Raw genomic sequence first — 128,535 nt, 5'->3', positions numbered from 1 at the left:
AAAAAAAAAAAAAAAAAAAAAAAAAAGAGTTAGGAAAGGTCTGGGATGTGTCTTAGAGGGGAAAAAAGTTGTACCGCTCTACATCTTCTCCTTAAAATGGAAAGAGTAGAACACTGTAGGAGCTCCTGTAGATGGGAACAAAAATCAGAAAATGAGGCAATATTTTCATTTCTACAACCCTCTTGACACTGCCAGTCCCAGTTCACTGGTCCAATTGTACAGAAACATAGTTGACGGAGATTCTTAATTAGAACATTTTTCTTGAAAAATTTTTGATAGAGAACATTTTGAAATTTATTTTTATTGCTTTCCCCCACTTGATCTTGACTGATTAGATCAAACATACATTAGCTCTGTCAGTGTCCAGGTTTTAGCCCGAACTGGAGAGAGAGAATGCAGGGAACTTTCTTCATTTAACTAAGTAAACACTGCCACAAGAAAAAGCGTTTGCTGAAGAAAGAGACGAACAAAATTGCTTTTACAAGGTAGACTTCTTAAGGGCTGCATGGCTGTGTGTTTCTTTGGTGCTTTTCCTGGCCTTTTCACCAAGCTTTGGGGATCTGGCTCTGAAGTTTGTGCTTCCCACCATCCATGGTCCACCTGCCCGCCCCTTCTGGAATGTTTTCAATTGGACACCTAAGAATTTGTGTAAGGAGAATTGTTTCTCCTGCTCTTTCTCCTGACAGAAATTACTGACCTTGCTGGTTTTCTATCAAAAGAAAAAAAAATTCTTTCACATGAATCTAGTAGTTAGGTAACATTTTTGTAAGATTACATAAACAAAATAATGGTTTTACAGGTACTAAGAATTCTGAGAAGCAATGAGAAGATTTCTCATACACCTCAACATATTCCAAGAACAAGACGTTTTTCCATGATGTGATGGCCAAGAAATCATGTTTTCTTAAGTTCAAAGTAGAAGTTTTAAAATATATTTTGAGGCATTTTCACTTTTCACTTCTAATGTTAATCTATTTTAACCTTATGTATTAAGATTCACCAGAGAAATAGAACCAGTGGTATATCCTGTTGGTTCTTTAATAAATCTCCATATTTATTAAGCAAGAGAAAAAGAGAGAGACAGAGACAGAGATTAATTATGGGAATTAGCTCATGGGGTTATAGAGGCTGAGAAGCTCTGCAACCTGCCATCTGCAAGTCGGAGAATTTGGAAAGCCAGTGGGTAATTTAGCCCAAGTGTGAAGATCAGAGAACCGGAAATTCTGATGTCCAAGGGCAGGAGAAGATGGATGTGCCAGCTCAAGAAAAGAGAACAAATTTGCCTTTCCTTCACCATTTTGTTCTATTGGGGTCCTCATTGGGTTGGTTGATGGACTCTCCAACCACCACATTGGTGAGAGTGATCTACTTTACTCAGCCTACCAATTCAATTACTAATCTCTTCTGGAAACATCTTCACAGATACACCCAGAAATAATGTTTTACCAGCTATCTGGGCATCCTTCAGCCCAGTTAAGTCAACACATAAATTAATCAGCACATTCCACCTCTTCTGTTCAAATTTTCATTACCCAGTTTTAGGGATAAAATTGCTCTGGTACCTAGCTAAACTCTGAGTTAATAGAAATATTTCAGCCAGGTGCAGTGGTTGAGTCTGCCATTTTGTTTGCTATTGTGTTAATTCTTGTCTGTTTTCTTAGGTGTCCTAAGCTTCTATTTTATATGTAGCTTTGGATACCTCAGCTCTGATCATTAAAGCTGCCTTTGTCACATTCAGCCTTTCAGAATAAAATAGAGCCTCTCAGAGGGCAGAGCTACTTTCTACCCTCTCCCTAAGTTTAGAGATCCCTTTAGATTGGCAGGAATCCATAGCCGTTGCCAAAAAGAAATATTTTTTTCAGACATAGCCTATTTTCTCCAAACAATTGCTTTCTTTATGCTGCAGCACTCTAAGTGAGAGTCCCATTTTCAGAATTTAAAAAGCTCGACTAAAGTTAAAAGGATGCATTCCTCCCTTATTTCATACAGCTAAGCTTTGATAAGCATCAGTGAAAAACTCTGACTCTTAGTTTTCTAGGGCTCTTTTCTGGGTGACTTTTTCTTCTTTTCCAGTATCTCATTTTCTTCCCAATGTGATGACTGAGTTATGTGTGTCTCCATACTTAAGCTACTGGTTTTTATTGAGGTTTTTCCATCACCATAACATCCTAACTTAATGTTTCTGAAGAGACTATTACTAAAACATTGCATTTTCTCCAAAAACTTTCTCTGAGAGGTTGTTTCTGAGGTAAGATATTTACTTAAAATATGTACTTCATCACACACACACACACACACACACAAAGCAATCTGAATAAAATATGAGAAGACAAAGTAGCTCCCTGAAATTAAAACATATTTAGGGATATCATTTATTTTTCTCCTCAGTCCGTACTCTGCTTGGGTACGATGTCCTCCCTATTCCATCTCCTTAGCTCACATTCTGGTTATTCACCTTCCTGGTGTCTGTTTTTCACTTTTTTTCCTCACTCCCCCGACTCCTTTCTAATGGCTATCATGTCATCTCCCCTTACCTAATAATGTTTATTCTTTAGAATAACTTTTTTTTTTTTTGGCAGAGTCGCCCTCTGTCGCCCAGGCTAGAGTGCAGTGGCGCCATCTTGGCTCACTGCAACCTCTGCCTCTTGGGTTCAAGTGATTCTGCTGCCTCTCAGCCTCCCGAGTAGCTGGGATTACAAGCACCCACCACCACACCCAGCTAATTATTCTTTAGAATTCTTAACCCATTCAAGCAATTATGAAAAAACTATCTTATTCCCCCATCAGCTTATCCTGTGTATTAGTTTCCTGTGGCTGCCGTAGCAAATGATCACAAACTTGGTGGCTTAAAATAACAGAAATTTCTACTCATGCAGTTGGTTGCCAGGAGTCCAAAATCAGAGTGTTAGCAGGGCCACACTCCTCCGGAGGCCAAGGGATGATGTACTTCTTACCTCTTCCATCTTCTGGTGGCTACAAACTTGCCTTGATTTGTGGCCACGTCACTTCAGTCTCTGTCTCCCTGGTCATATTGCCTCTTCTCTGTGTGTCAGTCCTTCATGTATGTTTTATAAGGACTCTTGTCACTGGATTAGAACCCACTCAGATAATCCAGGATCACCTCCCCATCTGGAGATCCTTAACTTAATGACATCTACAAAGACCCCCTTTTTTTTCAAAGTAACTTTCACAGGTTCTGGATTTAGGAAGTAGACATAATTTTGGGCGGGGCCACTATTCAACCCATTACTCCGAGACAATATGTTTATCCCTCACAAAGTTCTCATAATCTCCTCTATGCTCCTTCCCATCGTGTTTAGATGTGGATGCATATGTATTCTAAATATTATATCTAGTCGCAGCACCCTCAAATTCTTTTGTATGGGCATTGACCTTTTCTCCATCTTACATAAAGAGCTATGAAAAACTATAGCAGTTCATGTTGCATTTTTCAACTAGTTATCACCCTTAGCCCATAATATGAAAATTCTGGAGGTGTTGCTGAGAAGGTACAATTTTGTATTTTGCTTTTTGTTGACTACCAATAGACAGTGCTTAGTTGCCATGTTTTATTTCATTGTTTGTACAATATTTACCAGACCATTCCTTTATGTCTGTATAAATACTATAATTGTTTCTCTTTTTTTCTTCTAGTAATTATCAAACAAGTTGATTATTTCTGGAGTCGGAATTGGGAAGGGGGAAGTTTGGAAGAAATGTTATTAATGATCTTTAGTTATTACAGGAATACTGTTCTGATTTACCAAACATCCTTTTCTTCCAAAATGTTACTTCTGCTACCTTCAGTAGGTATTAAATGTGGAAACATGAACTGACATGTATTGGGAGCTGATGGAAAATAGGTTCATGTATTGTTCTTACCTATAAGCACATATATATTCTTTACATTTTTAAATGTAAATCATCTCACACAACTAAATAATTTAAGTACTAATTTCAATGGATACAATTTTTAAACTCTGATATATGTTATCAGACCCCTTATTTTTCCAAGAGGCCAACAAGTTTGGATTCGGAATTTGTATTTTCATTCTCTTTTCAAAAAACACTATACATTTTCTAACTAAACTATCTCACTATTCTTTTTTTTTTTTTTTTTTAGTAGAGACAGTGTTTCATCATGTTGACCAGGCTGATCTCGAACTCCTGACCTCAAGTGATCCGCCCGTGCTGGCCTCCTAGAATGCTCATTATTCTTTTAGTATTATTACACAATACTATAAGCAAAGTTCTCATTCTATCGCCACCAATAGACCTCTCTGAGCTCTCCTTGAGGCCACCAATTCATTACCATCTCTATTTCTAGAAGACCATCTGCCTCCCATTAACAGAGTTTTTCCCCCATAATGCTGGATCACATGATGGACTTAGAAGTGGAATTGCTAGGATACTAATTGATAGGAATTAATAGATTTTTCTTCCATCTGGATCAATTAAGGTATACTCTAGCAAATGGAAATTAAACATGCTTTATTTATTTATTCTTTTTTTTTTTTTAGATGGAGTCTCACTGTCGCCCAGGCTGGAGTGCAGTGGCACGATCTCAGCTCACTGCAACCTCCGCCTCCGGGGAACAAGTGATTCTCCTGCCTCAGCCTCCTGAGTAACTGGGATTATAGGCGCACACCATCACACCCGGTTAATTTTTGTATTTTTAGTAGAGAGGGGGTTTCACCATGTTGCCGAGGCTGGTCTCGAACTCCTGACCTCTCGGCCTCCCAAAGCGCTGGGATTACAGGTGTGAGCCACCACGCCCAGCCTAAATATGCTTTAATATAGGGAATTATGTGCTTAAAATCATTAAAAGGACTGGGGGAGCACAGAGGGCAGGGGTTACTAGAATTCCTTCCAGATCAACACTGCAAAACCAGCCATCTTGGGGAGCTACTACTTCTGTAACAAGTGGGAAGCTAGGGAACAAGAAAGCCACGGCCTTGGCTGTGGGCTGCAGGACTGTCCCATCTCAGCTGAGATCCAGGCATGAGAAAGCGGCTTGGCTCCAGAGTGTGCTGCAGCTTTGGGATTCACACCAGTGTTGTGATTGTCTCACACCCTGTCCTGGCTCTCCCAGCTGAACTGGATTCCAAACTAAAACATGGCATGCCTGCATCTGAACAGCAAAGCTTAAATCACGTTTGAATCTCTATCAAGTGTAGTTACAGAAATACAGGTTTTTACTTTCACTGTAGTTTTATTTGTTTTGTTTTACTTTCCAGGCTCTGCCATCCAGGAAGCCATGCCAGAAAAACAGTTGGAAGAGATGCTGAGCAAACCAATCAGAATCTTATGACATATAACTAACCCCTTGCTATGGTCTGAACGTTTGTGTCCCTGCAAAATTTGTATGTTGAAACCCAACCCCCATGGTGATGGTACCAAGGCGGTGAAGCCTTTGGGAGGTGATGAGGTCATGAGGACTCTGCTCTCATGAATGGGATTAGTTTCCATGTAAAAGAGGCCTGAGGGAGCTTGTTTGTCTCTTCCACCACTAGGACACATAGAAAGTACAATCTATAGGCCAGGTACGGTGGCTCATGCCTGTAATCCCAACACTTTGGGAGGCCGAGGCGGGCGGACCACCTGAGGTCGAGAGATCGAGACCAGCCTGACCAACATGGAGAAACCCCATCTCTACTAAAAATACAAAATTAGCCAGGCATGGTGGCACATGCCAGTAATCCCAGCTACTTCGGAGGCTGAGATAGGAGAATCGCTTGAACCCAGGAGGCAGAGGTTGTGGTGAGCCGAGATTGCACCATTGCACTGCAGCCTGGGCAACAAGAGCAAAACTCTGTCTCAAAAAAAAAAGTACCATCTATGAGGGACAGGCTCTCACCAGACACAAAATCAGCATGTGCCTTGGACCTCTGTGTCTCTAGAACTGTGAGCAGTAAATTTCTGTTGTTTCTGAATTACCAGTCTCAAGTATTTTGTTAGAGCCACGCAAATGCACTAAGACAGAAACCCCCTTCACCATTTTCCCCTGACGCCCTCCTGTAACTCTTACCTCTGTATTACAGTGCTACTCCTGGAAAGGTTTCTGTTCTCACTGTCTCAACTTCCTAACCTCCTACTCATTTCTTAACCTACAAAATACTATTAGGGCCAGGCGTGGTGCCTCATACCTGTAATCCCAGCACTTTGGGAGGTGGAGGTAGGTGGATCACTTGAGGTCAGGAGTTCAAGAACAGCCTGGCCAATATGGTGAAACCCCATCTCTACTGAAAAACAAACAAACATAAATATATATATATGTGTGTGTGTGTGTGTATATATATATATATATTATTCCACCTCTGTTGAAACACCTCATATTATAGGACCTATCCAATCTCTCTTTTTTCCCCTTCTATTCTCCTTCCCCTCCTATTTAGTGTCTTCCAAGTTCTGCATTTAGCATCTCACTCTTCTAAGTCTGTATATTCTGATCCTATCTGCTTGTACAGCATTATCTACCATAGGGGTTAATCCCCCGTACCATAATACCAGACATAACATCTTTCCCAAGAATAGACTCAGATCTCCAACTGCATCCTGAATGTGTCCACCTGAATATCACAAGCACCTCAAATGCAACACGTCCAATACTAAATTCATGGTCTTATTTGTCATTCTTTGAATGTGATATTCAAAATCTGTTCTTCCCCTCTGGACTATCTATGTGTAACCTGCACAACTGCACCCATGTGCTGTACTAGAGCCCTGGAAGTAAATTTGATTCTCCTCTTCCCTTTTCTGTTACTATATTCAAACTGTCTCAAAGGCCCATACCTTCAGTGTAAGGCTTTTACTTGAGTTCTGAGTTTAACAATTGCTCTTTAAAGAAAGACCTCAGACATGCACATCCTAGCACTTTATTGGAAATCGGTTGTGTACACCAATGAGATCACATCAAAGTAAAAGCAGCATTTTCACACAATAATATCCCGATATCTGTACTATCTTCTTACATAATTTAATAAATCCCAAGATGCTCCTGATTTTGGTATTGAAGAGCTTGAGTGGTCCAGAAACAGCTCTACATAGATATAAATCATCACATCTAAAATAACCATCATTGTTTCAGTAGGTCCCAAAAGCCTGGGAACACCTCTTAAAATATAATTGCTGTAGGCTGGCTGCAGGGCTGGCGCGAGGGAGTGAAGGGGGCACACGTGGAGCTAATTACAGCAGGAGCTGGGCAGAGGGACACACACACACACACACACAAGGGGATGGGGGCCAGAGATCCCGAAAGCTGGGCAGGGAACTCAGTCACTCTGCATTTTCCAACACTGCTTGAGTGTCAACACTAACAGGTGTGAGACTCCAGTGCAGAAAGAAGCCCATCACCCCAACTCCCTTGGCAGTGCCCAAAGATGGCACAGCCTTCCTTCAGATTACACAAGGGCAGAGATTCTGGAATAGAGGAGGTTCTGGAAAGCTCTACCCATCACCTTCCAAACTGAGAAAACATGAAGGAACATGAAGGAATGGCACCTTAAAGAAAATAACTTTGAGCCATAGTGCTGCTGGCCCCTTGGAATGGGGACAGGGTGCTCTTGGCTTGGTTTGACCTGAGGGGCACTGGCAAAGTCTGCTCTGCCCCCAATATCTCCCTCACCACCTTTAACGCCATCATCAGCAATCAGGTTCTCTGGTTCTTCAAAGCTTCTCAGCACTCAGCATAACACCTTTATATCTGTGGCAGCTTTACTGCTCACAGACAGCTTTCACATCCACTAAGGCAGGTGGTTCTCACACCCCTATGAGGTAGGAAGGGCAGGGATCACCATCCCCATTTGAAAGATAAGGAACCTGGAACTCAGAGAGTTAGGTCCCTTGAACAAATTCACACAGCTGGCTCATGGCAGAATCAAAACCAGAACTCAGGTCCACGTCCCAAAGTCCCTCCTGCTGCTTTTCTGAAGACAGGAAGAGGCTGGGGACAGGATGCCTGTCATCATCCCTCACCCGGCCCTCTTGGGAGGCTCTCAAACAGCCCCACTGAGGATTGGATGAGTCCGCATGCGATAGATGATGACTGCAGTGGCTGGGCACAGCAACAACGAGGTCATGATGACAATGGTGGCCAGGATGATGAGGACAATAACCCAGATATCCAGGATGTGCTTGGGAAGCACGACTTCCATAGGGACTTGGCTGACTGCATCCATGTTGCTTCACTCTGCGACAGACAAGAAAGGAAGATCACTGTTGTGTACTCTCTCCCTGCCTCCCTGCTTAGAAGGAAATCCTCAGGAGTCAGAAGCCTGGGTCACTTACTGGATATATAAACTTTAAAGTTTCCTGATTAGTAATTACAATGGCTTCATTTACTGAGGGCTTCCTATTGCCAGACCTGTGCTAGACACTTTATGTCTATTAACACATTCAGTCCTTACTTGAACCACTGATCCTATAAGGCAGGGACTATAATTGTTGTTTTCTGTTTCTTGGCCTTTACCTTCCGTTACACCCATTTTACAGATGAGGACTCTAAAGTCTTAAAAGACAAGATGTCATTAATTTGACCAAGAACGTGAACCCAGATGGGTGGGACTCCAAAGCCTTCCTGCTTAACTATTAAGTTACCATACTACCAGTCTGTTCTCTCATCTGTAAAATGAGAGATGCACTGTTTTTGGTCCTATACCCCTTCTCCCATTCTCCCCTTTCTGGGGAGAACCTACCTATTCTGTGTGATTTAGTTGGGACACTGACCTGAGCACAAGGATGGATATGTGACCCAGAGTTGACCGTTATAAATCTCCATAACCACAAATCAGAGTTAGGAAAGTGACCAAGGCTAGGTCAACCAAAGTCTTCCCCACAGAGCTTTTATGCACAAGCTCTTGGGAAAGATGATCCTTTCTCCTGGGATTGCTAAATTGAAAGGATGTGAGTCTGGAGAAAATTGGCCTGAGGCTCTCTCTCCCAAAAGTGGTGAGCCTGTCCTAAAGCTGGAAAGACAGATGGAGCCTCAGTGACCTCATATGAGCACCTAAATCCAGCCAAGATTGATGCCATCTGCAACTCTAGACATCCCAGATATACAAGCCAATAATTCCCTGTTTTTGCTTAAGCGTTGTCCATTTGGTGTCTTTCATTCGCAGCTAAAAGAGTTCAGATGGATAAGGATGTAAATCAGCTGTTCCCAGTCGTTTTCAATTCACGGAATCCTTAGTGTCTTAGTCATTTTTTAATTGCACCCTAGGTCAAAATAAATACCGAGCAGTTCCATTTATTAAGTAGTTAGGCTCAAACAATTTATTTATTTATTCCTTTAAATTTGTATTTTTCCATAAGTTATTGGGGTACAGGTGGTATTTGGTTACAGAAGTTCTTTGGTGATGATTTGTGAGATGTTGGTGCACCCATCTCCCATGTATACACTGTACCATATTTGTGGTCTTTTATCTCTCACCCTCCTCTCACTCTTCCCGCCAAGTCACAAAGTCCATATTATCATTCTTATGCCTTTGCGTCCTCACAGCTTAGCTCACACATATCAGTGAGAACATATGATGTCTGGCTTTCCATTCCTGAGTTACATCACTTAGAATAATAGACTCTAACCTCATCCAGGTCACTGCAAATGCTGTTAATTCATTCCTTTTTATGGCTGCGTAGTATTCCATCCTACGTATATATCACAGTTTCTTTATCCACTTATTGATTGATGGGCATTTGGGTTTGTTCCATGATTTTGCAATTGTGAATTGTGCTGCTATAAACATGCGTGTGCAAGTTATCTTTTTCGAATAATGACTTCTTTTTCTCTGTGTAGATACCCAGTAGTGGGACTGCTGGATCAAAAAGTAGTCCTACTTTTAGTTCTTTAAGAAATCTCCACACTGTTTTCTACAGTGGCTGTACTAGTTTACACTCCCACCAGCAGTGTAAAAGTGTTCCCTGTTCACTACATCCACACCAACATCTACTGTTTTCTGATTTTTTTATTATTATTATGGCCATTCTTGCAGGATTAAGGTGGTATCACACTATGGTTTTGATTTGCATTTCCCTGATCATTAGTGATGTTGAGCATTTTTTCATATGTTTTTGAACATTTGTACATCTTTTGATAATTGTCTGTTCATGTCCTTAGCCCACTTTTTGATGGGATTGTTTGGTTTTTTCTTACTGATTTGTTTGAGTTCGTTGTAGATTCTGGATATTAGTCCTTTGTTAGAGGTATAGATTGTGAAGATTTCTCCACTCTGTGTGTCTGTTTACTCTGCTGACTGTTCCTTTTGCTGTGTAAAAGCTCTTTAGTTTAATTAGGTTCCAGCTATTTATCTTTGTTTTTTATTGTATTTGCTTGTGGGTTCTTGGTCATGAAATCCTTGCCTAAGCCAATGTCTAGAAGGGTTTTTCCAAAGTTATCTTCCAGAATTTTTATAGTTTCAGGTCACAGATTTAAGCCCTTAATCCATCTTGAGTTGATTTTTGTATGAGGTGAGAGATGAGGATCCAGTTTCATTCTCCTGCATGTGGCTAGCCAATTATCCCAGCACCATTTGCTGAAAAGGGTGTAATTTCTCTATTGTATGTTTTTGTTTGCTTTGTTGAAGAGCAGTTTGCTGTAAGTATTTGGGTTTACTTCCCGGTTCTCTATTCTGTTCCATTAGTCTATGTGCCTATTTTTATACCAGTACCATGCTATTTTGGTGACTATGGCCTTATAGTGTAGTTTGAAATCAGGTAGTGTGATGCCTCCAGATTTGTTCTTTTTGCTTAGTCTTGCTTTGGCTATGCAGGCTCTTTTTTGGTTCCATATGAATTTTGGAATTGTTTTTTCTAATTCTGTGAAGAATGATGGTAGTATTCTGATGGGGATTGCTTTGAATTTGTAGATTGCTTTTGGCAGTATGGGTTATTTTCACAATATTTATTCTACCCATCCATGAGCATGGGATGTGTTTCCATTTGTTTGTATCATCTATGATTTCTTTTTAGCAGTGTTTTGTACAAGAAAAACTACAAAACGCTGCTGAAAGACATCACAGACGACACAATCAAACAATTCAATACGTATTTATGGCCTAACAACTTAGTAGCTGTTTGAAAAAAAAAATACACACAAATTGAAAAAAAAAGTTTTTATTTCATTCTTAATTAGTTACTAATGGAATATATGCACCTGCTGGATACTGTGTAACTTTTCAAACTTTGGAATAATATTGGACAATGCTATCCTCACTTATTATTCCATATTAATTTTTGCCCAGTACTTGCCATACCACGCAACCACCAAAAAATCAACTTCAGGCTGGGTGCATTGGCTCACACCTATAACCCCAACACTTTGGGAATCCAAGGTGGGAGGATTGCTTGAGCCTAGGAGTTCAAGACCAGCCTAAGCAACATAGTGAGACACCATCTCTACATTTTTTTAAAAATTAGATTGGCATGGTGGCTTGTACCTGTGGTCCCAGCTACTTGGGAGGCTGAGGTGGAAGGATTGCTTGAGCCCCGTAGGTCTAGGCTACAGTGAGCCATGATCACACCACTGTACTCCAGCCTGGGTGACAGAGCAAGACACCATCTCAAAAAAAATTTTTTTTAATCAACTTCATAAATGATAACATTAACAAAAGGAATGCAGTAAGATTAGTGTTAAACTGTGAACTATCTTAAGCTAGTCATTTGCAAAGGGTCTGAGAGATGTCCAATATCACTATTTTTGTCAAAAATCTTAAAAATCCTGCAGCACTTCCCTCCTTCTAGTGAGTTCACTGGGGCTCCCAGGACACTTCAGTGCACAGCTTGGGAACCATTGATGTAATACATTCCCTGCCCAGAGGGCGCAAGGCTGGAATTATCTCCTGCAGTTCCTTTCAAATGTAAGATCGATAATTCTGTGATTCTAGGTTCCATGCAAAATTCCTAATTGCAATCCTACTTCCTATTCTTATCTAACCACTAACTTTTCCTTTCTAATGCCTTTGACTCCATGTCCACTGTTGCTACCCTAAGTAAGGTATTGATCACCATACCCCAAGGAGAGTACCCAAGAAATACATACAAGGACTTTACTTTCTGCATTATTTGTTAAGGCAATAGACACAGCAAGCATCCACTAACAGTAAAATAAAGAAGGGTATATCTATATAATGGGATGCCGTGCAGCAATTTTCATGTATTTATTCACTCACCCATTCATTCATTCATTTAACAAGTATATAGTGCTTACTCCACATCAATCATTGTTCCAAATGCATTACAAATATTAATTTACTTAATTAATACAGCTACTTTGAAAAACAGAATGGAGGTTCCTCAAATAACTGAAAATCGAGTCACTATATGATCTCAGTAATCTCACTTCTGGGCATATAATCAAAGGATTTGAAATCAGTATGTCAAAGGGATTTCTGCGCTCCCATGTTTATTTCAGCTTTATTCACAATTGCCAAGTTATGGAATAAACCTAAGTGTCTATCAACCATGAATGGATAGAGATAATGTGGCATATACTCAATGGAATACTATTTAGCCTTAGAAAAGAAGGAAATTAGTGCCATTTGCAACAACATAGATGAACATGAGGACATTATGCTACAGGATATAAGCCAGGCACAGAAAGACAAATACCTCAAGTTCTCACTTATATATGGAAGCTAAAAATATCAGACCCATAGAAGCAGAAAGCAAAGCCTCTGGTGGTAGATTTAAGAGGAATCTGATCTGTAGTGAGCTCCAAAAGTTTTAAGTGGAAAAAATAAAAATAAAGTGTAGAACAGTGTATATAGGATGATTCCTTTGGTTCAGATTTTATAGAATTAAGTAGGTAAATAGGTGAGGATATATATAGGAAAATTACTTTCTGAGTGTACTCTCAAGAAAGTGTTAATAGTGGTTACCTTTTCGGGAGCTGGACTAGGAATAAGAGGTTTTGCTTTTCATTCTTCATTCATAAAACATGATTTTATGCCATTTGAATTTTCTCAACGTGAGCATTTATTACTTCTAATTTTTTATGCCAACTGGGTTAAGGGGACAAAGAGGCTTTTTTTGTTTTTGTCTTAATAATTCTGTTTTAAAAAGTAAAAACACATATATACAATTTTAAAATCAAATAAAATTAAGAGATGAGACTAGATCAGTAGTCACCAAATGCCATATACCATGGTAAGTGACCTTAAGACAGTATAAAAGAACACTGATTTCTGGGTCTTAATCCATATATACTGAATTAGACTCAAAGGGGATGAGGAGGACCCCTTTTTTCCTATTGTACAGGTGATTCCAACATGCAGTCAAATTTGGGAACCTCTGGACTCAACAAATCTTTAAGACCTCTAAGGCCTTTTCTGGAATTAAGATTTGGGAATTGATTTCCAGGTGCTCTGCAGCCAGGCTGGGCAGATCTGGGCAAGTTCCCAGATGAAGGAGAAGCCTCTGACAAAGCTCCCCAGGGCCATAGGATTATCTGCCAAGGCTTGCAGAGGAGACAGAAGCACAGGCTGGCCCTGTCTCAGCCTAGGAAATGGAGTAACTTTCTCCAAGGTCTAAGACACAGAAGCATGAGTCACAGGAGGTTGAAACTGTCAGAGGACCGGGGGTGGGATAAATCATTCTTTGCGGTCTCCTGACTATATCAACAGCTAGCTGCCTTAGACTAAAGGAACCCCACAACAGCCCTTTCCTGTAAACCCATTCACATCAAACAGTCTTCGTGACTTCAAATGCCAGGAATACATAATCACCCTGGCTGATTTTCATAAGCAAAGCCTGTCAGATACAGGAACTCAGGCTTCAGGGCTCATCCACAATCAAGAATCCTGGAACATTAAAGGCAGAACCAGTGCCATTTCACAGATGGTGAAACTGAGGTCCAGGGGGTCTTCCCTCTCCTGCCATCTTACTCCTTAAAGGAATAATCATTCAAATACATAGATCTGATCATGTCGCTGCCCCTAACTAAAACAAAACAGAACAAGTAGATGAATAAATGAAATTATTCTGTAACCTGTATCCTAGACTGTACCAATATTACTCTTTTGCAAATGAAATTGTCTTTCTGGCCGGGCGCGGTGGCTCACGCCTGTAATCCCAGCACTTTGGGAGGCCGAGGCGGGTGGATCACGAGGTCAGGAGATGGAGACCATCCTGGCTAACATGGTGAAACCCCGTCTCTACTAAAAATACAAAAAATTAGCCGGGTGTGGTGGCGGGCGCCTGTAGTCCCAGCTACTCAGGAGGCTCAGGCAGGAGAATGGCGTGAACCCAGGAGGCGCAGCTTGCAGTGAGCCAAGATTGCACTGCTGCACTCCAGCCTGGGAGAGAGAGCGAGACTCCGTCTCAAAAAAAAAAAAAAAAAAAAGAAATGGTCTTTCTAACCCCAATACCCAACAGCTAACATAAGGCTGCTCTAGTAGAGCCTGGAAAGTGGGGGGGCTGGCGGGGGAAGCATGCAGTCCTACCTACCCAGCAGGGCTGAATACATATCCTCAGAGACCCTAAGCACTAGAGATGAGGGTGCCCACTCCCTTCACATACGCAACTCAAACTAAAAACAGTACTACACCAGAACACACAAACTTTACATGTTATGAAATTAAAGTCATTTTTTTCTTCTAACTGAAAAAAATTGGAAGAAACGTTTCCTAGCTGTCTTTTGGCATGCCTGCTCAGTGCAGTGGGTTTATATCGGCAGGGCAGCAGCACTGTTCAGTGTCCCCTCGACTCCCTGGGCTCCTAAGAACACAGTTTGAAAGCCACAAGTTGCAGTGTTCTCCAAGGGCCCTTCCAGAGCTACTGTTCCAGGATTCTAAGGCTGGCCATAGATGTAGTCAGGTGTCAGAGGGCACAGGGAGCTCTATCTCCGTTTCACTCTTCTCCATACTCAAACATGTCCTTCACTGTGCTCTTCTTCCCCATGTAACACGGGTTCCAGTCGCTTCCACCTCTCCCTACTATGAAAGAAAAATCTTGTCTACCAAGTAAAAGCTAAGGAAACCATATGTTCAGCATCTTTAATTGCACACTAGAAATATTTGCTTGAGAAAAAGCAGGACTCTAAGCTTCTCCTAGGTGACTTCTATTTGACCTCTCTGGCATGAATGCGTAAAACCTTGTTTATTGGTATGTCTAACATAATAGTCATAGATTAATTTATCATTTGCCTCACAGATATATTGCTTGATATTTCTGATTAATGGTTCATGTGGGATATGGCCCAAACCATTTATGTCACAAATTTATGCCTATCACTGATAAGAATATGATGCTTTTATGACCATAGGAAGTAAAACATCAGTCAGGCCTAAACTCTCGTTATTTTGAACCAGCACACTTTATCTGCTATTTGCCTCCTTAACAAATAATAAACTTTGACATATGTTCAGTATAAGTTTGTTTAAGAAACTGCACTGAAACAACCCTGAGCTCACCAGCAGAAAAGCCACTAGTACCAAACATGCCATCCTATCAGGTCACAGGCCCTATACCACCAGCGCTGTGAACTGGACACACCATTGCTCCTCCTCAGTCCATAGTAGTTAAGTAACTTAGCCAATTTAATGGAAAAGTCAATAATCCCAAAATGACTATTTTGTATCCACTAACAAAACTGAATGTGGGGGGTGGGGGGGAATGTAGTTTCTACAAAAGAGGAAAAAAACTTTTTACTTTTTTTTTTTTTTTTTGAGACAGAGTCTTGCTCAGTTGCCCAGGCTGGAGTGCAGTGGCGCAATCTCAGCTCAGTGCATCCTCTGTCTCCTGGGTTCAAGCAAACCCGTGCCTCACCCTCTTGAGTAGCTGGGACTACAGGCGTGCACCACCACGCCTGGCTAATTTTTGTATTTTTTGTAGAGATGAGGTTTTGCCATGTTGGCCAGTCTGGTCTCAAACTCCTGGCCTCAAGTGATCCACCCACCTCAGTCTCCCAAAGGATGAGCGACCGCACCTGGTCAAATTTTACTTTTCCAAAGGTAGAAAATTCATCCCCTCTATCAAATATTCCACTTGATCCAATTTAGGCAGGCAAGGGGAAGCCCTGCTGCCTGATTAGAAAACACCAAGTTTTACTTCTGGGACCACTTTTCTTAAGTAACGAAAAGTTCTTTTACAAAAGAAAGAATCCTTGTTCCAGCCAATCCCACCATTTGGCAAGTTTTCTAGTTATATAAAAATTATATAAATTTCATAAATTAAAATTTCCCACAAGTTTATAGTTTTAGGGTAACTGGATTCAAGGCAACAAGCCCGTGTTATCTACTTGCCAGACTCACTAGCAAGCAACTTTTTCCTCTCTGACAGGACAATATTGTTTTTGGTTTTGGTTCAGTGCTATCATGACAAGTAACTCAGTCCAGGATATTCATTCATTTATTCATATGTCAAGCACTTGGTATTTGCAAGGTACTCTCTCAGGACTTACTATTACTTACTCCTTATGACTCTGTGCTTCAAGAAGCACAGAGAAGTGCAATACCACTTCCCTTATTTCCTCAAACACAGGATCATACGAGCCAGCATTTGTTTAACAAATTGTATTTGTTTAAATTTGTAAAAACAAAAATAAATTGTTTTATTTCCCAAATTTGGATTACTTGTATTTGCTTAAAAAATCCCATTCATTAACATATTAAAACTTCAAAAAAATCCTATGTGGGGATTTTACAGCTATGAAAACTAAAACTGAGAGAGGTTAGCCAGACATTGATCATAAAGCTAAGCGAACAGGATTCAAACTCAGGAATCCTGATTCGGCACTTACCACTACGCTACAGCTACCTTCAAAGAGTCCACACAGACCCAGTGTATAAGCATGGAGTATACCAGACCCACAGCTTTCTTCTAAGTCCAGGTCAAACACTGTTTCTAGCTGAAGGCCATTCCATATTTACAGAATTAAGAAGAGATATGCAATCTACAAAGATCAGGACTTCTGATTCTGGTAATGGTAAACTAGACAATTTGGACCAGTTCTTTTACTGAAGACAGCTAGAAAAGTGGGACCAAAAAAACCTGCTTGAAGGCACTAAGAGCCAACGAAATAATAAAGAATTTCCATTCTTCATTGCTTGAGAAAAAGCAGGACTCTAAGCTTCATGCAGGTTTTTGTGGTCCCACTTTTCTGGGAGAAGGCAAAAATCTAGGGAGGAGAGCCTGTCATTTTCCCCTACTGGAGAATGGAGACTAAGCAGTTCTGACAGACTCAGGAGACTAAGAGGACAAAAGCTGGAGTCCAAGACTGCCAAGAGAGGGAGAGTAAAACTTCTGCACTCTGAGCTTGGACCTTAAAAAGCACCCTTAGCGCTAAAGACGAACTGGAAGTACACCAGCCCTCCCAGAGACTACAACTCAGCTTTGCATTATCATAGCTCCTGAAATTAAATTAAGGAATCTCCAGGTGCTTGGCAGAGGCAAATATACATCCTCTCTGGAGGCAATAACATCATGATAGGTCTCAAATTATGTTTTGTTTACAAATATAAGGTTCAACACATAACCAAAATTAATCAAGAATGAAAAAGAGCCAGGCGCGGTGGCTCACGCCTGTAATCCCAGCACTTTGGGAGGCCGAGGCGGGCAGATCACGAGGTCGGGAGATCGAGACCATCCTGGCTAACACGGTGAAACCCTGTCTCTACTGAAAATACAAAAAATTAGCCGGGCGTGGTGGTGCGCGCCTGTAGTCCCAGCTACTCGGAGGCTGAGGCAGGAGAATGGCGTGAACCCAGGAGGCGGAGCTTGCAGTGAGCTGAGATGGTGCCACTGCACTCCAGCCTGGGCGACAAAGTGAGACTCCGTCTCAAAAAAAAAAAAAAAAAAAAAAAAAAAAAAAAAAAAAAAAAAAAAAAAGAATGAAAAAGACAGGATGATACAAACAAAATAGTCAGAAACAACAGACAACAGGAAAAAAAGTCTACTGGGGCTCCAGGTATTGGAGTCATCAGACAGACACAGAGTTCAAATAACTTTGCTTACTATGTTCAAGGGGGAAAAAACTCCAAGTCTGAGAATTTTGATAGAGAATTTGAAATTATAAGAAAGAATAAACAGATATTTTTTTAAAGAATCGAATAGAGGTTACAAGTAGTGGCTCACACCTGTGATCCCAGCACTTTGGGAGGGAAAGGCAGGTGGATCACTTGAGCTCAGGAATTCAAGATTAGCCTAAGCAGCATGGCAAAATCCCATCTCCACAAAAAAGTTTTAAAAATTAGCCGGGCATGGTGTGCACCTGTAGTCCCAGCTACTCAGGAGGCTGAGGTGGGAGGATCACTTGAGCCCAGGAGGCTAAGGCTGCAGTGAACCATGACTGGGCCACTGCACTCCAGTCTGGGTGACAGAGTGAGACCCTGTCTCAAAAAACAACAACAACAAAGAGAACCAAATAGAAATTCTAGAACTGAAAAAATATAATAGAAATTAAAAACTCAGTAGATGGGCTTAAAATTCAGTAGATTAGCCATAGTTAAAGAGAGAATTAGTAAACTGGAATCAGGGGAAAGATCAGGGGAAAATACTTAGAATGAAGTAGGGAGAAATGAAAGGATGGAAAATATGGAAAAAAATAGGTAAGAGAGATACAGGAAACAGTGACAAGGTACAACATAAATATATTGGAGTATCAGAAGGAGAAAAGAGAGAATGAAGTAGAACAATATTGGAATAAATAATAACAGAATTTTCCAAAACTGATGAAAGACACCAATTTGCATACTAAAGAAGTCCCATGAACTCCTAGCAGAATACATAAATTGGAATCCATGATACAGTAAATCCAGATACAGTAAATCTGGCCAGGTACGGTGACTCATGCCTGTAATCCCAGCACTTTGGGAGGCTGAGGTGGGCGGACCATTTGAGGTCAGGAGTTTGAGACCAGCCTGGTCAACACGGTGAAACCCTGTCTCTACTAAAAATACAAAAATTAGTACATTGTGGCACACGTCTGTAGTCCCAGCTACTTGGGAAGCTGAGGCAGGAGAATCATTTCAACCCAGGAGGTGGGGGTTATAGTGTGCCAAGATGGCACCACTGCACTCCAGCCTGAGCAACAGAGTGAGACTCCATTAAAAAAAAAAAAAAAATAGTAAATATGCTGAGACCCAAAGATAAAAGGGAAATAAGACAGAATATCTTTAAATGAGAAACAGATTGACAACCAACTTCTCAACAGAAACAATGTAATTTAAAAACAGCAGAATGATCTCTTCAAAGAGGTGAACAGAAATAACTGCCAAGAATAATGGTGCAATAAGACATTTTCAGGCTGGGTGCGGTGACTCACGCCTGTAATCCCAGCACTTTGAGAGGCCAAGGCAGGCGGATCATTTGAGGTCAAAAGTTCAAGACCAGTCTGGCCAACATGGTGAAACCCGTCTCTACTAAAAATACAAAAATTAGCCAGATGTCGTGGCACACGCCTGTAATCTCAGCTACTCGGGAGGCTGAGGCAGGAGAATCGCTTGAACCCGGGAGGCAGAGGTTGCAGTGAGCCAAGATCGCGCCACTGCACTCCAGCCTGGGCGACAACGCGAGACTCCACCTCAAAAAAAAAAAAAAAAAAAAGACATTTTCAGAAAAAAAAAATACAGAATTAAAGCATTCAAGAACAATAACAAACAAATTGTGGAAGAAATAAAATTAAAGTATTTTGATTTTCTTGTATTGCCTAAGAAAGGGCAGAAGAACCAAATCATATTAGACTTTGTTAAATCAAGGATGCATATTGTAATCTCTATGGTAGCCACTAAAAATATCAAAGAGTGCATAATTTCCAGGGGAAAACAGCAGAGGCGAAAAACAACAACAAATACTTACAATAGAGGGGACAAATAGAAAGCATAGAGAAAGATGGTAGATTTAAGCCCAAACTAAGAAGGACCATTAGGGTATATACAAATAAAAATAAAATATACACATACATATATATTTTTTAGAAGAGATACATGGGGCTTAGAAAGATTGAAAGTCAAAGGATACAAATGAAACACTGTGTAAGCATGAATCACCTACACTGGTAGCCCCATACTAGTATAAGGCCAAGTAGACTTTTAGGCAAAAAGTATTACTAGAGATACCAGAAAGGTAAAGTGATTTTCTATTTTTATGTACCTAATCTCAGAATTATAAGGAGAAATAGACGAGTCTACAATTATAGTGGGAGATTTCAAGACATCTCTCTCAGATACTGATAAAACAAAAAGCTTGTGGGGAAAGGCAGGATGAGCAGAATAGATGTTATCAACAAAGCCCAGAGTTGATGAGATACATGATGTGTTGTAAGCATATGGAGTCCTGGTGGCTTTGGCAAGAGGTTTAACCTCTTTGAGCTTTAGTTTCCTCATTTGTAAAACGGAAATAATAACTAATAATTGTAACCACTTCATAGGGACGCTCTGGAGGTTAAATGAGCTAATGCACATAAAGCACTTAGGACAACACCTGGTACACAGCAAGGGCTTCACAAAGTTAAGCTGAGCTAGTGAACCCAGCATTGTTCCTAAATCACAAGGTCAAGAGATCGAGACCATCCTGGCCACCATGGTGAAACCTTGTCTCTACTAAAAGTACAAAAATTAGCTGGGTGTGGTGGGGCATGCCTGTAGTCCCAGCTACTCGGGAAGCTGAGGCAGGAGAATTGCTTGAACCCGAAGGTTGCAGTTAGCCAAGATCGCACCACTGCACTCCAGCCTGGTGACAGAGTGAGACTCTGTCTCAAAAAAAAAAAAAAAAAAAGTTCAGAGGCTCTGCCATTAATTAGGGTGTCGTGACTGCTTCGTGACTGATCTGGGACCAATGTAGGAAACCACAGTGAAAAGTTTTTTTAAGTAAAAAAATTTTAAGTTGTCCCCAGCTTGAACCTCCCACCGGAAACTTACACCCTCCACATTTGAGCTGCAGCTAACAGTCAACTTTTGAGAGCTTGCCAATGGTTATCCAACAGGTTTTACTGCCAGAGAGTTCACTGAGGAAGAAGGCAATAAAAGGAGTGACTTCCTGCTGGCAGGCAAGCTTAATTATCTCAAAGTGGGAGACAAGGCAGATAGAGGCAGGCGGCTTCCTGCAGGTGTGGCCTTAGCCCAGCACTGCCAGCGCTCTGTGCAGACCATGCTGCTGCTGTTTTGTGTCCACCAGCCACGGTGGCCAGAGAGCAGACAGCTACAACCAGCTCCGAGTTACTGATGCTGGGGCGTCCAAAGATGCATAACTCTTCAAGTATTTTGCAGAATTTGAACAAGGCTGATGGTTCCCAGGGCACAGGACTAGAGGGTTTGCCAGCGTTGTCCACCTTATAGGACCCCTTCCAAAAAGGCTCCACCCTCAGAAGATGCTGCTGAGGTTGTCAGGAAAGAATGGAACATTTAAGCCAGAGATGGCAATTCAGGTTCCTAGATGGAGCCACACTAGTCACTTTGTAGCCTGGGGAACCCTAACAACTGTGTCCTGGCGGCCGGTCCCACTTGAAGACCTTTGTGCTTGCTGCTGCTTCTCAGAATGCTCTTTTCCTCCCCTGTCCACTGCCTCAATGTCCATGACCTCAATCTAAATGTTACATTTTAGTAAAGTTTTTCCAGACCCACTCTGTTAAACTACCACTCTTATCTTGTTTTATTTTCTGCAGACGCTTTTCACAATCTAAAATTAGCTTGTTTGTTGCTTGTTTGTTTTTATTGGCTTTTTCCCTATCAGGCTAAAGATTTGTTCATTTGGTCCCTCAAATGCAAGCACAAGGATAGCAGAAGCCTCAGCTCTTGTGTATTGCTGTGTCCTCAGCACCTATCACAGGGCCTGGCATATCATAAGTGCCAAAAAATATAAAATCAATGAAGAAATGAGTATGGGAAGACTATTTCAGATGTGAGCTCACTCGTGGAACCTAATTGACTGAAGAGGTCCAGAAAGAATCCTCATCCCTGCAAAAGTCCCAATGATCCTAAAAGTCAGAATCCTATCTCCAAAATAACATGACATCCTCTGATTTTATAATTTTCTGGGCTCTTTGTACATTCAGGAAGGATTATGGGGGCCTCTTTCTTTCCCAGCCCACCCTGTACATACCAGGCAGAAGAGAACTGGCCTTTCAGAATGAAGTCCTCTAGGGTTCCCACTTGTTGATTTGCTTGGACTGAGAAGTTCAAATTCGAGTTCTGACACCATGTGCTCAGGAGCTGGGCACTGAGGTGGGGAGGGGGGACAGGGGTGAGGGGAGCAGCGTTGTTGCCCAAGATGTGAATCTTTCTGTTCTCAGAAGAGGACAGGGAGGCTGATAAAAGGGGGGGCAGGTTTCCCATGCCAAGTCCATTATGAGAAGGCCATACCAGCTTCACATTTACTCTTAGCAGTATTATTTCTCCTCCCATTGTGTAACAGCCTCAAACATTTACCAACCCAGCACAGTCATTTCACCAGGGACCTTTGGTCCAAATAAAGGGACCAGACGAAGGAATGGACAGGACATACAACTACTAAAACTGTGAAATGAATCGAATAACAGGCTTTTCTCCACTGTCCCAAAGTCCCTAAGGAGCACTGTGTTCTCATTTCACCCCAACTGGCCCCTGTCTCTCCAAACTTCCTAACAGGCTACAGACCTGCCTGAGTTTCCATCTGCTCCTCTGTGGCTGCAAAAATGGAAAAACACCAGGATATTTCCAAGAGATCGGAACACAGCCAGAGCTGTGTAAGACCGCACGTACCATCTGACCCAGCCAATGACAGAGTCTTAGAAACCAAAAGAGAGCTAGCAGAGGAGAAAGCCCAGGCCAAATCCCCAGCATCCTGTTTAAGGCACTACCATCCATCATTGCTATTTGCCAGTGACTAAGTGCCTGCTGTGTGTCAGGCTAACAAAGGAGACTGTCCATGAGAGGGGCTGGTAGGGTGCTCCAGGACAGAGCTGCAAGAGCACCGGGTGGTGGTAGTGCCTTGCCTCAATGTGTGAGCCTCAACAGGTCTCTCTCCCAAAGTGGGCCTCATGTGTATAGAAGGCAGAATAATGCCCACCACCACCACCAAAGACATCTATGTCCTGGTCCCCAGAATCTTGAATATGATCCTATATAGTGGGTCACTAGCAAGAAACATCCAATCAGCCAATCAGAGTGCAAATCAATAAAATCAGGAAGCTCTTTGTATACACAACTAAGCAATTTAAAGTATACGGTTTAGACGTGGAATCTGGCTTGCTGTTGTTTAATGTGCTAGGCAATTATACTTCTGAGCAGTTCCCCTTCCTAACTACCTAACTCGAAGCCTTTACTGCTAGATGTCTCCATTATCTCTTGAGGTTCACCTTCTGCTTCCCTAGTAAGTTGGAAGGGTACTAGGTCTCCAGGGATCCACTAGAACAGTGACTATCAAATTCTCACTTCACTTCTCCCAGGTCACCCTGAAAGTAAGTGACAGAGGCAAGATCTGAAACTGGTTCCCCCCAATTCCAATGAAGTTCAGAGGATAGGCCCTGGAGCCAGGGTGCCTGCATTCAAATTACAGCTCTGCCACTTACTTTCTGTGTGATCATGGGTGAGTCACTCTCTCTGGACCTCAGTTTCCTCATCCACAAAATGGAGGTGATGACAGTCCCTCCCTAATAGGATTGTGGTAAAGCCTAAATGAGTTAATACAAGTAAAATGCTTAGAGTCATGCCTGGCTTATAGTAAGTACTCAGTAAATGGCAAGTATGATCATTATAACATCATTCCGCTTACTGGGCCAGTCAGGGTTGGGGAGGACAAGGCAGGGTGTGGCAATGCTAACATTTACTCCTATACTCCAATAAACTGTGTTTGTGAGTACCCGTGCCCATTTTTTATACCACTGTCACGCTCAACCAAGATATCCTCTTTCCTTGGAGGTATTTCCTCTGTTTGCATGTTTCAATCCATAGAGAAGAAACGGAGGCACAATGTTTAAAGGATTGGCATATGGCTGGGAAAGCATCTGAGGCTGTGACCGGTCGTTATTCCCTTGGTCTGTCACCCCCAAGGGCCTGGGATCTGACCTGACCACAGGTCCCCAGAGTCTCTCATTTGTTTGGCATCTCTAACACCTCACTGCAGCTCAGTGGTTCTCTGGCTGTTCTCTGGGACTCCCCAGATCTTTTGTGTCATGGAGCCACAGTTCTGAGGTTTGGAGAGGTCAGTTGTGGGAGACCTCATGAAGCATGACTTGTAACCCCCATAGCATGATTCACAGTCCCAGGACGGCTGGGAACAGGAGGGCCCGGTTGGAGCAGGAAAACACTTTTTGTTTTTTTCGGTTGTCACTGCAGAAGCACATGATGTCCTAAAGCTCAGCTGTGCTGCCTTGCGTGTGTCTAGATGGCTGCTGTGCGGCCTGCATAAACCAAAGAGCATGTTACGCTCAACCACAGACAAACAAACATCTGTTCCACTCCCGCGTCTTCATTTTACAGATGGGGAAGGCAAGGGCCAGAGAGGGGAAATGCCTCCATTAGGGTAACTGAGAGGGTCTCCTAACCTGCAGAGAACCGTTCTTTCCACTCCCACCTCCACCTCATTCAGGCATCCCCAATTCTTCCAAACTATGTGCCCACTGCAGTAGCAGCACGCATCATAGCAGATGTTCAAGGAATCTCTGATACTTGTGTGATTGTGCAGCCTTCACCACCACACCCTGGAGCTTTGAGGACCTTAGTATTCACTACAGACGAACTAGAGATTCCTCAGCCCCCAGGTGCAGCAGGATTCCAGCTGGTCCAGAAGAAACAAGTGCAGCTGCATGAGTAAGAGCCCAGCCTAGCCCTCAATCAGAATAACAGCCCCTGAGGTTTGTTTCAATTTGGGGGGGGGGGGGTTATCCCTTTCATCCTTTCACTCAGTACCTATGTATGGAGCACTTACTGTTAGCCAGGCCCTATGCCAAGAGCTGAGGATGCCTCAAAGATGACGATGGACAGGCAGTCCCTACCCTCAAGAAACTGGCATGGGGGAGAGTAGGGAGCAAAAGAACCGGCAGCTGGAACAACTATGTCCTCAGGAAAGGCAGAGATAACCAGCAGGAGGAAGCCTGAAGAAAGGCTTCTCTCCAAGAGACTTTGCTCACGTCCTTTCTCGCTTGCTTTCTGCACGCAAAAAATGTTTTCCTCGTTTCACTGATGTAAAAACAAGGATGGTGAAGCAGCTAGTGACAGAACCAGGGCTGGAACTCGCCACTCCCGACTCCAAACTCCTGGCGCCTTCCACACGGAGCCTCGAGAAAAGGGGGACAGATAAGTGCAAAGACCGAAACCCAGCACAGCGCCCAAGCAGGTGCGCAGGCCCGGGCGCTGAATCCTGACGCTGGGCCTGGAGAGCCAGGAGGTGGCAGTACGCCCGAGGAGGAGGCTTCCCGAGAAGGCAAGGGCAGGGGACCCAGAGAGAAGCCAGTCTCCGAGTGGGGCTGGGGCTCGCCCACCCAAGCTCCGCCTCCCCCAGGCCCAAAATTCTGTGCACGAGTGGGCTCGAACTTAGGGGCTGACAGCGGGAGAAAAAGGAGGAGGGGGTAAGGGCAAGAAATACAAAAGTGATGAAAAGGGAGAATGGGGGAGGAGAGAACGGACTTAAGAAGAACGTTGGGAGCCCTGGGAAAGGGGCCGCACTAGAGGTAGGTCGCAAGTCCGAAGAGCTCCGCTCTGCCAGAGTCCCCACAAACAACCCCCCGGTGGCTCCACTCACTCCAGATGGCGGCGAGTCTGCGGAAAGTTCCTGGGGCAGGGATGGCTCGGTGCTTCTCAGGGTCCCCAGGACTGCATGGGATCTGGCGGATGGAAGCGACCCCCAGGCCAGGAACCTCAGCCCCAGGCAGCGCCCGGAACGTGCCCCGGCTGCCCCGGGAGGCGGGAGCGCGCAAGAGCGTCCGGGACGCGCGACTAGCTCTGGAATGCGCGGCCGCTGGGGACCGCCCCCGGAACGCCCCGGCCCGGGGCCACGGCAACTCCGGCTCAGCTCCTCCTCCAGCGTCCCCTGCGGGCTGTGCACCGGGAAAAAGGAACCTGCGAGAGAAAGGAGAGACCAGGGCGTCTCGGTCTCCCCTCCTACCTTGCCACACACTCGCCGCCTAGCCTCGGACAAGTCACTTGGATTCTCGGGGGTCTCCGCTCTCTGGATTGTAAACGGAGAGGGTCGGCCTAAAATGTGTCCTCCAGGACCTTTCCAGCTATAGTCTAGACATAGGAAAGAAAGTCTAGTTGGACGGAGGAGCCGGGACTCAGATCCTGCTTTGCAGTGTCCGAAGTGTAGGGTCCTTCAAAGGCTTTGCCTCTCTGTTTCATTCTCTGTAAAGTGGAAAGGTAACACCTGTCTCCCAGCCCTGTTGTGAGAATTGGTTTAGAGGACCAGTGTGAAGCTGGTTGGTTCTCTGCCATAACATTACTTTGAGCGTCCTGTTTATCTTGTGATAACAATGAAATAGCCCAATCCAAGGTGATCAAGAGCCCATTAGAATCCAGCATCTGAGAGGCTTCCCACGCCACTGTGGGTGGCCCAGCTTCCATGCAGGACAATGCCAATTCTGCAATCTTCTGCCCCCTCCATGTCATCCACAGAGTGAGAGGGGACTCCCGTCCCATCTTGGTACCCACACTTTTTAATTCACAGTAGTTTTCTTTAATCTTACTCTTCTGAAAAAGGGAGCACAAGCCTTGACTATCAGTGAGACTTTGAGCAGTCTTGGAGCCCAGTAGTGTTTTGGAGGGTTTGGAAAGAGCCATACTGCCTTCCCCAGGCCTAAATTTGATATGGTGTGGGCCCCAAACTTAGAACTTACTCCTTGCTGTTCCCTCTGATTCAGGGATGAGGTCAGCAGAAATGACCTCTAAATCATCATTATCAGATGCTAGTTTCTTAAGTGAAGGACAGTGAGGATGAAGGGGATTCACAGGAGAAATTATTTGACAAAAACCCTAAGGGCTGTCCCAACAACATGTTTTATTCAAAAGAGATAGTGTGGGAACCTAAAAACAAGGAAAACCCAATTCTGAATAGTTATAATACAAAACTCTCATTTAATAGTAAAAAAAGAGTTGAAGGAGGACAATCTTTTTTTTTCTTTCTGCCCGCAGAGGAGTCTCGCTCTGTCACCCAGGCTAGAGTGCAGTGGCACGATCTCAGCTCACTGCAACAGGAGGACAATCTTAATACAACATTGTCCCTGGTTAGTGAAGGGGATGAGAGTTCCCTTGGGTGGACAACTGGTAACTCCATGTACCCTGCTGTGAACATTGGCTACCCTCTGGGACAAGGCAGAAGCTCAGGACTGGAGCCAGCTGAGGCCTAGTCTCACTTTCCATTTAGCAAGCAGTTTATTAGTATCTCTTTAATATCGACTTGCCCTGGGACCCTAAAAGCAAGCCAGAAATAAAGTTTGAATCCCCACAGGAGCATACCATGTTAAGTCTGCTGCCTCAGCTGGACTGATTTTGCTAAGAGAGCACTGAAGGGAAGAATAATGGATGCTGTGCTGGATGTATGAGGAAGTGAAATAGCCAATTTCAACAAGCTTTTGTTACAGCAAAAGCCAGAAAACAACTCACAACTTCTTTGGCCCTCTGTTACAACCACTCCAAAGAGAAAACCATCAGGACCTGAAAGAAATAAGTAATACTCTGTTAGAGAGCCCCTGATACTGGGGGGGATCTTGTACATTAGAAGTTGTAGTCTAATGACATTGGCTGCCATCAAAACATGGCCTTGGCCGGGGTGGTGGCTCATGCCTGTAATCTCAGTACTTTGGGAGGCTGAGGCGGGTGGATCACCTGAGGTCAGCAGTTCGATACCAGCCTGGCCAACATGGTGAAACCCTGTATCTAATAAAAATACAATAATTAGCCAGGCGTGGTGGTGGGCCCCTGTAATCCCAGCTACTGGAGAGGCTGAGGCAGGAGAATCGCTTGAACCCTGGAAGCAGAGGCGGCAGTGAGCCGAATAGCCCCACTGCACTCCAGCCTGGGCAACAGAGTGAGATTCTGTCTCCAGGAAAAAAAAAAAAAAAAAAAACACTGCCTTTTGAGGCCCCCATTAGGATGCAATCCATAGCAAATACCCTCTCTAGGAATTATATCTACACAAGACTTTTTCTTTTCATTTTTGACTTGTACAGATGTATTTATTTTGTTGTGGGGAATAATATGATCTATTGTATTAGAAATCAGAAAACCAAAATTTTGAGTCTGACACCCAGTAGCCCACCCAAGCTCCACAAAATAATAAAATGAGACCTATTCCTCACATCTGGTACAATTATGATGAGTAAAGATTTTATTCATGTACAGCAGACCCCTGAATAACATCCTTCTGTTATAACGTTGATGAGGAAAAAAAATTGTTTCCCTGCTAACCGTGTGGAGTTTGCATGTCCTCCTCATGTCTTCGTGGATTTTCCCCAGGTACCCCGGTCGGTTTCCTCCCACGTCCCGCAGATGTGCATGTTAGGAAAACTGGTGTGTAGCCCCAGCGTGAATGACTGTGGGTGTGTGTGAGTGTGCTCTGCGATGGGATGGCATCCTGTCCAGGACTGGTTACTGCCTTGAGCCCTGAACTGCCGGGATAGGCTCTGGCCACCCGAACTCTAAACTGGAATAAGCGGGTAAATAATTCTCTTCCTTGTTTTTACTAATCTTTACTAAACATATGTATGACTCACAATTATTTCAGTGTTCAATATTGAAAGTGTTTTAGTCTTTATTTAGAAGTTTGGTGGTATTTTTGTTATCAGAAATATGCTGTAGGAACTTAACTCTTCTTTCTGTCCATTTGTCTATGGTAAAATTGATTTCCTTATATATAATTTCACTTAAAATCAAAGTGTCCAAGCCTATTGAGGAGGCTGAGTGAGGACTTACTGTATTCCTTCATTCAAAGCTATTTATTGAATATCTCCTACATGTTCTAGGCACTAAAGAAGACAAATTATCTTTATTTATTGTGCTTACATCTACTGGGAAAATATTCACAAAAAATAAGTAGGCAAATAAATAAGCAAGATGATACCAGTTTGTGAAACCATGAAGAACATAAAGCAAGATGATGAGAGAGTGATGGAGAGTGTTTTATCGTGGAGATTGTAGCTAATCTGAATTTCCTAAATAGTTTATATCATTAATGATTATGTTACTCTGTAATATATCAACTTAAACGTAATTTCCAAGGTCTTTAATTAACTGAGAATTTAGATTGATACTAAATCAAGTAAACTGGTGAATAATCTTAGCTGCTTGGATAAGTTCTTAGAAAGATAGAATACAAAAACATTGGTCACCAAGCATGGTATTGTACACCGTTTGCACACCTTTGCCTCTTATTTTTATATGTTTGAGAGTTGATAAACCTTTGGAATATATTAATGTACATGTTTTATTTTACCACTTAAAGAAATGCAAAAGGGGTCAGCACTGTGGCTCACGCCTGTAATCCCAGCACTTTGGGAGGCTGAGGCCAGCAGATCATTTGAGGCCAGGAGTTCAAGACCAGCAGGGCCAACATAGTGAAACCCTGACTCTATTTAAAAATACAAAAAATTAGTCGGGAGTGGTGAAGTGAAATCATGAATGTGAAAGAGCACGTGCCTAGTAAATATTACCTATTTGAATAGATAGTATATATGCATGGCATGATCATATATCAGACTTTTCCCTAGGCCCTAGAGTAGAGCCTTCACACTACATACAATTCTTTCCTTCCTGAATTTTCACTAAAATGAAACACTGCATGTCCAAAACTAAAGGGAAAATTTAAAACAATGTAATCCAAATTCTCCCTTTTACAGATGCAGAAACTGAGGCTCAGGGAGACTGAGTGACTTGCCAAGGCCACCAACTGACAATTGTTAGAGCCAGACTATGAACCCAGGACAGCTTGACTACTGAGCCTAAACTCTTTGCCACTCTGCACTAATAATTTTGAGTGGGTTCTGGTTTTATCAAAGTCCTCCCTAAGTTCAAATTTCTGGTAACAATATTTTCCTTTCAATCACCTGCACCTAGGTGCAGAATAAGCACTCTACTAGTTGAATGAATGAATAAATGAATGATAGGATGACAAGAGGTCAACCTAGACTTCTCTTTCCAGTTCTGAAATTGTGCCGAAGGCAAAGTTGTATGGTTGAAAAACTATTGTATTAACTCACAGAGTTCTCCAGAGAAACAGAACCAATTGTGTGTGTGTGTGTGTGTGTGTGTGTGTGTGTAGAGAGAGAGAGAGAGACGGAGAGAACAAGAAAGAGAGATTGATTCTTAAGGAAGTGGCTTACATGATTGTAAAGGCTAGCAAGTCTAAAATCTGCAGGGTAGCCCAGCAGGTTAGAAACCTAGGGAAGACTTGATGTTGCCTCCTGAGTCGGAAAGCAGTTTGCTGGCAGAATTCCCTCTTCCTAGGGAAGGTCTATCTTTTTCTTAAGGCTTTCAATTGATTGGATGAGGTCCACCGACATTATGGAGGATAATCTGCTTTGCTCAAAGTTCACTGATTTGTGTTTTAAGAGGCAAGGTCTTGCTGTGTTACCCAGGCTTGAGTGCAGTGGCACAATCATAGATCACTGCAGCCAAAAACAGAATAGAATTGTAAGACAATAGGATGTTTAGTCTAGAGATGGGAGGACTCATATAGGCAGTGCGGAATCAGAGCAAACCTCTGAAGTATGCCTGGGGCAGAGGGAGCCGATCTAGAATCAGAGAGTGTCAGCTGAGGAGAAGCAAATATCAGCTCACTCAAAGAAAGAATTTTTTAAAGAGCTGTCTGAAAATGGACAGAATAGGCCTTCTTGGGATGTCATGCGTTCCCTAACACGAGAGGCATGGGAGCAGAGAGATATCACAGAAGGTTTTCATTGAGAGAGTGGAAGACTGGGGGATGGGGGCATGGAGTGTGTCACTGGCACAAGGTAAAGGTACTAAACTGGCACTAAACAGTACTAAACCATGACTTCTAGTCCTGGCTGTGTCACTAGTTTGCTATGTGATCCTGAGGAAGTCCCTTCTCCTTTCTCTATCTTCAGGTTCCAGAAGTGAAAAGAAGATAGTTGAGTTAAATGTTCTCTGAAGTCACTTGCACCTCCAAAATTTTTTAAAACTAAGGCTCAAGGATCTTAAGATTACTACAGTTTTTAATTAAAAGCATACCTGTGTGGGGGTGATCTATTTTGTTTCACTGATGAATCTGTGCTGGCTCCGACATTAGATCCTCATTTACAGGCCCATAAACAGCTCGGGTCTTCCCAAAAGTCAGGCAATAAGCACCAGGACTCCTGATATTACTAGTCTCCCTCTCTTTCCCTTTCTTCCTGAAAAAATTTCCAAAGTTCTTTCAAAATGCCTTCTTACTCTTTGGGGGAAGCTCCACTTGCTTGCTAACTCAAAAGAAATAACTTTCTAGCCTCAAAATAAGAGGCAGGAATTTTTATTTTAATTTGTATTATGGCTGAAAGACTTCATTGAATTAATGACAAGGAAGGATGGTGAAATGATGAAATTTCTCGAACATGTGGAATTTGAGATAAAACAAAGTGCTAAGCAGACAGGGAGAAGGAAGAGGAAATGGAAGCGTTCCGTTTTATAGCTTTGAAGTGGAGTGATAGTCACATGGTCTCATTAGTGTGGTTATAATTATTTGAATCAATTCTCATGGCTTAATTCCAAAGTGTTCAATTATTACACAGTCATGTAGCTAGAGATAATAGAATGTCTATTACCAGAAGATATCTCTGTTCAGTCAGTCTAATTTTTGAAGTAAACTTTGGTCTTAAATATTTATATGCATTTGCCTATATTTTTCAAAAAAGAGTATTTACTTGAATGAAACACTTATTTAGCACTTATTGTATAGCAAAGATTTTATATGCATTATATTACTTAGTCCTTAAAACAGTTCTAGGGTGAAAATGTTATCAATCCCTATTTTACACATCAGAAAACAGAAGCCCAAAGAGGATATGTTAACTTTTCTAAGATTACCCAACAGCAAGTAAAAGAACTGATTCTAAATATCTTGCATCTTATTGAGTTAGGGCCTCTCTGTGCCTCTTTTTCTGCTCATTGAGTAATTCCAATTCCTGACCTAGGTAAGGCACAGTGAAATGCACAGGCACAATCAGAATTGCAATGCACACTGCATAATGCACAAGCAGAATCAGACAATTAGCTACATGGTTACAAGAGAGGGTAGAGTAATTGTGAGAATAAAAGGGAAAAATTATTGTTTTGAAACCTATACAGTGCATCTATATTTAAGAGTATTAATAAGTTTTACTTATTAACTTTAAGCATGCACTTAAGTTTCATTTTTGCTTCCAGATTCACCCTCTGCACAGTTCTCCATCCTGCCTTGTGAATGGGAGGTTCATCTGAATGTATCCCATCAGTGGGCCTGGTAGCAGACACTGCCAATCCCTGCACAAATCTCTTAGGCCTTCTCTACCTCAACGTTTCACAGACTTCCAGTTGCTAGTATCTGTATCTTTGTGTCTGAGGGCTTTTCCCAGAAACACAGAAGGTTGGTCTGTCAGTCCAAAAGTATCCAGGAATTAACCCTTTTCTCCAGGAGCAGCCCTCAACCAAGACTTTAGGGGTATAAATACCCCAACTCCCTCATCCGTCGGTGAAATAATTCTGAGAGGTGTGTTTACATTGTTTCCAGAGTTTCTCTGTGGGACTAGGCTCCAGTCACCCACTATGATAGCTGGCATAATAACACAATGATAACAGCTGTCTTCTCTTCTTTATTTCACTTCCTCAATTCCCTACTGGTGTACCCTGAACCTCTGAACCTCTCAAATAAATGACTTGCACTTAAACCCTAATCCCACAATCTGCTTCTGAGGGAAATTAAGATAGATTTCCTTGATGTCTAGCTTTCTGGTGGGCTCATCTAAGAGGGAAGCACCAGCAGGAGCTGAGGTGTTTTGCATTCTACCCCCACCCCCACCCCAGGGGCTGCAAGGCTGACTCTGTGGCCCAATTCCTGTCAGCGGACCCTCTTCACACAGCTCTGTCTGTCTCCAGAGTACAGTAACTGCTCTCACCCTTGCCTCTTCAGGCCTCAGGCCATAAACAGCACCCACCTTTACTAACCCTGTGAACTGCAGTATTCCTTCCTTTTCATTGCTCTCTACCCCACCCACAATTTCACAAATAGTTTAATTTCTATATTAACCTTTTATATGTTAAACTTTTTAGAAATTAAAAGTTTAATTTCTATATTAAACTTCCTTCAGATTATCCATTTTAGCCCACCATCTGTTTCCTGTTGGTACTGTGACTGATTCAGCTGGTTTGATGATTTCTGGGTTTGACCTCAGAGAAGACAGTTGGTTATGGGGACATGTGGGGAGGGCATGAGGCCATGACTAGGACAGTGGAGCGGGCAGAGATGGAAAGAGAAGTATACAGTGTGGCAGAGGTTAACTGTTATGGTGGTGGTAAGGAAAGAACAAAGTATCCCCACACTTAGCAGCTTAAAATAAACATTTATTATCTTACAGTTTCTGAGGGTCAGAGTCCAGGAGTTGCTAACCTGGGTGGTTCTAGCTCAGGGTCTCTCACAGGTTTGCAGTCAGGCTGTCATCTGGGTCTGTAATCATCTCCATACTCAAGTGGAGCTGGAGAATCCACCTCTGAGCTCACTCGCTGGTTGCTGGCAGGCCTCAGTCCTCACCAGCTGTGGGCCAGAGGCTTCAGTTTCCTGCCACACAGGCCATGCTATGGGGTTGCTCACAAAATGGAAGCTTGCTTCTCCCAAACAAATGATACAAGAGAAAGGGTGTGTGTGTGTGTGTGTGTGTGTGTGTGTGTGTGTGTGTCAGAGAGAGAGAACTCCAGCAAGAGAGGGTCCAACACAGAAGACACAGTCTTTTATAATCTAGTCTCGGAAGTGTCATCCCATCACTTCTGTCATATGCTGTTCGTCACACAGACCAACCCTGGTAGACAAGGGTAGAAACACCAGAGGGAAGTAGCCGCTGATGGCCAACTTGGAGGCTCACTTCCACCAGTGCTCAAGAGTAACAAAATATCCCATTAAATTTCCCTGTGAGGACAGGAAGGCTCCCAGATGAGACAGCTGAAAGTCTAAAAGAACTTCCCAGGAATAAATTGTAAGAGGGGCAACACTGGAAATTCCAATTGTTCAAAACAATTTTTTTAAGAAGCCAACTTAGTGCTGCTCAGAAGTAAAGCTGGAAAGCCCGTGTAACTTTAGACAAATGAATTCCTCTCTCCAAACCTGTTTTCTCACTTGTTAATGAGGGGATTGGGCCACACTCCATGGCCTAATAACCAATACTTACATAGCACTGATAGCACTGACAGCACTGACAGTGTGCTGCCCTCTACCCACTTTACTTATATTAACGCATTTTACCTTCACAGCAAGGGGAGAAGCTACTGTGGAGAGCCTTTGGTCCCATTCCAAACAGGCTGGGCTCTCCCACACCAGCGTTACCTCAGCGTGAGCTGGAACACTGAAGATCTGATTAATGTGTTTAGCAACTGACTGACTGGCTGTTTCTCTGGCCTCTTGTGAAATATGCCTTCCTGTGTTGTCATCACTATGCTTTGTGGGTTGAAACAAAATAAGAGACTGAACAAGTTAGCTTCATTTCCTTTTCTTAAATATAAAAGTGTCTAGTCCTTTCCTGGATGTTTTTATCTTGACCTCAGGGAGAAGAAATAGTCTTGGTAATTTCTGAGGAAATAAACCCCCAGTGGCTGAATTTGGTCAAACTGAGAAACAAACTGTCCCCTGGCCTAACCAGGGCCTCCCCGTTGCCTAACTTCAAGCCGTCCCCTCCCATATGGCAGTCTATGGGCATGAGGAAATCCCATAGGCTCTATCTTCAAAATACAGCCAGAATCCCTGGTCCATGGCACTATCTTCTTTTGCTTGGATCACTATTGCAGTTTGCTAACTGAGCTCTGATTCTATCCTTGTCTCTCTACAGTTCATTTCCAAAATGATGTCAGGAATGACCCCTGTAAAGTGTAGATTAGATCACATCACTGCTGTGCTCGAAATCCTGCAATGGTTCCACATTCCCTTCAGAGAAAAATTCAACATCCTTTAAACGCCCTTTGAGATCCTACATGAGTGCACCCCCAGCCCCCACTAACTCTGGGACATCATCCCCTAAACCCCTCCCCCTTGCTCACTCTCTTACAGTGACACAGGTCTTGCTGCTCCTCACACATGCCTTAGAGACCTTAGAGAAGCCTCTTTCCCCAGATATCCACTGGGTTCTCGCTCTACCTCCTTCAAATCTTTGCTCAAACCTTACCTTTTCAAGAGGGTTACCCTGACCACACAATTCAAAATTGCAATCCTCCTTTCTCCCCCCAGTTCTTGTTCTGCCTTCTAAAAGAATGGACTGCTTAAAGGTGAAAAAGAAAAAAAAAAACTTTTTTAGTTGCCAGCTTCCGTATGGCAGTAACTTCCAGACGGTTTAAAATAGTATTCATCCACTCAACGAATACTAACCGAGGGCTTGCTTTGTGCCAGGCACTGAGTTAGGCAGGAATTCAGTCTTCAGTTCTACTTTGCTCAATTCAGTGAGCAATACGCTGGTGCTCTCCTAGAAGCAAGCCTTGGGGTTGGGCGGTGAATTGTGCAAGAGGGAGGGTGACAAACATTCTTTGCTTGGCCAAATTTTAGTCAGGCTTCTGAATCTTCTGTAGGCCCATCTGTGCACTTCCTCATAAAAAGTGGTTTTAGTGGGCCAGGCATGGTGGCTTATGCCTATAATCCCAGCACTTTGGGGGGGCCAAGGTGGGTGGATCACGAGGTCAGGAGATCGAAACCATCTTGGCTAACATGGTAAAACTCCATCTCTACTAAAAATAAAAAAAGTTAGCTGGCTGTGGTGGCGGGCACCTGTAGTCCCAGCTACTCAGGAGGCTGAGGCAGGAGAATGGCATGAACCCGGGAGGCAGAGCTTGCAGTGAGCTGAGATTGTGCCACTGCACTCCAGCCTGGGCGACAGAGCGAGACTCCGTCTCAAAAAAAAAAAAAAAAGTGGTTTTAGTGAAGAACTCTGCTAAGTCAGTTTACTGAGAACCCCCCTATGACTAGGTTCCTCATCCTCTACCATCCCCCAGGTGCTGTCTGATGACCCTGGCCTGTCCTCAGCAAGAATCCCATTAGGTGAGTTTAGCCAGAATCCCCCTTACTCCTGATGTTTGCTCTTAGCAATTTTCCTTCCAGTGACTCCCACCCTGCTCCTTGGCTATACATTCCCACTGGGCCATGCTATATTGGGAGTTGAGCCCAATCTCTCTCCCCTACTGCCAGACCCCATTGCAGTGGTCCCTATACCTATCACGATGGTCCTGAATAAAGTCTGTCTTCCTGTGCTTTAACAACTATCTTTGAATAATTTTTTCTTTACCAAGCGCCAGCCAAGTGTAGTAAAAGCAGGAACCTTGGAACCAAGCCCTGAGTTCAAACCCTAGCTTCACCTCCTTCGATCTTAAAATAAGGGGACTGGATTAATCTCTAAGGTCACCTCTGGCTTTACTGTTTCATGATTTCACCCTCATTTCACCGAGAGCTCTAGCCCCTTGTTCAGTGTAAGTGCTCAGAGGTGAGTCAGGACAAACATGCAGAAGAGATGAGTGGAATAGAAAGGCATGTGTTAGAGATATTCGGGTGGTAAAATCAAAGGAAGGAGCCACCAAGGAAGCTCTCAGGTTTTTGGCTGGGGCAGCTAGGTGTGGGTAAGGGTATAGCTACTGTAGGAGTGCCAGGTATATGGGAAAAAATGAGCCCTGTAAAAAAAAAAAAAAAAAATCATAGACCAAACTTGGCCAAGCACAATGGCTCACACCTGTAATCCCAACACTCTGGGATGCCAAAGTTGCAGAGGATCCCTTGAGCCCAGGAGTTAGAGACCAGCCTGGGCAACATAGCAAGACTTCCACCTCTACAAAACATTTAAAAATAAGCTAAGCATGGTGGCATGTGCCTGTAGTCCTAGCTACTCAGGAGGCTAAGGTGGAAGATCACTTGAGCCCAGGAGGTCCAGGTTGCAGTAAGCTCTTACAGCCACTGCACTCCAGCCTGGGCAACAGAGCAAGACTCTGTCTCTTAAAAAAAAAAAAAGAAAAACAAAAAGAAAAGACTGAACAATTTTGCACTTGAAAAAACAAAAGACAAAAACAATTTACAGTTCAGTTCAATTCAAAAGCAAAAACAATTCAAAAGATTTCCCAGAATAAAGGCAGGCCAGCAGCCTTTTGCCATGTTTACACTTGGGAAATTAGCTTTAGCCCTGCCGCCACCACATTTCCTGGGCAGGGCCCCCACAGGCGCTAGCATGGATATTTATGAAACAGCGACTTCTTTTTTCTTCCCCCTCTGTTCACTTACTATGACTTTTAGATTAGCCTGCAGATAGATTCAACACAGGAAACCCTGTAATTAATATAGTTTTCAAGTAGGAAACCAAAAGTGGGGAAGGCAGCCAGGGCAGGTGGCCAGCATTGGTGAGAGCAGTTCCCCGGGATTCCTAAGCTATAGAAAACCCTGAGTCTTCGAGGTCAGAGCCCAGATTCGGTCCCCTTCACAAGACCTCATTTGACCAAAGTCTGACTAACTCCCAGTTTTTTCCATTATTATTGTGGATTTACTCTGAAGGACTCTATAAAAATGAAAATCACTTTCAGTTTTTTATATTTGGGACATTAAGGGAGCATTTCTTCCATGTGCTTAGTACTTCAAAGCTTACAAAATGCTTTCACAGCCTGGATGATTTTTTATTTTCACCAAGGCAGGTATTATTGTTCTCAATCTATGTGTCTTGAAACAAGACTCTGAGGTGTTAACGGCTTTTAAAAGATCACATAGCTAGAAAGTGCCAAAACTATCCACTGGAAATTTGATAATATTCCAGGTAGGCAAAACAGTGGGAAATCGATATCTCATACACTTACAGTGACAGTGTAAATTGGCCTAGCATTTCACAAGGGCTCATTGCCAGTATTTACTAAATGCGGTTATCCTTTGACCTGCCAGTTCAACTTTAGGGTCTCTGTATTAGCCTGAGCTCCCCCTAGAAAGCAGAGCTCAAAATGAGAGCCTGCAGGCAGGAAGCCAGCATTGAGAAGTGAATGAGCGTGAGTCCAGGCCTGGGAAGAGTGAAAAAGCAACACAAGGCTACATTATCAAGCTGGTCACCATCGTGCATAACTAGGACTCGATCCTGCTAGAACCCTTTAAGGAACCATGGAGAGTGGGCCTGAAAAAAAGAAGACGCAGACATTTATTCACAGGCTCACACCCTACACTGGTGGTGAAAGGTTACTCCATAGACTGTTAACTCTTCCGCACTTCCATGTTTGACAGAGGAATCCCAAGAATGTATTCATGTATTAATTATATAGTTATTAATAAAAAGATTAGGGGAGAGCCTGGGCCTGGAAACTGGAGTTGGCACTGGAACACGGATCTCCAAAGTCAAGTCTAATTTTCAGAGTCTGGCAGATAGGGTTCTGTGGAACTGGAGTTATAAAGAATAGAATCCAGTTCCCTTGAAGGTAGAGAGAAAGGCATAGCAAGAGATAGGTAGGGTGTTTCACTTTTCTGCCACAAGCGACTCCATATTCTACAGCACACTGGGCACAGAACATCTGATATCCTGCCAGGCAGTGTTATCAATAGTCAAAAGGCATCAGAGATAAGGCCCACCATGCCCAGTCCCAAGGCCAAAGACAGACAATTTGTGGGGAAAAGAAAGAAAGATCAGACTGTTACTGTCTCTATATAGAAAGAAGTAGACATAAGAGACTCCATTTTGTTCTGTATTTGAGATGCTGTTAATCTGTGACCCTACCCCCAACCCTGTCCTTGCAAGAGACATGTGCTGTCGTGACTCAAGGTTTAAAGGATTTTGGGCTGTGCAGGGTGTGCTTTGTTAAACAAGTAACTGAAGGCAGCTTGCTGGTTAAAAGTCATCACCATTCTCTTAATCTCAAGTACCCAGGGACAGGTACACTGCCAAAGGTCGCAGGGACCTCTGCCTAGGAAAGCTAGGTATTGTCCAAGGTTTCTCCCCATGTGATAGTCTGAAATATGGCCTCGTGGGATGGGAAAAACCTGATCGTCCCCTAGCCGGACACCCGTGAAGGGTCTGTGCTGAGGAGGACCAGTACAAGAGGAAAGAAGGCCTCTTGGCGGTTGTTGGCAGTTGAGATAGAGAAAAGCATCTGTCTCCTGCCGGTCCCTGAGCAATGAAACATCTCGGTGTAAAACCCAATTGTATGTTCTGTTTACTGAGAAAGGAGAAAACCACCTTAGGGCGAAAGGTGGGACTTGCTAGCGCAATGCTGCTCTTTATGCACTAAAAAGGTTTATGAAGATGTTTGCATATGCACATCAAGGCACAGCACTTTTCCTTAAACTTATTTATGTCACAGAGATCTTTATTCATATGTCTTACTGCTGACCTTCTCCCTACGATGATCCTATTATCCTGCCACTTCCCTTTTTTATAAGATGGTAAAGAGAATTATCAATAAATACTAAGGGAACTCAGAGACTGGTGCTGGTGTGGGTCCTCTGTATGCTGAGTGCCGGTCCCCTGGGCCTACTTTTTCTATCTCTATACTTTGTCTCTGTGTCTCATTTCTTTTCTCAAGTCTCTCATTCCACCTAACGAGAAACGCCCACAGGTGTGGAGGGGCAGGCCACCCCTTCAAAATTAAGTGATTATCAAAAAGCAGTACTTTTCCAATTTAGTAAGCATGAGATTCACCTGGGAGCTTGTTAGAAATTTAGATTTCTGGACCCCACCCCAGAAATTCCAATTTGGGTCTTGGGCAGAGCCCTGAATCTACATGTATAAATCCCTCAAGTAATTCTCATGTAGGTGATCCAGGACCACACTTGAGAAACACTGCTCTAGGACCTAGACTCTGAGCCTTCGAGGACGGAAAGTATCTCATTTATCGCTAGTTCCCTCCCCAGTACTGGGCATGTAGCAGGGACAAGATAATTGGCCACTGACTTATTAAAAAATCAGTGCTCTAAAAAGTGTCTGTTTTATGTGGATTCAGCTCAAGTCTGCAACCTTTCTGTACCTGCAGCCTCTTGGACTTCATTTTAACAGCATAGTCCAGAAAAGGGAATTTAAACTCAGTAGAGACTAGTTTATAAGCCAGAAAGCCAACAAATTCATTAACCTAAAGAAGTAACTGCAAGTCAGTTGGCTAGTAATATATTTTCTCCTAGGAGCAGAAGCTACCTATGAAACTAAATGAGTACCAGGCTATTGCTTGGTGAACAGGTAATGACTTTTAGGCTTAATTGGTAAAGCGCGACATAAATTGTGAGATTAGCACTGCATAAGTCGAAAAGGTCTATATGAATGTAAGGTATTATTTGTTTGGGTGAGGGAGAAGGGACAAGATAGAGGAAGGTGAACAAGATGGAGCAGTCCCTGTTGTTTCCGGGTTCTTCACCACAGATTTTCCCGTGCCCGGGAAAAATTCCCACGCCCGGGAAAAGAACCAAATCAACTGAGCATGAGCAGAGTGACGTCAAGCTGGGGACACCGAAATTCAAGAAACCACTCCTACACACGCGCCCCAAACTCCTCCCCTTCCAGCTCCCAGGCATAAAAGTCCGCCGCCGGTAAGCGCGGTGTGACTTCTTCGGCCCCTGCATTTGTGGACCGGAGAACATCATCCGAGAGCGCCGGCGCGACTTCCCTGGCCCCCCACACCTGAGGACCAGAGAACCTCGCCCGAGAGTGTGTGCATATTTGCAATAAAAGACTGCCACTTTCTTACGTACTTTGGCCTCATGTTTAATTACTTAGCTCTCCTAAATTAAGTTACATTAAATTAAATTAAAACATTATTAACATCACTATATTAGAAAATATACTGCAGAGAGTATACATAGGGGTTATGCCTGGAAGCACTAGAATCAGACAGAAAAGGGTTCTACCTCTATGAAACCTTACAGATGAGTCACTGCACTTCCCTGTGCCTCAGTTTCCTGCTCTGTAAAATAGAAATAATGATAGCCACAAGCCTTTTGGAGTTGTTGTAAGAATTAGACAATGTATGTAAAGTTTTGACACAGTGTGCTGCATTTAATAAGTGCTCAATAAATGTTTGCTAATAGTATTCAGTTCCCTTTCTCCTAAATCACCAACTCTAACGTCAGACAGGTAAATAATACAACACTACTACAATCATAAAAACGCAGACCTGGTAGCAGGCAACAGAGGCTCCAGTTTCTGCTAGGCAATTCTAGGTGGTCATTTTACATACTGTGGAGTCCCAATGAGAGAAAGGGAGTCAGGCTAGTAGGACCAAGGGAAAGCAAAAAGAGCAGATGCACTCTAAGTCTGCCTTTCTTCATGGTGCAGGACACATAGCCCTCCTGTGCAAATAACTCACAATCTTCCTGCACTCAGCTATCACGAGACACATGCAAGTTAGCTCCCTGTAACCTTGGAGTTATCGGTATTGCACAGCACTCTGCAGCCCAAGAACCGTCCGATAAAATCTCCAGCAAGTCTTTGTTTCCTTGAAGTCAGCTCCTCTCTGGCTGGTCGGCCCACTGCAACTTTTCAACGTATTTCCATACCTTTTCTAATACATCTGCATTTCTTTTAGGTTGAATGTATCAACCTAAAACTGTTGATACATTCTTTTCCCACCCACGTAATACCAGTCTCACATAGTCGCTGCTCACCCAAGACGCAGACCTGAGCCTTAGTTTACACATGAGAAAAACGTAGACGCCTACCAACATTGTTCATTCATTGATTTCATTCCCTCCTTTCATACTTATTGAAGGGCCACAATACACACTTAGACCTAATGCTAACTCTGTACTCAAAACCTGCGTGGAGGAACTCACAGCCTGAGTTTCAAGCGAAATAATGTATGTGAAAGTTCCCAAAGGCCATTGGCAAGACTCAGAAGACAGTGCTGGTGTGACTCTTGTCTTTCAGTCCCCACGGAGCCCTGTCCCTTTGAGACCTTCCATTTGTCTCCTGGATGCTCGCCTGTTAAGTGGGGCAGGGGAGGCCGTAGTAAATAAGACAAAAGAGCTGCCTTCCATTCTGGAAGAAAAGAATAAAAGGAGCTCACTGAGTCCAGACCTAATGACAGGAAGAGCAGTGGACGCTCACACAACCGCTGGGGCACAGGCCCAGGGTTGGGGAGAAAACTGGGATCTCAGCTGCGCACGCGCGCTCTGGTTTTTGACGGGCGCAGAGCGGGACGAGGTGGGAAGCCTAACGTCAAAGTCTACGTAGGAAGACGTAGGGAAGGCAGCTAGGAAGACGCTGGCTCTCGGGTCACGTGATGCGGCGGGAGGGTCGTCGGCTCCTCCCTCCCCAAGATGGCGTCGTTGCTGCAGTCGGACCGGGTTCTCTATCTAGTCCAGGGAGAAAAGAAGGTTCGGGCCCCGCTCTCGCAGCTCTACTTCTGCCGCTATTGTAGCGAACTGCGGTCGCTGGAATGTGTGTCTCACGAGGTAAGGGAGTCGCCCCATAGCGAGTGTGGGGGGTGGGGGGCGCGGCGTTCCTCCTAGTCACTGCCACCGGCGGGCTGGGGCTATTTTCCTTCCTTACTGATTGGTTATGTCTTCCGTCACTCGGCTTTGCCTGCGATTTGATTTGCTTATAATCTGTCACTTGGAAAGGAGGAGCAGCCTCGGGTGGGGCTGAGAGGATCTTCTGGTTCTAGAGCGGCCTCTGATTGGACAAACTTGACTTAGGGACCGTGTCTGTTTCCGATGGGGCTTTGTAATTGGGTGGACTACAGAGAAAGGTCTGGGGGTTCTTAATTCAGTTCATTTGAGGGGCGAAAAACTGCCTTTCCAGCTTTTATTGCGAGGATGGAGGAAGGCGCAGGCGTTCTCATTCATGGTTCTCCCATCGTGGAAGTTCTGCTCCTCTTTTGTCCAGAAATTGGGCCCTCGTCAGATTGCCTTGCCCTGTTCCTGACTCAGGCCAAGGCCCGCAGCCGGGGAGAGGTTGGGGCGGCGTGAGTTATGTGCAAAGCCCTCAGGATAGAGTATGTCATGTAAGAAGCTGAAAGTGTATTCATGGAGCTAGAGAACGATCTGTCCTTCCCTGGCATGAGCGGGCGTCCGAAGTTGGATTTTTCAAAAAGAAGACGACCCCGGCCAGTAAAAAGTCACCAAATAACAAAACCCCAAAACTTCTGCAGCGCTTGGCACATCTTGTTTATTCAGTAGGCTTAAGGGATTAAAAGGCGAGTAAGACATAAAATGCGCTGTTTAATAAGCCATAGTCTAGTGAAGAAAAAGCTGATAGTAATAATAGTTGCTGCTTGTTCGATACTTGCTATATGTCATGTGATTTATGTAATCTTCTGTCCAAACCAATGAAGTGGATACCTTTAAAAAAATTTTTTTTTTACAGGTACAGAAATAGATACAGAGTGTTTGCTGTAAGTCACACAGCCAGTAATTTGGGGGTGGGAGGGAGGGCCTGGATTTGAATCTAAACAGCCTAACTCAGAGTGTTTTTTACTGAAGATCCCGGGACTGTTAAAATAAGTGCACATGAAAACACATACTATAAGCTATTTAATGTGTTATTAATAACTTATTTTATTGAAGATACTTTTCATAATAGAAATAGTCAAGAAAAGCAATAAAATAATACAAGAAAAATCATAAAAATATGGCATTGATTTTTCTTTTCTTTTTTTTTTTTTTTGAGGCGGAGTCTTCACTCTGTCCCCCAGGCTGGAGTGCAGTGGCACCATCTCGGCTCACTGCAAGCTCCGCCTCCCGGGTTCGCGCCATTCTCCTGCCTCAGCCTCCCGAGTAGCTGGGACTACAGGCGCCGCCACCGCGCCCGGCTAATTTTTTGTATTTTAGTAGAGACGGGGTTTCACCTTGTTAGCCAGGATGGTCTCGATCTCCTGACCTCGTGATCCGCCCGCCTCGGCCTCCCAAAGTGCAGGGATTACAGGCGTGAGCCACCGCGCCCGGCCTTCTTCTTATCTCCATGAGCACTTTCCTTGTGTGTATCTCCTTGATGATTCCCTATTCCAGCTCCACCTCCAGAATTTATTGGATCATAACTTCTGTGGTGAACAGAGTGCTCAGTCTCCATGATCTGTCTCTAAGGGTCTCTTCAATTAGGACATCCAGTCTGTGACAGCATCTTTTACAGCCTGATGTGTACCTGTGATGTGGAGGCCATTAGAGTTTAGGGAAAGATGAAGCTCTGAGGGCTGGGGCAGGCCGTGACGTTCTAATGGAGAATCTGGGTCTGGAGCTGCACATGAACAGACAAGCAGAATTTGGAAAGGGGGCAAAAAGGAATGATTTGTATTTTGCCTTTTTTGATGAGTCAGTGCAGGTACTAGCAATACTGTATTTTGTGTTCCTGGAGATTATTTGAGCAACAACTTTATTAATCTTGTCAGATTGACCTGTTTATAGCAAATGATGAAAAAGGTCAGTTTCTGTCATAGTATTTATGTTCCACTGATTGTCTCTTCATTTGCAGGTGACTAGAGTTCTGTAATTGTCAAATAGGACCTACATTAAAGAAAATAATTATTCAGACTTTGAAAAAGTAAAATGAACTTAATTTTTTGACTCCCAGTTTTTTTAAGTACAATAAAACTGTCCCATTAATTTGTTTAAAAATCTCTAATTGGTTGGCTGTAGCTGACTATGTAAATATTTATGCTTTCCTTCAGTCAACCTGTATTACTTCAATAATGAGAAATCTTTAAAAAAATTTCCTTCAACAATTAAAGTATGGTCAAGTTTTTATAGTCATATAAAGCTAGCCTAGACAGGAGGATATTTTATCCCAACTTTACAAATTGAATTGGTTTATTAAACTCTTCATTAGATTATCATAGAATTCTATGGAGTTCAATTGGAAACTGTAGATTGTTAAATAAACAACTTTTAACACATAAAATCTTGATGATGGAATAGGAGAGATGAGAAAAATAGAAGGGTTTTTTAAATCCAGAAGGGAAAAAAAAAACACACAAAAACAAAAAACAGGTGACTGAAGAATAAACCCTAAGCTGAGAACAGTCTACCTTCTGCTACAGTATAACATATTTTAAAATTCACTATTTGACAAGACATATACACAAGTTAAACTGAGTTCTCCTCTTTCTTTTTTCTTGTTTCCTCCTAGGTGGACTCCCATTATTGTCCCAGTTGTTTAGAAAATATGCCGTCGGCTGAAGCCAAACTAAAAAAGAATAGGTAAGACCTGGATATAGTTTTTTTCCCCTGTTTTCCTTGACTGTTCTCTAAAATAGCTGGTTAAAAAGACACATGGGCCAGGCATGGTGGCTCACACCTGTAAACCCAGCACTTTGGGAGGCCGAGGCGGGGATCACGAGGTCAGTAGATCCATACCATCCTGACTAACATGGTGAAACCCCATCTCTACTAAAAGTACAAAAAATTAGCTGGGCGTGGTGGCACGCACCTGTAGTCCCAGCTACTTGGGAGGCTGAGGCAGGAGAATTGCTTGAACCTGGGAGGCAGACGTTGCGGTGAGCCACGATCACACCACTGCACTCCAGCCTGGGCAACACAGCAAGTCTTTGTCTCAAAAAAACGACACATGAAATTAACTTTTTTAACCAGCTCTTTTTCATTTTTAAGCATCACCATTGGCAAAGATTAAATGCCTTTTGATTTTTGAAATAGATTTTCTACTTTAGAACAGTTGTATACTTCAGAATTATGGTGAAGATAGTACGGAGAGTCCCCATTTACCTCACATCCAGTCTCCCCTATTGTTAACATTTTACATTCGTGTGGTATATTTGTTACAATTAATGAACCAATAAACTACATTTTATTCAGATTTCCTTAGTTTTTCCCTAGTCTCCTTTTTTCCCAGGATTCTTTTCAGGATATCACATTATATTTAATAGTCATATCTCCCTAGGCTCTGCTTGGGTGTGATAGTTTCTTAAAATTTCCTTGGTTTTGATGACCTCAAAAGTATTGAGGACTACTCGTGAGGCATTTTATAGAGTGTCATTCCATTAGGATTTGCATGATGTTTTTTTCTCATCAGACTAGTGGAATGTATTTTGGGGAGGAGAGCCACAGAGATAAAGTGCCATCTTCCATTACATCATGTCAAGGGTAAATACTTAAGACTTGTCACTGTTGGTGTTAACCTTGATTATCTGGCTTGAGCTAGTGTTTGTCAGGTTTCTGCACTGTAAAGTTACTGCTCTTCCTTCTTTTTTGTACTCTCCTCTTTGGAAGGAAAATCACTGTCACAGCCTATACTTAAAGACTAGGGAATTATGCTCCCCTGTCCTTAAGGACTATCTGCATAAATTATTGGGATTTGTAATTCTTTTGCATGGAAGATCTATCTGTGTCTTCTCCCCCCATTTATTTTTTAAATCACTTACTTATAGGACAGTGGGATCATGAATATTTATTTTACACTTTGGGGTGTAATCCAATACTACTTTATTTATTTATTTATTTTGTTCAAATTATTTCAGCTTTCGCCATTGGGAGCTCTTTCAGTTGACTCCTAGATCCCTTTGACATACCCCCATCATTAGGGGCAGGAGAGAGTTCTCTGTTCATTACTTTGATCATTTTCTTACCAGTACTACAAGATACTCCAGACTCATCTTGTGTGTATGTTTTGTGTGTGTGTGTGTATGTGTGTATGTGTGTGTGTTTGAGACTGAGTCTCACTTTGGCGCCTAGGCTGAAGTGCAGTGGTGCAGTCTTGGCTCACTGCAGCCTCAACCTCCCAGGCTCAAGTAGTGCTTCCACCTCAGCCTCCTGAGTAGCTGAGACTACAGGCACATGCTACCACACCTGGATAATTTTTGTATTTTTTGGAGAGACAGGCTTTTGCCATGTTGCCCAGGCTGGTCTCCAACTCCTGGGCTCAAGCACTTCACCTGTCTTGGTTTCCCAAAGTGCTAGGATTACAAGTGTGAGCTGCTGTGCCTGACTTCATTTTGTATATTTTCTGTGTCAGTCTTAACAGTTGTTTCTCCAAGGAGCCTTGGTTCACTTTATTGGAGAATAGTCTTGGGAACCAAGGTATGGCTGCTAGGCATGCTCATTGCTACAGGATGGTGTTTAGTTTTTAGCTTGAAGTGAAAGTCCTTTTGCTATTAGTCGCACCCCCTATGCCCTGATGGATGTGAACCACTATTGTTTGTCTTTCCTGCCCTGAGAAGTAACCCCTGATAACCAGATACTGTTTTATGTGCTTTCCACAAATTAATTTTTATCATTTGATCCTAACGCTTTCTTGTAAGATGAGTACTATTACTATCTTCTTTTAATAGTATCCAGATGGCAGACTATAACAGATAATGCAAGTTATATTATAGAACAGAACTTCAAGGCAAGTACAGGACTACAGGTGAAATCTCGATAATCTGTGATGGTAGGAGAGTTAAAAGCAAGAAGACATAGGGACTTCCTAAAGGAGAAATGTTGGCTGAGCACTAGGAAGAGTAGCATTTAAGGAGAAACAGAAAGCCCTGAAAATGTGCTGCTTCTGAACCATTCCAGTTTGACAGCATTGTTTGCTTTCTGTTTCAGCTCTCTGGCACAGCAGTCAGTTATTTTCCAAATCCAGTTTCACAGCTTCTTGTATTGTTGACTCTAAATTTTCTATGGCACAATTGGTCTGTCATCTCTAAAGTTACAAGCTGTGACATTTCTCCTTTCCTCAGAAATTTTTGTGATCAATATAAGCATAAAAAGAGTCTGGAATCGTAAACTCCATCTGTTAACAATGATTCTCTCTGTGGAGTAGGATTAGGTTGGGCTCCATTTCTTACTTTGGCGATAACTGCATATTTTTTTAAAGTGATGAACATATAGTACTTTTGAACTATTAAAACAAAGTTGGTAAGAGACCTGCAGAGTGTTACTGTTTTTTCTTGAGAGGTACTTGTCCTTATATTTGTTCTCTCTTGAATTCCTAACACCTGGAACAATGTCTGGCACATAGTAGGTGCTTGATAAATATTGGTTAAATGAATGAATGGTTGTGTTTGTCATGTCACAGATGTGCCAATTGCTTTGACTGTCCTGGCTGCATGCATACGCTCTCTACCCGGGCCACAAGCATCTCCACACAGCTTCCAGATGACCCAGCCAAGACCACCATGAAGAAAGCCTATTACCTGGCATGCGGATTTTGTCGCTGGACGTCTAGAGATGTGGGCATGGCAGACAAATCTGTAGGTGAGTGAGGTGGACTTCAACATGAAATTTTGTGCAATTGACACTGCTATAATTGCCCATAGATTATTATTTCTGTAACCTGTTGGGGCGATAGGAGCTAATAACTCTTCTGTGTTCCCATATTTTCACATTTATAGATCTTGGTGTTTTATCTGAGACTATATTCCCATATTTTCACATTTATAGACCTTGGTGTTTTATCTGAGATTGGATAATATTTAGTTTTCTTGGACTTGATAAAGTAGCTTTTTTAAATCTGGTACTTTCTTGGAATCAAAATATTAATGCTCTTCATGAAAAACAAACATTCCTGTTAAGACATCGTGGATAAAACTAAAAGATAAAAATGACAAACTAAGAAAAATAGTTGGGTCTTATATAACAGGCTAAGGATGAATACTCAAAAATGAGGAACACTTGTAAGTCAATAAGGAAAAAGACTTACTAGGAAAACAGGCAAAGGATATGAACAGCAGTTCTCATAGTAGAAATAAAAATGGTCAATGAATATGCAAAAATATATATTCCACTTCCCTAGTAATCATGTAAATGCAGATTAGACCTTCCGTCTATTTGGTACAACATGTTTAATCTGGTTGTATCAAGTGTTGGCTAGAACATGGGAGAATAGTTCCCTCATACACTACGGTAGTCTATCTTGGAGACCAATTTTAAAACACTTATTAAAATTTTAAATTGCTTATATCTTTCTGCCCAGTATTTCCATGTCCAGGTGTCTGTCCTGGAGCATTCACATGTGTGCTCAAAAACTTTTATATATATGTATATATAATGTTTATCAGTGAAAGAGAAAAATTATGTATGTTTGGATTTAAGACCACCCAAGGCATTATATACCTCCATCATTTGAGTGTTTGAGTGTTTTAGAACAGAGATTGCACTTAATTTTATCAGGAAACTTTATTTTTACAAATTCTGTATTTTGTGGTTAACATCAGAGAGTGGAAACATTCTCTGAACAGTGAGTTCAAAATCTTGAGTTGCTTTTGATTGAAGTGATCCAAAGTTTAAAAAAAAATAATAAAATCTTGAGTTGCTATTTATGCTTTATGTAAGTAGTAGCATCACTAACTCTCTATTTTTTTTCTGAAAGTTTCATTGTTTAATTTTCTTTTTTTTTTTTTTGAGACAGAGTCTCGCTCTGTCACCCAGGCTGGAGTGCAGTGGCCGGATCTCAGCTCACTGCAAGCTCCGCCTCCTGGGTTTATGCCATTCTCCCGCCTCAGCCTCCCGGGTAGCTGGGACTACAGGCGCCCGCCACCTCGCCCAGCTAGTTTTTTGTATTTTTTAGTAGAGATGGGGTTTCACCGTGTTAGCCAGGATAGTCTCGATCTCCTGACCTCGTGATCCGCCCGTCTCGACCTCCCAAAGTGCTGGGATTACAGGCTTGAGCCACCGCGCCCAGCCTCATTGTTTAATTTTCTAAAAACATTTTAAACTTGTAAAAATTCTCATTTTGGGATTTTCATAAAAAGTATAGCTTATTGACTAATAATTGGGGAAGCTCATAACAAACTCATTATATGTCATTTGACATAACTAAAACGAAGCAGACTGGCTAAAACCTTTCCATATATTCTTACACAATTTGGAAGTAATTATGGGTGAAGTTCTTTAGATTCAACTATGTTCTTAAGAAGTTAATCCTTGATTCTGTTGAATTTACTCTTTGGTTTAGAATGCTTTGAGCTGTTGATGGTGTTTCTGACTTTGTACATTGAGTTGATAAAATACATACTCTTTTCAAAAACAGAAAGTTAAATAAATGTATCTTAGTTCCTTAAAAAGCTCATTGATGAGTAGCTGTTTACCTGAAGTGTGACTGAAACTAGAAAGATTCTGTAACATCTTTTAAAATTGCCAGTAAGTGTTTATGTGTATATGTTTTAGTGTCAGTATGGGAGATGTTAGAATTTATCAAAGAAAGTTAAATGTTAAAAAGCAACCTCAAAGTGGCATAATGTAGGCCTCAGTGAATTAAAGTATTGTTTTTTCATGTTTGTGTTTTGTGTCTTTTTATCAAGTGAAAGAAACAGCCCAGAAATCCAAGTAGATTTCTCAGTTTGTTACTCTGTTAGTGAATGTTTTATGCTTTTTGGATTATGAGTCATGAAGATTGGAGAATTTATATTTCAGAACTATAAACTTACGCTGGCTTCTAGAACTCCATCTCCTCTGGGGTATCTCAACAGTGATAATTGAATACCAGGAGCTCTTAAAGAGTACAGATGATTTCATTTCCTCCATGATGTCATTGGTATCTTAGAAGCCCTGAAACCACTTAAGTTAGAACTATTTGTTTATTTATAAGTACTTGTCTGTAATGTACAGAGAAAAACTTACAGTGAGATTATTATGTCTCCCAAATTGCTATTTAGAATAAATTACCAGTTCAAAAGAAGCAATTAGATAAAATATTCAGACATTTAAAAATATTACAACTGAAACATTTCTTTCGCATAATTATTTTTGATGATTGCCTTAAGTGAGGCAACTTCTAAAATATTATACTAAAATGCTATTTCTGCCATTTCTTGCAAGAGGATACAATGTCACCTTCAGCAAGGTAATTGAGTCCTTTTTGTTTTGAAACAAGTGATTTTATATGAAATATGTATATTCATGTACTTATCACCCAATTTAAGAAATGAAACAGCCAAAACAGTTTAAGCCCTTCCCCCTACTTTATCTGTCTTCCTCTCTGCCCGCTAAAGATAATAATCACAATCCTGAATTCAGTGTTTATTAGAGTCCATGCATGTCTTTATACTTCTCCACATGTGTATGTAGCCACAGACAAATAACATTTTTCGGTTTTAAGCAAATGGAAACATAATGTATATATCCTGCTACAACTTTATTCTATCAACATTATGTTTTTGATACACAGTTGACTGCTGTGTGACTTACCACAGTTTACTTATTCCATCTTCTCTTGATGAACATTTAGGCTGTTTTCATTTTCTTTGCTTTTGAAAAACAGAACTGCTGGAATCAATCTCGTATGTGTTTTCTAAGGCACAAGTATAAGGGCTTTTCTATATAACGAAGTAAAATTGCCAGTCATAAGTTGTGTACATCCTTAGCACTCCAAAATGGTTTAGCAGTCTTTGCTCCCATTAGTAATATATAAGAGTAAACTACCTGTTCCTCCAGTTCCTTGTCAGCTTATAGTATTTTTGGACTCTAAAATGTTTCCAGACTGATGGTTGTGAAATGGTATCTCATTATACTTTTATTTTTCCCTGTTATTTGGTTAGCTTTATCGAGATATAATTTATGTATAATCAAGCTTACCAATTTTAAGTGTGGAATTCTGTGATGTTTGACAAATGTGTAATCACATAGCCACCACCATAATCATGATATACAGCATTTCTGTCCCGCTAGAGAATCCTCATGCCTCATTGCAGTCAGTTTCTTCCCCCGACCCCCTTGCCCCGATTACACTGATACGCTTTCTATCACTAGAATTTTGCCTTTTCTAGAAGTGTATATAATTGGAGTCTTATATTACAGACTTTCCTGTCTGTCTTCTTTTATTTAGCATAATGCTATTGAGGTTCATCTGTGTTTCTTCTTTGTATTATTTCTTCTTACTGTTGAGTAGTATTCTGTTGTATGGACATACTATAGTTTGTTTATTCATTCTCTACTTGATGAACATTTGGATTGTTTTTGGGTTTTGGCTTATATGAATAAATGTGCTATGAACATTTGCCTATAAGTCTTTGTGTGAATATATGTTTTCATTTTTCTTAAGTGCCAAGGAGTGAAATTATTAGGTCATAGGGTCAGTGTATGTTTAATTTGTCTAGAAGCTGCCAAACTTTTTTTTTTTTTTTGCTTTTAAAGTAGAGATGGGGTTTCTCCATGTTACCCAGGCTGGTCTCCAACTCCTTGACTCTAGCAGTTCTCCTGCCTCAGCCTTCCAAAGTGCTGGGATTAAAAGCATGACCCACTGCACCCGGCCAATGCCAAACTGTTTTCCAAAGTGACTGAACAATTTTGGATCCTCACCAGCAAATTAGGAGAGTTCCAATCCCTTGACAATGCTTGCCATATTGTCAGTCTTCCCCATTTTAGCCATTCTAGCACATGTACAGCAGTACTTCACTGTGGTTTTAATTTGCATTTTCTCATTGTGTTTACTTACCAGCCATGTATCTTTCGTGAAGTGTCTGTACAAATCTTTTCCCCACTTTTTAACTGGGTTTTGTTGTTGTTGGTTTGTTTTGCTTTGGGGTTTTTTTTTTTTTTTTTTGAGACTTTGAGACAGAGTCTCGCTTTGTCGCCCAGGCTGGAGTGCAGTGGCACGATCTCGGCTTACTGCAAGCTCCGCCTCCCGGGTTCACGCCATTTTCCTGCCTCAGCCTCCAAGTAGCTGGGACTACAGGCGCACACCACCACGCCCGGCTAATTTTTTGTAATTTTAGTAGAGACGGGGTTTCACCGTGTTAGCCAGGATGGTCTCAATCTCCTGACCTCGTGATCCGCCCGCCTCGGCCTCCCAAAGTGCAGGGATTACAGGCGTAAGCCACCGCGCCCGGCCTGCTTTGGTTTTTTAAACTAAGTTATAAGAGTTCTGTATTCTGGATACACGTGCATTGTTGAATATATGTTTTGCAAATATTTACTCCCAGTCTGTGGCTTGCCTTTTCCTTTTCTCAGCAGTGTGTGTTGAAAAACTCAAGTTTCTAATTTCAGTGAAGTCTGATTTATCAATTTTTTTGTTGTATAAAGTTTGTGCTTTTTGTGTCCTATTAAAAAAACTTTAGCCTAAACGCGGTGTCACTAAGATCTACCTGTGTTTTCTTCTAAAAGTGCTGTAGTTTTAACACTTACATTTAAGTCTTACTCATCTCAAGGTAAATTTTGTAAATGTTGTGAAGTAAGGGTCCTTTCGGTTTTTGTTTTTTGAGGTTTTTGTTTAGTTTTGTTTTTGATATGTGGATATTCCATTGTTGCAGCACCATTTGTTAAAAGTATTCATTATAGTCTTACTTTCAGTACTTTCAGTTTTCTTGAATAATCTTTTCCTTTGTGATTTATGCTGTGTGCTGCTTACATAAGAAATTCTTCTCTAAGCCGAGGTCATAGAACGTAGAAAATGCAGTGTTACAGATGAGAGCAAAGTCTCCAGAGTCAGACTGAGTTTGAATCAACCAAAACGGTTTAAGCCCTTCCCCCTACTTTGTCTGTCTTCCTCTCTGCCTGCTAGAGATAATAATCACAATCCTGAATTCAGTGTTTATTAGCATCCATGCGTGTCTTTGTACTTCTCCACATATGTATGTAGCCATAGACAAATAACATTTTTTTTACCAGTTACTCTCCGTGTGACTTTGAGCAAGTTATTTAACATCTCTGAGCCTCAGTTTCCTCATATATGAAATGAGACTAATAATAAGAGTCCGTACCTCAGAGGGTTGTTATGAGAATAAAAGGAAATGTAATACATTTCAAGTGCCTGGCACAGTGGCTGTGCATTAGTCATGGTGGTGGTGGTGATTGTTATCACCATCATTAGATGTTTTTTAAAAGTTTTGTTCTGACCATTATAGTCTATATAGTTATATAGACCATTCTGGTCTGTATAACTTATGTTTTAAGTTTCATTTTATGGCCTACAGAAGACTTGTTTTATGAAAATAAAATTATCACATTATGAAAGTCTTGTTTAATATTCTTTTATTTTGTAGCTAGTGGCGGTTGGCAGGAACCTGAAAATCCTCACACACAACGGGTAAGTAAAGGGTGATCAGAGAGAGGGGATGAAATCAGAAAAAAATTGAGTAAAAGACTGAAGATCTTGCATTTTATCAGTGGATATGACCTGTGTTTAGAAGTCCATACAGTGCTCCTCATTGTAAGACATTGAAATTACACTGTCACTTTTTTCCAGGTGACTTAAGATAATGGAGAGTCCTAGGTGTAGCTTTAGTTCTGTATTTGAATTGTGCATCAGAAAAGGAACCAAGTTTTTGTTTTTTCTTCACACACCCACTAGTGAGTTAAGGTTCCATTTGTTCTCAGATACTCTTAGAAATGTCATAAACAGCCAGGTGTGGTGGCTCATGCCTGTAATCCCAATACTTTGGGAGGCTGAGGCAGGAGGATTGCTTGAGCCCAGGAGTTCAAGACCAGCCTGAGCAATATAGTGAAACCCCATCTCTACAAACAAATTAAAAATTTAGCTGAGCATGGTGGTGCATGCCTATAGTCCCAGCAACTCAGGAGGCTGAGGTGGGAGGGTTGCTTGAGCCTAGGTTTTCAAGTCTGCATTGAGCTATGATCATAGCACCACACTCCCATCCTAGGCAGCAGAGCAAGGCCATGTCTCAAAAAAAGAGAAAGAATGCGGTAGAGACAAATGCAGTAGCTTATGCCTATAATCCCCATTACTCAGGAAGCTAAGGCAGGAGGATTGCTTGAGGCCAGGAATAAGTATTTATTTTTATACACATCAAAGCTATACATCTACACACAAGTATTTTTAAATATATGCAAAATATAATATATTTTTTCTCCGAGTAAGAAAGATATCTAAACTAGTAATAGTTGATGCCTGTGATGAGTAGAAAAGGCAACTTGGGCATAAGGGATAAAAGAGAAGCTTTGCTTTTTATTCTTTTCATTTGTATGGTGTTTGAACTTTTTTCTTTTTTTGTTTTTTTGAGACAAGATCTTACTCTGTCACCCAGGCTGGCATGCAATTGCATGATCACAGCTCACTGCAGCCTCAACCTCCCAGGCTCAAGCAATCCTCCCACTTCAGCCTTTAAAAAAAAAATAGGTTTTTGAGGAACACATGGTGTTTGCTTACATGGATAAATTCTTCAGTGGTGATTTCTGAGATTTTGGCATACCTATCACCTGAGCAGGGCACACTGTACCTAATGTATAGTATTTTATCCTCACCCCCCTCCCAGCTTTTCCCAAGTCCCCAGAGTCCATCGTATCATTCATGTGCCTTTGTGTCCTCATAGCTTAGCTCCCTCTTATGAGTGAGAATGTATGATGTTTGGTTTTCCATTCCTGAGTTACTTAGAATAATGGTCTCCAACTCCATCCAGGTTGCTGCAAATGCCATTATTTCATTACTTTTTATGGCTGAGTAGTATTCCATGGTGTATATATACCACATATTCTTTATCCACTCATTGATTGATGGGCATTTGGACTGGTTTCCTATTTTTGCAGTTGTGAATTGTGCTGCTATAAACGTGCGGGCTAGTGTGTTTTTCATGCAGTGACTTCTTTTCCTCTGAGTAGATACCCGTAGTAGGATTATTGGATCAAGTGGTAGATCTACTTTTAGTTCTTTAAGGACTCTCCATACTGTTTTCCATAGTGGTGTAGTAGTATACATTTTCACCAACAATGTAAAAGTGTCCCCTTTTCACCAGATCCATGCCAGCCTCTATTTTTTTTTTTTTTTTTAATTAAGGCCATTCTTGCAGGAGTGGTTTAGATCTTCATTTCCTTGATCATTAGTGATGTTGACCTTTTCTTTATATGTTTGTTGGCCATTTGTATATTTTCCTTTGAGAAATGTCTATGCATGTCCTCTGCCTACTTTTTGATGGGATTATTTGTTTTTTTCTTGCTGATTTGTTTGAGTGTCTTGTAGATTTGGGATATTAGTCCTTTGTTGGATGCATAGTTTGCAAAGATTTTCTCCCACCCTATGGGTTGTCTTTTTACTCTGCTGATTATTTCATTTGCTGTGCAGAAGCTTTTTAGTTTAAGTTCCATTTGTTTTTGTTTTTGTTGCATTTGCTTTTGGGTTCTTAGTAATGGAGTTTTTGCCTAAGCCAATGTCTAGAAGGATTTTTCTCATGTTATCTTCTAGAATTTTTATGGTTTCAGGTCTTAGATTTAAGTCTTTGATACATCTTGAGTTGATTTTTGTATAAGGTGAGAGATGAGGATCCAGTTTCATTCTTCTACATGTAGCTTGCCAATTATCCCAGCACCATTTGTTGAAGAGGATGCCTTTCCCCACTTTATGTTTTTGTTTGCTTTGTCAAAGATCAGTTGTCTGTAAGTATTTAGTTTATTTCTGGGTTCTCTATTCTGTTTCATTGATCTGTGTACCCATTTTTATTCCAGTACCATGCTGCGTTGGTGACTATAGTCTTATATTTGAAATTGAGTAATGTGATGCCTCCAGAGTTTTTCTTTTTGCTTAATCTTGCTTTGGCTATTTAGGCTCTTTTTTGGTTCCATGTGAATTTTAGGATTGTTTTTACTAGTTCTGTGAAGAAGGATGATGGTATTTTGGTGGGAATTGCATTGAATTTGCAGACTGCTTTGGCAGTATGGTCATTTTCACAGTATTAATTGTACCCATCCATGAGCATGGGATGTGTTTCCATTTGTTTGTGTTATCTATGGTTTCTTTCAACAGTGTTTTGTAGTTTTTCTTGTAGAGGTCTTTTACCTCCTTGGCTAGGTATATTCCTAAGTGTTTTGTTTTTGTTTTTTGAGTGGGGTTTTTGCGGCTGTTGTAAACAGGGTTGAGTTCTTGATTTGATTCTCAGCTTGGTCTCTGTTGGTGTATAGCAGTGCTACTGATTTCTGTACATTGGTTTTATATCCTGAAACTTTACTGAATTCAATACTTTTTTTTTCTTTTTTTGTGATGAAGTCTCGCTCTGTCAGCCAGACTGGAGTACAAACTCCAGAGTGGTGCAAACTCGGCTCACTGCAACTTCTGCCTCTCAAGTTCCAGTGATTTCTCCTACCTCAGCCTCCCGAGTAGCTGGAATTACAGGCGCCTGCTACCACGCATATTTTTAGTGCAGATGGGGTTTTACCATGTTGGCCAGGCTGGTCTCGAACTCCTGACCTCAAGTTATCTGCCCACCTTAGCCTCCCAAAATGTTGGGATTACAGGCATGAGCCACTGCACCCAACCTTTTATTGAATTCATTTATCAGATTTAGGAGCTTTTTGGATAAGTCTCTAGGGTTTTCTAGGCATATGAGCATATCATCGGCAAACAGCAACAGTTTGACTTCCTCTTTACTGATTTGGATGCCCTTTATTTCTTTCCTCGTCTGATTGCTCTGGCTAGGACTTCCAGTGCTGTGTTGAGTAGAAGTGCTGAAAGTGGGCATCCTTGTCTTGTTCCAGTTCTCAGTGGGAATGTTTTCAGCTTTTCCCTGTTCAGTATAATGTTGGCTGTGTGTTTGTCATAGATGGCTTTTATTTAAGGTATATTCCTTCTATGCTGATTTTGCTGAAGGTTTTGCTCATAAAGGATGCTGGATTTTGTCAAATGCTTTTTCTGTGTCTATTGAGATGATCCTGCAATTTTTGTTTTTAATTGTTTACGCGGTGTATTACATTTATTGACTTGGGTATGTGAAACCATCCCTGTATCCCTGGTATTAAACCTACTGGATCATGGTGTATTATCTTTTTGATATGCTGTTGGATCCAGTTAACTAGTATTTCGTTAAGGATTTTTGCATCTATGTTCATCAGGGATATCTGTCTGTAGTTTTCTTGTTTTGTTATGTCCTTCCTGGTTTTGGTACAAGGGTGATGCTGAATTCATAGAATGATTTAGGAAGGATTCCCTCTTTATCTTTTGGAATAGTTTCAATAGGATTGGTACAAATTATTCTTTGAATGTCTGATCGAATTCACTTGTGAATCCATCTGGTCCTAGATGGTTTTTTGTTGGCAATTTTTTTAAATTAGCATTTCAATCTCACTGCTTGTTACTGGTCTGTTCAGAGTTCCTGTTTCTTTCTGGGTTAATCTAGGAGGGCTATATATTTCCAGGAATTTATCCATCTCCTTTAGGTTTTCCAGTTTGTGTGCATAAAGGTGTTCATAGTAGCCCTGAATGATCTTTTCTATTTCTGTGGTATCAGTTGTAATATCTCCCATTTCATTTCTAATTGAGCTTATTTGGATCTTCTCTCATCTTTTCTTGGTTAATCTCAGTAACATTCTATCAATTTGGTTTATCTTTTCAAAGAACCAGCTTTTTGTTTCATTTTTCTTTTGTATTGTTTCTTTTGTTTCAATTTCATTTAGTTCTGCTCTCATCTTTGTTATTTCTTTTCTTCTGCTGGGTTTGGGTTTGGTTTGTTCTTGTTTCCCTAGTTCCTTGAAGTATCATCCTAGATTTTCTATTTGTGCTCTTTTAGACTTTTTGATGTAGGTATTTAATGCTATGAACTTTCCTGTTAGCACTGCTTTTGCTATATCCCAGAGCTTTTGATAGCTTGTGTCTCGCTATTATTCAGATCAGAGAGTTTTTAAATTTCCATCCTGATTTCATTGTTGACCCAGTGAGCATTCAGAAGATTATTTAATTTCCATGTATTTGCATCATTTCGAGGGTTCCTTTTGGAGATGATTTTCCATTTTATTCCACTGCTGTCTGAGAGAATACTTGATATAATTTCAGTTTTCTTGAATGTATTGAAACGTGTTTTGTGGCCTATCGTATTTTCTATCTTAGAGAATATTCTATGTGCTAATGAATAGAATGTATCTTCTGCAGTTGTTGGGTAGAATGATCTGTAAATATCTGTTAAGTCCGTTTGTTCTAGGGTATGGTGTAAGTCCATTGTTTCTTTGTTGACCATCTACCTTGATGACCTGTCTAGTGCTGTTGGTGGAGTGCTGAAGTCCCCCACTATTATTGTGTTGCTTTCTATCTCATTTCTTAGGTGTAGTAGTAATTGTTTTATAGATTTTGGAGCTCCAGTGTTAGGTGCATATATATTTAGGATTGTGATATTGCATATATATTTAGGATGTGCATATATATTTAGATCGTGATTGTGTATATTTAGGATTGTGATACTAGTCCTGTTGGGCTAGTCCTTTTATGATTATATAATGTCCCGCTTTGTCTTTTTTAACTGTTGTTGCTTTAAAGTCTGTTTTGTTTGACATAAGAATAGCTACTCCTGCTCACTTTTGGTGTCCATTTGCAAGGAATATCTTTTTTTTATCCCTTTACCTTAAGTTTATATGAGTCCTTAGGTGTTAGGTGACTCTCTTGAAGACAGCAGATACTTGGTTGGTAAATTGTTCTCCATTCTGCTGTTCTATATTTTTTAAGTGGAGCCTTTAGGCCATTTACATTTAACATTAGTATTGAGTATTCTATTAATTGTGCTAGTTGTTGCCTGAATACTTAGTTTTTTTTTTCATTGTGTTACTGTTTTATAGGCCCTGTGAGACTTATACTTTAAGGAGGTTCTATTTTGGTGTGTTTCAAGGTTTTGTTTCAAGATTTAGAACTCCTTCTTAGCAGCTCTTGTAGTGCTGGCTTGGTACTGGCAAATTCTCTCAGCATTTGTGCATCTGAAAAAGACTTTATCTTTCATTCATTTACGAAGCTTAGTTTCACTGGATACAGAACTCTTGGTTGATAATTGTTTTGTTTAAGGAGGCTAAAGATAGGACCCCAGTCCCTTCTAGCTTGTAGGGTTTCTCTAAGAAATCTGCTGTTAACCTGATAGGTTTTCCTTTATAGGTTACCTGATGCTTTTGCCTCATAGCTCTTAAGGTTCTTTCCTTTGTCTTGACTTTAGATAACCTGATGACTATGTGCCTAGGTGATGATCTTTTTGTGATGAATTCCTCGGGGGTTATTTGAGTTTCTTGTATTTGGATGTCTAGATCTCTAACAAGGCCAGGGAAGTTTTCCTCTGTTCTTTCCTCAAGTAAGTTTTCCAAACCTTTAGATTTCTCTTCTTCCTCAGGAACACCAATTCTTAGTTTTGGCAGCTTAATCCCAGACTTCTTAGAGGCTTTATTTATTATTATTATTATTCTTTTTTCTTTGTCAGATTTGGTTAATTCAAAAGCCTTGTCTAAGTGCGTCTTTCATTTCTAAAATTGTGATTGTTTATTATTTATGCTGTCTGTTTCTCTGGAGATTTTTTTCGTCCATAACCTGTATTTTTTTTTTATTTCCTTAAGTTGGTTTTCACCTTTCTCTGGTGCCCTTTTGAGTAGCTTTTTGAGTAACTTAATAGTTGGCCTTCTAAATTCTTTTTCTGACAATTGAGAGATTTCTTCTTGGTTTGGATCCATTGCTGGTGAGCTAGTGTAATCTTTTTGGGTTGTTAAAGAACCTTGTTTTGTCATATTACCAGAATTGTTTTTCTGGTTCCTTCTCATTTGGGTAGACTATGTCAGAGGGAAAATCTGGAACTTAAGACCTGCTATTCAGATTCTTTTGTCCCGTGGCATGGGTCCTTGATGTGGTGCTCTCCCCCTTCCCCTAGGAAGGTGGTTTCCTGAGAACTGGACTGCAATTATTGTTACTGCTGCTCTGGGTCTAGCCACCCAGCAGAGCCACCAGTCTCCAAGCTGGTACTAGGGAGTGTCTGCAAAGAATCCTGTGATGCAGTGCATCTTCAGGTCTCTCCATTGTGGATACCAGCACCTGCTCTGGTGGAGGTAGCAGGGGAGTAAAGTGGACTCTGTGAGGGTCCTTGGTTGTAGTTAGGTTTCGTGTGCTAGTTTTCTTTAATGCTTGGTTGTGCTAGCAGTGAATTATCACATGGACAGACTCAGGACCTCTGGTTAGCCAGGATGTTGCAGGTGGTGGAATTAGCTGCTATTTTCTCCTTTTGAGGGCAGGATTGTTCTTTTATGAGTTGCTGTAATGGCTTGAGTTGGTTGGCCTTCAGCCAGGAGGTGGCGCTTTCAAGAAAGTATCAGCTGCAGTAGTGTGGTGGGTATACAAGCTTGCCCTAAGGTTGCCTGGGTAAGTATTTCGGTTTCTCAGGTGATTGGTGGGGCCATAAGACTCCCAATAGTTTACAGTCTTTTGTCTTGGGCTACCAGGGCAGGTAGAGAAAGACCATCAGATGGGGGCATGTCTGAGCTCAGACTCTACTTGGGCAGGGTTTGCTGTGGCTGCCGTGGAGGATAGTTGTGTGGTTCTCAGGCCAATGAAGTTATGTTCCCAGGGGCGTTATGGCTGCCTTTGCTGTGTCATATAGGTGGCCAGGGAAGTAGGAGAAAGCCAGCAGTGACAGGCCTCACCCAGCTCCCATGCAGCCAGCAAGGCCAGTCTCACTCCCACCATGCCCCACCAACAGCATGGAGTTTGCAGGGCCAAGATCTTGCCTTCACAAGCCTACCTGCTGAGAAAGCAAGCCAGCCTTTTGGACCCCACACCTTCTCAGCTGCTGTGGCTTATGTGCTCATATCTGTGCTTCCCCTTCGCACCCTCCCCATCTTGATTCTGCCCAGGAAAATTTGCTCTCGGTCAAAATTATTACAAAGTTCACCTGGAAGTTTCTGTCTCCATGTGGTCCTTCCTCAATTCCACTGGCAGCTCTCCCCTAGGACCCCTGTGAGATTAAAGTCAGAAATGGCTTCCCTGGGCTTCCCTGGGAACCGTGAGTGCCTACAGGCCTCTTCCCGCTGTTGCTTCTTCTACTTTTATATTTCACTCGGCTCTCTAAATTTGTTTCAGCACTAGGTAAGGTTAAATTTTTCTCCTATGATCTGAATTTGTAGGTTCTTCAGTGAGGATGTATGTTTGAAGGTGGATTTTCCCCCTCTCACACTTTGGGCCCTCACAGTTTTTCTGCTGTCTCATGGATTTTGCAGCAGCAAGCCACTTCTTTCAAAGGGTCTGTGAATTCTTTCAGTTTTCCTTGTATGTTCCTGCAGTAGTTCTTGGAGTAAAAGTTCACAGTGTGAGTCTCCACAAGTTGTTCTGCCTGTCTGAGGAGAAGCTGCAAGTTAGTTCTGCCTCCTATCCGCCATTTCTTTTTCGCCACCTCATCCTCTTGAGTAGCTGGGACTGTAGGCATATGCCACCATGCCCAGCTAATTTTTGCATTTTTTTATAGAGACAAGGTCTCACTCTGTTGTCCAGGCTGGTTTTGAACTCCTGGCCCCAAGTGATCTACCCACCTCAACCTCCCAAAGAGCTGGAATTATAGGCGTGAGCCACCATGCCCAGCCTTGTTTGAACTTTTTATGATTAATATATATTGCTTTTATAATTAAAATGTATTTAAAAAATTTTTAAGTGTGATAGAGTTGGGGAATAAAATACAGTATAAAATGTCATGTTTTTAGAAATAAATGTCCTGTGGCCATGCAGAAAAAAAATCAGAGCAGTCGTGAGGGGAAATAAGTAATGAAATAAGAGAGCAAGAAATTTCTGAGCCTCTTCATTGCCCATTTCATCCTGTCCTTGAACTTCAGTTTTCCATTTCACTTCGGAAAACAAATCACATAACAAAGAAAAATTCTCTTTGAAGAAAAAGGGCAAACTTGCCCATCTTAATTTGTCTTCTCTATTCATTATGTCTCTAATCAGTGTAGTTGATTAATTTGGTATGTTTTCTGTTAGCTTTTTTGTGTACCAAGTCTGTGATTTTTTTACAGATGAACAAATTGATTGAATATTACCAGCAGCTTGCTCAGAAAGAGAAGGTTGAGCGAGATCGCAAGAAACTGGCACGACGTAGAAACTATATGCCTCTGGCTTTTTCGGTGAGAATTTGGTACTAAAATCATTTTGCAAGACCTGTAGGGCCTAAGAACAGTGATCATTTCAGAAAATGGCCATTGTCCTAGAGTCCTGAATGGTGGGTAGCAGAGAGGGGGATTCTTCAAATGATAGACGTTTAAGTCCGATAGTTAAATTATAGATGTTTAAGTCCGATTTGCTATATCAATAGTTCTGTTTGAGTTATTTGTGTTTTAAGGACATTTGTGTTTCTTTCTCCGTCACTCCCCTTTATCTTCTGATTATTTCCCCAGAAAGACTGTTAATTTTGTAGGCACTGCAGAGCTCTACATACAGCTTTTTTATTACAGAAAGTCTGAGAAAAAGGAGGCGGGCAAATGGTAGATTTTAGTCGTATTACTCCCGTAGCCCACCTTTGACATCCTGGCAGTAGTGGTTTCTCAGCTTTAGTTATAATAACTTGTTTAACATCCTCACCTGTTTCTCCAAGATGAAAAACACTGACTTTTTAACATAGTGCACTTGTGTGGGTAAATAGTAACATATGCAAGTAGAATTTTTGCTAAGAATTATTTATGAGAGTCATTCTCTACCAGTTTATGTACTGCTAGTAAGAAGAAAGAAATTAGGATTTGGAGTTTTTGTTATTTTCCCCTGAGTTTTATTTGCTCTCATAGTACAGTTTGTTTTCTGTGTGCTTGCTTGGGGCCCAGCAGATTGACATTCAATAAATAACATTTATTGAATGGCAACGATGTGTCAAGCTCTGTGCTAAACACTTTACATGTATTACTTTATTTAATCCTCACAAAAATCCTGTGGAGTATCATATCCCCATTTTACACTTGAGGAAATGAGACCTAGTTAAGCAACTTGTCATACTGCATCCACATGAAAATTAGTTAAGTCATTGAAACCCTAAGGGTTGGTAAAGTCCATATAAAAATATCTAGATTGAGCCAGGTGCAGTGGCTCACGCCTGTAATACCAGCACCTTGGGAGGCTGAGGCAGGAGGATCACTTGAGGTCAGGATTTCAAGACCAGTCTGGCCAACATGATGAAACCCTGTCTCTACTCAAAATACAAAAAATTAGCTGGGCATGGTGGTGCATGCCTGTAATCCCAGCTACTTGGGAGGCTGAGGCATGAGAATTGCTTGAACCAGGAGGCAGAGGTTGCAGTGAGCCAAGATAGTGCCACTGCACTCCTGCCTGGGTGACAGAGTGAGACTCAGTCTCAAAAAAAAAATCTAGATTAGAATTTAAAAACGTTAACACTTGCAAAGCACCCTCATTTGCAAAAAGAAGTGAATTTTTCTGAATAGTCCAGTGGTACAGTCCTCATATGCACCAATGTATGTTATATTTAGAGGTAGAATTTTAATTAAATGAATTATTTTTCCAATTTTCCCATATAACCTGCCTGCTATATGCGTTTGCTTCTATCTTATGCTGCATTTTTTGTCTCTGTTGCAACCTGCTGCTATTTTGGGGCTCTACAGCAACATACTATTCATGTAGTGGTAAGTTCTACTTTATGATTCTTGCTGACCCTGAAGAAGTTAGCAGATGACCACTGGTGTTCCAGGAAGACGTCTGTTGTGTATCTTAGACACGCCACATAGCTCTTGCCTAGGCCGTAGCTTAGGTATTTTTAGATTGCTAATAGAAGCTCACATTTGGTTCATTTTTACTGTATTAATGTAGTTTCAATCTCCATGTTTAGTGCTGTTACTATTTTAAGAATAGAATCATGATGTGGGGCTACAAATTGCTTTCTTTAAAAGAAGCCTTTAAATTAGTTTTTTTTGTTTTTTTGTTTTTTGTTTTTTTTTTTTCTTTTTTGCCTATTTCCCTGAGCTTCTCATGCTATCCTACCCAAAATTCTTTCTTTTGATAAGTAGGGTGTGTAACTGTGGGCTTTCTAATAGGAATTTCTGAACTTTGTTTAGGACAAATATGGTCTTGGAACCAGGCTTCAGCGACCACGAGCTGGTGCATCCATCAGTACCCTTGCTGGACTTTCGTAAGTTTAGACGTGAAATGACTTTGAGGAGGACAGCAGGTATCAAAATGAATAGCAAAGAAATGAGATTAAACACACACACACACACACAGTTGCCAATGGAAAAGAAGATTCTCGTACTTAGAAAAGACCTACGCTGAACAGATATTCTGTGACACAGGAATACTTCCATTCAATTATTGATATCATAGACTGAGGATAATCAGGCGGATCCTTGAGAAATTAACTGTTTTTTTGTCTTTTTTTTTTTTTTTTTTTTTTTTATCTTTTAGCCTTAAAGAAGGAGAGGACCAGAAAGAGATAAAGATTGAGCCAGCTCAGGCTGTGGATGAAGTGGAACCTCTACCTGAAGACTATTATACAAGACCAGTAAATTTAACAGAGGGTAATTTTCTTTGTTTTTCTACTTTGTTTCTAGTCTCCATCTAATTCTGTTTTTGTTATTTATATATCTAGTGATTTGAGATTTTTTAATGGAATAGTTGTTAGTAGTAAAGTGATATGTATGTAGAAAATAAAACAGCTGTAATAGAAGTAATTGTTTGAAATCTAAAATGCCTGTCAAATTTCTATATTTTCATTTTTTATGAACAACACTGTTCATACTTTCATTACATAAAAGTAATGCTTTGTGTAATTACTACTACATAAAAGTCTGATTTTGAAAGTCACTGTAAACTAAGCCTGTTTTCTGCCTTTCTTTCTAGTAACCACCCTTCAGCAGCGTCTGTTACAGCCTGACTTCCAGCCAGTCTGTGCTTCACAGCTATATCCTCGCCACAAACATCTTCTGATCAAACGGTCCCTGCGCTGCCGTGTAAGTATTCCATTCTGTAGAATGGCCATTTGTACAAGAGGAGAGCAAAAACAAATGTGGTTGGTGTCTGACCAATGTCAAAACCTTTGGAATGTAGTAAATACAGAAAATACTTGTAGAGAACATACTAATTGCCCAGGCACTATTTTAAATGCTTTCAATGTAAACAACTCTTACAACTCTGTGAGGTAGGTACTACTGTTAAACCTGTTTTACAGATGCAGAAATGAAATATCTGAAGGTTAGGTACATAGGGTTAACCCCTAAAAGAATAGTGAAAGAGTGTATAACTTTTAGGCTAGTGTTCACGCTCAGGGAGGACCAATAAAAAAATAATCAATTTAAAAGAAAGCAAGAAAAAAGAAAAATCAGCAAAATCCAGGCTCTGGTAATCTACAGAACAAATGACAGAGTTTCTTCAATAAATAAATTGTAAAAACAAGATGGAAAGGAAACCTTTTAGATGAGTACTATCCAACAGAACTTTCTCTGGTAATGAAAGTATTGTGTGTCTGTACAGTCCCGCCTGATAGCCACTAGGCACGTGTGGCTATTGAGCACATGAAATGTGATAGTGCAGCTGAGGTACTGAGTCAGTCTTTAATTTCATTTAAATAACCACATGTCACTGGTGGCTAATGTTCTGTAATCATTCTCTAGATTAGAAGACACTTAAAAGTTTACCAGCCAAACACAACATGTAGATTTTATGTAGATTCAGATTCAAACAAAACAGAAAGAAAGGGCCCAGGGGAGGAGGGAAGAAGGGAAAGAGGAAAGAAGGAAAGAAAAATTTGTGAAATCTTTGAGAAAATGTAAACACTGGTAGGATTTTTGATGCTATTAAAGAACTATTGGGCAGGGCACAGTGACACGCACTTGTAGTCCCAGCTACTCTGGAAGCTGAGGCAGGAGAATCCCTTGAGCCTGAGGAGTTTGAGACTGTAGTGTGTGATGATCATGCCTGTGAGTAGCCACTGCACTCCAGCCTGGGCAACACAGTAAGACCCTGACTCTTTAAAAAAAAAAAAAAAAAATTATTTTTTCTTTTTAGGAATAATGATAGTACTATTTTTTGTTGTTTTGTTTTTTGTTTTTTAATGTCTTTATCTTTTGGAGAATACAGAAATATTTATGGAGGAAATGACATGATCTCTGATATTTGTTGCAAAATAATGAGAGATGAGGAGTGGGTAAGAGTATAAATGAAACAAGATTGGCCATTGTTGCTAATTTTTGATAACAAGTTGCTGATTCTTTTTGTTTGTTTAACCTGGGAGCATAGATTCAAGTCCTGCATATATATTCCCACGTTGATAATTGTTGAAGTTGGGTGATGGGTACCTAGAGATTTGTAATACCATTCTATATTTTTGTACATGTTAGAAAATTTTTGTAATGAAAACCCTTTATGAAAAGAAAGAAAAAGAACGGGCAAAGGAACATCGAATTGGTGGTTCAAATAGAAGACCTGGGCTCATGCCTGTAATCACAACACTTTGAGAGGCCAAGGCAGGAAGATCACTTGAGCTCAGGAGTTTGAGATCAGCTTATGCAACATAGTGAGACCCTGCCTCTACCAAAAAACAAACAAACAAAAAAAGCCAGTGTGGTGAACACCTGTAGTCCCAGCAAGTCGGGAGGCTGAGGCAGGAGAATTGCTTGAGCCCAGGAGGTTGAGGCTGCTGTGAGCAGTAATCACACCACTGCACTCCAGCCTGGGTGACAAAGCAAGACCCTATCTGTTAAATAAAATAAAAATAAAAAAAGAATGTGTGTAGTAAGATAGTAGATTAAAATCCAGATGTATCAATATTTACATTAAATACAGTGAACTAAATGCTTCCATTAAAAGACAAACATTGTCAGTCTAAATAATAAAGCAAATTGCAGTGACCCATCTATATGTTTATTACAAGAAGTGCAAACAGGAGAACTCAGAAAGGTTGAAAGTAGAGAGAAGTGGGAAAAATATTGGACAAACACTAATTTTTTTAGAAGAGGGATAATTTGTTTTAAAAAAAGATTCAATTTACAAAGAAGATATAACCATCTAAAGTCATACGCACCGAAAAACAGACTCAAAATATATAAAGCAACATTTGAGAAAATTACATAAATGGACAAATCGTTTTGGGAAATTTTGACATCTCTCAGTGACCTAGAGAACAAATAGATGAAAATCAATAAGAATCTAGAACATTTGGAGAATTTAACTAGCAAACTTGACCAAATGAGCATATATAGACCCCTGTATGCAATATCTGCAGAGTATTTGCACTCTTTCCAAGTACATACAGAACACTTATAAAGGTTGACTATATACTGGGTTATTAGAAAGTAAGTATGAACATTTTTCAGAAGATGAATTTTTTTTTTCAGTTAAAAGAAAGTTTTTATTAACAAGAAAAGATTTCTTTAAATCATATTTATACTTTAATAATAATACATAGACTAAGATGCTCGATAACACAAGGGTTTCTCTTTTGAACACTTTATTTCCATTTAGTACTCTTAAATATGTTTGCTTGTTGCGTGTTTATATTTTAACAGGTAAAAGTTATGAATTACCAGGTATTTTGCTACCTAACTGCACTGGAAAATGAAAATTTACAGAATTTTATCATTAGATCAGAGTTTTAAAAATCAAAGGATAAGGATTTAAAATCTTTTAACATTAGGGCATTATACCTTTTTCGGAACAAATATAAATTGCAGAAATTATACAAGGCAATTTTTTATCAGATATCAATATTTAACAATGCTTTATTTAGCTGAAATGTTATTTCAGTTGAAAAAACTATCTCCAGTTACAAAAAAAAAATCAGGAACTTTATTGGATTTAATCTGCTTTAGAAATGTCCTAAGAAGCCTTAAATATTTTAAGTAGAAAAAAAAATTTTTAAATAGTATGTTATACTATTACTGTGGTTTATATACATATATTAAATGATCTCTTTTATAGGAAACATGACTGGAAGTTTATCACATTAAACACTGTAAAATTAAAAGCAAGAGCTAATTAACTTTTAGCAAAAGTACTCTGTATGCAACAGTTGCAAATATCAAAGCTATTATTTAGCAGTTAATAATTGCCTGGTATAAAATATAAACAAGGTACATTTACTGGATTGTTTTCAGTTTGCAGCTGCCCTCAAATATCCCAGATAAGGATTTCTCATAAATTAAAGCTGCAGTACAATTCACTTAGTGGTTAGTTAGGCCAATCCTCCCCGCCATTATCCTTGCTCTTCCCCACCACCCCCAACCCCTGCAGTGGCACCATATTATTAAAAACATAAGTACCTGGGGTTTGTGCTTTAGATCAAGACATCATTTGCATAATTTCAAATGATAGACAACTTTTCATGTAAAAATGATGTTTTGTGGTCACAGTTACTTCAAAAAGTAATTGTTTTCAAATAACCTGACATATCATACCTTAGCAATTACAAAACCATGATTTGTACACAGGGCATTTGTAAGGTAGACAAACGTGCACTGTTAAAAGATGTGAACAGCTGTTCTTCTGCTTAAGCTTAGAGTACTGTGAAACTTGGGTAATGACTTTATTTTTTCAATTAGCATAACCAGCCCATGGTACAGCATACTAAATCACAAAGTACAAATCCAAGGAAGGTAATACCTTTGCTAAGTTGCAGGATTTTGGCAAATCAATACAGGTCTCTTTAATATGATAAAACCATATTTTTATGGGAGTCATGTATAACTTTAGTGATAATTTTCACTCCAAAAATATTTAAGTGCCAGCTGATATTATTAAAAACATTATAATGGTTTTTAATAGCAGAGCAAGTTATTTTATACAAATTAATGTATTTTAAACGACACAATATCTCTTTTTAAGTGAACTCACTTATGCAAGCTGTTAAGAGTATCCAGCTGCAGAGCAGTGCATGTCTCGAGGACGGTGGCTTCGCTTAATTGTGGGGTTGGTACAAAGCCAGGGAGAGTTCCACTGTGTTGAAAAGCTTTAAAATTCTATTTTAAGGAGATTCATTGTCAGTACCAATTTCCAAGGACTTCTTTAAAAATTGTTAAATTTTCACGTAAATACTGGAACCCTCAAAATTAGACAATGAATATTCAAACAACGTTCATTTCAGATGATCCCTTATATTTAGAAGCCCTGCATCTTGTTGTTTTGATCAAAAGTCATATAGCCTTACACCAGCTTATTTTTTTAAAAATTCTACTTAAAATGTAGATTTGTCGGGAGACTGAGACAGGAGAATTGGTTGAACCCAGGAGGCGGAGGTTGCAGTGAGCCGAGATTACGCCATTGTACTCCAGCCTGGGCAACAAGAGCAAAACTTGTCAAAAAATAAATAAATACAGGTTTGTTTTAAATAACAAAATATATAGTCAGCTTGGAGAGACCTGGGGCACCACCCAATATTGTCTACCAAGTTTCATGATAGTTTCTTTGCACATGCTGCTGCTGCCATTGGAGTCCCTGTGCTTTCTCTTGCTGAGGCTGTCAGCTGGAAGATGAAATGATTAAAGTATATTATTTGATCACAACGTAGTTAAGTTAAAAATCAGTAATTTCTTTATAGCAAAACTTACAGGATACAACTAAGGCCCTGCTTAGCTATGCAGTATATATTAGAAAAGAAGAAATATTAAAAGATTAGTGACGTCAGAATCCATTTCAAGAAGTTAGGGAAAAAAACAGCAAAGTCCAGAGAGCAGGTGTTAATAAATTAAGAAACCAACATAAAATACAATAAATTAAGATAAAATACAATAAATTAAGAAACCAATGTAAAATACAAAAGAGCAACAGAATCAGAAGTTGATTTCTTTAAAAAGATTAGTAATAGAAATAGTTATATATAAATTAATATAAATTAATATAAATATGGTTATATAATGCACCATTAATATAGTAATATCTACCAAAAGTAAAGTTACCTTTTGTCTCATCAACTTCACTTTTAGGAATCTACTTTGCACCTCCACAAATACAAACCAAAATATGCAGAGATTATGGTATATCCACACAACGAGTACTATAAATTTATTTAAAAGAATGCGTTAATATGGGATACATTTTTAAATGCAAAAAGCAAAGTGCATGGTAGGTATGCAACTTTTGTATAAAAAAGGAGGGAAAGTACAAACGTACATATAAACAAAAGTGTGTCTGTATATATGCAGACATAGACCCATGCATGTGAGAAAATTTGTTATATGCTAAATATGGCATTGTAGATCACTGGGGAAAGAATAGGCTATTACATTTTGCTAGGTCAAGTGATTATATGGAAGAAAATAAAATTGGGTTGCTACCTCACCCTACACAGAAGTTAATTTCAGGAATGTTGGAAATTTGAAGAGCCAAACTTCTAGAAGAAAATACAGGAGAATACCTTCATGACTTCTGGGTAGGGGAATGTTTCATAAATAAGACAGAAAAGCACAAACTATAATGTAAAGTTATATATTTTACTTCATTAAAAGTAAAACTTGTACCCTCATGCCAAAGAAAACCCATAAAGAAATGAAAAGATAAGCTGCAGACTGAGAAAAGTCATTTGCAAGGTATATTATTAACAATAGATTGATATCTAGAATATGTAAAGAACTTCAGCAAATCAGCAAGGAAATAAACCAGCAGATCCTCACATTCAGTTTATGGCAGAGGAAATCCCAATAGCCAATAAATATGAAGGATATTCAGATTTATACACTAATCGGGGAAATGTACATTAAAATTGCAATGAGAAAACAAAAAATTAACTGCAATGGAATATCATTTCATAATCATCGTATTAGTTATATTGCAGTATCCTTTAAAATAGCAAATGTATACACCCTTTGATCTACTCTTAGGAAATTGTCTTACAGATACTTAGACACTTAGGAAATAGATTAATGTACTAGAACACTCATTGCTGCATTACTTACAGTAGCAAAATAATGGAAACATCCTGAATGTCCATCATTTTCTATCTTATGTAAGTTATAGAAATTGTTACAGTGGGACACAGAGGCTCCTCTATATGTACTGAAATGGAATTAATTCCAAGATAGAGTAAATGAAAAAAGAGAATAATAACTGTTCCCTTTTGTGTTATTGTGAAAAAAGCAACGTGATGTATGCTTGTACTTTTATGTGCATAGGCTATCTGGGGAGAGGAACAAGGGGACAGACAGATAATGGGTAATCTTTACACTGGACACCTTTTTTGTACTGCTAAAAAAAATTTAACCAGGTGTATGTAGTACGTATTTAAGAAAGTAGTAAATAATTATTACTGTCCCAGTGCAGTGGCTCATGCCTGTAATCCCAGCACTTTGGGAGACCAAAGCAGGAAGATTACTTGAGCCCAGGAGTTGGAGGCTGTTGTGAGCTTTGATTGTGCCACTGCACTCCAGCCTGGGTGGCAGAGTGATACCCTATCTCAAAAATAATCATTGTTACTATACTTTAAAGCATGGGATCTGGAATTTTACTACCTGGATTTAAATCACAGTGTCCATTATTATTGGCTCTATGAAGTTGCGCAGGTTACTTACCCTTCCTGTATACCATTTTCATCATCTATAATATGGCAACCTTAATATAATACCTATACCTAGCTCATAAAGTTGATGTGATACTTAAATCCAGTTAAACCAGTGAGCACGTTGTTTTGCACATACAGTAAGTACTCAGTATGTGTTAGTTATTTTAGTAGTTTTTAAGTACTACAGAGGTATAATAATATTGGATAGTGTGGTTGCACATATCAGGAAGTGCAAACATCTTTTATAAACTTTGGTTGCTATACACTATTTCAAAAACGTATGGTCTTATATCAGAATAAAACAGAACAAAATTCTCGTAAATGCTGTCCTTCTGAATTTAGCAGCTCTATGGATCAACAAAGTGTGTTGTTGTCTTCTGATACATACTGTTTGTTTTCTTTCTAGAAATGTGAACATAATTTGAGCAAGCCGGAATTTAACCCAACATCAATCAAATTCAAAATCCAGTTGGTTGCTGTGTGAGTATTTTGGGATTGGTGTTTTCAGTTACTGTTTTGAGTTATTTTGGTTTATTCTTCTTCCCCAGTGTGAAGTGTGTTTACTCTTGGCCCTCCAAAAAAATAATAATAATTACATCAAAATCCTCTTGACATTCTGTTCCGGTTTAGGTTTTGAATTTAGTTACATGCCACGAAAAACGTTTAAGATAAATAGATTCAGGGGTATTGGGATCAGGGACACAGTGGCCCAGTATGATCTGGAGCAACAAGGTATGTTAATTATTTGGTGGAAAGTTACTAGTCATTGTTACAAATTACAAAGTGTCTGCGTTTGGGAATAATCCTTCAAAAACTTAAAAAATAATAAAGTATAGCTGATTGAAGAGTATTCCTGTAACAATGTTCATTTTACTTACCTGTGTTATAACACTTCATTGGCTGGAATGAAAGTGATTAAGTTAGTGTTAACTCTCTGGGACTTGTGAGTAGGAGAGAATTTTGTGTATAAAAACTACCTATCAGGCTATCTGAATGGTCCTAATTAGAGACAAATACTGCCACTTAAAACTTACCCAGTGTTCATCTAATTAAATGTAAACTTTTCGTGTCTCATCATACTTTTCTAATACATACATTTTTTAAATTACGTGGCAAACAAAAATATTTTCAAAAATTAGGAAAGTATTGTCTAGCTTTGGAGTAAGAGAGCCCTTCTTTTGCAAGACAGGAAACCCAGAAGCCATTAAAGAAAAGAAACACCTTTGACCTTAGCAAAAAGAAATCGTGGTTATAAAAGATGAAATTAAAGCCAGGTGCAGTGGCTCACACTTGTGATCCCAGCACTTTGGAAGCCTGTCAGGAGGATCACTTGAGCCCATGAGTTGAAGACCAGCCTGGACAACGTAGTAAGACCTCATCTCTACAAAAAAATTTTAAAATGAGCCAGGTGCAGTGGCATGCACCTGTAGACCTAGCTACTTGGGAGGCTGAGGTGAGAGGACCCCTTGAGCCCAGGAAGTCGAGGCTGCAGTGAGCTATGAGTGTGCCACAGCACTGCAGCCTAGAGAATGGAGCAGGACTCTCTCTCTTAAGGAAAACAATTTTAAAAAGACAAAATTAGCAACAAAGTCCTGAGACAAATAGTAAAGCAAGAAAGAATATTTGGCAGTCGTGACAAACTAAAGTTTAATATCCCGGGCATAGAGAATTCCCAGAAATTGAAAAGATAAAAATAGGGAGGCAGTAAAGAGGAATGTGGAACAAGGGATTTGGACAGGTAGCTTATGGAAGAGGAATTTCAAATGGCCAGAAGGTACACTGTATATGGAAAGAAACCAAGACTGGATAGGAAAAGTTTTAAAAAGTAATTAGCATCTAGTACTTATGAGAATGTGGGTAAACACATATTTGCACACATTGTTGGTAGAATCTTGAATTGCTAGTCTTTTTGGAGAGTGGTCTGGAAATATCAAAACAAATTACGTAGACCTTTTAACCCAACAGTACTATTTCAGGAATGTATTCTGTAGAAACAAAAGCACCAATATATAAAGATACATTTCCAAAGATGAGTATTAGAATATTTTAATGGCAAAAAACTGCAAACAGTTTAACCAACAGTTAAATCAGTGTCAAACTGATTAACCATTAACAGGGAAATAGTTGGTTAAATTGAGATAACTTGTACTGTAGAATATTATGCAGCAATTAAAAATAAGTATTAGGAAACAAAAATGTTGGGAAGTGCATGTCTGGTGAGTTAAGAGGAGCTAGGAGGGCCAGGTGGAGGGTCTGTCACTTACTGTTTTTGTCTAAACTTGTTTTCTTCCTCTCTGAAATAGGAATAATGCCGCCTTCTTGGGGTTCTTAAAAAGAATCAAATGAGTAATTATGTTTGCAAATGCCTTGTAACTCAACATAAAACATGTTCACTTTCCTAACTATTCTTATTTAATACATGATTGGTTAGGAATAGAGAAACCTACAGAAATGGCACATGTGAAGTCTGGGATGAACTGCTTTCTTACTTAAGAATTACACTCATTACAGAAACCCTGAATGGCAGCCTGTGCTTAGTATCAGTTTCTTAAGCTTGCTTTGAGAAAAAGTGGTTTTTTTCTGACATCATTTTAGAATTGCCTGGCTCTCTTACTACAGATTCTCTGAGGCCAGGTGTTTGCCTCATGCCTGTAATTTCAACACTTGGGGAGGCCAAGGCAGTAGGATTGCTTGAGTCTTAGGAGTTCAAGCCCATCCTGGCAACATAGTGAGTCCTCATTTGTACAAAAAACCAAAAATTAGCTGAGCGTGGTGGCACACACATGTACTCCCAGCTACTTGGGAGGCTGAGGTGGGACTATCACTTGAGCCTGGGAGGTCGAGGCTATAGTGAATCATGATTGTGCCATTACACTCCAGCCTGGGTGACAGCAAGACCCTGTCTCAAAAAAAAAAAAAAAAATATATATATATATACACACACACACACACACACACACACACAGATGCTCTGGTATCAAACCTCAGACCTACTGAATTCAAATTCTTAGAAGTGGGGTCCTTACATTTCTTTTTATTGTTGTTGCTTTTGTGTGTGTATGTATTTGTTTTTTTTTTGAGATTCAGGAAGGAAAAAGTTTCTTAAATTCCTGTTAATTTGCTCAGATAATCCTGCTGGTCACCATGAAAAATAGCTCATTTAAAGTTTAAATATCTGATTCTAAGATGTACCTTTTCCCCCACTTGTAGTGTTTCTGCAATAGATTTTGTATTACGTTAATGTATGCACAATAATTAACATTTATGTGAGCTTTGTTCCTAGCACTTTTCAAAGCATTTTTGCATGTATTCTTCACAATAACCTCAAGTGATAGATACCATTATTTTCCTCATTTTAGAATTGGGAAAACCAAGGCACAAGGAGATAAATATCTTGTCTTAGTCATTACAAAGCAGTATCTTGATATATACATGCTAATCTGGGGCCTGGGCAGTTTAAAATAGAAATATACATAAGATTTCAGAAAGAAGTCATACCAGTTTGGTCTTACGTCTTTTCTTAAGTTCTTACTGTGATGATATGGTTCATTAAAATTATTTTTCTCTGATATGTTCTGATTAACATGAAATCCTTTATGTACTGCACAGCTTTAAAAAATAATAATTTTAAGAGACTCCAGTGAACATTAATGCATTTTTTTTATTTATGCATAGCAATTATATTCCAGAAGTGAGAATCATGTCAATTCCCAACCTTCGCTACATGAAGGTTAGTACCTTGCTCATTAACAGGAAGAAAAAGGATTGATCAATGATGTGTGTGTATGTGTATGTCGGTGGCTGTGTGTGTATTTGGCACAGGATCCAGAGAGCAAGGGATAGAAAAGAAGAGAGTTTGGGATAATAAAGACTTTAAATTTATTGACACTGAGATCCTTGACAACAACATCTTTGATGAAAAGTAGGGAGAAGGAGCAGAGTGCACATTATGTCAAGGTGAAATTCTGGGTGGGGAGAATGATGGATCCCACAGGCATCTTTTGTTCTTCTCCAGCCTAGAGATTCTCCTTGATCTCCTGTATGTTGTTTCGGGTACTAGGAATCAGTTAGATTTCCAGATTTCCATACCACAGCCCTTCTCTTCCTTGGAGTCCTCATCTACTCCCCTTTTCCAGACACATGCCCAGTGAATTGTAGAATATTCTGCAGCAACCTCTTTAACTCTTTCCTTTCATGCTGCTCGTGAAAACACAAATGTTTATCATATGGTCCTTCATTTGAAAGATTGGTTTTGCTTATCTAGAGAGAGTACCAAGCAAGGACAAATTATCACAGTTCAAGAAGTCTTAAAAAATTTTTATAAGGTTGGGCATGGTGGCTTATACCTGTAATCCCAGCACTTTGGGAGGCCAAGATAAGTAGATTGCTTGGGCCCAGGAGGTCAAGACCAGCCTGGTCAACATGGGGAAACCTCATCTCTGCAAAAAATACAAAAAATTTGCCAGGTGTGGTGGCACACACCTGTGGTCCCAGCTACTCAGGAGGCTGAGATGGAAGGATCACCTGAGCCCAGGAGGTCGAGGCTGCAGTGAGCCATGATCACATCACTGCACTCCAGCCTGGGCAACAGAGTGAGACCTTGTCTCAAAAATAAGTAAAAATTTTAAAAAGTTTTTGTAGTCTTGGTGTGCCATTTTTGCTCTGTTAATGCATCTGACTGGCCTGTGACTCCCATGTTTTATTTATGAGGGCCTCCTTTTCAGTCCTTAAATGGCAGCGTGGGTGAGACAAGAGTTAAACAATCACTTAGATAATAAGCATTCCTCGGAATTTCTGGATCTAGTAACTGGCCCTTTCAGTGGAATCTGTCCCATTTCCTTAGTGAAATAGCAACTCCAGAGAGTATTTGGTGTAACGTAGATAATAGAACAGGGATCAGTAAGCACGTAGAGAATACAGTGATGTAGAGGTATAAGTGGGCGTCATTGCTCAGGAGTAATGGGGGGGAATGGTAATTTTGCAAAATACTTGGTATAGCAGCTAAGAAAGTGGTGAATGTCTGAGAGATGTGTTTGCTATTCTCCAGGAGAGCCAGGTCCTCCTGACTCTTACGAATCCAGTTGAGAACCTCACCCATGTGACTCTGTTGGAGTGTGAGGAGGGGGACACTGATGATATCAACAGCACTGCTAAGGTAGGAGCATTTTGCCTCAGCCTGACTGACCCTCACTTTCCCTGGAGTGTCCTCATTTGACCTGGCTTAAAAGACTCCACACTCTCTCCTTTCCACATCTAGTCAGCACGTTCTTTTGATTCCACCTCCTGAATTTTTTTACTTTATCCTGAAGTACACTGCCCTATTTGAAGGCCTCATCGTTTCTTACCTGGACTGTGACAATAACTTCCTAACTGACCTTGCTATTTTTATACCACCACCTCCATTTCAACCCATTTCTTCTCTATTGCCATCAGGGTATTGATACTTCTAAAATCTAACTCTTCGCATGCTGGTCATTTAGCATTGCTCTTGACTGAGATGAAGTCCAGATTTTTGGCATAGCATAAGAGCTCCTTAATGACGACTTCTCTCTGTTCATCCAGTGTGATCTTCCTTCAGATCCTCAAATTTAGCATTCCCTGAATCATACATATTAGTGGTTGTGATCCAGACAGATGCAATGGGTTATAAACTTTGATGCTAGAGAATTGTGTATGCTATTCGTTTTACCTAGAATGCCTCCTTCCTATCCTGACTCCTCTAACATACATGCGCCTTCAGTCTCTCAGTCTCATACATTCATTCTTCAACACTTGTGAAGTATCATTTCCTTTTAGAAATGATACGTTTAAAATCATTTAGAAGCTGGTATGCCTCCTCTAGATTCCTCTACCTTACAAAGAGTATACATAACATAGCACTAACTAGGCTTGGCATGGTGGCTCACGCCTGTAATCCTAGCACTTTGGGAGGCCGAGGTGAGTGGAGCACCTTAGGTTAGGAGTTCAAGACCAGCCTGGCCAACATGGTGAAATCCGTCTCTACCAAAATACAAAAATTAGCTGGGCGTGATGGCAGGTGCCTGCAATCCCAGCTACTGGGGAGGCTGAGACGGGAGAATTGCTTGAACCCAGGAGACAGTGGTTGCAGTGAGCCGAGATCGTGTCACTCCACTCCAGCCTGGGCAGCTGAGCGAGACTCCATCTCAGAAAACAACAACAACAACAAAAAAACACTAACTAAATACTGAAGTGGGTGATTTTGACTCTCAGTCTGAGTTGAATGGATGTAATATGGCCTCTTTATATTTTGCTACTTCTAGTACTTGAAATTTTAGAACGAGCCTTTCTCTCTAGATCGTCAATTACTGATTCATAATTCAGCTTGATATTTATAATAAAAATGGTTTAAAAGGATGCCTATATCTTTAGTTGTTATTCAAATATTATTAGAGAATTTCTGTCCTCTTTTTCTTTTTTTTTTTTTTTCCTGCTTTTTAATGATTTCACTTACAAGCATCACCTCCAAAGACTTTTTCTTTTTTTGAGACGGAGTCTTGCTCTGTCGCCCAAGCTGGAGTACAGTGGCGCGGTCTCGGCTAACTGCAATCTCCGCCTCCCAGGTTCAAGCAATTCTCCTACCTCAGCCTCCCAAGTAGCTGGGATTACAGGTGCCTGCCACCATGCTTGGCTGATTTTTTGTATTTTAGTAGAGACAGGGTTTCACCATGTTGGCCAGGATGGTCTCAATTGCCTGACCTCGTGATCCACCTTCCTTAGCCTCCAAAGGTGCTGCGATTACATGCCTGAGCCACCTCACCTGGCCGCTGCTTTTTTTTAATTAACACTAATAAGCAGCTCCAGTTAAGACAGAGGCAGAAATAAGTACCTGATTCATAAGCACAGCTTGTCTTTATCTCTCTTTATACCTCCCTTCCCACATTTGTATCTATCATTAGAAATTTGATCGACATTGTTAACTGTTAACCTCTGATAGAGCAAAGTTGAGGCCTAATTACAACATAAGTCTGAAGAATGCTAATTGTTTTCCATGACCATAAACACCCAGTATCTCATGTGAGTTTATGTATCAGGTACCAGGAATCAGCTGGCACCATGTCAAAAAACATTTGTGTTGGAGCCAGTGTTTCTCCTTTGTGTTGTTCTTAATGATGGACTGTTTCAGATGTATCAAAAAAAAAAAAAAAAGAATATGGCAAATACCCATTTCTCCCCATCCTCTTAAGAAATAAAACATTAGGGTCAGGTGCAGTGGCTCATGCCTGTAATCCCAGCACTTTGGGAGGCCAAGGCAGGTGGATCACGAGGTCAGGAATTCAAAACCAGCCTGGACAATGTGGTGAAACCCCATCTCTACTAAGAATGCAAAAAATCAGCCAGGTGTGGTGATGGGCACCTGTAATCCCAGCTACTTGGGAGGCTGAGGCAGGAGAATCGCTTGAACCCAGGAAGCAGAGGTTGCAGTGAGCGGAGATTACGCCATTGCACTCTAGCCGGAGCGACAGTGCAAGACTCTGTCTCTAAAAAACAATTAAATAAAACATTAAAGACACAATTGAAGCCCCCATGTTCTCCCCAGTTCCTCATTGCAGACCCCATGAAGTACTTACTTTCTCTTAAAACCTTTGTTCTTATAAACTCCATATAAGTAGTATATATGTTTCCTGAAACTTGCTGTATGTTTCCATTTGTCTAAATCAGTGTCATACTTTGCTATATTCTGTCACACTGGTCCCTTCTCAGGCAGGCCTCTATGTGTTGCTCTCCAGGTGGTGGTGCCTCCCAAAGAGCTCATTTTAGCTGGCAAGGATGCAGCAGCAGAGTACGACGAGTTGGCAGAACCTCAAGACTTTCAGGACGATCCCGAGTGAGTGATCTTTTTGTGATCCCCATACCACAATTGGCTGATACAGAATGCCCACTTATATATCCAATTTTCTTGTCTGGATGTTTTTAAATTACTTTTTTCTTCCTGTTTCTAAAAATAATTATTGTAGAAAATTGGGGAAATATATATAAGACCATGAAGAAGAAAATAAAATTATCCCACCACCAGAGATAAACAGCATTAACATTTTGGCATTTGTCCTTCCAAATATTTCTCCCCTCATTGGGATCATTCTATAGATACAGTTTTTTAGCCTTTTTCACTTGAATATATTTTCCCATGTTAATTTAAAAAAAATTTTAAGTATATGATTTTAATGGTTGTGGACAGGATACAATATTCTGTCCCTATAGATTTATCACTGGGTTTGTTCCACACCCCCACCCCCTTGGAATAATTAATAGATTTTACTCTCTCATACCTAATAACTGAAAAGAACCAAACCTTCCACTAACTGGGAACTGTGACCATCAGAGAATTCAGTCTATAGACTGACTGATTTCAGTGATTTGAACAGAGAATTTAATATAAAGAATTATTCACTTGTGTAACTTAAAAAGTGAAAAAGAACACTAAAGTAGCAATTTGATGCTACTTCATGGGCATAAAATTTCAAAGATAGCTATTTTATGAGCCAGCTACCACCCCTCGGGTGGAGGGAACAAAGGGAAATAGTTAGAATTATTAAAATTTAGAACTTAAAGAAGGAGCTCCATGTAGCTGAAACTCGGGCCTCCAGTGAGCTGAAGGGGAACACTGCTTGCCTGGTCCTGGCATCTCATGATGGCAAAGGAGGGGTGGCGTGATTATACGAAAACTGGAAAACTTCAGCTGCTTACTGCCACTTCCTCCTGGGTAAAGAAGCATTGCTGGGCTGGGCATGGTGGCTCACCCCTATAATCTCAACACTTTGGGAGGCTGAGGCAAGAGGATTGCTTTAGCCCAGGAGTTTGAAACCAGCCTAGGAATATAGTAAGACCCCGTCTCTACAGAAAAATTTTAAAAATAGCCAGGTGTAGCAGCGCATGCTTGTAGTCCCAGCTACTCAGGATACCAGGGCGGGAGAATCAGCTGAGCCCGGGAGGCAGAGGTTGTAGTGAGCCGTGATTGTGCCACTGCACTCCAGCCTGGGCAACAGAGTGATACCCTGTCTCAAAAAAAAAAAAAAAGGCCTTTTTGGAGTGATGGCCACAGGGAACAGGGACCACAAGCAAACAGGAATCTCTAAAGGAAGAGCAAGAAAGGCCCTTCCTCCTCTAGACTTCTAGTCTCCCTTTAGAGCCCGCTACTGACAGAACCTGACAAAGAGCCAGCCAACCCAGCAGATACGGTCTGAGCAGAATCCTGTGTCACACAGCAAAACAGAGAGAGGTGCGATTGGAACTGAAAAACAATAGCTTAATAAACTGGCACAGGGAACATTTACGGTCTTTGTTTCGTTTTTTGAGATGGAGTCTCACTCTGTCCCCCAGGCTGAAATGCAATGGCGTGATCTCCTGCTCACTACAACCTCCACCTCCCGAGTTCAAGCAATTCTTCTGCCTCAGCCTACTGAGGAGCTTGGATTACAGGCGAGCGCCACCATGCCTGGCCAATTTTTGTATTTTTAGTAGAGATGGAGTTTTGCCATGTTGTCCAGGCTGGTCTCGATCTCCTGACCTGAAGTGATCCACCCGCCTTGGTCTCCCAAAATGCCAGGATTACAGGCATGAGCCAACATGCCTGGCCCATTTGTGGTTTTTTGACCGAATGATCAAAAGCTTTCTCAACAAGATATTAGAAGAGATAACATAAGGTGGGTTAGAAAAATAAAGTGAAGCCAAGTGCTGTGTCTCACGCCTGTAATCCCAGCACTTTGGGAGGCTGAGGCGGGCAGATCACTTGAGGTTAGGAGTTCGAGACCAGCCTGGCCAACATGGCGAAATCCTGTCTCTACTGAAAATAACGAAAATTAGCCAGGTGTGGTGGCACGCACCTGTAATTCCAGCTACCCGGGAGGCTGAGATGGGAGAATTGCTTGAACCCTGGAGGCGGGGGTTGCAGTGAGCTGAGATCTCACCACTGCACTCCAGCCTGAACAGCAGAGCCAGACTCCATCTCAAAAAAAAAAAAAAGAAAAGAAAAAGAAAAAGAAAGTGAAGGCAAAGGTGAGATTAGTGATTACCAAACGTGGGTTAACTCCAAAAAGCACCAGGTCAAGTGTTGTTTTGTTTTGCTGTTCGATAGCATTCCAGACCCCAACCCCAGAGGATTTTTTTTAGCAGGTCTAGCTAGAGACCAGAAATCCAAATTTGTTTTGGAAAAGCTTCCCAGGTATCAGTGGTTGCCTGGGAAATTAAGGATAAAAAGAAAGACTGACGTTTTCCTTTTTACCACTTTAAACTGTTTGAATTTTTTTTTATGTGACTCATACAAATCAAAGGTTTGGTTAGTTACTGTAATACAAAATATACTGAGTTGTACAATACAAAATGTGTTCTCTGAAATCCTTGCTTTATGTGGGTCCTTAAATTAATTAGGTAGAGGAATTTGTTAGGCCAAGATATATTTCTGGAATGATTGTCTGAGATATCAGATTTTCGCCTGATTACATGATAGAGTAATTAAAAACTGAATTAATTATATTTTACATTAGAATTAATAGAACTTTCAGATTTTGTAAATATGTAATCCCAGTAACCTTTCTTAGAGTAACTGAGTATCATTTGGATAGTAGACAAATTCTGTTTATTTCATTGCCCTTTTACTTTCAGAAACTACGTTATTAAAGCACAAACTTTATGCACAAATGAGGGGAAATTGAAATGGAAACCTCAATGAAGAGACTTTTTATGCTAAATTTCCTAATTACATAAGTTATTTACAAAAACACTCTTGATTTATGGTGTTCCAAATTTCCCTTAAAGCATTGAGTTACTAAAACTTTCCACAGTATGGCCAGGCATGGTGGCTCATGCCTATAATCATAGCACTTTGGGAGGCCGAGGCAGAAGGATCGTTTGAGCTTAGGAGGTCAAGGCTACCATGAACTATGATTGTGCCACTGCTCTCCAGCCTGGGTGACAGAACAAAACCTTGTCTCTAAAATATAAAAATAAGGCCAGGCACGGTGGCTCACGCCTGTGATATACCAGCATTTTGGGAGGCCGAGGCAGGTGGATCACCTGAGGTCAGGAGTTTGAGACCAGCCTGACCAATATGGTGAAACCCCATCTCTACTGAAATTACAAAAATTAGGCAGGCATGGTGGTGTGCGCCTGTGGTCCCAGCTACTCAGGAGGTCAAGGCAGGAGAATCGCTGGAACCGAGGAGGTGGAGGTTGCGGTGAGCTGAGATCACGCCACTGCACTCCAGCCTGGTTGACAGAGCGAGACTCCATCTTGAAAATATAAAATATAAAATAAAAAATAAAAAAATAACTTTCCATGGTATGAGTCTATGTTCTTTAGAAATATTACCACATTTGCACAGAGGTGAATGTAAAGGGATGTTTGCAGCACCATTGTTTATAATAGAGAACAATTGGCAGCAACCTCAGTATGTGCCAGTTATGGTAAACACATAATTGTGTATGCAACCATTACATAGAATGTAGACGATCTGTATATACCAGCATCAAAAGATGTTTGTGATAAACAGAGTAAAACAAGCAGTTATGGAATAGTGTGTACCATCTGCATTGGTTAGAAAAGCAGAAAAGTATAAGCTCATAGAAAAATATATGGCCGACGTGTTGGCTCATGCCCATGATCCCAGCACTTTGGGAAGCCAAGGCAAACAGAACACTTGAGCCCTGGTGTTCGAGACCAGCCTGGGCAACATGACAAAACCCCATCTCCACCAAAAATACACATTAATATATAAAGCTAGCCAGGTGTGGTGGTGCATGCCTGTAGTCCCAGCTACTCGGGAGGCTGAGATGGGAGAATTACTTGAGCCCGTGAAACAGGTTGCAGTGACCCAAGATGGAGCCATTGCACTCCAGCCTGGGTGACAGAGCGAGACTGTGTCTCAAAAAAAAAAAAAAAAAAAACTTGGTAGGTTAAGAACAAAGTGTTTATAGGTCTTCTCTGTGTGCTGAAGGAAAGAATAAGGTGAAAGACTTCTACTGTAAGTCTTAGTGGTTTGGCTGATTTTTTATCTACCTAATACTTGCTTTTTTTTCTTTCCATAGCATTATAGCCTTCAGAAAGGCCAACAAAGTGGGTATTTTCATCAAAGTTACACCACAGCGTGAGGAGGGTGAAGTGACCGTATGCTTCAAGATGAAGCACGATTTTAAAAACCTGGCAGCCCCCATTCGCCCCATTGAAGAAAGTGACCAGGGAACAGAAGTCATCTGGCTCACCCAGCATGTGGAACTTAGCTTGGGCCCGCTTCTTCCTTAAAAGGTTCCATTGGAGGGCAGATCCCAAAGGACAGTATCACCATAAACCTGCGTTAAAATGCGGAAGCTGCTGCTTCATTAGGCCTTGTTTATAACGATGTACCCATGCGCTACGGAATTCTATTGCTAAGAAAGTGGGAGCATAGGCAAGACATTGGGAACACAGGGTAGCTGCTATTGCTCTTGCTGTCACCTCTGTTGACACCAGTAGGTCTGTGTCTCCCTCACTGAGCCCTGCACATTGAATAACAGCAGCATAATTCCATCTAGGAAAGGGGATGGGGGTTCCTTGGAGTGGCATTGTATTTACCACCTGAGAAACTGACTGTACTGTCTCTTGATCTGATCTCACTAAGGATCACAATGTCACAGATGAAACTTAATAACCCAAAGGTGGACCTGCTGTTAATGATGCAGCATTGGTCACAGTGTACCAACTGCTTTCTGCATTCCATTAAATATCATCTAACAGTCTAAAACATATCCCTTCACTTGCCATAGTGGCTGCCATTTTGCTATAGATTTCCATATAACCAAAAAATTGAATTGTCACATTATCTTTAGTATTGTGATGATTGGAAAAACCTATGAAGTTGTTAAGGCACTATCATTTGCCCCCTTTTTCTAAGTGAATATGGGACACTTATTAGTTGTTCTTAATTTTTTTTTCCCAATAAAATATGGATCTTTTAAGAAGAATTTGAGAAGCAAGCAATTACATGTCATGTCAAGGGGGTAGCAAATTCCATTCGTTTTCAATATTGCCACAATATCCAGGGATTAATGCTGCCACAGGGGGGCAATCTCTGTTTGTCTTACTTCCCACCCCTTCCCTGTTCTGCCTCTGTAACTCAGTTAAGTTGTTCTGTTTGGGACCTGGAAAAGAACCCAAAGAAAACCTGAGTGGACAGGTTCATTTCTGGAATGCAGAAAACATTTTAAAGGTTAGATTTTTAGCATATTCTCAACTAGCATTCTTTCCAGTGAGTTGAGGGGGAAATTAACTAGTATAATCTCTTGAATCCAAAACTGGATATTAAGAACTTTCCCCCCTTACTAAGTTTAAGACTTTTGTCATATGGTGAGTCAAATAAGACCATTTTGATTGTAAACCATAAAATAGTTCAGCAAGTAGCCCACAATTCTGGCCTAACAGCAGACATGCTGTTTTCACTTGGTATCCTGGAGTTGGGTTGCTAACCTTAATTTCTATGATGTTTTCTAAAATGAAACTTGACAAAGTAGACCACCAGCTGCACCGTGTTTTCTGTAAAAGTGTTGTTAGTAAGTGGCCAAGAGACTTGAGGAAAATACAGATTTTTTGTTTACCTTGGTCTTGTTTCAAGTCTTAAAAAATTAAAGTTAGATTATAATGTAGAATACAGATGGGACATAGTCCTTGTAAGCTTCCCTTGAAAATGTTTTAAATATTTAGGAAGCTTTTAAAAGACACTAAATTGTACTCTAAAAGACACTAAATTGTACTAGTTGTACAAAGATCAAGCCAATTTTATGAAACAGTCCCACAGAGTAATAATATATGTGATGCAGTGTGAGAAAGAAAATACTCATCTCTAACATGATGGTAATAATAAGGTTTAGCCTCTTAGGAGTTGGAGCAGGGGGATGGGTAATTACAAATTTGCAAACTGTAGAAACAGTTTCATTTTTTTTGTGACCCCACAGAGTCTCAAATTTTTATTTCACTACCTGCTAGAGACTACTGTGAAATCACTGCTCCATATTTGCCAGTGGAGGAAATGGGCATCAGAGTAAAGAATAATTCATATGTTTACACATTTGCATAGACTACACACACATCATGCGCTTATGGCAGGCAGCTGGTATTTGTTCCCAAAAATAATAATGTTGAAGTATGGGTGGCATCATTCCCATATACAGAAACACAAAACACTTCGATCGTAAACTTGTTTCTTCAGAAGCCAAACTAATTTGCAGAATAGTAGAGCCACTGGTTTAATGTTTCCTCAAGATAGGTTTTAGTGCAAGCTAGTGTTCTGTGTGTCCGTAGAAATGGTTCAACACCTGCAGCTGGTGAATTAGGAATTGTATTTGTTGCCTTTTTTATATTAGATGAGGTGCAAACATTTTAATGCTAGTCAGTATGCACCATCACAGGAAAGTTAGATCCCATTAGCACTTGAAACTACACTTTGGGAAACTTAGGCTAAGTTAATTTGGATTTGTTATTTGATTCACCTACTGACCTTTTGTTTGAAATGCTTATCAGCATAATGAGCTAGGTGTCGTGCGTATTTGTGAAGAAACATCCTTTTTGGTCCCTTTTGGGACAGAGAGGTACTCCTTGATCTTTATGAATGACAGGTTACTGTTTTGCCTTATTGCTTAACTTAATGTAGTGAAATAAAGCAGACAAAGCTTGAGCGTGTCTTTTGTTTGCTCTCATGTATATACTATGTAGCATGGCTCAGAACCAAAAGACAGGCGTGGAGTTAAGAGAGTTGGCTAAGAGAGTTGGTGGGGCATGTTTCCTTCCATTCCTTTAAATGAAGTAATCTAAAGTCTCTTAGCAGGTTAGTTCACCATAATATATAAGTAGATGTTGCTTTGAGCTTCTTATATACATATTCGCAGAACCATTATATAAATGTGCTTAGACCTCTACCAGTTTTCATCTTGGGTCATTGCTTCTAAAGATACCCTTTGCAATATACACAGTGGTCTGCCTCCACCAGTGGCCACTCATCCGCCTTCATCTGTACCTTCGTAACTCTTCCTTCCCTCCTCTTACTTAGATGAGTTATTCATACTCTTCCTGTCTGAACCCAGCCCCACCTCTTAACACTCAAGCTCATCCTCTTACCTATTCACAGACAGCATCGGCAGCTCTCCCCTTCCCTTTTCCATCAGCATGTGATTTCTCTCATCTTAAGAAAGAAATTGGCCTCACTCTCCTCTTCAGCTGCCACTCCATTTCCCTACTCCCTTTACAGCAAAACTCTAACTCTGGCTGGGCACGATCGCTGACACCTGTAATCCCAGCGCTTTAGGAGGCCGAAGCGAGAGGATCATTTGAGGCCAGGAGTTTGAGACAAGATTGAGACCTTGTCTCTGTTTAAGTAAAAGTTTTTTAAAAAAAAACAAAAACACCCTAATTCGACCTTCCAGTTCTGTCATTCTCACCTGAACCCATTCCAGTTAAACTGTCACCGCCACCACTTGGTCAAAACTGCTCTTGTCAAGGTCACCAGCAATCGCCACACTTAAATACGGGGTCAGTTCTCAGTCCTTAACTATGCAATTTTTCAGTAGATCTGACAGTTTCTCTCTCCCTTCTTGAAAGGCTTTACTTGGTTTCCAGAACACAACACTCCTGGTTTTAAGGCAGAGCAGAGACCCCCTCTTAGGAGGCTTGTGGGCCCCTCCACGCATGGAAATAAAAGAAAATCTTGAGTTCCTTCAAGGGGATTCTAGGCACTTAGCTAGCCCAGAGAAGTTAATGAGCAACTTGATAAGTAAGAAAGTAATAGTAGCTGAAAACAATAGCCAAGGAAGTCAGAGATGTTTTGTTCCCTATAGAAACTAAGGGTAACATCAGATATGTCCCCAACTTTTCAGAAACCTGCACTCTCACCAAACAGATTTAAACCTCAGATAAGGGGAAACAGAACTGAACTCTGACCACTGTTCATTGTTCTGAGTTGCTTCCTGAGGGGCCTGGAGGAAGTCATGCCCACCTGCCAGAGCTAACATTCTTTTCTGTGGATCCCAAGTTTAGACAGCTTCACTGCCTCAACCAATCATAAATCAAAAAGTCTTTGAATCCACCTAAGACCTTTGAGCCCACCCCCCATCCCAGCTTTGAGATGTCCCACCGTTTTAGATCAAACCAATGTATAGTCTCTATGTATTGATTTATGACTTTGCCTGTAACCTCTCTCTTTCCCTGCCTTTAAAAGCCCATACCTTTAAGCCATCTGAGAGTTCGGGTCTTAAGCATGGTCTGTGCAATTCTCCTTGCATGGTGCCCTGCAATAAAATGCCTCACTTTTCTCTTGCTACTAGCCTGATGTCAGTGACTTTGCGGCACTGGGTGAGCAGACCCCAGTTTCGTTCAGTAACAGTTTTCTGTCTACCCTGCTAGAAAGTTTTCTTCCGTATTCTTTGCTAGTTCTTTCCCATCTTCCCAACCTTACAGTATACCAAATCTCATTTCTCACGCTTCTTTCCTCTTTACACTCATTTAATGATCTTGCCCAGTTTTGGGGGGCAAGAATGCTGAGAAAAGGTGTATTCCCAAGGCCAACACATAGGGCCTGCTGAAGACTGAGGCTGAATTGAATTAGAGCAACAGAGAACCCCTTTACTTCTCCCCGACTACCAGCCTACCAAGTGTCTAGTAACAAGCATCCATTTCTAGGGGATGGGCAAAGGCCTAGAAAGTTAGCCACCACTGTGCAGGTAGGCAGGACAGCTGTAAGCTGAGGATGAAGCATGAACACTTGAGTTCTTCAGCCCCAACCTACAATATAGAATAATGCTAGAGTAGGTGAAATCTGTGGTACACTGAAAGCAACCATAGCAATAAAACCCAAGCCCAAGCCAAGTGCGGTGGCTCATGCCTGTAATCACAACACTTTGGGAGGCTAAGGCAGGCGGATCACCTGAGGCCAGGAGTTTGAGACCAGCCTGACCAACATGGAGAAACCCCATCTCCACTAAAACTACAAAATTAGTCGGGTGTGGTGGCACATGCCTGTAATCCCAGCTACTCAGAAGGCTGAGGCAGGAGAATCACTTGAACCCGGGAGGTGGAGGTTGCGGTGAGCCAAGATCGCACCAGTGCACTCCAATGTGGGCAACAAAAGCAAAACTCCGTCTCAAAAAAAAACCAAAAAAACCCAGCTCGATTCCTGACCAGATTGACCAAACCCCATGCAGATGGTCTAAGAGAACACACTTGTCCATTACCGAGCATTAATATGATTTACCTCATTCTCTTCTGTTATATAAGCAATGACTCGGCCGGGTATGGTGCCTCACGCCTGTAATCCCAGCATGTTGGGAGGCCGAGGCAGGGAGATCACTTGAGGCCAAGAGTTCAAGACCAGCCTGGCCGACATGGTGAAACCCCATCTCTACTAAAAGTACAAAAATTAGCCAGGTGTAGTGGTGCAGGCCTGTAGTCCCAGCTACTCATGAGGCTGAAGCATGAGAATCGCTTGAACCCAGGAGGCAGAGGTTGCAGTGAGTTGAGACTGCACCACTAACTCCAGCCTGGGCGAGAGAGTGAGACCTTGTCTCAAAAAAAAAAAAAAAAAAAAAAAAAAGAAAATATGTAAGCAATGACTGGCATTCAATAAAGAATCGAGACACACAAAAAAGCAAAAATAAACAACACATTCCTCACAAAGCAATCTATAGGACTGTATGTGGAAATGACCCAGATGTTTGAACTAATGGACAGAGACTTTAACATGTTGGGGCTCAGAAAATGATACCCCAAGTTAAGGCTCTGAAGCAGCCTCAGAAGCAAAAGTTTCTCTGACCTTCTGCCTTCCTGTCTCTGGCCCTTCATTCTTCCCCAAGCCTAGCCACAGACACTGAATCCCTTTTCCTCAAGGTGGGTCATAGAGAGAACCCCTTTTCCCCAAAGCCAGCCATAAAATGTAAAAATACTACTATAGGCTAGGTGCGGTGACTCACGCCTGTAATCCCAGCACTTTGGGAGGCAAAGGCAGGTGGATCACAAAGTCAGGAGTTCAAGACCAGCCTGACCAACATGGTGAAACCCTGTCTCTACTAAAAATACAAAAATTAGCCAGGCGTGGTGGCGCGCACCTGTAATCCCAGCTACTCTGGAGGCTGAGGCAGGAGAATCACTTGAACCCGGGAGGCGGAGGTTGCAGTGAACCGAGATGGCGCCATTGTACTCCAGCCTGGGTGACACAGTGACACTCTGTCTCAAAAATAAAAATAAAAAAAAAAAATAACTTCCCCCTTGCTTTTCTGTGTAAAAACTGGCTCTAAAGAAATTATCTGAGCTACCTTGTTTTCGATCATAGGTCATAAGACGCCCATTCCAAAGAGGGTCCTGTCCATACCCAGAAGGAAGGAATGCTGCCGAGAGAGACCAAGAATCTAGACAGACAGGCCTCACTGGGTTTCCCCACTCAGTCTATTAGCACTAAATCAGTACCCTTTTTATCCAATCCTATTTCTACATAACTGTCCATACTTTGTTGAACCTAAGCATATAAATGGACAATTTCCCATTTGGGTCTTCATTCTGAAGGCTCCTGTGTCATGTAAAACTATGATCAAATAAATTTGTATGCCTTTTCTCCTATTAATCTGTCTTTTGCTAGTTAATTTTCAGTGAATCTTAAGAGGGGAAAGGGGAACTTTTCTGTTGGCCCCTACAATGTTAAAACTAGTGGAAAATATGGAGCCAGGTGCCATGGCTCACACTTGTAATCCCAGCACTTTGGGAGGCCAAGGCTGGAGAATCACTTGAGCCCAGGAGTTCCGAGACCAGCTTGGGCAACATGGCGAGACCCTGTCTCTACAAAAAAGTTACAAATTAGCTGGGCACCGTGGCCTGCTTCTATGGTCCCAGCTACTTGGGAGGCTAAGGCTGGAGGATCCCTTGAACCCAGGAATTCTAGGTAACAGTGAGCTATGATCATGCCTGGGGGACAAAGTGAGACCCCCATCTCAAACAAAAGAGAAAGAATATATGGACAATATATATTGTGAAAGGAAATTAAATCTTGGGACCCCAAACTCATTAAGCCAAAGGGAAAAGTTGAGCTGGGAACTGGGTCACACAAACCTGTCTCCTGCTTTTGGTTCCTAAATAAGATAGCTACAAGATGAAAAGCTACGTGCCTCCTCCATATGTTGCCCAGTAATTCAGACCCTTCCAGAACCAGCAAACCCTTCTCATTTACAATCTCACTGGACACGTTCGGTATTCCAGTGGTATGATCACTTAGCTTCAATCTTTGTACCACAGATAGGTATTGAAGATGTTATATGGCATATAGAGGCTTTATCAAATTACACTCAAAGGCCCTAAATGGTAGCTGCATGAGTACCTCTTTGCTAAGCAATGAAGTCATGCTTATGAGGAAAGCTGTGCTGCAGAACTATATGGCTTTAGGTATACTCACGGCAGCACAAGGGAACCTGTGCCATCATAAAAACAACGTTGTGTGTATATTCCAGATGAATTGAAGAACATAACCTGACTTATGACTGATACAAAAACCCAGATAACCAACTGTCAGATCCAAAACCCTCACTAATCCATTGCTTGAGTGGTTGGTTTGGATCCTGGGGAATTTAGTGGCAGAAGCTATTGCTTATAATAGGAGGAATAATAATTTGTGTTCTGTCCTGCTTCTACTTACAGTGTTGTTATAGTATGTGTCTGCAAATAAGTCAATGTGCAACCAAAAGGGCTAAGGTAATGATTGCCCAGAGAATTGCTTTAATTGAGAAGGCAGTAATAGAGCCTGACCCAGCTTCCAGGTTTGCTCTCCTTTTTGTTGCTATAAATCTGGCCTAGTCCCTATATATTTTTTTCTTCTCTTTTCTTTGTTCCTTTCTAGGAAAGTAAAATTCCTCACTAGGAATTTCCTTGTGGGCAAAATATGGGGGAAACATGTAGCTTTCCATCTTGTAGCCATCTTATTTAGGAACCAAAAGCGGGAGGCAGGTTTGCGTGACCCACTTCCCAGCTGGACTTTTCCCTTTGGCTTAATGAGTACGGGGTCCCAAGATTTAATATCCTTTCACATTTCCCCCTTTTTTTCTTTAAAATCTTTTGGAGAAAGCATTTTAAAAGGAGTATGTGTTCCTGGCCTCAGGTTGCTTTTTCCTCCTTTTTTGAGCTGGTTTCTTGTCGCTAGGATGGTTTATTCCAGGAAATTCAGGTCCCACGTTGCGAGGAAGGCTCATTCCTAGGAAGTCATGTCCCATGTTGCTAGGAAGGCTCATTCCTAGAAGTCATGTCCCACAAAGATTTAAAAAAAAAATTGGGGGAGGAAAGAAGGAAAAAGGGAGGCAAGGAGATGATTTTGAGGGCTCCAAACTTAAAAGGAGAAAGGGCTCCTATCCCTTTTCTCTTAATGTTAAATGTTATTTTGTTTGTGGAATGTTCACTCTGTAATATTTATATGAGGAATAAGTATACTATTATGCATGCTTTGCAATATTTATTGACCTAAGGAGTGCCTTGAGCCTGTGTGTCCAAGGCTCTGAGTGCTCAGTGAGTGGGAAGTACTAAGGAGAATTGCTTTCTTGGAAACTCAACATAGTTCATGCCTTTTTTGATTGAAATAGCATCAGTGAAAGTCTGACATGTGGAAAAACACAAATGTATGTGGACTCTGTTATTTCTGACCTTGCACCCCTCACAAGACACGTGAAATTGGAGTCACAGATGTAGAAACCAGGCAGAAGACTGAAGAGATGATACTTGAGAATTTTCCAAATATAATAAGACATCAAATCACAGATCCAAGAAGCTCAGATAAACCCAAGGACTTTCTTATAAAGGCAAAGATATACTTACCATATGAACAAATAATCTCACTCTAAGGTATTTACACAAGCAAAATGAAACCCGATCTCCATACAACGATCTGTATGTCAATGTTTATAATGGTTTTATTTATATTCACTAAAATCTGGGAACAACCCAAATGTCCAGCAACTGACAAGTGAATTGTATGATATATCCATACAATGGAATTCTACTCAGTAATACAAAAGAAGAAATTATTGATACATGTAACAATACGGATGAAATCTCAACTACAAAATACTAAGTGAAAAAAATCAGATCCAAAAGGCTATGTAGGATTCCATTTATATGACATTCTGGAAAAAGCAAAACTAGGGACAGAACACAAATTAGTGATTGCCATGGTTTGAGTATAGGGATAAGTGGATTAACTACAGAAACAAGGAAACTTTGGGGATGATAGACAATTCCATATTTGACTGTAGTGAATGTATGTAAAAAATTCAAAACTAAAAAGGATAAAAATTTATGTGAAGTTATACTTAAATCAACCTTTTTTTCCTGAGGTGATTTAAATAAATATGTTAGGTAGTTTGATGACCCATTAAGTATGAAAGTGGTACCAGAATGGCTTGAAACTCATAAAATATTGGCGGAGTGGTTACGAGTTATTCCAAAAATCAAATAATGCATATGTTTATTCATAAGACCCTTGTCATTTCAGAAGCTGGAAATGAAACAGTACTAATGTCTTTGAATTTGTGGCTTCACTACTTTTTAGCTCCACAACTAGGAGCTAAATCAGGAGAGATTAGATTAATCTCTCTAAACCTGTTTTCTTTTTTCTATAAAAGAGGGATCATCATACTTGCCTACAGGGTAGAGTTACCAGATAAAATACAGGAAGATTGGTTAAGTGATGTGACTTTCAGACCAACCACGAATCCTACTTTAGTACAAGTAGGTACCAAGTATATTTATAATTAAAAAGCGATTCGCGGTTGATCTGAAATTCAACTTTAGACGTTCTGTAATGAGAAAGAGAGAGAGAGAGAGAGAGAGAGAGAATGAATAAGAATCTGGCAGCCCTACAGAGAGGTTATAAGAACAAATGAGACATGGAACCGCAAGACGTTCGCCCAGCATTTGGCATAATAAGCGCCTCAATGGTAGGGAACGCTGTTTTAATCCCAGCCTCTTAAGCATTACGTCTTACTTTATTCTTTCGCCCAATTTTTAAATAAATCAGCTGCACGTGTGGCCCTTCTTTCCAAGCAGGCAAAAACTCAAATGAAGCATCCAGGTACAATATAACAGCACCCGGATTGTTAAGCTTAGAAATTCCAAGAGCGGGCGACGTCATGACGCAAAGGCTCCGCCCCGGAAGAGGCACTGGACGCGTAATTAAGACGCCGACTAGCCCGGCACTAGGCTCAGGGCTTGACGGGATTGTGGCGGTCCTCTCTCCCAACTCGGAAGCTACAGCTGCCTCCGGACGCTCTCAAGATGGCGACCTCTCTGGGTTCCAACACCTACAACAGGCAGAACTGGGAGGATGCGGTGAGTGTGCCTGCCGGAGGAGGATGGAAGGAGGAGGCGAAGCCGCGCACCTTGCAAGCTCGCAGGACAGGGCCTGCGGCGCGGCCGAAGGAATTCCGGGGAGGAGCCAACGCGGTGGCCTAGCTTTGGCCGGAGCAGGAGGCCGGAGGGCGATCCTCTTGCGGGCTTGAAGGGCGGGGGCTTAGCCAGGGTCCCGGGACCAGCGCCCTTTCCATCCCTGCCCCCTCCAGCCTATTCGAGCTGGTTTTCTTTTCTCCCGCCGCCTGCCGGAAGTGCAGACAGCGCCCCCTCCCGCGATCGGGTCGTGATGGACTTCGGGTTCCTGCCGTACCTTGTTCCCCACCCTGGCTTCCCGCCCCCTCGCCGCCCCAAGTGTCACTGAGGTGTCAGGGTCTTCGGAAGGTGGTCCTCAACCAGATTTCCCATTTTCACCAGGACTTCCCCATTCTGTGCCAGACATGTCTTGGAGAAAACCCATATATCCGAATGGTGAGTGATCGCGTGTGAAACGAGTTATTCATGTCCTGTCAGTGTTGTGGTACTTGCACACTGTGAAGTGTTTCTCTTAGACAAGCAGAAAAAATGATGCTCTTTTACTAACCCAAAGTGCTGGACGACTTGCAAAGAACTGTCATGTGTATTCTCTTACTTACGAATCCGGTAACACTCCTGTAATGTAGGGGTAATCATGATAGCTAGTATTTGTTGAGCATTTACCCAGGAAATAGGTCTGTTGACCAGAAGGTGAGAGCGTTTGTGTCTTTTCATACAATAGTGATGAATGGAGCTGGGATTTAAGTTCAGATATTCTGGCTGTAGGAATGTCAGCATGATAGGAGGAGAACCAGAACTAAAAACTAGGTTTCCTGACTCCTGGTCAAATGCCTTTTGGCCAGTGTACTTTATCTCTTTAAGCATTCCCCCTTTCTTATAAACAAGGGTAAAATTAGAACCAGTTAACAATAATTAGGTTAGGTCTGTATTATTGTGTAGTCGTAGAGATGTTGATATGTTAGTATGTGCAAGATGTTTGAATGGTTCAAGATGTTTGAATAGTTCTGTTTAAACAGAACATTTACTATATTCCGGGCATTAGCACAGGGGAAATCTACAGTAGCTACCTTTTGACTAAACTTTGTAAAGTGGGCGGGCCATAGCTGTATCCTCTCTGATTTAGGGATTGTGGAAACCATTAGGAATGTTAGTTCTTGGGAGTGAACTTGGGAGCCAAAAATGAACCTAGGAGTTGTGGCTGTGGAAAGACACTCAGTTACCTAGTATTAGATGCATATACTCTATTTTTTTTTTTTTCCTGTGGAGACAGTGTCTTGCTATGTTGCCCAGGCTGGTCTGGAACTCCTGGGCTCAAGTGATCCTTCCACCTTGGCCTCTCAAAGTGTTGGGATTACAGGCGTGAGCCGCTGCCACCTGGCCCAGATCCGTATACTCTTGAGATGTTATAACTTACAATATGTTGTTATAGTATGTTTCCTACCCTCTTCCCAAAAAAGTTTGGGTTTTGGTTTTTGTTGTTGTTGTTGTTGTTGTTTTTCTCTCTCTCTAGGATGCCAGGGATTTCCAGACACATTTCTTGGGTTATGTTTAAGGAAATAGTAGACACCTGGCTTTTTTCTTTCTGTAACTCCAGTTCTTTTCTATTTTTTTCCTATTATAGACCAAAGAAAAGTATGGGAAGGAATGCAAAGTAAGTATGTCTGTTAAAGAGTAATGATTTCTGTTTCATTTTTCTTTTCTCTTATTAGCCTTCAGCTTACTAAGTTTTGAGGTCTTCCAGTAAAAATCAGTGCCATACAACTTTTTATGTATTACTGATATATTCATTGGTTGGCAACTATTTATGTGGGAGGTAAGAAAATGAACCCTCTGATGTAGAGATTCTAATGTCAGTGGATGGGCATTGAAGGAGTTTGTATACCAGGTGGTATATGACTGTCCACATGAGCATTTTAGCTGAGGAGGAAGGTCATCCCTGTCAGAAGATTCTCAAAAAATTTTATGACACTCCCCACTCCCCCTAAAAAAGATTAAGGTTCAGATTATTATTGGTGCTTACCTCTAGGATGGGAAGAACTTTGACCTTTTGGCTATTTCATTTCTGTACTCTGAATTTTTGCTGGAGAAGGATGCTGAAAATTGTATTGAAACATCAAATCAACTAGATGGTTGCTAAGGTCTCTTCTAAACCCTACATTCAGGGATCCTTTTTTGAATGCCCCATTGTTATCAGAGCTCCAGATTGCCCAGATCAGGGCCATTAACATTCTGTGGCTCTTGTTTTGTGTTCCAGATCTGTGCCAGGCCATTCACAGTGTTTCGCTGGTGCCCTGGAGTCCGCATGCGTTTCAAGAAGACTGAAGTGTGCCAAACCTGCAGTAAATTGAAGAATGTCTGTCAGACCTGCCTCTTAGACCTAGAGTATGGTATGCTTGACCTGTCCAATAGATCTGAAAGTGTGCAGGTGCCTAAAACTACAAGCCAGTCTTTTGTCTCCCACTTCTCACCCTAGCTCTGGTTCTGATTTCACTTTGGAATGTCTGCTGTGGTCTGCTTTTCCCAGGAAAAGAACCATAATTAGTCTGTTCTAGAGTCCTGAACAATAGTAGGAACTTAAGGAAAATTTGGGAATTAATCAAAAGTGGCCTAGGCCGGGCGCAGTGGCTCAAGCCTATAATCCCAGCACTTTGGGAGGCCGAGACGGGCGGATCGCGAGGTCAGGAGATCGAAACCACCCTGGCTAACACGGTGAAACCCCATCTCTACTAAAAAATACAAAAAACTAGCAGGGCGAGGTGGCGGGCGCCTGTAGTCCCAGCTACTCGGGAGGCTAAGGCAGGAGAATGGCGTAAACCCGGGAGGCGGAGCTTGCAGTAAGCTGAGATCCGGCCACTGCACCCCAGCCTGGGCGACAGAGCAAGACTCCGTCTCAAAAAAAAAAAAAGTGGCCTCAGCCTTCATCTCTGCAGCCCAAGTGAGGTAAAAGGCATTGATCCTGTGACAGATAATTTATTTGCCTTAGGCTTCTTTCTTGATCCAGAGCTTTTTTCCACCATGCCAACCAGAAGCTCACAGGGTAATTGTGCTTTATTTTATTTTACTTTTTGAGTTGGGGTCTCACTTTGTCACCCAGGCTAGAGTACAGTGGTGTGATCACAGCTCACTACAACTTTGAACTCCTAGGCTCACGCCTTCTGCCTCCTGGTATGCCTCTGCCTCCTGGTATACCACCACACCCAGTGCACGTGTGTGTGTGTGTGTGTGTGTGTCACTATTTTGCCCAGGCTGGTTTTGAACTCCTGGCCTCAAGCAGTCCTCCCACCTTGGCCTCCCAGAGCCACCACAGCCAGCCTAATTGTGCTTTAGACTTTTGTCTCAATTGTGTTGTGAGAACTGATACATTGCTACTGTTTCAGAGTAACTGTTTTTGGGAGTATTTTTTTTTTCTAAACAGTAGGTGACTGTTTTTCAGAAAGATAATTTTTCAACAAGAGTTTCTACTATTAAAGGAAAGGGAAAAATATATATGAGTTTATGTATGTTAAGTTCATTAGAGTTACTCTTCTGGTCAGAGTTCTGGCCACATTTTATGTAATATTATTTATATGTTTGTTAAGGAGGTGTCTGGTCCTGGAGTACAGTGACCCTTACATGACTGTGACTATCCAGATGATCTGTAGGACTAACCAAAGAAACCACTTTTACATTTACTTTAGGTAAATCATGTTGTAATAAAAAGTAGGTGCGTTACTAATTTACAAGTTGAATATGACCATGGGCACAGTTTGTTCATCTAAAAATTTTCTTTTATAATTTTTTTGTTTTTGTTTTTGAGACAGGGTCTCACTGTTGCCCAGGCTGGAGTGCAGTGGCATGATCACAGCTCACTGCAGTCTTAACCTTTCCAAGTTCAGGTGATCCACCTCAGCCTCCTGAGTAGCTAGGACTACAGGTGCACACCACCACTCCCAGCTAATTTTTGTATTTTTTGTAGAAATGGGGCTTCACTATGTTGACCAGACTGGTCTTGAACTCCTGGACTCAAGCTGTTCGTCAGCCCCAGCCTTCCAGAGTGCTAGTATTACAGGCCTGAGCCACCACACCCAGCCTAAAAGGTTTTCTAAAACATTGATTTCATCAAATTTCCTGACAGCTCAGGAATTTGGACAATTTCTTAGCATGCTGTGTAGCAGAAGTAACCTGATGGTGCTAAAGAGTTTGAATAGAAACATAGTAAGGTCTCTGGTACTAAATAGGAAGGAGGGGAAGGGAAAGGTGATGTATTCTGTGTGCATGGTTAGTATGGATATGTTTTAAAATACATCTGAGGTCTCTCTCCTGTTTTTTTGTACCAGGCCTGCCCATCCAGGTTCGTGACGCAGGATTGTCTTTCAAAGATGACATGCCAAAGTCAGATGTCAACAAAGAGTACTATACACAGAATATGGAGAGAGAGGTATGCTGCCACTTTTTGGGTAAAAATCCTAATGAATTGACACAGTCTGCATAATTTATCTTTTGAATTTGTCATCCTCACTTAGATTTCTAACTCTGATGGAACACGGCCAGTTGGCATGCTGGGGAAAGCCACATCTACCAGTGACATGCTGCTCAAACTGGCCCGGACCACACCCTACTACAAAAGGAATCGACCCCACATTTGCTCCTTCTGGGTGAAAGGAGAGTGTAAGAGAGGAGAGGAATGTCCATACAGGCAAGAGCCAAGCCTCATTTTCAGTATTTGCTTTCAGATGATTTCTCATCTAAGAAATGGGAGATGCTAGCTTAAACTGTTTCTGCTTTAAAATCTAAAGGTCATACAACTAATGTGGTGTATCTGATGTCTTAGAACTATGAAATTTAGAAGAGCATGAATAAATTGTAGTTTTTACTTACAATCGAGCCTTGGAAACTAAATTGCTATGCCATACAATATGGATGCTGGCCCTAAACATTTCTACCTGAGAAGTACATCTTCACTGCCATGATTTAAACACTTGACTCTCAATGTATAGTTGAAGTCAAAGTAAGGTCAGACTACTAAAGGGTGTGTATGTTTTGGTTAAGACTGTCAAGCATCTGTATTAGGAGTTCTTAAATTTGGGATTAGTTAACCCTACCCCCTAAAAAATAATATATGTGCTTTCTCTGGAGCTAGGTCCATAGCTTTAATCAGATTCTCAGTGGAATACAATACCCCAAATGTGTTAAGAATCATTGAGCTAGAGAGGGGTAATCATGTGTCCCTTTCTGGGGGGCAGGAGGGGGCGGATCATGTCAAGAGTTTTTATTTATAAGGAAAGTTTGGCATCCTAGATGGCCTAATGGCTTTTAGGAGGCTAGGAATTCCTTTTGTCATACAGTAAATCTCTTGGTATTAGGTCTATTTTGGTAATTGTATTTTGGTAGAAACCATAGTTTCTAGTTCAAAAGGCACTTCAGAATGTGTATCTAGGACTTTAATATGTAGCTACTCTTGGAAGATACCATTTTTTTCACCTTTGTTTCACCTTTATGCCTTGTTTTTTTCTTGAATCATAGACATGAGAAGCCTACAGATCCAGATGACCCCCTTGCTGATCAGAATATTAAAGATCGATATTACGGAATCAATGATCCTGTAGCTGACAAGCTTCTAAAGCGGGCTTCAACAATGCCTCGGCTGGACCCACCAGAGGATAAAACTATCACTACACTATATGTTGGTGGTCTAGGTGATACGATTACTGAGACAGATTTAAGGTTTGTGGGTATAAGTTAAAGAGTTATTTTTGCCTTTAACTGCCCTGGGATAATTTATTTGCAAAAACTGCAAGGATGATCATTCTGTACAAAATCCATTTTTCTTTAGTGTCTCTACTGTTAGTATCATGCTGACTGGAATTTTTGTAAAATTGTCCTTTATGGTGCCACAGTAATAATGTGCTTATCTGGCTGGGCACAGTGCCTCATGCCTGTAATCTCAACACTTTGGGAGGATCTCTTGAGCTGAGGAGTTTGAGACCAACCTGAGCAACATAGTGAGACCCCATCCCTCCTAACAAATCAAAAAAATTAGCCGGGTGTGGTGGCTTGTGCCTGTAGTCCCAGCTGTTTGGGAGGCTGAGGCAGGAGGATGGCTTGAGCTTGGGAGATCAAGGCTACAGTGAGCTGTGATTGCGCCACTGCACTCTAGCTTAAGCAACACAGTGAGACCCTATCTCAAAACCAAAGCACAAAGAGTGCTTATCCATCCTGGCGTATGGTAATAATGACACAGAATTCTATTTGACCTAACAGCCAGGTTTTAAAGGATGGCACGCATCCAAGTATGATTAATTATGTAGAGGAGGGAGAGCTTTGTGATGATAAAACTCTTATGGTTTAAATTGTTGGCTTTTTAAAGAGACTGGCATTTGATACATTTGTATTATTTTTGGCTTGTATTATGCTTGGCTAGATGAGACATCTGGGCAGATAGTAATGGAAATTACCTCTTCCAAAGAGATAAAGTGGAGAAGAAACTCCTGTAAGTTTATAACCTGCCCTTGGTAGCCTGTCTCCGTTAAACCCTATCTGAGTGAGCTAGACAACCCCCAGGGGTTGGCAGACTTTTGCTGTAAGAGGCTGGATAGTGAATATTTTAGGCATTGTGGGCCACATGCAGTCTCTGTCATATATTCTTGTTTTAAACACTCTCGGCTCATGGGCCTTGAGAGCTGTAGTTTGCCAACCCCTTATCTAGGATTTAGGGACTTTAAGGAACCTATTAGAACTCCCTTTCCTCCATGGGGAAAAAACCCTGAGATGTTTGAGAACCTTTATTTACTCATTTCTCTTTCCTTCTCTCAATAAGCAGCACCCACATTAGGACAAGATATGGGAGGGAAGACCTGAGGGTAGTTAGGTAGATAACCTTGGGGCCCACCTGCCTAGTGGTGTGTCACTGAAAGTTAATCCATTTTCAGTCTCTTGGGAACATCTTTGTTCACTCCCATTTTCATTTTTTTTCTGCCTGTATCCCTTCAGAAATCATTTCTACCAGTTTGGAGAGATCCGGACGATCACTGTTGTGCAGAGACAGCAGTGTGCTTTCATCCAGTTTGCCACAAGGCAAGCTGCAGAAGTGGCTGCTGAGAAGTCCTTTAATAAGTTGATTGTAAATGGCCGCAGACTGAATGTGAAATGGGGAAGGTGAGAATTAAACTATTTTTAAGTGACATTTTGCTCACATTTTTAAGAAACTGTGTCATTGTCTGGAGACTAGGAGGCTATTGGTTAACAGGCTTAAATGAACAGGATCTTTAAAGAGATCTTTCAAAAGTCACTCTGTTTGATACTTGATTCCTGTGGATGTTGGGAGAACCCTGCTTTGGAAATGTATTCAGGGGTTTGTTGTATAATCTGCTCCTTTGAAGGTTCATGTTTTTGTGACTAGCTATTATAGGCCAGGTATAATAGCCAGGGTATGAAAGGTGAGTTTCAGGGTTTATAAATGAATTAGACCTAGATTCTGCCTTTGGAGGCTGATTGTCCAATGGAGAAGATAAAACAAGGAAGAATCGCTATTTTAAGTTTAAAAGTGATGATTGCATAAGAGAGACACAGGTGAAAGACTCAGTTCAAAGGGGGAACATGTCTCCAACTTAGAACCCGGGAAGAGATGGCTAATAGCAGCATCTGCCTTTGTGGAGAGCTCCCTATGTGGTAAGCACAGTGCTAAACATGTATGTGTTGCCTCTTCTGGTCCTTATGATAGTTCTAGCAGGTTTTGAACCCAGGTCTTTTCTGGTGTCAAAACCTTTGTTCTTATTCACTGTGCACAGTGGCATTGATGGGAAAAGTGTGTGCTGAGGAGGAGGTAGAGCAAAGGAACTCCATTGGACTGAGGAATTTAGGAAGCAGACGTGTGAGATAAGGTGGGCCAAAGTGCCGACTGTATGCATGTGTGTTTCCCAGATCCCAAGCAGCCAGAGGAAAAGAAAAAGAGAAAGACGGAACTACAGACTCTGGGATCAAACTAGAACCTGTTCCAGGATTGCCAGGAGGTGAGTGCAGACTTCCTGCTGACTTCAGAAGCTCCGTCTGCCCTGATGTTCCTATTTTGGAAGACGGGACCCAGGTCTTGTTCTCATTGCCACTCTGCTCACCCAATAGGACCTCTGTGAATGTAAAGGTGGTAGAAACTGTTGCACAATTGTTCTCCCCTCTATGTTGACTATGTTCTCTCCTCCAGCTCTTCCTCCTCCTCCTGCGGCAGAAGAAGAAGCCTCTGCCAACTACTTCAACTTGCCCCCAAGTGGTCCTCCAGCTGTGGTGAACATTGCTCTGCCACCGCCCCCTGGTATTGCTCCACCTCCTCCCCCAGGTAACTTCCATCTTCCTTCTTAGCCCAGAGAAATCCTTGTGAAAGTTCTGTCTCATAAACGTCACCATCACGTTCAACACGTCCAAATCCTGTGAGTTTGCTCTGTAGAAGTCTATAAGTAAAGTTGATCTGTTGGGATTTCTGATATTTTTTTTTCTCCTGCTCTGCCAAGGAGAAGAAAGGGGCCAGTTTTCTAAAGATCCGAGTATATGTGTCATCAGAGTAAGATTATTAGATTACAAAGATCTATCACCAGTTTGTTCCCTTTTCTAAACTGAATGCTAGTGGATGCCCTAGAGCACTATTGGTCAGTGTGGGCTGTGAGTGGGTGTCATTTTACAAAGTGTTTATCATCTGTCTGCCACCAGATCAGGAGCTTGTGCCGAAATGTAAATCAGTGAACCCCTTCCTTCATTGAGAAAGTCTTGTTACCAAAAAAACTGTCAGATGAACTACACTGTGCCTGGTCATATGATTTACATTCTGACTCAAGCTCTTTGTCTTTTCAGTGGCCAGAAATAGGTGGAAGACTGGCACTTTGTATAGCACTGCTCTAGACAGCGTTAACAGTGGAAGGAAATCACAGGTAGCCAGTTCTCCTGTGGCAGAGAGCCCATACTCTAAAGTGAATCTGGTTTCTGAACCCCCTCCATTCTGGTGTCAGGCATTAAGGTTAATGATGACACAGTCTTGCCATCAGCCTGATTTCTTCCTTATCTCCCAAATCCTGACTGACTCCTGTCTGGTAGGATTTGGCGTGTTGGATACATAGCAGAGACTCAGACGACATACTAGGCGATACCTTGTGTGCTCTGGAGTTTTCTGGACTTGGCGGGGAAAGGTTTCTAAAACCAAGGAAATAACAGGTGGAAGCAAGTTTTGTGAACTGACATTTGCTTAAGCCCCGTGTCAACCTTGATTTATGTGTAGATGGTTTTAACCTTAGCAAGATTGAGAGGTTTGAAAGGTTATCAAGGAAACTGCAAGCCTAACACATTTGTTCTCTCGTATCTGCAGGTTTTGGGCCACACATGTTTCACCCAATGGGACCACCCCCTCCTTTCATGAGGGCTCCAGGACCAATCCACTATCCTTCTCAGGACCCTCAGAGGATGGGAGCTCACGCTGGGAAACACAGCAGCCCCTAGCACCTTGTCACCACTCTGGGGCTCTGTGGAAGAAAGGGCACTTAAAACTCCCAGTAAATCTTGGAATAAATATATTTGTCCTTCCCTTGTAGTTTCCATGGTAGCTGAATGTGCTCAGATGTGGGCATTCGGAGACTGACAGCCATGCTTTCCTACACATGTTCAAAGGATCGATGGACCGTAAATAAGCTGCCGTTAACACATCTGGTTACTGCTATAACACGACTAATAAAGCCTAATGCCTGTTCCCCTTACCTGTGTGGGGGACAAGCAGATGAGTGAATTGGAATGTCCAGCAGAGTTACCATCCCAATTATATGTTCATTTTGTATATTTTTTGGGCGGGGGAATAATTGACCTGCGGTAAAAAAACCTTTGACCATTTTTATGTCCATTGAGTATTTTCCTTTCCATCCTGTTAAAAAAAAAGATAACTAGTACTAATCATTGGAGTGGCCTAAGTGTGATTCAACTCTTTTGAAGTCACACCCTCAGAAAGATGAGTAGAAACCAGCACCAGCACAGCCCAGATCTTTTCTTTCCTCTCCTTTTCCTCATTTATTCCTAAAGGAATCTGACCATTTTAAGTCTCTACGGCCCAAAAAAAAGACAAAACTAAAAATTCCTTTTTATTCCTGTCAACTGGATGGAAACAAATTTAATGGAGCTGTGTACCATTGAAGAAACCTGGTGTCTGGCATGAAATTACTGTAAAGAACTTCCTGTAAAACACGTTCTTTAACAAATGAAAAGCATTGGAGCGTGTGAATGAAAGACTTGTGACCTCCTGCTGGGACTCTGATAGTCGTCAGCATTCACCTTCGTGTGTCTTCAGTGTCTCATTGTCATCCCTGCTTCTGTTTGGTCTTAGAGTGTTTGGATATAACTGAATTGTAGATGGTAAAGGAAATTTGATGTGTTTTTGTTTTTAAATAATTAAAACGGGTCAATTTTTGAAATGTTGTCATGGGTTTATTTCTAGATTCCTCTTTATCCTTTGGTAGCTGAACTCGAGGTCAGTGGAAGTTATTTAATGGAAATGAGTTATATATTGTAAATTTTTTAAATGTTGCTTTAGACTTTTGATTATATCCATTCCATGATGATTCACTTATTTTATTATTTTTTTACCTCAGCCTATTCCTGGGTTAGATTCCATGATGATTTAAAAGGCCCAGACCTTTTTAGTACTTACTTCAAAGGGTGATTGTGAGGTTGAAATAAGATAGTGCACAGAAACACTTAGCACAGATCCTGGTGTATGGTGGTTGATAAAGGGTAACTTTAAGAAGTCACCCAGCTGGGTGCATGCCGATAGTGCCAGCTACTTAAGAGGCTGAGGTGGGAGGATTGCTTGAGGCCAGCAGTTCAAGGCCAACCTGGGCAACATGGTGAGATCCTGTCTCTAAAAAATAAAATTTAAAAGGTCATCCTTAGGCAAGTCATTTTAAAAGGAAACATTTATTATAAATTCATTTTTGCTAAGCCAACTTTTTTTTTTGAGATGGAGTCCTGCTCTGTCACTAGGCTGGAGTGCAGTGGTGTGATCTCAGCTCACTGCAACCTCTACCTCCTGAGTGCCTCCTGGGTTTAAACGATTCTCCTGCCTCAGCCTCCTGAGTAGCTGGAATTACAGGCATGCGCCACCACACCTAGCTAATTTTTATATATTCGGTAGAGATGCGGTTTCACCATGTTGGCCAGGATGGTCTCCATCTTCTGACCTCGTGATCCACCCACCTCAACCTCCCAAAGTGCTGGGATAACAGGCGTGAGCCACTGTGCCTGGCCATTTCCTTAAGCCAATTTTATGCCACTTTTATCTAAAATGTTTACTTCCAAGAAGGACATGCCCCATATGGCACCCTGTTTTAGATTTGCAGAATTTTTGTTTTTCTCTAGAGAACTTAAATTGCCTTTTTTTTTTTTTTTTTAAGATTTAAAAATCTATACTTAGAAATTTTCATTTTATTGCTAGTAATGTCAAATGTGAAGCAATGTAGGATACTTCCAAGTATTTTTGTACCCTTTTGGGTCTTTTTTGATTGCCTGCTTTTGAGCATGTAAAGGATTTTTAGCCAATTTGTAAATGAGATGTGAATCTTGTGGATAGCATTTTAATAACTGCTAGATTCAATGATTTACATCTCCACATATACATACATACATACATACATGCCTGTCCAATTGTGTATTCTAATGTTGCTTTCTTGGGGAGGAGGAGATTCTAATTTTTGTGCAGTCTGGTTATGGATCTTTTTTAAAAAAATATTAAGTATAGAATAGCTATTCATCATAAATAAATCAGAATTATGAGCAATTAGATCTTGGCAAAAATTCTTGCTTGCCAAATTCCATTGCCTGGGACACACAGCTGGGTACACTTGGTGAAAATCAACTTTTGCCATTCCTAGGCTTGGCCTGTAAAACCCTCACCCAGTCCTGTGTGCTTTCTCCATCTAGCTGAATGCACAGAATGGTCTCTAGAAGACAGCAGAGTCACACAGTGGAGCCTGGGTTCCTCCATCACCACTTAGAAGACAATATTGCTATATGAGAAATTTTTGTTGTATTAAAGCATTGAGACTTGGGGATTTATCTGTTATAGCTGCTAGTGTTACTCTAATAAAAATATAGATGTCCTCAAATCTAATAATAAAAAGGCACTTGTTTATATAGTAGGTTTATACTGAGTGATGGTGTTTTCCTCTTTTTTTGAAAAATAGGGGTCTCACTACATTGCCCACGCTGGTCTCAAACTTCTGGGCTCAAGTGATCCTCCCGCCTTGGCCTTCCCTTTGTTGGGATTGCAGGCATGAGCCACCACGTCCAGGCAAGTAATGGTGTTTTAAACAGACTCTGGAGCCAGACTACCTGAGTTCAAATCTCAACTTCAGCTCCTCCCAGCTGTATAACCGGGTATGTACTTAATCTCTGTCTAGTTGTCACAAGGCCTCATCTCTTAACCCTTTTTGCTGCCTGTAATATTTTGAGCTCCTCCCACAGAAAAGGCTCAGAAGGTAAAGCATTATGACAACCAGGCTAAGGCAGTGACAGCCCATGGGGCAAACAGTGAGATGTAACAGATGTTCTGGAAGCCAAATCAGTGAGCCACTGTGACCTGAAATAAATGGAGGTGAAAAGAGAGGAGTCTAGGGTAACCCCTAACCTCCCACCTCAGGTCTCTGGGTTGGTCAACTGAGTAGAAGGGTGTCTTTTCCTGAAACAGAGAATGCTGGAAGAAGAAAGTGAGATTGGGAAGTAGGGGTGGGAAAATATGAATCCCCTATGGGATCTGGTGAGTTTAAGATATTGTTAGGCCAATAGAAATTCGCAACCCAAGGGGAATGGAGCTTCAGGGAGATTAAGATTTGGATGGGCAGTGAAGTGGTGACAGCTGAAGCCCTGGCTGTGCAGTGGAATTCTCCAGGGTCGGCAGGTAGAGCAATTTTTAAACTTCAGTGAGTCTTAAGTTCTTGGATTTTTATGAAGCAAAGACCACCCTTTGAGAAATACTAGTATAGGATGAGATCACTTCTTTTTTTTTTTTTGAGACAAAGTCTTGCTCTGTTGCCCAGGCTGGAGTGCAGTGGTGCAATCTCCGCTCACCACACCCTCTACCTCCCGGGTTCAAGCAATTCTCCTGCCTCAGCTCCCGAGCACACACCACCATGCCCAGCTAATTTTTGTATTTTTTTTTTAGTAGAGACAGGGTTTCACTATGTTGGCCAGGCTGGTCTTGAATGCCTGACCTTGTGATCCACCCATCTCAGCCTCCCAAAGTGCTTGGATTACAGGTGTGAGCCACCACACCTGGCCGAGATCACTTCTAAGATCTGAAAATGTTACTCTTCTCAGATTCTGTAGTCTTTTTTTTTTCTCTGAGAGTCTCACTCTGTCTCCCAGGCTGGAGTGCAGTGGTGCCATCTTGGCTCACTGCAACCTCTGCCTCCCGGGTTCAAGCAATTCTCCTGCCTCTGCCTCCTGCGTAGCTGGAATTACAGGCGTGTGCTACCACACCCGGCTAATTTTTGTGTTTTTTTAGTGGAGACGGGGTTTCACTATGTTGGCCAGGCTGGTCTTGAATGCCTGACCTTGTGATGCACCCATCTCAGCCTCCCAAAGTGCTGGGATTATAGGTGTGAGCCACTACACCCGGCCGAGATCACTTCTGAGATTAGAAAATATTACTCTTCTCAGAGATTCTGTAGTTGTTGTTTTTGTTTTTGTTTTTTGCCCCTAACGTTTTACTGTACTGTACAGAAAAGTTAGAATAATTTTACTGTGAACCACTGTATACCCACCAACTGATTCTACAATTAACATTTTGCCATATTGGCTTTATCACATATGTATCCATTTCTTTATGCATCCATCAATCTATTTTTTTTTTTTTTTTTTTTTTTTGAGATAGAGTCTCACTCTGTCGCCCAGGCTGGAGTGCAGTGGTGCTGTCTTGGCTCACTGCAACCTCCACCTCCCGGGTTCAAGCAATTCTCCTGCCTCTACCTCCTGAGTAGCTAGAATTACAGGCGTGTGCTACCATACCCAGCTAATTTTTGTATTTTTTTAGTAGAGATGGGGTTTCACCATATTGATCAGGCTGATCTCAAACCCCTGACCTTAAAAGATCTGCCTGCCTCAGATCTTCAAAAGATCTCCCTCAGCTTCTCACAGTGCTGAGATTATAGGCATGAGCCACCGTGCCCAGCCCCATCAGTCTATTTTTATGCATTTCAGAGTAAATTGAAGACATCAATAGACTTCACCTTTAAACATTTCAGAATTTATATACAGATGCTCCTCAGCTTATGGTAGAGTTACATCCTGATAAGTTGAAAATATCATTAAGTGAAAAATGTATTTAATACACCTACTGAACTTCACAGCTTATCCTAGCCTATTGAGCAAAATCACCTAATACAAAGCCTATTTTATAATAAAGTGTCAAATATCTCATGTAATTTATTGACTACTCTCCTGAAAGTGAAAAACAGAATGGTTGTATTGCCTTCACAACATCATAAAGTTGAAAAATCATAAATTGAGCCATCCTAAGTCAGGGGCCATGTTTAATTAACTAGAGTTCAATTCTTTTTTCCATCTATCTGGATGAAAGAGTTCAATTTTTTTGTGGATTTTTAAGGTCACAGTTACATAGACTAAGATGCATGAGTATGTCATTCAAGAGTTTTGACAAATGTATCCATCCATGTGACTCAAACCCCTGTCAAGATATGGGACATTATCATCACTCCAGAAAGTTTCCTCCTGCTCTTCCTAGCCAATACCCACTCCCACCAATCTCCAGAGGCAACTACTGTTCTGATTTTTATTACCATAGTTTTGCTTCCTTTAGAACTTCATATAAATAGAATCATGCAGTGTGAACTGTTTTATATTTGGCTTCTTTCTAGCAGCATGTGTTTGAGAATCATCCATAATGTTGTATATAGTTCCTTCTTCTTGCAGGACAGAATTCTACTGTATGACTATGCCATCACTAATCCATCCTCCCATTGATGGACACCAAGGCTGTTTCCAATTTGTTTGGGGTTTTTTTTTTTGCTACTGAAAATAAAAGCTACTATGAATATTCTTGTACAAATTGTTTGTGAATATATGTTTTCTTTTCTCTTGAATAAATACTTAGGGTTGGGCGCAGTGACTCATGCCTGTAATCCTAGCACTTAGGGAGGCCGAGGTGGGTGGATCACCTGAGGTCAGGAGTTCGAGACCAGCCTGGGCAACATGGTGAAACTCCATCTCTACTAAAAATACAAAAATTAGCCAAGTATGGTGGCAGGTGCCTGTAATTCCAGCTACTCGAGAGGCTGAGGGAGGAGAATCGCTTGAACCTGGGAGGCAGAGGTTGCAGTGAGCCGAGATGGCACCACTGCACTCCAGCCTTGGTGACAGATCAAAGCTGTGTCTCAAAAAAGTAAAAAATACATAAACTTAGGAGCAGAATTACTAAACATGTCTGGTTTTAAAAAGAACTGTCAGACTTTTTCCCTTTATGTTCCTACCACAATGTAGGAGAGTTCCAGTTGCTCCACAATGTTGCCACCATTTGATGTAAATGGTCTTCTGAATTTAGCCATTCTAGTGGGTATGTAATGGTAATTAATTGTGGTTTTATTTTGCATTCCCATTGTGACAAATAAGTTGGACACCTTTTCAATTACTTATGGCCATTTACATATCTTCTTTTTAAAAAAAAAAAAAATTGAGAAACTTAAGGATGAAAAATCTGTTTTTATTTTTATTTTTAGAAATGGGGTCTTACTTTGTCAGCCAGGCCGCAGTGCAGTGATGTGATCATAGCTCACTGCAGCCTTGAACTCCTGGCCTCAAGTGATCCTCCCACCGCAGCCTCCCAAAATGCTGGGATTACAGGTGTGAGCCACTGCACCCAGCCTATATGTCTTCTTTTGTGACATATCTGTCCAAATATTTTGGTCATTTCTATTGGGTGTCTTTTTTTGTATTAACTAGTTATAGAAGGTATACATCTTAGGTATTAGTCCTTTTTCAGAGACGTGTTTGCAAATACTCTCTCCCAGTCTGTGGCTTGCCTATTCACTTTCTCTTTTTTTTTTTGAGACAGAGTCTTGCTCTGTCGTCCAGGCTGGAATGCAGTGGCGTGATCTTGGCTCACTGCAACCTCCATCTACCGGGTTAAGTGATTCTCCTGCCTCAGTCTGCTAAGTAGCTGGGACTACAGGCATGCACCACCACACCCAGCTAATTTTTGTGTTTTTAGTAGAGATGGGGTTTCACCATGTTAGCCAGGCTGGTCTCGAACTCCTAACCTCAGGTGATCCGCCCACTTTAGCCTCCCAAAGTGCTGGGATTACAGGTGTGAGCCACCGTGCCCAGCTTTATTCACTTTCCTAGTGATGTTTTTTGATAAGGATAAGCTTTTTGTTTTAATCAAATCTAACTTAGAATCTGTATTAGTTTGCTAGGGCTGCCATAACAAAGTACTAAAAACTGGCTTAAACAACAGGAATTTATTGTCTTACAGTTCTGGAGACTAGGCCTCCAGGATTAATATGTTAGCAGGTTGATTCCTTCTGAGGCTGTGAGAGAATCTGGTCCATGCCTGTCTCCTAGGTTCTAGTGGTTTGCTGGTAATCTTTAGCATGCCTTGACTTGTAGGCACATCACTCTGGTCTCTGCCTTCATCTTTCCTTGGTGTTCTCCTAATGTGCATGCCTCTGTGTCCAAATTTCCTCTAGTTATAAGGACACCAGTCATACTGGATAGGTCCCACCCTAATGATGTCATTTATTGTTTGTTGAAAACATTTTCCTTTTCTAGGGTCCTTGCATTTGCATATAAATTTTTAAATCAGCCTGCCAATTTCTTCAAAAACATAAGCCTATGTTTGGGATTGTGTTGAAAATAGGTCAATTTGAGAAGAACTGACATCTTACAAATATTGAGTTTTCCAATCTATGAGCACAATATATGTCTCCATTTAACTATCTTCTTTAATTTCAGCAATGTTTTAAGGTTTTGGTGTACAAGTCTTACACAACCTTTCTTACATTTATTACTAAGAATTGTGTGATTTGTTGCTATTTTTAAAAAAGTGTCTTTTCCAATTGTTGCAGTTAATATAGAAATACAGTTGGGTTTTGTGTCTCAACCCTGTATCCTGTGACCTTGCTAAATTCACTCAGTACTTCTAGTAATTATTTTGTAGATTTCTGCAATGATCTATGTAAACAATAATTTCACCTGTGAACAGAGACCATTTCATTTATTTATTTCCAATCTTTATGCCTATTTCTTTCTCTTGCCTAACTGAACTGGCGAGGACCATGAGTACTACATTAAATAGAAGTGGTAAGAGAAGACACTTTTGTCTTATTCTCAAGCTGGTGGGAAATGCATGCAGTATTTCCCCATTAGGGTTATTAGCTGGAGATTTTTTGGAGCTAACTTTGATCAGACTGAGGGAGTTGCCTTCTAAATTTTTAAAGAATTTTCACCATAAATTGGGGTTGAATTTCATCAATGCTTTTCCTGCACCATACAGTTTTCTCATTTACTATGTTAATGTGAATTCATTGATTGATTTTCAAATAAACCAAGATTTCATTCCTGGGGTAAACCTAACTTAGTCATGATATATTACATATAGTTATTTATAAATTATATATACAGATATATTTATAAATATGTGTGTGTATATACATATATGAATGCACATGTATATCTTGAGTTTTGTGTCTGTATTATTGAGGAATAGTGGCCTTTTCTGTAACATTTTTGTCGGGTTTCTTCTGGCATTATAAAATTTGTTTGGAAAATGTTATCTCTTCCTCTATATTTTGAAAGCATTTGTGTAACAATGCTTTTTTTTTCCCCCTTAAATGTTTGATACAATTCTCTGGTGAAGTGATCAGGTCCTGGTGTTTTCTCTATGGGATTTGTTTGTCTTTAGTTTCACAGCTTGTTATTTTGCAATAACTTCAGATAGACAGAAAAGTTCCAAAGACAGTTCTTATATACTTTTCACCCAGCTTCGCCTCATCATGTTAACACCTTACATAGCCATAGTATGTTTCTTTTTTTTTTGAGACAAAGACTTGCTCTGTTGACCAGGCTGGAGTGCAGTAGCACAAACTCGGCTCACTGCAACCTCTGTCTCCTGGGTTCAAGCAATTCTCTGCCTCAGCTTCCTGAGTATCTGGGATTACAGGTGCACGCCACCATGCCCAGCTAATCAGCTAATGTTTGTATATTTTTAGTAGAGACAGAGTTTCACCATGTTGGCCAGGCTGGTCTCGAACTCTAGACCTTGTGATCCATCCACTTGGCCTCCCAAAGTTCTGGGATTGTAGGCCTGAGCCAGCACACCCGGCCTCTTTTTTTTTTTTTTTTTTTTTAAGATAGAATCCGGCTCTGTCACCCAGGCTAGAAAGCAGTGGCATGATCTCAGCTCCCTGCAACCTCCACCTCCTGGGTTCAAGCGATTCTCCTGCCCCAGCCTCCTGAGTAGCTGGGATTACAGGTGCCCACCACCACACCTCGCTAATTTTTGTATTTTCGCAGAGACAGAGTTTCATCATGTTGGCCAGGCTGGTCTTGAACTCCTGACTTCAGGTTGATCTGCCTGCCTTAGCTTCCCAAAGGGTGGAATTACAGGTGTGAGCCGCCATGCCCGGCCTAGTATGTTTTTCAAAACTAAAAAATTGGCCAGGCGTGGTGGCTCATGCCTATAATCCCGGCACTTTGGGAAGCCAAGGTAGATGGATTGCTTGAGCTCAGGAGTCCAAGACCAGCCTGAGTAACATGGTGAAACCCCAGCTCTACAAAAAATACAAAAATTAGCCAGGTGTGGTGGCATACACCTGTAGTTCCAGCAACTCAGAAGGCTGAAGTGGGAGAATCACTTGAGCCTAGGAGCTGGAGGTTGCAGTGAGCTGAGATTGAGCCACTGCACTCCAGCGTGGGTGACAACGTAGTAAGACGCTGTCTCAAAACAAAAAATGAAAAAAACAAAACAAACAAAAAAAACTTAAGAAATTAACATAGGTACCATACTATTAATTCAATTAAGTCTTTATTTGGATTTCACCTTTTTTTTCTGTCCTTTTTTCTGTTTCAGAATTCAGTCTAGGCTTCCACATGACACTTAGTTGTAATGTCTCCCAGTCTCCTCCAATCTGTGACAGTTGATTGGTCTTGCCTTGTTTTTCATGCTGTGGTAGGTTTTAAAAGTACCAGTCAGGTGTTTTCATAGAATGTTGCTCAACTGGGTTTTTCTGATGTTATCACATGATTAGACTGGGGTTAAGGATTTGAGGAACAATATCACAAGAGGAAGTGCCCTTCTCATCACTTCATATCAGAAATCTGAGTATCACTGATGATGTTAACCTTGATTACTTCATTAAGGGAGTGTCTTCCAGGTTTCTCCTTTGGGAAGTCATAATTTTTCTCTTCCTATGCTCTGTTCTTTGGAAGCAAGTTGATAAGTTCAGTCTATAATCAATAGGATGGGAATTAACCTCCACCTCTTAAAGGGGCAAGTATCTACATACATTATGTGAAAGTCTTCTACAAGGAAAAAGGAAGTTTTATCCCTTCTTTCTCACTTGTTTGATTTTTATTTATTAAATTATTAATTTATATCCCTACAGTTTCATTGATATTTATTCTTTGAGCTATAATCTCCTATTTTGTGGGTTCTCTTTTCACTGTCTTGATAGTATTCTTTGATGCACAAAAGTTTTGAATTTTGTATATTTGGTTTTTTAAAGCGTATGTAGTTAGAATGAGTATTCTCTAATCTGGTGGTGCAGGATGCTACTTTTTCATTTTATTGTTCATATCTTCTATATCCTTACTAATTATTTGTCTGATAACCCATCGATAATTGAAAGAAATGTGTTAAATCTTCCACTGTGACTATGGGTTTATTCTTACGTGAAGATCTGCTTTATCACAATAATGCTTTTTGCCATCAAGTCTACTTTGTTTGATGTTAATGCGGCTAAAACACATTTCTTTTTTTTTTTTTTTTTGAGACGGAGTCTCGCTCTGTCACCCAGGCTGGTGTGCAGTGGTGTGATCTCGGCTCACTGCAACTTCCGCCTCCTAAGCGATTCTCCTGCCTCAGCCTCCCAAGTAGCTGGGACTACAGGCGCCCCCCCCACCACACCCGGCTAATTTTTTTGTATTTTTTGTAGAGACGGGGTTTCACCATGTTAGCCAGGATGGTCTCGATCTCCTGACCTCGTGATCCGCCCGCCTCGGGCTCGCAAAGTGCTGGGATTACAGGCATGAGCCACCACGCCCGTCTAAAACACATTTCTTTTGGATAGTATTTCTTTCTCTGTTTCTCTTTTTCTTTCTTTTTTTGAGACAGGGTCTCTTTTGCTCAGTCTGGAGTGCAATGGCATGATCATAGCTCACTGCAACCTCAAACTCCTGACCTCAAGTGATCCTCCCGCCTCTGGGATTACAGACATGAGCCACCGTGTCAGACAATTTCTTAATTTTATTTCTGTGCCACATATTTTAGGGGCGCTGCTTATGAACAGCACAGAACTGAAATTATTTTCGTCCAATCCACAAGTCTTTTTTTTTTTAGACAGAGTCTTGCTCTTTTGCCCAGGCTGGAGTGAAGTGGCTGGATCTCAGCTTACTGCAGGCTCCGCCTCCCGGATTCATGCTGTTCTCCTGCCTCAGCCTCCCGAGTAGCTGGGACTACAGGTGCCCGCCACCATGCCCGGCTAATTTTTTGTATTTTTAGTAGAGACGGGGGTTTCACCGTGTTAGCCAGGATGTCTCAATCTCCTGACCTCGTGATCTGCCCACCTCGGCCTCCCGAAGTGCTAGGATTACAGGCATGAGCCACCACACCCGGCCCAATCCACAAGTCTTTATCTTTAAACTGGTGAGTCCTGTCTAAATGTAAATATTAGTTACTATGATAACTGATATGTTTGAAAGTAATTATACCACTTTATTTTATGTGCTTGTGTTTCTTTTTCATCCTTGCTGTCATCTAGTGGATTGATCGTGTTTTAGGACTTAGTCACATGCTTACCATTTCTCTGCTCACTAGTGCTGCTTAGATTCTATAATTTCTTTCTGGGTCCTTCCTGAAGTATGTTCTTTGTCATTTTTTCAGGGGTCAGTAGAAAACTCTCTTAATATTTGTTTGTCTGAAAATCAATGTATTGTGCTCTCACTCCTTGAAGACATTTTTCCATTATTGCCGGAAAGTGTTGACATTAGTAGTGTTGGGCATTGTCATTTTATTCTCCATATCTTTTAACTTCTCTCTCATATTTTCCATCTCTTTAACTCTCTGAGATGCATTATGGGCACTTTTAGCTCACTAATCCTCTCTTCAGGTATGTCTCATGTCCTATTAACCTGTTCATTCCGATTTTAAAAGGAGGGATTATTTTGATAAAATATGTACATGTGCAGAAAAGTGTGAAACACACAGGTGTACAACTAACTTAAATATTGTAAAGTGAACATCGATGTAACAATCACCCAGGTCTAGAAACAGAATTTTTCCAGCTACCCTAGAAGCATTTGATGGGGCCCTTCACATTCACAAACGCCTCCCCACTCCCAAAGTTACCACTATTCTGACTTTTATATGAAATCTTTTCTTCCATCAGGAAACATTTGCCTTCCTTTGCTTACCATTATGTTTCTGAGATGCATTCACATCGTTGCATGAAACTATAGTTCATTGTTGCTATGTCTAATGCCACGTTTCTCTGCGTTTTGGCTATTCTTAGTCCTTTTCATTTCCATATCACTGTATGATTTAATTTATGGAAAGAACAAAAACAGGCAAAAATATAGAATTTTATATGAAAGATTTCGTTTTCTTTTTTTCTTTTTTTTTCTTTTTTTTTTGAGATGGAGTCCTGCTCTGTCGCTCAGGCTGAGTGCAGTGGTACAATCTCAGCTTACTGCAACCTCCGCCTCCTGGGTTCAAGCGATTCTCATGCCTTAGCCTCCCAAGTAGCTGGGATTACAGGCACATATCACCATGCCTGGCTAATTTTTGTATTTTTAGTAGAGATGGGGTTTCACCATGTTGGCCAGGATGGTCTCGAACTCCTGACCTCAAGTGATCTGCCCACCTCGGCCTCTCAGACTGCTGGGATTACAGGTGTGAGCCACTACGCCCAGCCTAGGTGAAGAATTTCTTATAATTTATTTCATGTAATCTCAAATTACATGAAAGGTGAGTGATTTGCTTTTTCAGGATACAAATTTTACTTCTTAAATAAAGCAGCATGATACAGAACAATCCATATAGTATGATTCCATTAAAACAAAGACATGCCTATGTGTGTGTGCATCTATATACACATGCACATATTTATCCATTCAAATAATTCCACAATTCTAGAAGGACCAAATTGTCATCAGTGGTTACCTCTGGTCTGTAGGAATAGCAGAGACAGGAAGGTAGGAAGGTGTACATATGTGCATGGGAGGGCTATGTGGGCAGACACTTTCACATTTTACTCCTTATTATTATTATTTTATTTTTACAATGAGCATTCTTTTTTTTTTTTTTTTTCTTTTTTACAACACCAGAAAAAGTCACACTCTCAGAAGAAGAAAGAATTTGTTTTGGGTGCAGTGGTCTCCCCACCAGGCTCCTTTTCGTACCCGGTGGCTACAGTTACCTTCCAGAGCACAGCAGAACCAACCCAAGGCAATCGGAGTCCTTTTATCTACTTTTCAGACTCTTGAATGGCTGCTCTTCAGCGCATGGAAACCTGGCTTTCAATGGCAGCCCCCAAATTCAAGAGAAAACACCAATTGCAAGCAATTCTAAAAGTCAGGCCGTTGGGCCCTTGGGACCCAGAAGGGGAGTGAAACTCCAGAGCAAAAGGAAAATGCAATCATTATCCCATGCACCCTGGGAATGGGCTGGACTCCTGACCTTCCACATCGCTCCCAGAGAGAGAGGCAGGGAGAGCTGTACAGCAATGAGAGGCTTTCCTTCAGGCTTCAGCTTCACTGACCCCCAGTGACATCTTAGCAGCCAGCTTCTCATGCTGCATCTAGTGCACAGACAACTTTTCCAGCCTAGAGCAGCAGTTGCATGAAACCTACCATTGACTGAGCTCTTATTATAAATGTGTCCTGCACTGTGTTCACAACAAACCCATAAAGGAGGTTTTATACTTGTCCTCATCTTACTGATGGAGAAATAGAGGCTCGGGGATGTGAAATGACTTGCTCAAGTTCACCCGGCTAGCAGTGGCAGAGTTAGAACCCAGTCCAGCCAGTCTGACTCCCAAGCCTGCACTCAACTTCTAAACTCCAAGGCAGGGCACCACAATCAGATGATTTCAGAGCGAGTGGGCATTGACCACCCAGTGTCGAGAAAACACATCCACTGGAATCAGATTCCCATTTGGTCTCTGCCCCTGGACAAGTCACTTCCTCCTTTTGAGCCTAAATATCCACATCTGTAAAATGGGGACAACAATATCTTTCTCTCAGGGTTGTTGTGAGAATTAGAAATAAGATATGTAGAGAAGCTACCACCAGCCCAAGCACTGAGGCACTCAATATAAAGCTGCCATCATCATCATCACCACCACCACCACCTTAAACGGCCTGCTCAAAATGGACGGTGGAAAGAAGGAATCTTAATAAGCACCCCACTTTGCACTTGTCCTGCAAGGTGCCCAGCAGGCGGCCCCTTCTCTCCATTCCCATGGCCTCATCCCTTACAGGCTTCCTGGCTTACGGCATTACCCTTCTCCAATATATGCCCCACACAGCACCCAGCAAGACCCATCACTAAAACCTTCCACATTTCCTTAGTGGGGTCCACCCCACGCTGGCCCTCACCGGCTCCTCTAGCACAGCCTTCTCCCTTCTGCAGAACACCCTGCACCCGTGCTCAGTTCCACATTTTTGCACATGCTGGTCTACTTTCCAGGAATACCCTCCCCCTCACACCCGCTTCTCTTCATGGACTCTCACACCTCCTCCAAGGTCCCACTCAAATCCTCCAGGAAGCTTCTGGAATCCCATCCCACACCTAGGGTGAGGGACTCCTTCCTCTGCCCCACGACACACTGTTCCTCAATTGTCAATAAGCATGCTTTAGGGAAAATTATGATGATTTCACGCTCTATAAATCTGTCTTCCCTACTGTCTTTTCCTCCTCGAGGCCCGGGCCTGGCACAGTGTCTAGCACACAGTCAGTGCTTAGGAAGTGTTTAGAGCATGAATAGATGAAGACCAACTGCCTCTCAGTAAAGGAACATTTTCTAAGTATTTGAGTTATTCACAGGAAGATGGGGTGCCAGTGAGCAGCACCCTGTCACCGGGGGAGTGTACACTGCAGGAACAGGGAAGAGCAGAGGTGTGGATGTGGACTCCTACTGACACAAACCATGGAAAATTTATGCTGGAATCACCTGGAGTACTGGTTGCTATTTATTTTATTTATTTATTTATTTATTTTAGAAGGAGTCTCACTCTGTTGTCCAGGCTGGGGTGCAGTGGCGCAATCTCGGCTCACTGTAACCTCTGCCTCCCAATTCAAGTGATTCTCCTGTTTCAGCCTCCTGAGTAGCTGGGATTACAGGCATGCACCACCATGTCTGGCTAATTTTTGTATTTTTAGTAAAGATGGGGTTCCACTATTTTGGCTAGGCTGGTCTCAAATTCCTGACCTCAGGTGATCCTCCCACCTTGGCCTCCTAAAGTGCTGGGATTACAGGCATGAGCCACCACACCCGGCCCTAGTTGCTATTAGTAATACAGATTCCTCGACTTAGGAGACTCTGATGCTGCAAGTCTGGGACAGTCCAGTCATCTGTATTCAGAACAACATCCCCAGGTAATTTTGAAGCACACCCATGTTTTGGGACTACTGAACTTTGTGACCTCTGAGGCCATTTGCAATCAGGTTTTGTGTGTGAAGGCCCTTCTTAGACTGTGAAGTGCTGTCCGCAAGTCTCGGTTCCGGATGTTACCAGGCCCCCAAGACTGGGGAACTGAAGATGCAGGCTTGGGCTACAGCTCCTCGGACTCTGGGAGGTTACGGACCCAGCCCTGGGCCACTCTGTTGAAGCTGGGTCTGAGGCGAAGGAGTTCCAAGCCACTGAGGGGCTCCGGGATGAAGGGGGTGCCTGGCCTGGGAAAAGTGCCCCCCACGAGGGGTCCTCCAAATGGCACCGGGGTCCTGGAGAAAGAGAGCAGCAGGAGAGGTGGGCTGTGTGGAACAGGGACAGCAGTATACTGACATGTGGGTCACATGTATGGGCCCCTCCCTGCTGCTCTCTGAGCCTCAGTTTTCCCTTCTATAAGCAAGATTCTGTACATCTTTTTTTTTTTTTTTTTGTCACCCAGGTTGGAGTGCAGTAGGGTGATCTTGGCTCACTGCAACCTCTGCCTCCCAGGTTCAAGCAATTCTCCTGCCTCAGCCTCCTGAGTAGCTGGGATTACAGGTTTGTGCCACCACACCCGGCTAATTTTTATATTTTTAGTAGAGATGGGGGTTTCACCATGTTGGCCAGGCTAGTCTCGAACTCCTGACCTCGTGATCCGCCCACCTCGGCCTCCCAAAGTGCTGGGATTACAGGCATAAGCCACCGCGCCCAGCGATTCTGTACCTCTTAAGAGGTTTTTTCAACTTTGCCCATTTCGAAGTCTGCGCCTACGTGGGTGGCTCGTTGCTTAGCAATAGAAATGAAGCTGACAGAGTCAGAATTGACTTGTCCTAGGCAAGACTCTAGACTCCCCTTCAGTAAGCTTCCCTTAGGACAAAAGGCCCAAAACTAGAGAGAGAAGAGAACATTAGAAAGAGCACTGAAAATCAGGGGGAAAATGCAGATTACAACACACATGACATTTCTCCTCCAGGACACTGGCACAATGAAATCATTTGATAACGGGGCAAAGTTGGTGAGGTGACGGGGGAAAAGTTTCACAGCGTGCTGCTGGTTAGAGGGTAAGCCAGTGCTGTTACCGCAGAAGACAATGTGGCAGGATCTTTGTAACCTGAAATGTGTGAGCTATGTCACCCCGCACCTCCACCTCCGAGCATATGGCTTAGGGAAGCACAGGCGCGTAGGCACTGGGATGCAGACCTCAGCAGCACATTAGTGACAAATCAGAAACCACCCATATATCCACTAGCAGAGAAATGGGCAAGACAGATAGAGCATGTTCACACGATAGAAAACTGCCTGTAATCCCAACAGTTTGGGACATCAAGGCGGGCCGATCACCTGAGGTCAGGAGTTCAAGACCAGGCTGGCCCACATGGTGAAACCCCATCTCTAGTAAAAACACAAAAATTAGCTGGGCATGATGGTGGATGACTGTAATCCCAGCTACTTTGGAGGCTGAGGCAGGAGAATTGCTTGAACCTGAGAGGCAGAGGTTGCAGTGAGCTGACATTGTGCCATTGCACTCCAGCCTGGGCCACAAAAGTGAAACTCTGCCCCACCCCGCCAAAAAAAAAAGAAAAAGAAAACTATACAGCAGCTTAAAAGGAACTAGAGCTCTACGTACTAGTATGGTAGATTTTGAAAGCATAATGTTGAGTAAAAAAAGCAAGTTAACAGAATGAAACGCAAAGTATTAAAACACACACACACACACACACACACACACACACACACAAACATCATTCCCCCTACAGGCATGCAGTTGCCCACACAAAATGTTCTGAGCCCATACAGGCCAGCCTGACAACCATGTTACCTTTGGGAAGGCAACTGGGATTGAAGGATGGTGAGCAAAGGGGCTCTACATTTATTTGCCTAACATTTTTTAAAAGAGAACCTATGTATGTGATTTTAATAATACTGTTTTGTTTTGTTTTGTTTTGAGACAGGGTCTTGCTCTGTCACTCAGGCTAGAGTGTAGTAGAATGATCTCGGCACACTGCAACCTCCGCCTCCCAGGTTCAAGCGATTCTCCCACGTCAGCCTCCTGAATAGCTGGGATTATAAGTGTGCGCCAACAAGCCCAGCTAATTTTTGTATTTTTAGTAGAAACGAGGTTTCACCATGTTGGCCAGGCTGGTCTTGAACTTCTGACCTCAAGTGATCTGCCTGCCTTGGCCTCCCAAAGTGGGATTACAGGCATGAGCCACCACACGCCTTAATACTGTTTGTTAATTTTAAGAAAAATAAAAATCATTGCTTGTGTTGTTTTTCCAGCAGCCTGGGACCAGTGGGAAGAGGATAGTGCTTGCCTCTGGGGTGGAAAGACAAACCTCGGGCCAGGGCCTGGGTCCCAGCCAGGAAAGCATTTCTGCCTGGACCACCCCAGTTTTGGTGGCAACAGCCAGGCCTCACAGGAACAGGCTGGGTGGTGTCCAAGCCATGCAAGGCCCACAGTCAGGCCCTTGACCGGGAGCCCAGGGCCCTGGAAGCTGAGCACATCTTGGCCACCCAAACTGCTGTTTCTCTTCTCTATGCCTCAGTTGCTCTTTCTCCCTCAGAAGAGGTCTGGGTGCAGGGCTCCCTAAGACCCTCTTTCTGCTGGTGGGAATGTGCCTTGCTGTCATACTTGAGGCATGAGATCAGTGGGAGATGCAACCTGAGTGGCCCAGCCTGGAAGCCGCTTGCCAGGACTGAATGTCTGCTGTAGGTTTCAAATGGCTGGGCTGGCAGGGTCTGAGGGCCCAGGAGGAGATAGGGCAGTCCTGCCTGGCGGGGAACTCCAGAATGTCTGTTAATTGCTTGTGACTCACACAGCGCCTGCTAGGCCCAATTCTTCCCATCAGGACCCTCTCTGCCTATTCAGATATTTGAGGGCAGTCACATCCCTCCGGAGCTGTCTCTTCTCAAGGCGGATCACCACTAGTTCCTTCAGCCTTTCCTCCTAAGTTCTGATTTTCCAGGCCTAGCTAGGCTCCGGCGCCCACCCGTCTGTCTTAGACAGACACAGTCTCCACGTGTGGTCTGAGCAAATGCCAGAAGAGCAGGACCGTGGTGTCCTCTCTGTGGACTCCCCTTTTCCTCACTAAATGCAGTCCAGACCAGAGGAGCATATTCAGAAATAGCACCAGACCGAGGAAGCCAATGCAGTTAACATGCACCCCTCAGCCCAAGGCCTTCCTCCAGTGCCAAACTTCTGTCTTGATTCCTATGGTTTGTTTTCAGGCCTCCAGTGCAGAATGGTAAATGTATCCCTTTTAAGCTCTCCCCTGTCCAAACCTCATCTCAGCTGTAAACAATAATCATAATAGGCCGGGGGCAGTGGCTCATGCCTGTAATCCCAGCACTTTGGGAGGCTGAGGCGGGTGAATCACAAGTTCAGGAGTTTCAGACCAGCCTGGCCAACATAGTGAAACCCGTCTCTATTAAAAATACAAAAAATTGGCCGGGCACAGTGGCTCACACCTGTAATCCCAGCACTTTGGGAGGCTGAGGCGGGAGGATCACGAGGTCAGGAGATTGAGACCATCCTGGCTAACACGGTGAAACCCTGTCTCTATTAAAAATACAAAAAAAATTAGCCAGGTGTGGTGGTGGGCACCTGTAGTCCTAGCTACTTAGGAGGCTGAGGCAGGAGAATGGAGTGAACCTGGGAGGCGGAGCTTACAGTGAGCTGAGATCAGCCACTGCACTCCAGCCTGGGCGACACAGCGAGACTCTGTCTCAAAAAAAAAAAAGCCGGGTGTGGTGGTGGGTGCCTGTAATCCCAGCTACTCACGAGGCTGAGGCAGGAGAACCCCTTGAACCCAGAAGGAGGAGGTTGCAGTGAGCCGATTGTGCCATTGCACTCCAGCCCAGCCAACAGTGCGAGACTCCGTCTCAAATAATAGTAGTAATAATAACAACAACAACAATAATAGTTATTGTTTGTTGAAAGTTTCTTACTTGCCAGAAACTTTACCTATGGCTTCTCATGTCATCTCCACAGCAACCTTATGAAGTAGGTACTATAAACCCCTCATTTTACAGGTGGGGCAATGGAGGCTCAGAGAGGTTAACTCACTCGCCCAAGGTCACACGAGCAGGCCTGGGGTCTGCATTTAAGTCCACATGGAGGCCCCATGCTCTAAACCAATACAGGCCACTGCTGTGTGGCCCTCACTCTGGCGTCCAATGTTTCACTGCCACTCTCCACTTTGCGGCATCCTCAGAGCTACCTTGTTGGCCTCTTCTAGGCCATTGGTGAAAGGAAAAGCTGAGCTGGCCTCACACTGCTGAAATCTGGGGACTCCTCAGAGAAGGACACAAACCTAGATGTTCATCAAAGAGGTAGCACACAGCAGCCATGGGGAACAAGGCACTGGTCTCTGGAGTCAGACAAACCCAGACCAGAACCCCAGCCCTGCCGGTGCTTCCCTGTTTTGTGACTTTGGCCGGGTTGTTCATATTCCTGAGCCGCAGCCTCTTCATCTGCAGAACAGGAAAACTCATAGCACCCGCCCACCATGTCCTGGAGAGGATCCAAGATGTGCGGCACCTTCACTCTTCATTTCTCCCACGTTTACTGAGCACCTACTAGGTGCGGAGGCACTGTTCCAGCCAGAGCTCAGTCAAAGAGTAGAAAGCGCTGGGGACAGAGCCTGGCCTGCAGAAAGTGCTCAGGAAACGCAGGCTCCCGCTGTGGCTCTGACTGGCTTCCCGCCCCTCCCGGTCTGTCCCCGGGCTGCCCGCCCCGCCTTACTTGTTGAAATTTCGGTAGTCGTTGGGGCTGGGGGTGTGACTTCGGCCATCGCTCTGGTAGTCCCGGTAGCTGACGAACTCCTGCCAGGGGCAGCGGTAGCCCTTGGGGATGGCGGTGTGGTTGAACTTCTCTGGCGGGACGCCCTTCAGCGGCTCCGCATAGCCTAGGGGCGGAGGGGAAGGGGGCGCCTAGGTTCTTCCACCCTCAGCCCCCACCCCCACCTCGCACCACCCCAATTCCGCGGACGCGGTTGGAGGAGGGAAGATCCGAGTTAGAGGAGAGGAGTTGGGGAACAGGATGTCACAGTTGCTCCAGCACAGGAGACCCCTTCCCGTCCCAGGAAACACGGAGGACTGCAGTGAGGAAGCCACGAGTTCGCAGCGCGGGTTGCAGTCTTGGCCTTGGCTGACTCGCTGTCTGACCTGGGGCGCGGCGGCGTGTGTGTTGGGGAAGGGGGTGGACTAGCTTTCTGGGTGCTCTTCCTGCCCCATGGGAAGCACACCCATGCTTCAGGCCCCCAAGCCCTGGTCCAGGGACCCGAGGAGGCCACTCACCTGGCGCCAAGGCGCTGGGGCTGGGGACGCATCCAGCTGGGGCGGCTGCAGAGTGGGCGCCCTCGGGACCCCCGAGTGAGGCCCCGGGTGAGGCCCGGAAGATGTGGAGCTCCGAGCGGTAGTTCTGCCCCTCGGGGCCATTGGCATTGGCAACCTGGGCACAGGGGCGGGCTCTCAGAGGCCACCGACGACCTCCCGCCCCCAGCCGCCTTCCCCTTCCCCCAGCTTCCCTTCCAGGGAGCTCCCCTCCACGCTCACCGTCCCCGACTCCGCTGTTCCAGTCACCTTCCTCTTGGCGCTTCCGGCCAGCATCTGGGAGCGAGGGGGTAGAATAAACCGCGGAGAGGCTCAGCGGGGCAGGGGACCTGGGTTTTCCCTCCACCAAAAAAAAAAAAAAAAAAAAAAAAGGGAAAGGCAAGAATCCTAACGCCCATCATCGGGGAACAGGGATGAGTTACTAGTTTACAGCGCTAAACCCAGTGCCTGGGACCGAAAAATACTCGATATATGTTAATTGCTATTGTAATGCTGAGTCTGGGCAAGATACTTAATTTCCCTGAGCCTCAATGTCCTTCTCTATAGAATGAGGATGATGGTGATGAAGGTCTCTTCCTCAGAAGAATCTATGAGCATTAAATGAGACACCTGCAAAGTGCTTAGCTAGCACTGACTTAGGCACATAGCAAGGGCGGGTGTTTTGTCATCTTTATTTTTCTGCCACATCACTCCCTCTCAGTTGCCTCCTGTCTGGCCCGGAAATTAAGTGGAGGGTGGATGGAATAGCCCTGGCTTCCTTAGAAGTATCTGGAACTGCCTGCTGCCTTTCTGAAGCCAAGGGAAGAACCCTTCTTGCCTTTCTTCTCCACCAGCAGGTTATTCCATGGCCTTTCCTTCCTCCAGTGGGAAGAAGAAAAAAAGGCATTCTACATTTTCCATCTTAGATCAGGCCCAAGTCTAAACTAGATCCTGCCTGCTGCAAATTTAGCCTGGAATGCATGCCTGTCTTCGCATTTTTTTTTCTTTTTTTTTTTGTAGGAGGCAGACTACCTTCACTCAATGGCTTATCCTCAACCCCCCAATCTACTTTGTTCACTTTGTTCTGTAGCCAGGGTGAGATGCCTAAAAAGATAACACTTTTCAAGGATCACACAGAAAGGCAGGAGCTTCATCTGATGGGAACATCACAGTCTTCAGCCTGGCTTACCGTTTGGCTTTAGGCTAACCACTGGCTCTCTGTCGTCCTCAGTTTCCCCATGAGCACAATGGTGGCTTACTCACCGCCCGCTGGCTGGCTGCTAACTCGAAAGTGAACTTCTGCACACGGCGCTGCCTCTTCTGGAAGAGGAGGGACCCTCTGTTGTTGCGTAGTGACAGCTCCTCCATCATCAGGTCCTGGGGCACGCTCAACTTCTTGCCCAGGTCCAGCGTAGGGACTGCCAGGAAAGGCCAGAGCGGGCTCTCACCACCCCATCCCCTATACACTCCAGACCCCACCTCTCAAGGCACCTCCTCAGCATGGCATGCTGTGTGTAAGAATGCCCGTTTCTCCCCAAGCTTGCTGACACCAGGTGTCATGATTCTTTGGAATCTTTGCCCACCTGATGGGCAAAAATGGCACCTTAGAGTTTAATTTGCATGTGTTTGTTGCTCAGTGAAGTTTAGCACTGTTTCAGAAGTTCTTTGGCCATTTGTATTTATTGCATGAATTCCCCGCGCAGGTCTTTGCCCATAATGGTGGAGGTAGTGAGAAATGGTCAGATTCTAGCTGTGTTTTAAAGGTAAGCATGGGTATGGTCAATAATAGAGAGAGGGGTTGAGGATGACCGCAAGGCTTCTGGCCTGAGCCACTAGAAGGATAGAGCAGCAGCTCATTGAGATGGGGAAGGCAAAGGGAGGAGAAAGTTCTGGGAAAGATTAGGAGTTCAGTTTTAGACATGTGTTCTTTTAACTTTAAAATAACCTTTTATTATTATAAAAAAGCATATATGGGCCGGGCACGGTGGCTCATGCCTGTAATCCCAGCACTTTGGGAAGCCAAGGCAGGCGCATCACCTGAGGTCAAGGATTCGAGACCAGCCTGGCCAACATGGCGAAACCCCACCTCCACTAAAAGTAGAAAAATTAGCTGGACATGGGTGGCACGTGCCTGTAATCCCAGCCACTCCAGAGGCTGAGGCAGGAGAATCACTTGAACCCAGGAGATGGAGGTTGCGGTGAGCTGAGATTGCATTGCTGCACTCCAGCCTGGGTAACAGAGTGATTCTCCATCAACAACAACAACAACAACAACAACAAGACTATATGGGCCCTGAGGAATGTTGGAAAATACAGATATCAGACAAAAAAGAGAAAAATACCATTATCTATCGCCCAGAGACTGCCACTATTAACACCTTAGTGTATGTCCTTTCATATCTTTTTCAATGACTATATTCGTACGAGGTTTTAACCAAAACAAAATCATAGCGTACATGTTTTGTAACTTTTTTTTGCTCTGTTTTTTGAGATGGAGTCTCATTCTGTTGCCCAGGCTAGAGTGCAATGGCACAATCTCGACTCACTGCAACCTCTGCCTCCCGGGTTCAAGCAGTTCTCCTGCCTTAGCCTCCTGAAGTAGCTGGATTACAGGCACGCACCACCACTCCTGGCTAACTTTTGTATTTTTAATAGAGATGGGGTTTCACCATGTTGACCAGGCTGGTCTCGAATTCCTGACCTCGTGATCCGCCCGCCTCGGCCTCCCTAAGTGCTGGGATTACAGGCGTGAGCCACCGAGCCCAGCCTGTGACTTGTTTTTATCACTTAAAGATCTCCAGCTTTCCAAGTGAACACATTTTTGTTCTACCTAACATCTAGTCCATATCCAAACTCTGCTAATTATCTCCAAAACTGGGCATCTTAAATTTGAGGAAACTTGTAGGCATCTAAGTGGTGGTGCTGAGGAGGGAGATAGATGTGTGAATCTGGAGAAAACTGACCTGAAGGTGAAATTTTGAGCATCATGAGCTTTTACTGGTATTTACTGGTATTTGTTGTTGTTTTTCAATGAAGAACATTACATTTATTTCTTTTCTCATAGTTGGAACTACTCTTTATAGCTATTTAGAGGATTTTCAGGGTGATGACTGTTCTTAGCAGTTTGTGCTTTTCCCACTAGCCAAATGCAAACTTTCACATTTGGCCAACAAAGGAAGCCTTTTGCAGGACAGAGGGGAGAGAATGGTGAGGACCTTGGCAGGTGAGAGCCCTGTGTGGGCAGCATGGCCTGCCTGGTCCATCTCTAAAATCGGATACACATATGTTCATATTCCAGCTCCATAAATGGTACTTTAAGCTGGGAGACTGGATGAGATCACAAAGAAATGAGAATAGGTAAAGAGGACCAGAGACGGAGCCTGGGGCCTCCAACATTTACAGTGAGGCGGTGAGGATGAACTAAGCCAGGAGCCTGGGCAGGAGCAGCCCACAACATAGGACGAAACTAAAGAGGATGGCATCTTGGAAATAAATGATGAAAGCATTTCAGGTATGATAGAGAGACTAACAGAGCCAAATGCTGCTGATGTGTCAAGGAAGATGAGAGCTGAAAATCGACTATTATATTTAGTAACACAAGGTCATTGGTAATTTTCACCAAAGCAGTTTCTGTGGAGTGTTTGGGTGTGAAAGCCTAACTGGAGAGGGTTCAAGAGAAAATGGACAGAGGAACAAGTTTAACCACACCATGAGGAAACGATAAGCCAAATCCAGGATGCAGGACATTCTACGGGACAACTGGCCTGGTTTTTCACACAAGTGAGTGGCATGGAAAAAAGGGGCAGAGGGCTTGCTTCAGATTAAAGGAGATTTAGAAGCCATAGCAACCAAATAAAAACTGTGGCCCTTGTTTGGATGCTGATGAAAACAAAGCAGGAAACTGA

General features: G+C 41.9%; 4 protein-coding genes across 8 annotated transcripts in view; 2 read left to right on the top strand and 2 right to left on the bottom strand.

Annotated features, from left to right (window-relative positions):
- Nucleotides 1–6,859: 6,859 nt before the first annotated feature.
- Nucleotides 6,860–26,654, bottom strand: SMIM3 (small integral membrane protein 3). The gene is made up of 2 exons (XM_025389214.1): nucleotides 25,645–26,654; nucleotides 6,860–8,188 (listed from the first exon to the last, which is right to left on the bottom strand). Exon 2 carries the CDS (start codon nucleotides 8,175–8,177, stop codon nucleotides 7,995–7,997), a length of 183 nt encoding a protein of 60 aa, XP_025244999.1. The 5' UTR covers nucleotides 8,178–8,188; nucleotides 25,645–26,654; the 3' UTR covers nucleotides 6,860–7,994.
- A 15,536-nt stretch (nucleotides 26,655–42,190) lies between these two features.
- Nucleotides 42,191–86,715, top strand: DCTN4 (dynactin subunit 4). 4 transcript variants are annotated; one of them, XM_025387236.1, is made up of 14 exons: nucleotides 42,191–42,441; nucleotides 45,110–45,180; nucleotides 47,996–48,174; nucleotides 53,898–53,941; nucleotides 62,593–62,700; nucleotides 64,180–64,200; nucleotides 64,630–64,703; nucleotides 64,976–65,088; nucleotides 65,411–65,520; nucleotides 72,463–72,536; nucleotides 75,732–75,786; nucleotides 77,104–77,211; nucleotides 79,805–79,902; nucleotides 84,098–86,715. In XM_025387236.1, the coding sequence occupies exons 1-14, from the start codon at nucleotides 42,307–42,309 to the stop codon at nucleotides 84,309–84,311; spliced, it is 1,404 nt and encodes a 467-aa protein (XP_025243021.1). In that variant the 5' UTR covers nucleotides 42,191–42,306; the 3' UTR covers nucleotides 84,312–86,715. The 4 variants fall into 4 exon arrangements, with proteins under 4 accessions (XP_025243021.1, XP_025243023.1, XP_025243022.1 ...); XM_025387238.1 differs by lacking the exon at nucleotides 64,180–64,200 and having other exon boundaries at nucleotides 77,104–77,200; nucleotides 79,851–79,902; XM_025387237.1 differs by lacking the exon at nucleotides 64,180–64,200 and having other exon boundaries at nucleotides 42,205–42,441.
- A 7,494-nt stretch (nucleotides 86,716–94,209) lies between these two features.
- On the top strand, nucleotides 94,210–104,850 carry RBM22 (RNA binding motif protein 22). Its single transcript, XM_025387987.1, has 11 exons — nucleotides 94,210–94,385; nucleotides 94,821–94,874; nucleotides 96,061–96,090; nucleotides 96,694–96,826; nucleotides 98,756–98,856; nucleotides 98,942–99,114; nucleotides 99,942–100,142; nucleotides 101,409–101,573; nucleotides 102,339–102,427; nucleotides 102,616–102,747; nucleotides 103,765–104,850. Exons 1-11 carry the CDS (start codon nucleotides 94,332–94,334, stop codon nucleotides 103,893–103,895), a joined length of 1,263 nt encoding a protein of 420 aa, XP_025243772.1. The 5' UTR covers nucleotides 94,210–94,331; the 3' UTR covers nucleotides 103,896–104,850.
- A 12,073-nt stretch (nucleotides 104,851–116,923) lies between these two features.
- Nucleotides 116,924–128,535, bottom strand: part of MYOZ3 (myozenin 3) — a 19,424-nt gene continuing 7,812 nt past the window's right edge. For both annotated transcript variants that reach the window (XM_025388325.1, XM_025388326.1), the window contains exons 3-7: nucleotides 125,894–126,048; nucleotides 124,874–124,927; nucleotides 124,616–124,769; nucleotides 124,062–124,224; nucleotides 116,924–119,610 (exon numbers count right to left, since the gene is read on the bottom strand). In XM_025388325.1, the coding sequence (XP_025244110.1) occupies nucleotides 119,442–119,610; nucleotides 124,062–124,224; nucleotides 124,616–124,769; nucleotides 124,874–124,927; nucleotides 125,894–126,048 (695 nt within the window). In that variant the 3' untranslated portion in view covers nucleotides 116,924–119,441. The remainder of the gene's footprint in view (nucleotides 119,611–124,061; nucleotides 124,225–124,615; nucleotides 124,770–124,873; nucleotides 124,928–125,893; nucleotides 126,049–128,535) is intronic.

The sequence above is a fragment of the Theropithecus gelada genome, chromosome 6 (assembly GCF_003255815.1).
Source record: "Theropithecus gelada isolate Dixy chromosome 6, Tgel_1.0, whole genome shotgun sequence".
Classification (NCBI taxonomy): Eukaryota; Metazoa; Chordata; class Mammalia; order Primates; family Cercopithecidae; genus Theropithecus; species Theropithecus gelada.
The sequence above is the reverse complement of the archived record's forward strand: the minus strand, read 5'-3'. Positions and strand labels throughout refer to the sequence as shown.

What these genes read in the sequence shown, in the direction of transcription:
- RBM22 (XM_025387987.1), top strand. Translation starts at nt 94,332, where the DNA reads ATGGCGACCTCTCTGGGTTCCAACACCTACAACAGGCAGAACTGGGAG. An exon ending in CCTCTTAGACCTAGAGTATG is followed by an intron (nt 96,827 to 98,755) that starts GTATGCTTGACC and finishes TTTTTGTACCAG; the next exon opens with GCCTGCCCATCCAGGTTCGT. An exon ending in CTGAATGTGAAATGGGGAAG is followed by an intron (nt 101,574 to 102,338) that starts GTGAGAATTAAA and finishes TGTGTTTCCCAG; the next exon opens with ATCCCAAGCAGCCAGAGGAA.
- DCTN4 (XM_025387236.1), top strand. Translation starts at nt 42,307, where the DNA reads ATGGCGTCGTTGCTGCAGTCGGACCGGGTTCTCTATCTAGTCCAGGGA. An exon ending in CCAACCTTCGCTACATGAAG is followed by an intron (nt 75,787 to 77,103) that starts GTTAGTACCTTG and finishes GCTATTCTCCAG; the next exon opens with GAGAGCCAGGTCCTCCTGAC. An exon ending in GACTTTCAGGACGATCCCGA is followed by an intron (nt 79,903 to 84,097) that starts GTGAGTGATCTT and finishes TTCTTTCCATAG; the next exon opens with CATTATAGCCTTCAGAAAGG.
- SMIM3 (XM_025389214.1), bottom strand. Translation starts at nt 8,177, where the DNA reads ATGGATGCAGTCAGCCAAGTCCCTATGGAAGTCGTGCTTCCCAAGCAC.